This window comes from Meleagris gallopavo, chromosome 17, assembly GCF_000146605.3.
Source record: "Meleagris gallopavo isolate NT-WF06-2002-E0010 breed Aviagen turkey brand Nicholas breeding stock chromosome 17, Turkey_5.1, whole genome shotgun sequence".
Classification (NCBI taxonomy): Eukaryota; Metazoa; Chordata; class Aves; order Galliformes; family Phasianidae; genus Meleagris; species Meleagris gallopavo.
In genome coordinates, this window is record NC_015027.2 from 12,381,784 (window position 1) to 12,509,910 (window position 128,127).

A 128,127-nucleotide genomic window follows, 5' to 3' on the forward strand; every position below is an offset into this window, starting at 1 on the left:
AAAAAAGTGGGGAAATGAAGAAAGTGTTGCTGGAAGTAGCACTAACACAGTCTAAGTGCAGATGCTTACCTACCATCTGTTTTTTTTCAATAGGCAGTTATTATGCTAATTTCTGTTTCAGTGTGCAACAACTAAAACGCCGTAGTGTTCCTATGATGTCCAGCAGCTGTTGCACCAATTTTCTTTTTGTGATTGTTGGCTCTGCTAGAAAATTGTCATTTTTACATAGCAACTTGTGGGCCATTGCAGTGCAGATTTGGGCTGTGGCTTCCCATCTCCCTGGACTGCAGGGCAGTGCTCGTGTGGTTACGAATGCCTGACTGGCACCTCCGGTCTGAGCGCTCCTTGGATGGACCCCGTGCATTTGCAGAGCTACAGATAAGGTCTGTTTGTAAATAGATTGAGACAAATTGATCATTGTGGTGAGCATTTCATCTGCGTTGGTTCTCTTTGGCTGATGAATTGACTGCAGGCTGTGCCAAGATGGATTCCCCATCCTGTTGGAGGGAGCAGTACAATTTCCCTACGATCATAAGCAGTGCAAGGAAATTAGATCTCTAAGTGGGTTGAATCTGATTTAGCAATAAGTCAATTTAATCTCTAATGACTTCAGACACAGATTTTACAAGGTGATCAATGGCAGTATAACAATGATCAATCAATAGCGTTGCATTTAATTGGATTTTTATGGGAGTAATATAGTTTTTCAAAATTAATGTACCATCGCATCGCTCTGTTACTCTTTTAACTCAATTCTTTAGAAGAAATGCTGGTTGCTCTCTGAAATATTGTTTGAAGACCACAGTTAATAAAAATTAAAATGAAAAATGAAATGCTTGGTTTTAGTAATTGAATTTCTGATTTTGTTTGAATTGTTTGGCAACGTGTTGTTAAAAACTGCGTCCATGTGTGGGAGAAAAGCCGTGCTCTTCGTATTTCATGGTGCACAGACAAAATACCAGAGTACCAAGGAACGTGCACTGCTCTGAACAGCGATCCCAAGTAGCTGAGTAGCTCCCCGTCCCCAGCAGTTTGACACAGTAATCTTCCCTCCAAGTAATCTCCTATCCCACGCGTCCTGCTTTCATCTATCAGTATTTCTGCAGCGTGCAGCAAGAAATTGATTTTCAGTAATTTTAATGGCTGAATAACTGGCCCTGTCCCAGAGTGTTTTTTCATATTTGCAGTGGCCAATGTGGTTACTGAGCTCAGTGTTCTGGATAATAGGTTTCATTAGTTTTGATGCCTGAGGTAAAAAAGCAGTAGGTGGGAATAAAGACTGTTTTTGATGTCTAGACGTTCGTTTCAGCTGTTGCTGCAATACGATACATTAAAAGGAAATATGTAACATAGCTCTGAGGAAATATGTGTTCTTTGAAACTAATTCTACTTTTAAACTGCATAAGGCGGTGTGACCTGAATTATTAAAATGTGGGTGGCTGAGTTTCTTAAAGGTATAACTATCTGTGCCGTGCCAGCGCAGTCTCGACTTGCTTTCTCTCCTTCCTTCCTCTGTTTCTTTTAAGTAAAATATGTCAGTTTGGTCACTGAAGCAGAACAGAGTTCTTATTATCTTTGCAGTGTCTCTGCTGGGAGACCTAAAATTATTGAAGTATTTGCTTTGATATTTTGCTGTGACTTTTCTCCTTGAAATTTTTATAATGGCTCTTTTTTGAGAGCGTGGCTGGCTTCAGAAAAATCGCTGGATGCTTTGAAGACCTTAATGTCTGGAATCTGAAAATAAGAGGCTCCAAATGCACTAAGTTGCTCATTAATGTATGTTTAAGTTATACGTATTTATGGTACGAATCTAAATCACTGCGGTTGCTTTTAATTAGATATCTGAACTGTAAGGGTAAATTTAATAATCAGAACAAATGTCCTGTTTCATTTTTGGAGCTAATGGAAACAAAGTGATAACAAACATATTTAAGAGCATTATGCGAAGACTGCTGATGAGTTCCCATTCTGCACCGAGTGGCAGATATTGAGCAGCTCAATCCTCATCCCTTATGATGAATGTCAAAATGTGCCTTGTTGCTTTTTGGGTTTTCTCGTTAATGACTTGGTAAGGAGAAAATGAGAAGTCCGTTCTCTATGGAACCTCTGTTTGCATTTGGGAAGCAGCGTATTGTATTTTCTTTCAGGTAGAGGAAGGAGGTTTCTGACCTTCCTGTAAGCACTTGTGTCCTGGAGGATGGGGATCAGCAGGTGCTCTGCTGAAGCTTTTCTTCTTCCTCCACAGCGCTCTGCCATTTTACACAGAATTATTTTTTTTTGCCATTGTAACAGTTAACAAAACATCACAGAAAATTCAACTTTCATATGAGAGTTCTAATGGCTGTTTACATTTTCATTTTTGTCGCTTTTATGGATTGCAGCAACGAGGCCTCTTTGGATATGAACAGAATGTTCTCGTAGGAAACAGGCCATCTCAAATCACTTCTTTTAAGAAGCTGAAAAATTCACACTTCTCTTAGGATCCATATGCTTCTTTAGCTTTTTTTTCTCCGCTGAATTTTAAGAGCGTATAGTGAGAATAATATAGTAGGGGCAGCTTATAGACACCAAGTAAATGGCAGAGATAGCGTCGTAGTATCTTTTTTCCTCAGAATCCAGATTTTTAGAGACTGAGTAATAATAGATTTAGTGGCTTATTTTGGGAACTGATTTCACTTCAACCAAACACGTGCAGCAGGTGCTTGTCTGTATAACAGGTCAGCAATGGCTCTATCTACCCAGGTCCTGGGTAATGTAGGCTCTAAAAACAATGTAGATATTTAATTCTGTAATAAGGAGGTAATTTTATGCTATTGTGAAGGCTGGACACTAGCTATTATTCTGATGCTCTAGTATTTTTAAAGCTGCTGGAGAAATGAGATGTTTAAGGTGATGCCAGTGTTGGTCACTGGAGCTGGAAGGAGCAACACGCGGAGAGCTGCAGACTGCGTGGTTCCACCAGCCTAGCTCTGTGAGTGCTGCCTTCTGAAGCAGCTTCTGGGCAGTTTTGTCCCACGTGGATTTGCTGCTTCTCCAAACTCTCCTTTCTGTGGCAGAGGCAGCAGGGCAGTAGGCACCTGCTCTCTTGTGCTTTTTCCCTTATCCAGACTTTGCTTGGCTCCTGCCCGAATTTCTTTTTATATTTTTTTATAAGATGGCTATCACAGCTGTTGTGTAGTGTCTTACTGGCTGCCTCTGATGAGAAACGTTTCGGCTCTGGTAACAGAATGTACGTTTAGGACAGGACCTGGGTGCTTGGTGCAGATTTGTTTCTGAACTGGTGCAGCACCTGCGCTCTGTTTGCTGTGAGCCTGAGAATGGTGCCAGGCAGTGCTGAGAGACTCCTGGGGGCTCAGGTTGAAAGCGGAGTGTCAGGAGCCTTACAAATCATTGTGTAGACAGAGCAACAATTATTTCCTAGTCTTCAATCTGCGTAAGGAATTTAACGTTCAGCTTCTAAAATCTAAAGATATTGTTACAGCGTGAGAAACCTTGCAAATGGTGCAGATAGTGGAAGCCAGAGCGCTTTGCCAAGTTTATCACTGCTCTCCATTCGCAATTTGGAGTTGTGATCTGTTGCAGTTGTTTAAGGCCTTGTGATGAAGAGTGGATCAGGAAGCCAGAGAGCAGAGAAGAAATGCCGTGCTGGAGATCTGATCCCACCAGCCCCTGTTTGTATGGTGACAGACACGTGCACTTCTTGCTTGAGATGAACGTTTTCAGTAGGTTGAGGAGGTATTCATTGCAAGATGCACAATGCATTAATGTGCCTGAGAATCAAAAGCAGTATTCTTTAAAGCAAAATGTCTATAAAGACATCATGATATGCTTGGAGAAAAATTTACATGATTGGTCTGCAAAACAAAGTGGTAAGGGATGATGCCATTTCAGACTCACCAGTGAACACTGTGCCACTCCATAGCTGCTTCCCAGCCAGCCTCATTCATTGGAAGGCTTGGCCCCTGGGCTTTCATGCTGGTTGTCCTCATGGCATTGCCTTATCCTCCTGTTCCTGGGCTATGGGTGTGCTGCCCTGCCTTCTCCTGAGCATAGTGTAACAGGAACACAGCCAGGTCCCTGTGAAGAGATGTGGTAAAAGAGGGACAGGACTGCAGAGAAGCTGTAGCAGACACAATGGGGCAAAAGAACACCGGTAACGTCAAGCACCTCATGAGTTGGTAGTGATGTTCTGTAGGGTTACATCAGTTTTGTCTTGGAAAGCACAAAGCAGTGCAATCTGATCTTAATTCTTTTGGATACAGTGGCAACATCCAACTAGCAGAAAGCAATTTTGAGAGGTGGGAAGAGCTATTCTTTGAGTTGCATTCAGACTGTTGTGTGTACCTTGGACTGGGGAGGAAAAAAAAGAGGGATAGTGATTGGGAACATCAGAACTGGCTGCAAGAAGTTCCCTGGGAAAGTATGGAATAGATTCTTGTCTCATTTTGCATGAAGTTCTTAATGCAGATACAATGCTTGTTTCTGGCATAGATACTCTGATGAGATCAGTGTCAAACTTGAGTACTGCTCAGTGCTATGTAACAGAAAGTTTATTTTGCCTGTTGTTACAGATTCTAATAATTTCCTGATAGTGTTTAAAAAACTGAACTTATTGAAACACGGATTTGCATAGAAATGAAATCAGATTGTGGTATCTCTCATGCTTTACCATGTAACTTCTTAGATGGTTCACTTTAGAGCCATTCAGTTTTGAAGTGCAGCGCCATACAGTAGCTGTTCCATATAGAAACTCAGTTTCTTGGGTTTCAGGAGCTATAATCAGTGGTTCTCAGAATGTGTGGACATGCTGAAGATCCTTAAGAATACTGCTTTAAAAGTGAAATGTGAGGATCTGTCTTGTAAACATCTCTGGCATGCTACACGTCTGGTGTTAGTGAGCCTCTGCAGGAGGTAAGGGGCTCTGAGGGAAAGAGGTTCGGCTGTGCTTCTGCCCAGAAGCACAAGTCTGTCTCTGCTTTCTTCTGAGATAGCAACTGCAGTATTCAGCAGGGTGATGAGGGTGCTAAGGCCTTGGTCATACAGTCTGTACAAGGAGAGAGATGCCGTTACCAACACACACTCATCATAACATCCCATCTTTGCAGTCACCTGCCTCCTGTTTGAGCTGTGTGCTGTGGGAAGCAGAATACTGAACGTTGATGTGATTGGGGGCTTTGAAGCTGCATTTTGGAGACTGTTGGCAATAATCATAGCTTTTATAGAGGAAAAACTCCTTAGGTACTTTATTTAAATATGAGTTTAGAGTAAGCTATACTTAGATGATGATCTCTGCATGGTAGATGTGCTGTTGGAAAGTTCCATCCTTTCAGTTGGCCAAGGACTGTTAAGGATTCAGTCCTTAACATGGTGCCGAATTTTGTTCGCAGTTTGAAAGATCTACAGAGCACTCCCATTCAGTTGAGATGACAGAACAAATCCATTTTCCTTGACAAGGTTATTTCATGGTTCATGTTTACTCTAGCAGAGATGAAATCCTTTTGCAGTCAGGAGGTGCAGATTCTGGTACAGACTGCCCTTTACTCTTGGTAGTTCTAGAATTCAGCAGTAGTGCCATAAGGACAGCAGGTATTGCTGAGGTTTGTGTGTCCTTCATGTTCTCATTCCAGTAAGAGTTTATGCTGCACTCGGCTGTGAGATATCAGTGGTGTTTTCTACTCCCATAAACCTCTGCAGTCGTGAGATGAGGTTTTCAGATTTTATTTTGGAAGAAAAAACTGCTGTGCATTTTCACTGCAATATTATCAGTCACTGGAGGGGAGGAACTTCACTTGAGCGTGACTGAAAATTCAGTAGAGTTCTTCAATGCTTTTAAGTTGTGTAAATAGACTTTAAAACTTTAACGGTTCACTTTGTGTCTTGTTGTCTCTATTGGCACAGAAATTCTAAAGGGTCTGTCAGCAGTTGTGGCAAAGTATGATCATGAATTCTTCACCCCCTGCATTTAATATTGAATCCTTTCCTACCAACAAATGCTTGCTTTATGCAGTTCTTGTTGGCTTTGTTTTTCACCCCCTCACCATTTAAATTCGAAGTTGTTGTCTTTAGCTAGGTACATTTACATCTCCTTTGGCATTATGCTCAATAGTTGAAATAACTTCACAAAACGTGCTGCCATGGGGAATTAGAACTGTTGGAGTTATGTTTAATGCAAATGTCTGTCTTCTGTTCTGAGCATGTTGGTGTTTGTTTTTTTGTAGTGGTGGAAGAAGGACTGTGGGAGAATGGTCTTTCCTATGAGTGTAGGACCCTGCTCTTCAAAGCAATTCATAACCTCCTGGAAAGGTAAGAAACACTTTGTTGCACTCAAATGTTTCATTTTTACATTGAACGAAATTCAGGATATTTATGTACCATTTATATTATCGATCTTAAAATAGATTTTTTTAGAGGTACAACTTCACTACAAAAATGTGAGAGAGAAATGGATTTCTGAAGTCATTTAATCTGGTAATGCATCATAAAGGACTGCGCAGACTAAATACTCGTACAGCAAGTAATATGATGTTTTTCTGCTTGTGTTCATGCTGGGGAGCTGTTTCAGGAAGGTTAAAAAGTTTATGGAGTGGAGTGCTTGCAGAGCGTAATTATATCTGGCCCCTAGCCCCTTTTGAGATTAAATAGTACATATTTTAACAGTTGTTACTAAAAGACCTTAACTCCATTCTTCCAATCAGGACGTGCATGTTACAACTTGGCTCAATTTGTACACTATATTCAGAGGGAAGCTTCACAATTCTGTCTCTGGCTGCCCTAATGTAATCTAGCACTGCTTTCTTTTGTCTTCATCATATGTATATAGTTTGGCTGCGGAGTTATTGTATCATTAGGTAATACACTTGAAGCTTTTTCTTCTTAAGCCAGCTAGCAGCTCTTAAGCATGCTGAAGACAAGCTTCTTTGTTAGTCCTTCAGTGTTTGACACTGCAGCCAGACTAGTGCATTTCATTCCCTCTCTGTTGTTCCAGTTCTTCAGGTCTTCACCATCTTCCTATGTTATATTTCATGAACTTTATGTATTTTTAGATCTTCTCAGGATTGTGTCATTAAACTTTTCCCACATTTTTTGAATAATAAAATAGAATTCATCTTTCTTGTTCCACTGTGTTACAGTTTATTTGCAGGATGTAGCAAGACATATTTTTCTTGGAAAGTAAGCTAATTGAAAACACTTTCATCTTGTCTCATTTAGCATCCTGTTTGCTTTGATCTGCTTACTAGTAATCAGATTTGCATTATGTTCCTGAGGCTGTATTTCCATGAGCACAGTAACCGTGTCCCCTTGACAATCAGTACCTGTTTGTGCCCATAGCACATTAACTCCTACATGCATACACAGGTACAGCGACCAGACGTTGTACTACTTATCTCCTGCTTCATTGCTCTTTTGGGGGATTTTAATATAAGTAGCAGACTGCTCAAAGTGAATAAAAACCCGGTGAATAGAAACACAGGAATTCCATTCTCAGCTTGGAATGGTCACTAGTTCTGTTGTCACTTTGCAGAGTGTAAGTGAAAAATGCATTTTACACATGCTTATTGATCTCTGGTACCCATCCAGCGGTCTTTAAAGTAAGGCTCCTAATGGATATTCTTATTTCTTGGAACACTTGAAGCTCGTGAAGTATGAATTTATGAAAGAAACATCAGCAGCAGCAGCCAACTGTACTGGGATGGGTTGGCAGAGCTAGTAATATCGTTTCTGTCTCGGCTGAGAGAAAATCCCTGGGGCACTCTTTTTGTCAGTAGTGGTTGTTGGCGCATTCTGTTGGTCAGCACACACCCTTGGGTGCTACTCGGAGCATCTCTGGGTGCCCAGAGCCCCAGACTTGGCCTCTTGCCCTATGGCTGAGGCTGCCTTGCTCCTCTCCCTGGGCCACAGCTGCTCACAGAAGCACAGGGGTTGGAAGGGACCTCAAGAGATCATCGAATCCATCTTTCCTGCTAAAGCAGATCCCCTACGATAGGTCACACCAGTGGGAGTCCAGATGGGTCTCGAATATCTCTGTGGAAGGACGCTCCAGGGGGCTGGGGCCCAGCATGGTGACCTGCTCATGGTGCAGCCCGCTCTGGGCTTGGACGCCTTTAGCAATAAGGTTTATAATGCACCTGTTGTCAAGGTGACCGAGAGGGCAAGTAATCAAATATCTATCCATTAGCTATCTTACTTCCAGCCTGAATGTATTTTAAATAAACCAAGACACAGATTTCTGAGCCTTGTGCCCAGGTGAAGCCATGGCTCCTGGGGAGGACTGGGAGGAGGCTGAGATAGGGAAGAGGAGGAGGCTTTATTTTCGTTTACTAAATACCCAAACTAGCAATCAGAAGCTCCTGTTATCAGCAGGAAATACAAATAAAGATTCCCAGAGCTGAGCCTCTGTTGGCTACGTTAGAGTGTGCAGAAGCACTGCAGGCTGCTGTCAGCCATGGGCCTGGACCTCCATGGCCCTGGGCGGCACGGTGGTGCTGCCTGCTGTCCCCAGCAGCTCACTGCCTTCCTGCTCAGAAAATGTTGAGAAGATCTGAGGAAATATTACTGGTAGTATTCAGTACTATTTTATAATCATTTGTATGCCCTCATCGGATCATTTTATCTTAGAAAAGTGAAATCAAGAGTACAGGAGGTCAAGTGGCAGCGCGGTGTTTTAATAGCTGTGCTGCTTAAGAAGAAAACAGCACTCAGTCTTAACGAGAGGAGCAAGCAGAAGAGTTCCGAGTGTTTTATGTTTCCATGTGATTAAATAACTGCTTTAAAGTGTATACTCATCTGGGGTTTATGACCAGTTGTTTTTTTTTTTCACTCAAGTTCATTGTTATGGCTTTAGTGTTAAGGACTCCAGTTACTGCTGCGTGCTTATGGAGCAAAACCTAATTCAGTGCTGTCATTAATTGTTCACTCGGCCGAATCTTTGAGATCTGTGCCTCTGCAATCATGCTTTTATAGGATTATGCCTTGAACGAGCTGAGATTCAGCCCAGCGTGTGAGGGATGGCTCGTTCTTAAGGCCAGCTCTGCTCACGAAGACTTCTTTCTGGGAAATTAACTTTTGTTTGGGGCAGTTAAGCCTGCTGTCCTGAGACGTGATGATGTGGCATGAAATGTGTATGTGGGGGGAGTTTAAAATTGTACTTCTTGCTAGTACGGATTCTTTTCTTAAGGCATCTGATATAAACTCTACTTCCTTTGTTTTTATGAAGTGTGGTGACAGTGAAAGGCTTTCAGACAGCAGCTCTTTCCTGGGGAAACACTGAAGAATTTCTTCTTTTCTGCCAGCACAAGAGCAGTGTCTTTAGATCTTTGGTGATTTAGCTTCCAAATTCACTTTAAGATATTGAAATACTCAATTGACCTGGATTATTTTTACTTGAATAGAGAAATGGTGTGTTTAGAATATTCTTCAGCCTGGTTTTAATTTCGGAAAACCCTGCCAAGTTTTTACAGAAGAATGAACACGTTGGTATCTGCATTGTTGTCCATTTCCTGTCTGGTTGAGGTGTGCTTTTAAAATATACAACAAAATATAGTTTTTCTAAAGAAAGAATGTGCTTTTTCAGAACACGAGGTGTGATTGTTTTTGGTTTGTCTGCAACAACTGCCAGAAAAATAAATGGTTGGAAAATGTTGAAGAATGGAGAAGTATCCTTTTTCCATCCAACTAATGGAATGCTATTTAGATGTGAAACATAGAGAAAGCGTGTACATGGCCTGTCATTTGTAATCATATTGTAATATGAACCAGTAGCAACAAACAATCAGTTTGTCATTGCTTTCAAAACCTAATATTTACCTTATTGAAAGATAAGCCTTTGTAACAAATTTGTGATCCCTCAGGCAGTTTGCTCAACTGCACATTTAATGTACAAAGTGTGTTTAAATTGTTTTGGCACATTGCAAGTGGGATTTTTCAGTACGGGTGGACATAAGAAGTCATCGTGCACATCTTCAGCTTGTCAGCCTAAACTGATTATTGATCACTTTGGATTCTCCCTACATTTTTTAAAGCCATAGAGCCCACCGTTTCTGGAGTATGTTTTCCTGGAGAGAGGTTTTCTGAGAGAAAAAGCACTATCGTAGTTACAACACCTGAAATAATGCTGTGGGTCATGTGAACAGAAAATGGTTCATTGTTAATTTTGGGTTAATATAATTTCCTGTCATTCATATTCTGTTGTTAGTTTATACTGTCGTTTTCATATGACAAATACAGGAACGTGTGTTCTTTGTCATTAAGTCTCAGAGAAACACAGAACACATCCTGCAAATAATCTGTATTCAAGAAGGGGGGGGTTAGAAAAATAAGGCAATGGATCATTCAGCAAAAAAATGGTGTGAAAGAGGAGAGATTCACATTCTGCCCTCATCTTTGACTGAATATCTGCATTAGTGCCTGTGTCGTGGGACTGGACACTGACTGCTGTGACCAGTGTGGGAAAATGGGGAGCAGGGAATTTACATGGAGCTCTGAACCCGGAGCTGCTGAGTGAGTTGGTTTTGAGGGAAGACCAGCTGTTTAATCTCCTTCTATTTACTGTCTTCAAAGGCTGCTTTTAATTATGTCTTAGGATGTAACTAGTAATTGTTGATGTAATTATTTTCTAGGTGCTTGATGGATAAAAACTTTGTGAGAATTGGAAAATGGTTCATCAGACCTTATGACAAGGATGAGAAGCCTGTTAACAAAAGGTGAGGTGATCTTTATAACAATACTGTTCTTGTCAGTGTTTTATTTCACATGCCAATAAGTTGATGCTGCCTTTTGTGGATTGTTTTTGCCTTACTTATCAAGTAAAAACATAAACACTGTTCACATCAGTAATACGTGGGAAGTAATGAAGTAATTTCAGAAGTGTTGGTGATGATAATTTGAGATGAGAAGGTGAGCATAGTGTTTGACTCTTGATTTCACTTTATTTTCTGGCTATTTTTTTAAGTGTCCACCTGCTACACTCATTACCCAGCAGCATTCCAGGTATTTGCAACAAGTGATTTGAATTTCTGGACACCTTCCCTCAACCTGAAATTTTAAGCAGTAAATTAAGTGTAAGTTTATTGAAAGTTGCCAGCCTTGATATACAGCTTTCAGTGATGGGGCAGGCTGACTTTGGCTGACGGATGTGCTTCTCTTGCAGCAGGAGAAGCATGGGAAGGAGTAACTGTCTGCACTTGCTCACTGCTATTTCCTCTCCCAGCGTTAAAGGTTACAATGTTCTCAGATCTTCTGGTACTTGCATTTATAGTGTCAAGAATAATCTGAGTTAAGCTGAAACACAGATTTTCTAACGGGAATCATTTTGACAGAACTGGGTTAGGAAGTGACTAAACATGCAGTTATGCTGGGAGGTTTGAAGGTAATGAGCAAGTGGAGATGAAGTGGGGTGGCAACTTCTTTCAGTGTAGCAAATCACAGCAGTGTGTCTGAGGACAGCTGTAGGTACAGGTGGAAATCGGTCTGTAGCTCATATGCCCTCTGCCTGGTCTCCTAGCTATTTTACTACAGTGCTAGAATGGAATATTACAAAGCATTGCCTGCATTCTGTGACAGATTGTGTTAACCATGGACGTGGAAACAGAAGTTGTTTTTAAGATTAAGATTACAGTGTAGTAATTAGACGTGAATTTATCATCTTTGTAAAAACGGAAAGCTTCAACTTAGTGTAGGAATGTCTCTTTTGTACCGCTTGGACTCTTTGCAGTTAAGCAGAGTTGTGCTGTAAGTGTAACTTCTGTGACTTCACTCTCAGCTAATGGCAAGAAGCTGTTGAAATAGCCAGTTTTGCCCATGTCTTCCTATGTCCTGGCCGGACATAACCCACTGCCCCCTCGTGTTTTCTCTGCTTCTTTTCTGATCGCAGCAATATCTAATTTTCTGGACGATGGCAGTGGTTTGGTACTGGATTGGTGCTAGGTGTTGGTATTGCTGGAAAAGTGAGACGGCTCCTTTCAGCAAAAGCTGTTTGTTTTATCAACCTCACTGCAGCCTTACAGCACAAACGAAATGCATCTGTGATTCTCGTGTTTATTCCTGGTGTGCCACAGTCTGAGAACTGAAGCGTCTGATGCAATAGACAACATCTGTCAAACAGCAGCAGCACTGACACAGAGGGGAAGGTGGCTTTAGAATTCTGGGAAGCTAGTAGTAGGTTCTGTGCCTTATTTACATGTATGTGACACCAAATTGCTGATACAGTGCAGGGATCTGCAGATCCCTCGGTTTGCAGTGTGCGTACAGTATGCACGTAACCTGTTCTAGAGAAGACAGAATTACAGAAATTAGTGTTGAACACTGAAGTGATATTTAAATTATTACTGTATACAAAATGGCACTTTTATAGGGAGTTTTAGGCTTAATGAGTAGACGCTTGATTTCAAGAACACAGTAGTTGTTGTTGGGCTTTAATTAGTGAAACTAATTGTCGTTATCGATCCAATGGATATACAGAGTTGTGTGTCGTTGTTTTTTTTTTTTTAAGAGCATTTATGGCCCAGTTGGAGATAGCTTTTGGGTTGTCTGAGCTTGGTAATTTTTCTGTTGCGTCTATGTCATTGGAATTGTCTGATCTTACTGAGAGGTGGGGTACAGACTGCAGAAGATGGCAGTAGGATCTGGTTCAGACAGTGGCAGTAATAGGAGTAATAGGAGGCTTTGAGGATGTATTTGTCCTGACTTTTCATTTAATCTCTTTCTCTTAGTAAGCACAGTAAACTATCTTTACGTAAAAGTATTAACGTTTCTTCCACTTAAATTCATTCAGATAGCACAGTGAGGAGCTGTAGGATGAGCAGGCCAGCTGCAGGGGGGTGGGTGTTCCAGCACTGCTGGTGGTGAAGCCTTCATGGATACAGAAAGTTGTAAAATACAGTAACTAAACCCATGTAAATGTATAAAATACCAGAAATAAATTGGGGTCTGTATGATTAGGTTGGAGTTTGGGACCATGTAATCACATTGAAAACGTATACAGTGTTGTCCTTGGCTGGAACAAGGTGTATGTACACATGTATATTTTTCCCCTTTCCAAATGCATGGAAAACTGATCAGATGTTGTTCAGACAAAGAAATGCAGGCGGTTCTGCAGTCTGGTTTTAGGCAAAGTCAGTCGTCTCCAATTTTGGAAATCCTGGAGCACCAAGTTCATCTCAGCAGAGTACTCACTGCGATGGCTGGGTATGAGCACCCAGGGAAGAGCAGAGCTCATGCAGCTCCATTCAGTGCCTGTGATTTTGTGAATGGCATTAAGGGAGAAGGGTGGGGAGATGTGTGAGTTTAGAATGAAGTCAAAGATGAAGTGGAGCGTGGCAGTGGCCGTGACCCACTTAGTCCTGGGATGTGAAAAGGAGGCCTGGGAACAATGGGTGACCTTGGGCAGCGTGAGGAACAGTGTGCCTGATGAATTCTGCTCTGCTCAGACGTGAGGGAACAGCAGAGGGAGTTACAGATCCGTATGCGATGGTTGTGCTTGCGAGGGAACCAGATGCTTTTGACAGGAGATGTAGCTCGGTGCTTGTGGGTTTTCTTTCCCAAGCACCCTCTTTGTTGGTAGCACTAGTGAGTAGTACGTGTTGCTTGCTGAACAACGCTGCGTGGTTTATTGTCTGCTCTACAGCACTGTGTGTCTGAAATATGTTTCCAAGCGACCGCTGAAGAACGCTAACCTTGCTTATTTATCATCACAAATGATAGAAGGAATTGATAATGCTTCCCGCTGTGTTCGCAGTCACTTCCCAAGTTTTGTGAGGGGATTTCGGATTGTGGAAGCACTGCTACAAATCTTGCGCACATTACTGAGGGGGAAAAATCTCACCATCCTTCTTTCGAGGTTTTAACTAGTGTAATTTCAACGTCTGTTTTGTTGATGTGTGGTAGAAAATTGAGAAAGAAATCAGTTTATATTGAATTGCATGAGCAACTTAATGTAAGTTGAACTATTTTTTAAATGACTTGCGTAGCTGGTGGGTCCGCTCCTCTTCTCCAAGTTTGAGGTTTCTTCTCTTAAAAAGAAAAAAAAGCAAGAAAAGCTTAGTCAGTAAAGTACTTGGAAGTACTTCTCTCATTACAAGAAGAACTTTTTCAGCTCTCTCCTAGTAATAAGAATGGTCAGTGATGTTTCAGTAGCCACAGTGCCTTTCATGCGCTTGAAGCAGTGCAGGTGGAAGAGCAAAGTGCAGCTTGGCTGCTGTGAGATACTACAGTTCTTAAATCTCAGTTTCCAGTCAAATTTTTGGTACTGTTCCATGTAGCAGTTGATCCTCCTATGGTGCTGGTAGAAGTCTCTGAATTACAAGCTGACAGTGTCCCAGTAGATAAGCTATCCTAAGCTTTCACGTCAGCTCTTTCCCCTTAGGTCTGAGCCCTTGGAATTTCCAGGTTTAGCAGAGTTCAGTCAATGCATCCACACCTCTGCTTTTTGCAAGCATCAGAGTGGGGTGTAGAGGAGTGCCTTGGAGGGCTGTGCTGCAGGCACTTCAAGCACTGCTTTGAGATCTTGAAAATCATCGGTGCCTTGGGTTTGCTGGGAGTAGGACTTAGCCAAGGAACATCTGATCAGCGATGCCTCTGCTGGCACTGAGCATCGTTTCCAGGTAAGGCTGCAAGCTGCATTCTCTTTTTGCCATGCTAGGAACTCGTGTCTGTCAGTTCTTCATCTGAAGGCATCAGGTTTAGTGGGCTCTGGGGAAAGCTGTAGTGCAGGGCCAGGAGGGCCTGGAAGTGAGCAGCACCGGTGCTGCGTCTGCTGCCCAGGTTGGGCTGTGGTGTGTGGCATTGAACAGGTAATGCCTTCTGGCAAATGTTAGCAAGGTGATTCATTAAATAATGGCATCCTTCAGTAGGAGCACGGCAGAACAAGTTTAACTGATCTAGTTACAGTTTTTTAATGGGATTTGGATTCCTCAGCTGAGGAATGGTAATTGATTGTGCACATGCAGTGCTGTGAGAGCATGAATCAAGCCATTTAAATTGTTTTGATTCTTATTTCTGATCTTGTATCAGAAATCTTATTTCTGTACTTGTATTTTAGCAGTGTAAAAAAGATTTCAGTGATGTGATCATGTTCTTGAAAGCAGTGGTACTGCAGTAATTTACAGCGTATGGCATGCTGTAGCCAACCAGTAGCCTCGTGACTGAGGAAAGACTTGCAAGGAGAACAATCTGATTTAATCTCAATCAGGTATGATTTATTCCCAACTTCTTAAATAAAAAACAGTAGAAATACTGAGTAGTGAGAAATACTGCATATTTTTCAAAAATTATTCCCATACTTGAAAAAATAGGCTTTGCTATTGTAGTTGGAGAAGAAGCTTAGTTCCCAGCCAGAGGTTTTTATACCTCTGAGGTTTAAATTCTGAAAAGTAATGTTAATCTCTGAGGTTTTTTCTCAGTCTTACGGTTTCAGCAGCAAGCTCTGGTGTGTGTTTGTTTCATCCGAACCAGCAGCCTTGTGTACTAAAGCTGATTTTACCTCCCAGCCTTGGGTAATGCAGCCGTGGGAATGCAATCTGTGTTCATGGTTAGCTGAAGGAATTGGTACAAAATACGGATTGTAAACTTCACTGTTTTCAGTGCTTTTCTTTTTGCAAGACCCGATGTTGCTGATATCAGTGTGCTTAAACTTCTGATGCTTTAGAGCAATTTAATATAATTAAACTACACTAAAGTGCATTAATGTGATACAATTTGTAAATACAATGAATGCTTTTATGGAGACAGTAAAACATTAATAATTTAGAAGTACTTAAGGATGTTATTAAGATAATTTGGAAAAACAGCATTCAAACCTGTTTAAATTCTTACGACCTGCTCTATACTACTGGTAACCTTGGGGTGTTGGTGCCAAATTTTAAGAATCCTGTATGTAAAACTCTTGAGGATGTCAGCACACTGTGCAGGAAAAGTGGGGACTGCAGGCCCTGAGGTGCTTTATTGCCACGGTAAAGTCCTAGATGAGCTCCGAATTAAGTAGGGGTATTCTCTATTCAGTGGCTTGGTATTTTTTCATTCAGTAATGAAAATAATAAAACAGTGTTTTGAAAAAGCTGGAAAGGACCGTCACCGTGCTGTAAAATTTTCATAGAGCAGATGAAATATCCTGCCTGGCTTGTGCTCTCCGTATGCTGTGGCACGTGGCCACAACTGGTAGGTTTTATGAATGTCCTGCAGTAAATGAAACCAGGGGCTAGATGGATGCACTTGTAGCAAGTATTGCTGAGGGCTGCTTCCTTCCCGGGTTGACCCAACCTTTTCAACTCCCTTTCCTGGGGTAAGAGCATTAAAAAGACAGTGGCAAAGTAACCCCAGGCACCAATTCTTCAGATTTATTGACCCTTGCCAGTGAAGATAAAGTCCCAGGAATATCAGAGGGACTCCCTACGTGGGGTCACTGGAAGATGTCACAGGAGCAGTGCTTCTACTATGCTGTGTGTATCCACTTCAGCTAATTCAATTGGTGCTGCAGAATGTCTTACACAATTGTTTGCTGAAGGCTTGGAGCTGAGCCAGACACTGAGATGGAGTGGGTAGGCTGTTGTTAGATGTGCCATTTGTTCCACCTTTGCAAACTTACCCCTGTCTTGATAGCAGGGGTTATATTATTGCACCAGCCTCTTTGTATGGATGCGGCATTATGTCAAAATGGGACTGCTGCTTGCTTGCCAAACAAAGCTGATTGTGCTCACGTACCACAGTAGTTGTCTGTCCCTGAATTCATGCAGAAACTGTAAAAGGTGGGCATTTGGTGGGAGGGAGGGGTGCAAGCAGCAGAAGTGGTGGAACCTCCCCCCAGAGGGTTTTTGTAAGCTCCAGTGCCTTTCCAACGCAGTGCACTACTGGGCAGTGTTTGCCACTTCACAATGAGACGTTAGCAGAGTTCTTCCTCACAACAGCAGAGGGTAAGAACAAGCTCTTGTCTCTCAGGACAGCCCCCTCTCTTGGGCTGTACTTTGAGGAAGTTGAAAAATTCGAGGTGCTGTCACTAAGCATGATGGAGCATGCATTTTCATACGTTTTCAACTACTGTTGTAAGGATTTTGAGGAAGCCAGGAAATGGGCGGCGCGTGCCGTGGGAGGTATTTCCATCAGCAGCCACTTGCACACTTGAGGTCACTATTTTTGCTGTCTTTGGGTATATGGTGACATAAACTGGAACCCACAGAAGTCTGTAATGAGTATCCATTACATCTAGGATCTTGGAGATAAGGATCATTTTACTGATGTAATGAATACAAATGAACAGACGTGTATAAAACTGCTCTTCTCATCATTTACTCTGGGATTCTGTACAACTTTGTCTTGAGCTTCTTATTTGCAGGCAGCATTTATTTCATATTCAAATGCTTACACGTGTAAGGCTATTGGCATGCCTACGTGCACACCAAATATTTGCATAATTCAATATAATTGAGACACTGTACTATTTTTCACACTTGATCACTTTTCAAGAAATAATTATTTGAAGATTTGAAATGTTTGTGTCTGGGGTATACAAACAGCAAGTTGTTAAAGAAAAGCTTGGTTATGTACTTCCGTTTTCTGCTTCTTTTTAGCTATTTATATTTATCTAGTTTAGAAGTGACTTTGTATCTTCATGGATTGTTTGGAACTTCAATAATTATATATGAAGCCTGGCTTAACAAGGACTTGGTGACCAATTAGCGAAGTCCCACTAATGTTTAAGCTCCTTTTCTCATTATGCGTTTGCTATTGGCACTGTATATAAAGGATAAACGAAGTGCCCCTGATGTGCTGTTAATTAGATTTGTCAGGGCTCCCAGTTGCACTGTCTGCCAAACACAAGTGTTGTCACTTACTGTATCAGTAATGAATTGACTTAAGGGCTTTTGTAGATATTTAGAGGGCCTTAGTTTTGAATACTTACTTTGTTGTAACTCTAATTGTAGTTACTGCTATAGCTCTGCTTCCTGCATTCCAAAAACTTGCACGAGAGGCGTCAGCTTTCTTGAAGGACTGAATATCAAGCTGCATTTTGTGCTTAGACTGATCTAAAATCCTTGCAGGCAGCAGGTGGCCTTTAGAGTTCTGGGAAAACAGTGGCACTGTATGGATTTGTGTTGAGTCCAATTCAGGATGAAATATGCTTCTTCGTGTTCCCAAATGGAGCTGATGACTAAAGCCAAAAATCTTCGATCTTTCCCCAAAAACAAAGAAAAATTCAAATGAAGAAATTCCAATATTACTTTTCGTTTATTTTCATGATGCTTTTATACCTTTGTAAAATTAAGTTAATGTTGAGCAACAGGTTTTGAACTACAGCTTTATTTCAGAAGGAACTTATCTAGGTTATTCATTTCTGAAAGTGCTCCTTGAGACTTACATTTGCTTAGATTTTCTTTGCTAACCTTTAATGCCTGAAGACACGGACTGAAATGAAACTGAACTACTGTGGGTTTGATTGTTTGGTTTTTTTTCCCCTTATTGCCAGTATGGAGCCATCGCATCCTTAGTTAATCTATCTGCTAGCAAACCTCCAGCTATTAATGACACTTCTGCCATCTTCCATGTTGCTGCTGGCCAAAATGACAATTTCAGTCTCTCTCCTCCTCTTCTTTCCTTAAATCCTTTCCCCAAACCTCCCAGGTTTGCCTGTGTACAGCTGAGGAGTTCCCCTGCACAGGCCGGGAGCAGGCAGGGTGCCGGGCTGTGCTCTGTGCTCCAGGTGCTGCAACGCGTCGCTGTCGTCCGTGCTCAGCAGGAGGAAACAGTGCAGAGGAGGCTGCCAGGCTGATGTTGTGCAGTCACGTTGCTGGTTAGGAAATCACGTGGCGATGCGATATAAACGGTCTATTCTGTGACTGATCAAAAAAAGTTTTGGAAATGCTTATCTTTTTGAAAAATAGTTGGCTGGAGCCATTTATAAAGAAGAGAAAGCTGAATTACGCTCTTTGGAATCCCTTTAATGTTTTGGCTTATTAAATTTCCAGGTTCAAGGTTGTGGCACTCTTCTCAAGTAGCTTCTCTGTAGTTTTAATTTACTGTTAGTTTAGGAGATGGGGAACTTGAACGAACACTGGCTATATCATAATATAAATAAGGCTCTATTATTCTTCTGTGTAAAGCTAGTAATCTAAAGCTGTCCTTACTTCTAATAACGAGCTGTAGGCCATCCTTTTCATGACTAAAACGAACATTGCACAGGACCAATCTGCTGATGTACAGTAATTAGAGTGGATGCTTCTTAAAATATATCATCATTAATGAGCTTTGTTAGCTTCCACTTCCCTGGCAACTGAGTAAAGCAAAATTAGAGTATGTCACCAGTCCACTGCTGTAAGTACAGAAATAATGCTTGCTGGGTGTTTTGAGTCAACTCTCCTCACCTCTCCCCTTATGTTTGCTCCTGAGGGTTGTTCTTTGTCCTATTGCTGTAGCTGAACTCAGTTCTGAGCTCAGTAATTTTTATCTTTTAAACCAGTCCAGAAAGGGAAGAGCTGCAACTGGAGCAGTTGTGCTTGGTGGGATGAACTTGGTTAGCAGGTCAGTGTATTAAGAACCAACTGCTCATTATTTTTGGATGTTTTGTCCAAGTGCATTGTAGCAGGTATGGACTGGGGAGTAGATTTTTACTTTTGTGTTTGATCAGTCACAAAGTGAAAGAGGTCTAGCTTTTCCTTCTGTAGAGTGGTGCAGATGGTGGGGAAGGTGTGGTTTCTGCAGGCAATACAATGAGCTGCCTATGTGATACAGCTATGTCAAATAGATTTAGGGGTACATTGTTGAGGAGTTTTGCCCGTTGTCCTTTCCTGTGGAGAAGCTTCCTGTCGTCCTGCTTGGAGTTTGTCTGTCTGACTGAACTCCAGAGAAGTAAAACCAGTTCTCAGCCTAAGGCTAGAGGAAGGCAGTGCGTGGAGCTGGTGGTTTGTCAAGCACAAATCCTGGGCAGCTTCCAAGTGCTCTTACTTTGATGCAGCTTTGGATGTTCTGAGAGCGTTTGTTTACAGAATTGAGAAACCCTGAACAAGTGAGCAAACAGTGCAGAGCTTTGAAGAAGGAAAGAGGAGCTGCTGTGTGCCGGGCTCTCTCTTTGGATAACTCCACCTGCATGGCATTCTTGCTTCTGACTTACAGCATAGACTATCCTCCTTTTCTCTGACAGTCACAGCAGATGCTGTGTTTGTTTTCTTTCCTAAAAATCAGTAAACATAAAAATAGCTGTAGTAAGTCACTCTGCATTTAGTCTCGCTGGATTTTACTCTTGATAATAAAGCCGAGAATGAGTTACCATGAAGGAAAAATGTTTTTTGCCAAGTGGCAAAGAGCTCAGCAAACCGATCCTCTTTACCCATAATGTGCTTCATACTGCCATCTACTGACCTCACGTTTTGTCCTTGCAGCAGGGATCCAGCCATGGCTAGCACTTGTGGTAAAGCGTGTGCTCCAAACTCCTTTGTCTCGATTATACCTCTGCAGCTGTGTCGTTACAGTGCTTGGATCTGGGTACTGTTTTTCAGGATTTAATGTACTGCTTTTGGAAGAGCTGATGTCTATTCCAAAGTGTTTGTATTGGATAGGAAGGAGTCACTCTAAGTCTTGAAACTAGAATCACAGAATCGCAGAAAGGCCAGGGTTGGAAGGGACCTCAGGGATCACAAATCTCCAACCCCCTGCCACATGCAGAGCCACCAACCTCCCCATTTCATACCAGCCCAGGCTGCCCAGGGCCCCATCCAGCCTGGCCTTGAACGCTTCCAGGGATGGGGCATCCACAGCCTCTGTGGACAGCTGCTCCAGCACCTCAGCACTCTACCTGTGACATCCAACCTAAATCTCCCCTCCCTCAACTTCCAACCATTTCCCCTTGTCCTGCTGTTATCTCCCCTTTCCAAGAGCTGACCCCCCTCCTGTCTGTAGGCTCCCTTTAGGTACTGAAGGCTGCACTGAGGTCACCCCACAGCCTTCTCTTCTCCAGGCTGAACAAGCCCAGCTCCCTCAGCCTGATCATCTTTGTGGCTCCTCTGGACCCTCTCCAACAGCTCTTTGTCCTTCTTGTACTGGGGGCAGTGCTGCAGATGGGGCCTCACAAGAGCAGAGCAGAGGGGGACAATCAGCTCCCTGTCCCTGCTGGGCACCCCTGTTCTGATGGAGCCCAGGATCCCATTTGCTTTCCGAGCTGCAAGAGCACACTGCTGGCTCATGTTCAGTTTTTCATTTATCAAGACCCCCAGGTTCTTCTCCACAGAGCTGCTGTAGAAACTGGAGTTGTGTGGGGTTGCTTCAGCTGATGACTTGGTCAGGGTTCATCTGTGCAGGGAACTGCAGGTGGAAGATATGGTGGTCTCAAACACTCACGTAGCAATTCCTTTGGGTCTTTGATAATTTATCAGAACAAAACCTCATGTGCTGTTGGATTTAATAATGTCTGTGTGATCCTCCTCAGTGTCTGACTTCTGAAGATATTTTCTTCCTGCACAAGTAGACTTCCTCCTTTTTTCCTCATCTTTCCTCCTTGACTTCTGCCTTAAGCTCTCAGTGGATTTCGGAGAACAGGCTCAGGTTTGGACTGAAAAGCAATTTGAGGTGCATTCTATAACAACTGCCACCTTTGAGTTCTGCAGTGCGTTACTGGACAGACAAGCCACCAATACCAGGATATTTAGGCATACATTGAAACCTGCATGGAGAACAGTTGCACTCCCCCTGTTTGTTCAGTCTCAGTGCCACCAACTGATTTTCAGCTTTCATCTTCCTCTGTTGGTGGAGTGTTCCATGGGATGTGGGAGTTCCTGCCAGGAGGTGTGGGCTCCTAGGATTTGTGACATGGAAGGGCGAGTAAAAGGCTTAATGCCAAGCAATTTCTGCCCCAGCAGCACTCATGGCAGAGCTCCTAGGAGAAGGATCGTGGAAGGACAAGATGGTATTGCAAGGTAGATGGAATTTCCCACCAGATAAGGGAATTTTCTGACTTCTTTTTTAATTCCTCTTTTTAATCTCTTCTTGTTACCAACTGTTCATGACTAGAGGAGCTGCAAGCGTTTTTGGATGATGATATCAATGCATTTAATGATATAACTTCCATCTGTTGACTAGAGAGAAAATCCCCACCGAAGATGATAGAGAAAATCTGAGGAAAGATCTTAAAATGAATCTGACAATCTAATTTATGGAATTGGATTTGTAATGCATGGAATTACCTTCTTACTACTCCTCATGTTAGGCAGAAACACACACAGCTCTGCCTAAACTATATTTTTGATCTGATTTTTTGAAGAACATTTCTCTATCACAGGGAGATGTAGTTGAATGATTTACTGTCGCATCCAATTCCTAAAAAAAGATTTAATTTAGGAGGGAGCAGAGATGCTGCCTGAAGTGTTTCAGGTCTTGCCTACGCTGGGCACAGCCACGAGAGAGATGTGACATCCACCAGAGTGAGTTAACAAGCAGTGTGATACAGTCACTCTGGGTATTGCAGGTATAGCCTGCCATTATATGCTCTTAGTTTCTTTTAAAGAAATACGCCCAGCTACTCTTCTCGAGCTGTCCTTAATGTAAAAATCGTCTCCAGCAGTTGTCAGAAGTGAAGCAGCTTAGGGGAAGACCATAAGGTCATGCCAGGAATACAGTGATTTTTCTGTGCACTTGGTCAGCTTCCTGCTGATCTTGGCAGTACAACTTGACATATTTTTGTGTTTAGTAACTGTTGGTGGATTTTTCTGATGTGAGTTTAATTGAGTTTGAGCACACAGAAATTTAGCACGGACAGATATTTGTTGCTAATTAATACTGTAGTTAATCTACAATAATCTGCAATAAATGGAAAAAAAAATCTGTTTGGTTTTTTTTTTTGTTTTTTTTTTTAACTTTATTTTTCACAGTGTAGTTCTGTCTCCTACTGAAAGCACCAAGTAGGCAGTGTAACCAGCTGGTTCCCTTCTGATCCGTCCCTTTGTTTCAGTAGATGTCTCTTCTCTCTCCTTTAGTTATCACCTTTGCAGGGAGGGCTCCGTATGTATTTACTGCTTCTTGTGTGGATGCCATTCTGTACTTTTCTTTGTAATTAACTTTGGGTGCATTTCTTGTTCCTGCTGGCATTTCTTCAGGTTGAGAAGATTCAGAAGGACGCCTGTTGTTACAAGAGCGCTTTCTGCTTTTATGGGCTGCTGACACAGTTTCTTCTGTTTGTTCTTCATACATATTCAAATTCTCAGTGTTGTGCTGGTTGTTTTGTTTGTTTCTGGGGGGGATTTTTTTTTCTAAACAGACATATTTCTGTGGAAGTGTTTTCCATAGATTCTTTCCTGGCTGGTAATACCTTGGTCTAAGCCAAAGTTCCTAAAAAAGAATATTTATATATATCATCTAAATATAGATTATACAGAAGGATATCTATCTGTAAATTTGTTTTGGACTCCTGCACCTTTTTTGTCTTTCTAACGAAGTTCCACTAACTCTGAACATGTTCTGTAATTCTTTGCCTTCATCTATTTTTGCACATTTTTCAGTGTCATTGCAATGGCAAAACTTGTTATTGTTTCTTCTCCTTCTCCTTTAGCCCTAACAATTGTGATGTTTCTTTCTATACACAAAATGAAGACGGGCCGTGTCTCAGTACCTGAAGCAGTCCCAGCAACAGAAGTGAGCTCAGGAGTGATGCTGATGTAGCTGTGCTGTGTGTGTAAATGAAGGAAGTAAAGGAGTGATCATAAAAATAGAGAAATAAACATCTTGCTGATGGAAGTTGGGATAGAAGAATTTCATTCTAATTTAAGGAGTTAAATATTGTAAGACAGTTGATGAAGGAATTGTACTAGCATTGGGTTTAACTATCCCCACCCCCATTCATTGCTTCTACTTCTCTTTAGAAGAGATGACAGTGATACAGTTAATGGGACTATATTTATCTTCTGTTACAGGGAGCGTTTTCTTAATATGTAAGTATGGCAATTTTCTGTTGTGCTTAATCTTCCTAAAAGCAACCCGTGTGAACGTTCACAGCCGTGCCACACAAACACTGCTAATTTCAGCTGTGTTCCATTTTCCCTTTGTGTAGCATTCGTGGCGTTTGGAGTTGTATTTTGGATGTGTCTAGTACAAAAATACTCAAAAATGTATTTAATGTTTCAAATTTTAAGTCGCTGTTTTGTGTGAGTGAGATGAGTTATTTAGAGTTGGAAATAAATTAGTCAGCCCTTTCACAATATGTTGTTGTAGCAGATGTGGGAGTAAGAGGGTTAGCTCAGTGATTCCGTTTAATTAAACCTTTCAGTTGAAAACTAAAGCACTGTGTTGAGACTGACTGTCTTAGTGGAGTGGTGCATTCTTGTGGAAGTACTTTTGACTGCTGTATGTTTTTAAGAGTAACTTCATACAGTGCAGCGCTGTCATTTGAGCAGCATTACAGAAGAAAACTCCAGCATTCCTGGAGAACGGATGGAGCAACTTCATCAAACCTCACACTTAGTTTAGAATCTGTTTCTGGTACGGTGTGAGCAGTGTAGGGGTTGCAGTGCTTTATGGCAGGCTGCCTGGTGCTTCCTGACAGCGTGCTGCAGCTGCTGCTGTCCTGTGGGCTTTGCTCCCCTCTCCCAGTTTTGTTGCAGGTTGTGTTAATGAAGCTGGATGTACGCTTCCCCTGACACAGAGCTGAGGAGCTTGAACTGAAGAATAACTGGTTACACCTCTTTTTCCTTTTATAACTTCTGTGGGAAGCAGTACTTGATCGTGGAATCACAGACTGGCCTGGGTTGCAAAGGCCCACAGTGCTCACCCAGTTCCAACCCCTGCTGTGTGCAGGTCACCAACCAGCAGCCCAGGCTGCCCAGAGCCACATCCAGCCTGGCCTTGAATGCCTGCAGGGATGGGGCATCCACAGCCTCCTTGGGCAACCTGTTCCAGTGCCTCACCACCCTCTGTGTGAAAAACTTCCTCCTAATATCCAACCTAAACCTCCCCTGTCTCAGTTTGAAACCATTCCCCCTTTTTGTGTCACTCTCCACCCATGTCAGCAGTCTTTCTTCACTTTGTCTCACATTAAGAGTGTTTTGAACTGGTTGTTACACATTCAGAAAATTCAGGCTTCTTTTAGAGAACCAAGCCTTCCTTTCCTAATGGAGTCTAAAGTTTGACCAAATTGTCTTTAAAATAGCAGAGTTTGCTGAAAGCCCCAGTGAGCATCTACAGGAGCACAGCTGGATGCAGGTGCCTGGCTGCTTTGCAGTGCTCCAGCAGTTCCACCTGTTTTGCACTTTGCAGATGCATACCTTACTGAAATTCCAGCACTTGGTTTCCTCAAGTATGAAGTTAATTTTGTGACTTTACTGCTAAACTTTTAAATATTGCTGATTATACAAGCGTCTATAAACGCCAGTCAAATTAGTTGTTATATATTGCATGGGTAGCATATTAAAGCAGATAGATTAAAACGTTTTATAGGAAAAAGTATTCTGAAAATGTAAACATATGTTAAGAAAGACAAGATTAGATGCATGGAACTACTGGAAGAGAGTGAGCCCTGTTTGTTAAGCAGCATAATGGCCCTACAAGCTAATAGCTGCACGTCGGGCTGCTAAGAGTGAGCAGATCAGCAGCTGATCTGTGAGAAAGGCTCAGCTCTTCTGCCTCCAAATCCGTAGGGTCATTTTTCCTTGTATTTAAAAACCTTGAGAAACTTCATTTGGGGGCAATTACAGTATTTCCATGATTTAATAGGCAGGTAGCTGCCTGTAGGGTTTGCAGACGTGTTTGGACACCTACTCCATGCTCCTTCCAATTGGTATGAGGCATAAATGGGTTCTTCAATTCAAGATGCTGCTCGGTGTTCTTTTCTGTCTTAGAGCAACTTCGAAAAGCTTTTAAAACAGAGTTCCAAAGTGATTTGGTGCTCTGAGTTCCATGTTTAGCAATGAGCACAGGCTGTTGATGCAACCCAGGCGTGGGGAGGCTTAGTGCTCTCATTCCCCCTGAAAAAAGGAATTAGACTTAGTTTTGTGGAAAGCTTTATGGTAAAACAGGACTTTTGTCACTTATTCCTATTATCTTGCTTTCTTTGACACAATTTGTGTTAAAAGGGGAAGGTTCTTCTGTTCTTGAGAATGGCAATGTCAGCAGACATTTGTTAGTTACTTATTGGCAGAAGCTTTTAAGTTTGCATGCGTGTGTGCGTATAATTTTGAACTAAAATTTGTCTTTGTGTTCTGTCTGTACAGTGGAGAATGTAGTCTGGGAGGAAGGGAAACCACCTCAGCTGATCCAGAGCTCTTTAGGCTGCCTTTGTTTTGAAACAATTCTGGAGCATCTGTCATTGTTTCACACAATTTCCTGTAAAGCTGCCTGTGGCAGTTGCACTCATTCTTCATTACCCAGGGGCTTTGCTAGCTATAAAATAATGTATCTGACTGCCTAATAGCCTAATATTCAGCCTTCCCTGGAGAAGTGGGAGTGGGAAGCTGTTTTTACTTTTCTTTTTGCTGACTGTGCAAAGCTGACCCTATGTGAGCAGCTTTTATCCGTGCTGCCAGTGAAGTAGAAGGGATTTCCTGGGATCACGGTGTGTTCAGCCACGAGATGCACCAGAGAATGGCTGTGATCAAATTGAACTTCTGCCTGAGTACAGATGACACATCTGTGTGATCATCTTTCTTAGTAAGCCCTTGGTCTTTGGCTTTGTTTGTTTATTAGTTTAAAATAAACTGTAGAAATGGTTCAAAACTGGACGCTGCTTGTGGGATTGCTGCAATACATGTGTTCTCCTCTCATCCTTGTGTGTATCTGTAGGTAGATTTGTACTGCTGGTGGTGTTCTTCATATAAAAACCTAAATCCGAGCAGTCAGTGTAGAATTCCTAAGCCAAACAGCATCGCTTAAGGATCAAGCTGTGCTGAACAGTTGAGAACTACTTCTTTTCATGGGAACTGGGATTACCCATAAAATAAAGGTGCGTTTGAGGAATGAAACGATGCCTGCATCTGGCAGTGCTGGGAAAGTAGTGTGAGCCTGCTGGACCAGTGTTGCCCTGTATCAGTAATCCTGAGCTGGGGTAAACAGTGAGGTGAGAAAAGCAGTTGAGTATTTCAGTTACAGCAGCATGTAGAACGTGGTGCGGTGCTGGGTTTAACGCCGCCCTGACTCCTTCGTCGGCAGTTTGGTTCCTTCAGGTTCTTATTAAAACACTGGAGCTGCACAGGACTTCAGAGCATGGCATTCCATTGGAGCCATTGTAACCACATGATTGTAATGTCCTTACTTCCTTGTCTGGCTGAATTAGGATACAATCTGTATTTCTACATTCCAAACGCATGAACAGCTTCAAAGAAATTCTTTTCCCAGTCAAGCAGGCTGCCAGGGCTACTTTCTGGTCTGAATGTGGGACTGCATTCTCCGTTTTAAATCGAGTAACTTTTTTGGACTATTTCCTAAAGTAGTTATTAGCTCGCTTTGGAGCATAAAATTATGTGATGCACCAAAAATGCTTTGACTGGCGTATCAGCTGCCTGGTTCAGCTTTGGACTTCCATGTGCAGAGCAGTCCAGCTAATCTTGAAACTTCTCCAACATCAGTGAGGTTAAGAAGCACACCGTGTGTCTGCCCTGTGAGCCCTTACATTTTGTACGTACCAAAAATGTGTGGCTGTATCTTTGTGTACAAATTAAAAACATCTCGATCTCCTCATCACTGTTCTATTATATCACTGTTTCTCTACTTAAAATCCCATTTCATGTGATCATTTTGTTGGCAAAATGCATGTGGTACAATTTGTCTTTCAGGAAACACTTCAAAAATGTCATTTTTAGGAGCCCAATTTTAGATTTGAATTTTTGTGGCGGGGTGATTTATAATTTAATTCAATACTTGGATGTTTTTTGTTTGCAGCTCGGTCTGTCCTATCTTCATAGTAGGTAGCAGCTTTTTTAGATGCATTTAAAAACCTTTCTTGATACAATTTTGCCTTTCAACAGTAGCGTTATGAAAACATTTGCTAATGGCTGAAAAATGTTAGCTGAGCTGTTCTGCCCACATCGTTTTAATACTGGGAGGGCGTTTGTTGTTGCAACTCAGAAAGGAATGCAGGTGGTCTGATTCCTTTCCAATGGAATAAGTTATTCCCATGTGAAGTTCATATTTTGTCTGCTTTTTCCAAAGCAGATGTACCACAGTATTACTTCTTCATCTGCTGCGACGCCCCTGTGTGGGCTCACCCATTGGAGTGCAGCAACCTCTTCAGCATCTGCCTCTGGGATGACAGAAGAAGAAACACTGCAGCCTTATAGGAAACCCGCAGTGCTGCATTGCCCTGCTGCTAGGAGCTGTGCTGGCTGTGTCCCAGCAGCAGTGTAAGGCTTGCTGGGACCACGCATGTGATACTTTGCCCAAATGTGTTACAACTGAAATATAATGTAGGCATGGGAAAGTGACGTGGAGTTTGTTCTGCTCCTACTTTGTAGTGCGTTCTCTCTTCTGCACTTCAGTACAGCTGAGCACAAGGCAGCCCTGCGAGGCCCTGCCCTGTGCAATGGCTAGAGCTGCTTCAGTCCTACGAGGTCCTAGTGCTGGGCACTGGCGAGGTGTACTTGTCATTAAAGAATTTTTCCTTGCCTCTGTCAAGAGGAGTTGGTTACAAGCACGTGCCTGCTGCCATCATCACAGGCTGCGGGAATCGAGGCAACGTTTGTGTTTGCTTGTCAGGTATTTGCAATGAAGCCAAATCCTGTGAAGCATTTCTTTGAATGTGAGTGCATGTCTTTACTTAGGTATTTTTTTTCTGCTGAAAATCTGCTTAGAGTATTGAAATTGAGCGTGGACCCTAACAAGAGAATTACTCATTCCTCAGGTTTGTACTCCTGGTTTGAGAAATGAAGCACCGTGCCCTAAGGTACAGGATGGGAGCACATGAAGTGTAATCTTAAATCTTTTTCTTTCTGCTCCTAACACATCTATGCTGTTGACCAAAGGAATTCTTTGTTCCTAAACTTGCCTGTGTGTTCCTCTGTGTGTGCAGCATTTGATAGGATCAGATAATACTGAAGACTTGTGGTTTGGTCATAATTATGTGTTTAACTTATGTGATGAAGAGTAATGCGTCACCTCCATTTGTTACTGGTATAGCAGAAGTAAAACTGGTTTGTTTGGAGGCTGTTGGCTTAAATGCTGGCAAATAACTGTGAGAAGCCATGAATAATGTAATTAATTGACTTTGAATCATTTTTAAAGGTAAATGTGGTTATTGGTGCAGGCCACCAGAATGAATTCCAGGTCAGAAAATTTCAAAGCTTTCTTAATTCTGATAGATGTTTTGTAATCGTTATATGAAGGAATTTTGTAGATACTGTTTCAATTTCCATGTTCTGAAACTCATCACTGCACTTCGTGCTAATGAGCAGTCTGGGGAAAGAAGCCAGGGAATTAATGGACCATAGAAACTAAATTACCCTTTCAACCCTAAAGGAAGTCTTCTCTCATACTCAGCTCATGAATTGATCCAAGCACAAGGAAAGCAGAGCCTGCTAAAACCATTTGATGGCAGTCTCTTGCCTCGATATTAAATCGACACAGTTTTCACAGAGACAGGCTGCCTTGTGTGTCTCTATTTTAAATAATTTTCTCAGATTTAGATTTCTTTCAAAATCTCACGTTAAAATTTGGTGTCTCTCCAAACAGATTTCTTTTTTTTGTCTGCACCTTTGAATTGCTGTGGCTGCTGGAAAATTGAAATCCTTTCTGCTTTATGAAGTGAGTTTTAGAAATGGAAAACATAGGGCTCACTTGGATCAGCCTTTGTTATGTTATGGAAGCACAGGCTGCAAGGGAAGGCATGGTTAATGGCAAAGTCCTCGTGAGCTGTGTTTTAGGTACTTCGAGAATCTTAGCATTGTTTGCTAAGAAAAAAATGGAGCAATAAGAAATCCAATCTGTATTGGTTCACGTGTAGGCATCAGTAATTACCTACAGAACTTGCTGTGAGGTGCTGCTTTCACTGTCACTGCTAATATTCCCACTACCCATCCTTTCTTTAAGTCATTACATATCTTCGTACTGCAAGAAGATATTTTTCTCTGAACATCCCAACAGCCGTGTCACTGGCTGTGAAATACAGTCTGTCCTTACACTGAGATGACCTCATGCTTACAGTTCACACGTACTCTGTATGATAACTGTATGTATGCTTTTACAGACATTTGGTAGTAGATGTGCATGCTTGCCTTGTTTCCAGCAGCTGCTACTCATACGTAATGACAGAGATTGGTTTTTGGTGTGTGCACCTCAGCATAGCCACCACTAAATGTTGACTGTAGTGATTTGACCAGAACTGCTGGAAAAATCTTTCTCTGCTCACTGTGTGAAGAAATGAACCAGCAGGCCCAGCTGATCCTCATACAGCTGAAATGTGCAGGAATTATTTCATTGAAATGGTGTAAAGCAGTTCTCAAGAGAAATAATTAATGCTAGCAAAGAGTAACGCCTTGCTTCCGTGTATTTTGTGTACAGCGGGGCTTTAGCCAGCATGGTGAGGTCTGAGGGGGATTGGAGCTTCCCTCGTCGTACCAGCAGATGCTTTGAAGTGTTTTTACACCTGAAAATCTTATCTCAATATTCCACATTCTTCAGCTTAAGATAAATATTCACGTTTGTTATCTTGGTTCTTTTTTCTTTCCCCCCAGAAGAAATCAGTGAAATGGATCAGGTGAGCTGACTAGATGTACTGGGTGAGATGAGCTGTTTTCAATTCCATAACTCTTTTCAGGGTGTTTATAGAAGTGCCATAAAGAAGAGCTTTTATTTAATCACATGAATAGTCCTCCACTGAGCCTGAAATAAGAAGAGTATCTTGTCCCATCTCTGGATACAGAAACTCCTCCTGGAAGGGTACACAGCACCTGTACTTGCCTGTTTCCAGCCCCTTCACCACCAGCCTCTCAGCTTCCCCAGCTGCAATAAAGCAGCAGAAGATCCATACAGGTCTCATTTTGAAACTGTCTACATGTGCGACAAAAGTAATTGTCACATATGAATATGTAAATATATATAGTCGCAAATCTATTTTGGTTTTTATCCTTTTCTTCCTCTAAGCAGATACTTTCTGAAAGCTGTACTTACGTGAGGTACAAATGTGCAGCTTTTTTGCATAATGTTACTCATTTTGGTATAATGCATGCACACTGACAAAACAAATTGTCTCATTACTGATACTCATTGCAAGTTGCTGAATGTCAGAATATCAGATGTTCACAATTCCTGTTGGATTCGCCGGCAAAGACTCTTAATACTTGGAACACTAATTTTCAGCCTAATTTTAGGACAAAAGTGTTCTTTTGCATCTCTGTCTTAACTAACAGCATCTTAAAAAATGGAAAAAGGAGCACACAGAATGCACAGGAAACTTGTGGCCTTGGATCCTTGCACACTTCGCTGGTTGGACCGAAAGGTTACATGGTGATGTGAATTGAGATTGCTGCCCTGCTCCAGGCTCTTGACTGTGCTGTCATCCCACACGCCCTTCAAGTCTCTCACCCATTGAATCATCAGTCCTCTGTCTTGCAGAAAGTTTGAATTCATTCATATATTGACTGTTTTCTCTGTGATGGGTAGAAATTTGATTCACAGATCCAGCACTTCTTCAGCCAGTTGCTCAGGCACTTTCTTTAACTTCACCAACCTTCAGCATCTTCCCTTAATCTGTGGTGTTATTTTTCATCATTATTTCATTCTGTCAATTTATTGCAAAGTGTAGGAAATTAAGGGTACTAGTAATGGTAAATAATCATTCTCTGTTCCTTGTAGGTATGTGAGGAGATGTAATGTTGGGGTATGTTGGAGTGAGATGTGTTTTCTGCTAACTGCTGACATAGGGCAGTGTGAAAGTTTTATTTAAAGTGATGATGGGCTTACAGGGAGATAAAAACTGCTCTTAAAATAACATTCTGTTTCTTCTACTCCTGTGTAGTTTAAAGTACAGAAAATGAATTTCTTCAGTGACATAGGAGGTATTGCATTGGAATTGTTTATTTCATCTCCCTTGTCAAAGAGGACAGGAGCAGTACCAGGGCAATGCTTAGCTTAGTCTGCTCTTATTGGAGAGATAATGAAATAAGACATAAATGTCTGAGTGCTGTGTCAAGCAAGCTGAGTCCTCATCAGGGATGCAGGAAAATCTTTTATCGCTTCTGACATCTCATCTGTTTTCTGCTCTTGGACATAAAGTACCCGTATGATTTTCTTTGGAAATACATTACCAATAAGCAGTCAATCCGCTTGGAATCTGCGTTCATAATATTCATACCTAAAAATATTATCCATAAACGTGCCTACCAGTATTACCCTGTGATATAGCAGTGCATTTTCGATCTGCACAATGCACCGTGAGTTCCTGAAACTTGTCAGCCTGACTGCATTCCTGTAGTAGGTGTGCACGTTTTGCAGCTCTCAAATGGCTTGCACTCAGCATGCACACATGGACTGGGACACTTCTGCTTCCCACATGTCCCTCTCAGCTGTGCCCCTGCCCTTGGCTGGAGGATGCTGCCTCTCCTGCCATTGCTATTGCATGTGCTCGCCTTGCTGGCACAGCAGGGACAGACAGACACACACACACACACACTCTCACTCCCCAGCCTTTCCTTCAGTAACATGGGAGTGCGTGGAGGATGTGGTGGGAAGTTAAAAAAAAAAACGCTTCCATTTTCCACCTAGAGGGGGGAAGATCCAATCTGATTTGAAACAACATTCAAAGTCCATTATTCTGTTTTGCACTCAGCTGGGAAGAAGGAAGGAATGCAGGAAGGTGATCTCAGAATCTGCTTGTAGCTAATTCTGATGCTAGGAAGATCTTGTTGCATTAAAATGAAGGAATAATATATTTTACAGTTCAGCCCAAAGATTAAAGATATTTAAAGCTATTTAAGTCTGATGATGTCTATCTACACTCTGCGTATGCATTAAAGAAATAATAAAAGGTAATGTTTTGGGTGGAATTAAAGAGCATAGGACCTCTGCACAACTGAAGTCCACGTGCTCTGTGTTTGACCAGGTGAATGGTTGGCTCCAGTCTTCTCTGTACAACGGAATTCTGTTTTTATCTCACATGCGAAGAGATATCTTAAAAGCAGGTGATAAATGTGTTGGATTTGTTCTGACAGGATGCAGGGTAAGGGTAGGAAGAGAATTTCAGGGCTTGGAGCAGTAGTTCTCTGTGGAGACCTGCCAGGCTAGCCTTAGAATCAAGGTCTCGGAAACCACTGTTCACTGTACAGAATAAGAAATTAGAATTGTATCTTAAATACTTACTATTTTCCTTCTCTTTCTGATTAATATGTTTAATTAAGAAAAATGGGGAAAAAATAAGAAAGATAAAATTTAAATAAATGAAAATATTTTCTTAATTCAGAGTGCTGTTCAGAGCACTCCCCAAGGCATTTTGTTGAATTTCAGATGTTCTGAAGGTTATTGCTCTTCTGTGAAATCAGCTTGTGCTTCCCAGCTGTTTTCCAAAAGATCATAAAGCCCAATCTTTATTAAGTATACGTTATTATTATGTGTTGGTAATACAAAAACATTAAAAAGAGCAGTCAGCCATTTGGAGGAGTCTGTTAATTATGTGCACAAGACAAATACTATAGCCCAATCCTGAAAAGCACCCAGTGTAACAATTTCCAACAGCTCTAGCCTCAGTAGGATGCCCACTGCCCTAATTCAGGTAGGTCATACATCTGACTGCGTCACCCAGAAGATTATGACAGTTCCTTGCTCATGTATTTTGTGCAGGCCATCCCACATCCATTTCCTTCAGTGAACTGCTTTAAATTTGAAGCGCGCACACAGATCTCATTTTCATATCAGAGTCATTTCGTGAGTGGATACATAGATTGTGGATGAAGAGAGTTTGAGTATTTTCCAGTCACTGTTGGTTCCATCTCCGGGCTGAATGCTCCTAGGAGCTTTGTACGAGGGCGTTTGGTAAGCTTTTCTCCATCCTGAGGAAATGGAAGAATAAAAGATTCACGTGGGCAGGAGTACCTCTGTTACCCCTCAGGGTGAGAGCAGAAGGAACTTGCAGTATTGGTAAGCAGCACTTTACGGCTTCGTTCTGTGCCGATTGAGGACAAGCCACTACCTCTTACTCTAGAGTTTAAATCTAAAACGTGAAGTGCCGGTTAGGACTTGTTTCCTGCCTTCCTATAGGTGAGGATTCTTCCACGGGCTGGTTCTGTCATTGTCACAGCAATAAGGTCGGAGAAATTAGGATGCAGCAAAGAAGTGCATTAGGAACTTTTGGTACAGTTGTCCATTGCCATCCTTAAGTAACGGTATTTCCAGTTCTCAAGCCCCAGGTTACCCTCTTTGCTCTGACTTTGCTCTCCTGCCCACACGTATTTGCGTGCCCTTACTGCTAGAATACTTGAGTGTCTCTCACGCAGTGGTTGATTGTGCTGGAAGAAGGGAGCTTGATAAAGGTGTGTGTGCAGACAGGTATTCAGGTGTGTGAAGGAAGCGCGAAGTCTCTGGAAACAGCACTATTGTGCTTACAGCTTCAGAAGCTTTCTTGTGTGCCTTGTTTTTCCTGATAGAAATCAGATTCATGAACAGCACTACCACTGACCAGAATGTTTTCAAAAGGAAACGACTTGTCTCTTTCAAACAGCACGTGAGCCCAGTATTGCAGTGGCTGCCTGCAGGTGTGAGGGGTGAAAAAGAGCAGCTGAATGTTACCGAGAAATGTCTGTTTTCCACCGATAGGTCCTTCCATGGATGTGCAGGGAGGCGTGGGGCTGGGCTGATTGCAGTGTGCAGGGCATGGAGCAGCTCTGCACCACTACAGGAATTCTGGATGAGGAGCAAAGAGCTTTCCTGAGCTGTAGAGTCCTAACAAGCAAGAGGGCTACAAACAGGGCCAGCAGCCAGCCCCACACTACAGCTTTGCGAGTTCTTTTGGAGGGGCTCTGGGAGCAAAACCTTTGTGTCTGTCAGAGTAAGCATGGCTTCTTCACTTTGCAGGCGGTGAGGCTTTGGGGCTTGCAAAAGCCAGAAGCTTAAAAAACAAGAGTAGAGGATCTCGCATCCCAAAGCCACAAATTATACTGAGGGGTATGGATGTGATTTCAGTCTAACTCAGTTCTCTTCTCCCACATTTACTGGTGACACCTGTGTTCTCTGTGCTTGGATTCTTCCAGAACAGGATGGCAATGGTAATAGCTCTAACAGGGACTTGAGTTGAAATGGTCAGAGATTTTGGCAGGCTGTCAAGTTGTACCTGTGGGATGGGGAGACAGGAAGGTGGAAAGAAGAATCGGAATTGGGAAGCAATTATTTATTTTTTCTTCACCCTGTAATTCAATCAGAATTCAGTAGGATTTAATTGAATGCACAAAATGGATGTTTTGACCTTGAGAAGGTCTTGCCAAATTTCAATGACTTGTTGGAAATAATGAAGTCCTTGGGGTTTTCAGAAGGCTTTCATAAACTTTGTGCAATCTAAGTGCTTCATAGGTCTGTGGCAGTGTAGCTACCTTTCCTTCCAATAACACACACTACCAGCATGTGGATGTCAGCCTTTCCATTTGGATTGCCTTTCAGGGTGCTACCTGAGGCTGGTTTGGAGATGAGGGCATCCTCCATGCATGCTGCTTCATGAGGATCTCAGAGCTGCAGCTGTGCACATCTGCACACGATGCCTGTGTCTGGGCAGGAGCAGAGCTTCCTGCGTGGTAAATGACGGCTCAGGCTGGCTCTTCCAGTTGGTGTTTTACCTCTATTGCCCTTTTTGGACTGTTGTCAATCCTGCCATCCTCAGCCAGCAGCGTGCAGGCAGTGAGGAAGCCTGCTTATGGCTCGCACAGAGGTTTGCATTTCACAACGGGAGGTTCAGAACCTGTTTGCAGCTGAAGGCTGAGGGCCAATAAATGGTGTGGGGCTCCTCTGGGGTCACTGCTTCGCCGTGCTGTCCAGCAGAGCCCTGCTTTGGTTAAGCACTCTGCAGTTCTGTCCATACTTCTGGTAAGGCCTATAGCTGCTGTGCCTGGCGTGCGTGTAAAGTATCACCACAGAAGTTCTTTGTGTGGCTGTGCTGCTTGTTTTTTCAGACAGAAAGTTGTTCTTCATACAAGGGAGAAACTAAGGGGGAAGTGACTGGTGTTATGAGATTACCTGGTGCAACAGGGAGCAGCAAGTGTAGCAGTTAATACAGCAGAACAGTTTTGCCTTCTCGCCTTATTTCCTTGTGTTTGTAGAACAGTTCTCGGGTGATCTGTTTGTCACACATCTGTGTAGCTGTTAAAAATGTTACAAATCTTGGACTGATGTATGGAAATGATATCCTTAATCTGTTTAAATTCTCTTTATTTGACCTTTGCATACTTCTAGGAGGTGTTTTTAACTGTGGTTTGTTTGAAATATTTCTCCTTTTCAGTTTCTTGGCCTACCTGGGCAGCTGATAGCACTGGTGAACACTGTGACCCATTTTCAAATGTAGCAAAGAAATCCCATGTTCGTTCTGTTACCATTTATTGTGTTATATTCAGGGAAAGCCAACGTCCTGTCCAGTTCTAATATGAGTGAGATTTTGAGTCATTTTAATAGGCAAAAAACCCTACATATATGTATCTATATATTTGCCTTCTCCAAAACCAACTTACAGGATACGGGTGCTGTCTGCTAATGGTTACCGATCTGTGTAATGATGTCCTTGGATGACAGATCCAACTCCTCCTCTCTTTAATACCAAATGATTCTCAAGTCTTGGTGTTTGTGAAGCACCATGAAGTGAAGTGGTGGGACTGATTTTGTTAAGCTAGGGGTGTGTGCTTGGCAAGAAAAGCATGAAGAAAAGCAATTCTGATTATGGAAGGGTAATCCTAGAAGGAAGGTGGTTATTAAAGAAGTTGAAATCGGGGGTTTTTAAGTTAAGAAATGAGATGGCAAGCAAGGTGTTACCTTTTGCAGATAATACAAGCCAATTTAGCAGTAGTTTAAATGTACAAAAGATGGAAGAGGGGAAGACCAGGTGCCATGGAGAAAAACACTAGAACTAATGAAATCGTCACTTAAGAAAGAAAAAATGAGGGATTTGATTGGGAGTGAGAGAGGTAGAAACCGGGCAGGGAATACGGTTGACTAAATTCTAAGGCTTTCGTTTTAATGCTTTGTATCCCTGTTAATGCGGTTCTTTCTCTATTGCTAAACATGATTTGTGTGCCACCTGTTTCAGCTGCATTCGCTCCCCAGGGACATCGAGTGGGAGAGAGCATGGAGAAGCTAAATTATTTGGAGAGGATTCAGTGATTGACTTAAATATAAAGGGATTAATTGGTCTCTAAACTAGTCAATTAAAATGTACTCTGAAAGCGGAAAGATCACAAGCACATGGCAATGAACAAATTAATGCATTTCTCATGGCTTTAGCATTTTCTGCTTGTTGTTTAATATGGTTTTGGATCATAAAATTTATTCCATGAATTGTGAGCATACTGCATAATGGTTGCGTATGAAATAATTTTGCACAACCATCTCCTTGAAGGACAGCTGTTAGCAGGCTGACAGCACTGAGCCTCATGTGTATCAGTAGGTGTTTACATCCCATGCAGCCCCTTCTGCAGATAACGCAGTGAAGGATGATCAGTTTCTCTGAAGCCGTGTTGGGAACCGAGTGGGGGTTCAGCCCTCCCCAAACTTCGGGCCCTTTTAGTGCAGCTCATTAAGCCTCGTGCTCTTCAGCAGCAGTGTGAAGGGCATCACATCCTTCTTCGAGAAGAGCACTGAGCTCCTTGATGAGGTGTGCTAAGAAGTGCAGAGGGATTTAAGTACTTTGCTGGGGTATTTTTTTTTTTATTGGCTCAGTTCAGTCTGAGTGTAGCTGGGTTTTTTGTTCCCTGTTAGGGGACAAAAAAGGCATTCATTCTCTAGCAGTGCTGTCCTCTGGCGAAATTTAAGAGGTTAGCTGCAAGTCCTAGGAATATTAAAGCTCTCTGTCAAGTTTCATATTGCTTCGTGCTCTGTAATTTAAAACGCAGGCTTAGTGTTGTAGCTTTATAATTATGTAAAGGCATCAGCAAATTTGTTTAGGGAGAGAAACCACCACAGAGGGGAGTCACGTCTTCCCACGTTTGCAAATCCTATTTCCAGTTGTCACTGCTAAATTGCTTGGAGGTGGTCAGGAGGAGCCGGGCTGTGTGTGGGGAGCTCAGTGCCAGCTTTCCCCTGCTGGAAGAGCAGCAGCAGCCGGCGCTGGGAAGTGGGTGCATGGATTTCATAGCAGATGGCTTCATTGTTGGTTTTGTTTTTGTGTGAATGTGGTGCAGAAGTGGTGATGCAGTTCATTTACTTCTGCTTCATACTGTTGAAGTGAGAAATCAGAAGTGTATTGGTCATTTTTAGATTTTAAGAATAAGATTTTTTTCCTGTTTTTGTTGTTGTTGTTTGTTTTGTGTTTTGTTTTATTTGTTTTTCTTTTTGTGTAGAGGGAACCAACTAGCCTTGTTTGATGTACTTTCTGTCAGTGAGACTGATAAATGTAATTTCATCTTCGGTGGCATTGATGACAACCAAGTACAGGCTCATGTCCCTTCTTTCCCTTCCAGTTTGCCATATTTGTTCAAGAATCCTGTCTGAATGACCTTAATCTAATATAATGCTACTTTGGATAATAGCGTTCAGCTTTCATGGGGGTGAGGGCAGGAAGGATGCATTAACCTACATTAGCAGGCAGCAAAACGAAGCATCTGCTCAGGAGCCTTGCTGCAAGGGGCAGCGGTGCCTGGTGCTGTTTGTGTTGTAACTCAGACATCAAAACGTGCTGCATTTCTGGGCTCTGCTGTCTTCACTGGGGGCAGAGCCTGCGTGCAAGTCTGGAGAGCGTATCTGTGACTGATTGAAAAAGTAATTTAAATTGAGATACAGCAAATTAATTGTAGCGTCTATTAGCTTGTAAAATACTATGGATTGATATTACTGTGCCAGCACTGCTTAAATTAGTCCAAAAGCAGTGACAAAGAAGAGAGCATGCTTTTTAGAAAATTAGTTTCCATTCTTATTGGGAACATTTGTCTTCTTTTATGAGATCTCAGATTTCATTATTTTGAGGCCTACTTTTAGGATTTCTGTATAACATTCTTATCTTGGAGGATATGGAAAACAGTCCATTTGCAGCTGGACACGTCCGTCTCTTGAAACACGCGCTGGAGTGGCAGAGCTTTCAGTCTGCTTCGCATCGCCCTCGTGCTGACAGCAAGCTGAGCATCACCTGCTGTTTGGGTGTTACTGCCCCATACACGGCGTGCGTTGTGCTGAGGTTTGTTTTGGAGTGGCTGACAGCTGGATTTGTTCTTTCTTTTTGTCCTCGTGGCCTGCTCTGAACAGCACTGTGCTGGCTGTTCCCACACTGAGAAATGTTTTCTTGGGTAGTGAAAAGCAGAGAACTGTTACTTGTATGAAGAAGGCCGTGTGTTGATACAAAAAATAACGTGGGATTTCAGTCTTTACATTCAAGGCCGGGATGGATGGGTCTGCGAGCAGCCTGGTCTGGTGGGAGGGGATTGGAGCTACCTGATCTTAAAGGTCCCTTCCAACCCCAACCATTCTGTGATTCTATGATAATTATACAGTACCCCCTAAAACGCATACAGTAGTGTTTATCTGCATCACAGTATTTTTTCCAATTACAGAGACATTGTGAGTGATCATTTTGTAACAAATTGCTGTTGAGATAAACATTGAACACCTGAAATTTGCAGCTTTCAAAGCAAACTTTGACAAAACCATTGAGATAGAATTTGAGTGATTTTTGGTGTATGTATACCAAGAATATACAGAATATATATATATATACGTACATACATACATACATATACGTATACATATATTTATATATATATATATATATAAAGCCCTTTTTCTTTTGGAAGATATTCTGTATTATCCCATATAATAAAAACTATTTCAGAAACGTGAATCTTGTGGAATAAAGAGCAAAATATGGTGGCAGATGTACGTGTGCCTTGGGGTGGGTCTGTGCAACAAGGACATGCTTAACAAAAAAGAGTAACGCAGGGCTTTACTCCCAGAGCAGCAGTAATACTGGTAGTCCTAGGCAGCGTGAGGCTGCTGTGGAGGTGTTGTGGAGCTTCTGTACTGCTGCTGGCAGCACCTTTGTGGGGGATGGAGGGCAGCCACCTCTTCTCAAGGTTTCAGCTTCCCTGTGGCTCTGGGACACCACAATGAATCCCGTTACAAACCTGCTGGTTGATGATTCTAATGCCACTCGCTTGCTGAGACCGAGTGATTGAGAGCTGCGTGATCTGCGATAAAATTAGCAAGGAAAGAGTAATTTAGGGAGATCCGGGCTTTCAACTTCGCAGCACTGAGCTGCTGAGAAAAGGTCGGTTTATGCCTTAGGCTGAAAAAGAATGGAGCAGTTGGTTGGCCGGTCTCCATCAGCATTAGTCAGGCTTGTTCTTGATTTTAGGTTATTAATACTCAGAAGGATGTTTTTCAGTCCTGGTCTGCAGAGCAGAACTGCTCATAACAATTCAGAGGTGATTTTATGCCCACTTTTATTGGATGAAATGCCAAGAGCACAGCACAGATTGCTTTTTTGAGTTAGGTGTAACCTAACATGTAGCTCAGCACCCTAGGACTGTGTGTCATTTTGGATATATGTGCTTGTCCAGCTGCAGTCCCACTATCTGGAGCAGTAGATCTGCTGTGGAAATGAATTTTCCAGTGGAATCTGTTTCATGCTCTGTCTCTAAATCCATTGAATCACGAGGGAGGTGGGGTGGTAATGAGACACATCAGAAGAATGATGGCAGCAGTGATTTTAGAAATTTTCAATGCAGTTTTTCCTGTTGTTCTTTGAGTGTGCTAGGGCAAAAAGACTGTGTCCTTTCTGACAACTCTCTGGTTAACATAGTTCATTTTGTAGCTATTAACAACTGTGCTTTTGTTTTCAAAATATCTGCTGAGAGTGGTACAGTTAAGAGCAAATTCCTGACATTGTTAAGGGCACACACATTTTTTCCTAAGGAAGTTTATAATTTCCAATGAAAATAAGCATCAACATGGATATCTCTTTAATCACCTTGGTGGCTTTTTTTTTCTTTTTCCTTACGATATTTTTGGATTTTGCTGTAAAGACTGTATTCTTTCCTGCAATAGAAGTGTTGGAAGAGTTGGAAGAGGCCCTTAAAGGTCATCTGGTCCAACCCCTCTGCAATGAACAGGGACACCTATGGCTCAATAGGTGCTCAGAGCCCCATCCAGCCTGACCTTGGGTGTCTCCAAGGACGGAGCATCCACTGCCCCTCTGAGCAACCTATGCCAGTACCTCATCACCTCAGTGCCAGACACTGAGCCACTGACCACCACTCCCTGGTTATGGTCTTAAAGCCAGTTTCTCATCCATTGAACAGTCCAGCTGTCAAATCTATATCTTTCCAATTTGGAGAGAAGGACGTTTTGGGGTACCGCATGAAAGGCTTTCTGAAATCCAGAGAGATTACATCCCTGGCTCTTCCCTTGTCCTTCCCTTGTCCACAGATGCAGTTACACCGTCATAAAAAGTGACAAAGTTGGTCACAATGAATTGGTATTCATAATGAACGTGATAACTAACAAGATCATTTTTTGATATTGCAATAGTAAATACTTGGAAATAGTGTTGGTTCTAAGTCGGCCCTATTCTGAACTGCAACACAAATAAAAACAAAATGCATTCAGTAGTCACCAGAGCCTAAAGCTTAAATGCAAAGTGGATTTAAGTTAAATATCAGTATTTAGCTATAGTGTAACTGTTTCTCTGACTTCTAACAGGTTGGTGTCTGTCAGCAGGTGCACTGACCTGCCTTCCCCTGCTGCCTGTCCTTGCCCCCTATCCCCATGGCACAAGAGCTCAATGTATTTATGCTGTTTCATCCTTCATTGGTGAAAAGGAGTAACTCTGCTACTTCGGTTGTGTGTGGCCCCAGTGCAGTGGGCTGGGCATGCTACTTAGAGAGGTTAAGCAATCCATTCATAATAAGTAAGCTAAATGATAAACTGTTTTAATGCATTGTTAAAAATTTGCTTATTTCTATATAAGTATAGTTTTAAGGGAGAACTACTGTGGCAGAACAAGTTCCTCTGTGTGGAATTTGTATGGCAAAAGCCTGGTGATTTTCTGTCCAAAAGGGTGAAAACTTCCCTCCTGAGCTGCTGTAGTGTGGCAGTACAGTGCTTATAGGGCGCAGAAGTGCTGCTCTGTGTGTAGCTCAGTCCATCCTTATTAAGGGCATTAAAAAAAAAAAAAGAATGGGACTGTCTTAATCTCTGACCTCATAACCAGCCAGCGTGGAGAGCACAGAGCAGTTTATGCTGTGTATAGAAAAGGTTATGTGCGTTGGACATGACCTTTCCTCCAGCAAAGACTTGAAGTACATCTTGTACGTAAAGACTGCAATGTAATTACTCCTCCAAGTGTTGGCTAATGGGATGTGCAGCAGTTCCCCCAACGTGGGCCAGCACTCGTACCGCCGTAGCCTTGTCGTGCTGCAGATTGATGTTGTCATTCAGAGAACAGATCCCCTGTGCTCCCCCCATGTTGTGGGAGGAGGGAGCAGGGGCTGGTGAGAGGATGAGGGTGAGAGTGAGCGGCGTGAGCCTTGCTGAGAGGTGCTGGTGACAACCGAAGAGGTGTTGAGATAGTGAATCTGTAATGCAAACATTAAATATATCTCAGGCATTAAAAAAAAAATAGCAACAGAACATGTGAGACAACATTATGATGTCTGAAGTCTGATCATGAGAAGGCCCGGGCAGTTCTGGGTATTGCAGTACTGTATGTTCCTCCTGCCTCCAGAGAGAAAGAGAGAGAGCAGCTGCTGGAGCAGCATGACCCAATCTGCAAGTGGGCCTCCTGCAAAGACTAAGAACTCTTTGCAATATGAAGACTTGTGACTGTGGGCAGAAGCAGCTAAAACAGCTACAGACATGTTCATTGTTTTCCCTGTGTATCCAGAGTTCTCTCAATGTCAGTTTCCCTTCTTCCAGGAGAGCACAAGACACGCTGTGGGCTGCAGCTGGGCAGCACTCAAGGCCATGGCACGCAGCAGCTGTGTGAGTCCTGCCTGCTGCAGAGCCCTGTGCTGCCAGCCGCTCACTGGGAGCTGCTGCATCCAAAAACTCTGCTTGTCTCATGGCTAGGAGTGCTTTCTGTTCTGGTTTGATTGTGGTTTTTGCAAAAAAAAAAAAACCTGGTGCTAATTATACCACGTTTCTTAAATGTTTGCATGTTGCAAACTACTCACGCTGTACTTCCCAATAACATACTCGATCTTATTTCAGATGGGCAACATCCACAGTCCAGCTGGTAGGCAGAGTATGTCATGGGTTGTTGGTGAGCACAAGGAGTGCCATGTGCATGCTCTGCCTCACACTGGAGCAGCCAGGCAGCAGTCCCAAGCACTGGCCCACAGTCAGCCAACCCTGATAGCAGCAGAAGGGGTTCTTGGGCAGCCCCAGCCCTAGGGCTGTGGTCAGCCCATCCGTGTGGGTAACATTAGCTTTCTGCTGCTCTTTGGTGGGTGTTGCAGGCTGTGGAGTGTCGGGGTGCTGCCATCTCCTGCCCATACCACCCCTGTAACCCACCAAGAGCTGTCCTACAGCACGAGCAGATCCAAAGCAACCAGTGCCTTTGTGTTCTCCCTGCTGTGCATATTGGTGCAGGGTATGTACATGCCATCCTTTTTTTATAGTCCTCTTCAAGCAAGTGATTAGTCTCATTGTGATGGCATGTTTTCCTAACGTGTGGGGCTTATTGCTGTATCTTTCCAAGATCAGACTTTATTACGTGATTTTAAGGGGTACTGGAAAAGCAATAGAGATTATTCTTCATAAAATTAATTATACGCAGACAGTGGTTTTAATAATGGCTTACAAATGAAAGAAGAGAACCAGGAGGTTACTGGCAGTGTGGAAGGAGCTCGAGCTCGGTGTGCTGGTGGCTATTGTAGGAAGGGAAAGTTTTAAGTGTACTCCAAGAAAGCAAAAGCATACCAAAGTCTGAGGTTACATTTATGATGATGGACAACAATTTCAAGAACTGTACTGGTAACAAGAGGATTTTGGAACAAGTAATACGTGCAGTCTTAATTTAGAGTGAGAGAGATAATAACATTTGTCAGAGTGCTTGGTCTGTTCCTCATGTACATGTTCCCATTTGGTACGTGCATTCAGAACTCAGTTATAAAATGCAATTCTTTAGCATTTTCTTCCCTTAGATCTAGAGATTAATTGTGTGGAAATAAGCTCTCCTAAAGTTTGAATGCAGACCAGCTGAGCTTTCATTGGATATTTATATAAACCTACAATATAGAGGAGGAGCAAGACAATAAATCCGTCAGATGTTCTTTCTGTGCCAGCATTGTGTAGTTTAAACCTGGTTGTGTTTTCATAGTCCTTGTCTGATTTTTATACGTACATAAATTTAACTTCATGTATTTCCCTTTAAGTCCTTTATAGTAACCTAGGGATTGCTGCTCAGAAAGATTATGGGAGGTCCTAAATATTACATGAACAAGCAACTCGGTTACCTTTCTGGCTATCTCCAAGGTTATTTAAGGTAATGAAGGCCCAGGGGAAAAAATCTGAAAGACGGTTGTTGTCAGTTGTGGTGATGCGGTGCCAGATTGAAGGTCTGATTCATGCAAATGCTCCTTATTGAAAGGATTTTCTGTGTTATGCATCTTGTTTCCTTTGTATGACAAACTGAGGAAAAAAAACACAGAAGAGCTGATAACACTGAGGAGAAGAGCGCAGACATTTGCTTGTGTTACACAAGATTATATGGCATCGCTGTTTCTCTTTGGGGCTTTTGCTTATCAACTTCCTTGCTCTTAAATGTTAGAAACTAAACACAGGAACAGGTTCGAAGCACAATTAAGTGAATTGACGTGGAATAACTGTCACTGTGGAACTGGAGTGTGGTATTTTTTCCTTGTATTTCTATTAATAGAAGCCTCCTATTTAACTGATTATTTTAATTTTAGCAGGTCTGTCCCTCAGTAAATATAATAGAAATAGTCCTTAAAGTGTATGCTAAAGAATTTGCTGGCTCAAGGCTGCAGTGCTCAGTGTTTTTAGAGGTTGGTCTGAATGCAGCTCTAGCTGGAAGTAACGCCAAGCACCCATTTGGGAATGGCACACATTAACCGTGCAGGCTGTCAGACAGCTGGAAGGGAGGGAGAAGTTTCTGCAGGGAGACCACAGAGCCTGCATAGGATAACACAGGCACTATTGGCATTCCTTTAAGGTGTGTTTGTTACAAAGGTAGAATAAAAAACATAGGTCTTATGGAAACCTGTATTGAAATTTTGTGATGCAGGACTACAACAATGACTGCTGTCTCTGGAGGCACTGACTGTGCCTGAGCACAGCCAGCAGGAATTGCAGCTCACACCCTCAGTGGTGGTTGGCTGAATGCATCCTGCCAAGGTGTGCGAAGCTCATGGGTAGTCACTAAGCATTTTGACTTCACACTGTGCCCAGGGCTTAAATAAGTTTAAATACTTGCAATTGTGTGGTTTTTTTTAATCCATCAGACGCTTAAGTTGTTGTCAGCTTTCTGTTTTGGACCCTGTGCTGGGGGATCAGGGCCTCGGGCAGGCTGCTCACATAGCCACAGCTTGGAGGCCATCCCTTCATCCTTTCATCTGGGCAGCAGCACAGGCTCACAAGCAGTTCTAAAGCTGGTCATCGTCCTTCTGTCATCATTAATTCACGCAAAGAACATGTTTGGTGCAGCAGTTCAGGTTTCATAGCACGTCTGTGACTGCTTGCTGTGAGCTGGCACCATGTGGGGCCCAGCAGGCTTTGTGGAGCAGGAACCGCTGGGAAGCCATCTCATGTGCCTCTGGTGGTTTCTGATGCTCGGAGTGTCAGGGAGATAAGAAAGAGAATGTGCAGGAATGAGTAAGTTCAAAAATCTGTTGAGATAGTAGAGTGGGTTTTCAAAAGCCTCTTGGCTTTGGGTTTTGAACAGAGTTGAGATAGATTTAAATAAAATATAGAATATCTATCTGAACATTGTGCTGCCCGGTGTCAGGAGCAGTCTGATCTGCATCTCACGTTCAGCCACTCCTCCGTGCCTCTGCCAGCTCTGTGAGAACTGAGGCTCTGTCACAGGCACAGGGCATTGGAACACAGTGCTGTAAGGCCCCGCTGAGCTCCGGAGCCACTCGTGCAGCTCTGATGTGTAATGCATCTGAGGGGCTGCTCCCGAAGGCTGTGTGTAGCTCAGTGAGCTTTGTGTGAATCCTGCTCAGCGACGTCTCGCATCTGCAGCAGGAGTGATTTCTGCAGCTTGGCATTTGAGGAATTGTGTGAGACGCGCTGAAGCCAGGAATGGCACTGGCTGGAGCGCGCGTTCCTGACTGGAGGACATCACAGTGCTCTGATGCTGTTTGCTTGAAATAAAATTTGTATTTGTTACTAAAGTAAGTGTTTTACTCAGAGTCTGCCATAAGCTTACTGGGAATGTAGGAAGTCCCCAGGCCTTGATCATTGTTACTTTTGGTCCTGAAAGCTGAGCTTAAAGCCTTGACACCGAGGGAGCACAGCATCCCATAACTGTGCGTTGTCCTGCAGCCCAGGGGCAGGAAGGCTGGGGGGCACAGGAAGGCACGGAGCATGAGGACATCAGTGTGCTGAGGGGCTGGTGATCGTCCTGCACTGGTCAACTACTTAATGCTGGTCATGGTCATTGCAATTATTTTTGGGTCATATTTTCAGGAAATTAAAGTGGACTTAATACTCTTTATTTATTTTCCCTTTTGATTTTCTAAACGTAATGATTAATTTTGGTGTTAGCTGATCTCTGTGGGAAAAGTCACTGGGATGCAAAAACTTCCCTGCAAAAACAAACTTCTTTTGTTTTTTAAACTCTTGATGTTGTCTCTCTCTTATTCTGACAGCATTTGTGGTTAGCTGTGAATTTTGTGTAGGACTGCATGTGATTTGTTCACACCAGACCACTTGAAAGGGTCCTGTGTCTTTTCCCTCTGTTCTATGGAAGGCAGGCAGGACTGTTGCAGTCCAGTACTGCAGGAAGCTTGCAGAATCGGGAGGATTTCTGTGTAATATCCTAAAGACAGGAGCAGAAAATGACGACTTAAACAGCTTTGCTCTCTCCTTTAGAGAGGCTGACGTGCTGCACACAGATTTCTCTGCTGGGATTATCCCCGCTTGATCTTAGACCAGATTTCTCATCCTTTTTTTTATTTATTAGAGTCTTCTTTATATTTGTCCTATGTCAAGGAAGTAAAGGATTTTGATTAAATAGCTGATCGTTCTTTGTTTGTGTCATGGATGCTCACAATCCGTTCTCATTTCTGTTTTTCCTTTTACGTGGGGCAAGATGGACAGAAACACCTGTAGCCATTCTGTTCCTCACCTGCCGCTTGCCGTGTAAATTAACGAGCAATTTACTTCTACAACATTGATGACAGAGCTCAACGACCTGAAATTTCTTTCCCTTGTGAAAATGAAAATCTAATAAAACCTTTCATTTCACAGTGTTAATTGGTTGCTACAAAGTAGTTCTAAGGACAGAATGATAGCGCCCATCTGTAATATAAGTAACCTTTTCTCTGGATTTTCTTAGCTGACCATTTTCTGTTTCTGTGGCAGTGTTGGAGGCTCAAGTTAAGGGCAATATCTTGTTCTACATGACGCGTGGAATCATTCAGAGATTTAGTGAGATTAATACAGCTTCCTGTCCTAGACCATCGGTGCCTTTGTTTAAACATAACTGGCAGTAGTTGAGCACGTGGTTGTCTTAAACACTCCAGTGGAATTGCTGCTGTTGGCTGTGAATCTTTCTGGTGAGGGTAGTTAATGCAGGCTGCATCATGGCCGGCCCAGTGCCAAGGCCAGCAGCAACTCACACGCTGTGTGCAGCTCTGTGCTGGGCTGAAGAGTCACTGCCTAATTGCCTCTTCAGCTTTGGCAAATTTTAGGTGATTAAAATGATACATAAAAAACGTGAAACGTGTTTTATTTTTTTGTGACTTTGTGGCAAGGGTTAACAGTGATGGGAGGTTGTTTTATAAATAGAATGAAGTCAAAAGTTTTAAATACCATCCACTTCAATTTAAGTGCATTAGTCAGTGGCAAAACCACAGTTCATCTTAAACCATTGTCAGCTTCTTGTAATATTCATGTGCTCTTATTTTCTCTCCAGTAGGGTCTCACAAGGTGTTGATCAGGCACCTTTCCTGTTCCTTTCCTAGTTGGTGAATGCTGAATGTTACTGAACGCTCTTCATCTCTTGAGCTCCAGATAATCCCTTTTGTTTGTAGAGATCTAACTAACTGAAACAAATCTTTGAGATGGGTGCCAGCCCTACTAAATAGTTGTTTAGCAACGGGTGCTGCTGTTGTACCTGGTCATCAGTCAGGTGATGAACCTGTAGTCGGTGGCCACAAGTGACAAGAGTGTATTTTAGCTTCTTAAGGCTATGAAATCACTAACACCTATAAGTTCTCTAACGTTAATAAATTCCTTCCTCTTTTGTCTCCCCCATCTCCAGTGAGCATTTGTCGTGTGCCTTCACATTCTTTCTTCATGGGGAAAGCAATGTGTGCACCAGTGTGGAGATTGCTCAGCACCAGCCAATCTACCTGATCAATGAGGAGCATATCCATATGGCCCAGTCCTCTCCATCGCCGTTCCAAGGTAAGGGAGGTGGGAATGTGCTCCATTTAAATCTCACTCCTGCGTGGGAGGAAGGAACCTCCTCCTGGTGATGTTATCTTCAGAGATGAATTAAAATAAGTAACTCTTCCAACAGCTCCGTTTCTATTCAGGAAAGTAGGAACATAAAGGAAAATGTTGATAGGACCTCAAAACTATAGCTAGACATAAACGTTGTGCAAGTTTTCTAGAGCTTTCTGTTTATGAGCGTTATCTCTGAAAGTACGCATGTGTAGCAATTTATTTTTTTAAAGGTGAACTACATGTTATTTTAAAAAATGAATGTACTTCTTCTTGAGTGGTGTCTGCATCAGTGACTTCAAACCTGTAACTCAGATAGTAAAGCTATACAAATATTAAGTAGGGTTGAAAATGCACCAGAAAGAATGAAATGTTGAAGCATCTGTGGCTATGTATTTGCCCATGTAAGCAATTCGAATTGTAGAATCATGGAATCAGGGTTTTACAGAATTAAGTGAAAGCTGCTAAAATGATGCAATTGCAGTGCAATGCTCTACCTCTAAAATTTAGAGTATTTCAGTCATTGAGTCATTATAGACTGAAATTATGATTTCAAAGTAATTAAAGCAAGAGATCTTTATAAAATTAAGCACTGAAATGAAGCAACACCCAGAGACTAGAAAATGAGTGTTTGAAGAAACTTGGTTGAAAAATATTTCACTACAAGATACGAAGTTTTGACAGAACATAGACTCTTAGACCACTTAAGATTTCATTCCAGCAAACTAAGTTCCTTGCTGTCTTAAATCAAATGTAACTAAAAGCAAAATGAAGTTCAAATGGAAGTACTTCTGTTGAGCAACTCGTTATCCTTATTTGTCACAACTGTAGTCTTCTTCGAGTTCTCTATCCTTTTTAACACTGAGAAAGCCTTAGTACCACGTGTTACTGGTAAAAGTATTGTTAAATGTCTGTCTTCCATGTATGGTCATCCCTTTACCAGTGAGTGTTGTTCCAGAACACTTAGATAAATTTGTTATAGATATTATTAATCTAAACTGCGACAAGGTCTGTTTTTAGCTCAGTAAGGATAGCCTTACAAGAAGCTAGTGCAGTGTATTGAAGCCTTAAATTCCCACCCTTGTCTGATTTTCTAGTGGTTTTTCCTTGAAGACAGATCCTTAAATCAGCATGCAAATGGAATAGTGAGCCAAGTTAGGCAGAGAATGGCTGACAGGTAATTGAAATGTATGTATGCAAGCACTGTTATTCTTATTTTGCAGTTTTGGTCAGTCCTTATGGTTTGAATGGTACACTCACGGGTCAGTCATATAAGATGTCAGACCCAGCAACTCGTAAGCTGATGGAGGAATGGCAGTATTTTTACCCTATGGTGCTGAAGAAAAAAGAAGGGATGAAAGAGGAAGAAGAGCTGGGATATGACAACGATTTCCCTGTGGCAGTTGAAGTCATTGTTGGTAAGTTTCAGTATTCTGCCTGAAGCATTATTTTCTTCCTCATGCTTTAAAAAAAAATCTAATTAATCAGAAACAGCTATTATAATTTTCCTATCTTCTCTTGTAGCTCTCTTGACGCTGGAACATCTGACTAGTTATCTTGCCTCAAGCTTCTTTACTCCCTCTATCCCATATGCTATTATTCACATTATCAAGCTCCTGTTTCATCCCTTACTGGTTATATAGGGTTGAATGTTTATTAGTATGTAAAATTCCTTAGCTCTTTGTATTTCAGACAAGTTTTGCCTAATTGACATTGAAAACGAGTGGAAGCGGCTAGGGCTGCTGAATATTATATGTTATGGTTAAGACTTTTGTTTTTCCGTTTCGTTATAGGTGGTGTAAGGATGGTGTATCCTTCAGCCTTTGTTCTCATCTCCCAGAGTGACATCCCCATGTCACAGAACGCTGCCAGTGCTGGAGGCCATATCAATGTGGGGCAGCAGGGGCTTGGAAGCGTGAAAGATCCTTCTAGTACCTGTGGAATGCCTCTCACTCCACCCACTTCTCCAGAGCAGGCTGTTATGGGTAAGCAGTGACCCTAAAAGCCTAGAGTTGCTATTTCATCTTTGCGTGTGCAAAGATAAATGTGTGAACAGTAGCAGATTAAAGACAGGAAATAGACTGAGACTTAAGAGAAAGCTTTTTCCGTAGGTCTGTGATACATGACAACTGATCTTCTAAACCCTTCTGAAGAGGACACACTTTTAAATGAAACTTTGTGAATTCTGTCCAGCTTTACTTTCTGTGCAGTATTGCAAATACATGGCAGACTAGATTATGCCACTATTATAGGTGGATTTTGTGTATGGTTCTGAAGTGGTGTTTTTTTTGCATTGGGATGAGAGTGTTGATTTACTCTTGTACAAGGGTATAGTGAACATACAGCAGTACGTAGTTGTTTTTGTACAAAGCTAGAAATACTGCATTTAACTAATTAGTCATGTTTGTATAATAATAATATGCAAATATGAGCTACTCTTTTTACCTGCCACCATTGGGTTTTAGTTAGGGGCCATTCAAAAGAAGTGGATATGTCTCCAGACTTGGTGATGAGGAGCTGGCCTCTCAAACGAGGGCTGACATGAGCTTCCTTGCTCTGCGCCCAGCACACAGGGTGCTGCGCAGTGCCTGCTGCTCCACTACCTCTTCTATCTGCATAGAATGTGCCCTGCTGTGTGACTGGATCCATGGAGGTTCTTATCTCAGAAGTCATCTTCATGCTTGATAGATGGGAAACAAGATCATAGAATCACAGAATGGCCTGGGTTCAAAAGGCCCACAATGCTCACCCAGTTCCAACCCCTGCTGTGTGCAGGTCACCAACCAGCAGCCCAGGCTGCCCAGAGCCACATCCAGCCTGGCCTTGAATGCCTGCAGGGATGGGGCATCCACAGCCTCCTTGGGCAACCTGTTCCAGTGCCTCACCACCCTCTGTGTGAAAAACTTCCTCCTAATATCCAACCTAAACCTCCCCTGTCTCAGTTTGAAACCATTCCCCTTGTCCTATCACCATCCACCCTCACAGACAGCCGTTCCCCCTCCTGTTTATATGCTCCCTTCAAATATTGGAAGGCCATGATGAGATCCTCAGTATCTCACCTCTTCAGCAACAAATGGGTGTATTGGGTTGCTCCTCAGAAATTAAATGTATATATACTGCCTGTTGTCATCTAGAATATGAATGAGACCTTAGCACTGTTGGAGGGGTTTTACTGTAACTAATTGTGAATCGCAGTTTCAGATGAGGATGGTGGAACAGAGGAGTCTTAGCCATAGAGGAGAGAAATGCATTTTTGCGTGCGGGCGTCTAAGATGGTAAAGGGAGGAAAAAAGTGAATTATCAGATACAGCAAAAAGAACTCAGTGAATATTGTTCAAAAAAGCACTTTGAAGGCATGTGAAAAATTGCCATTGTATTTTTAAAATTTTCAGATCCCTTTTAAACTTGTATAATATCACAAGGGAATTCTGTTTTACAGTGTTCATAACTATTAAAGTCTAAAAAAAATGTTAATATTGTTCAATCTGGCAGCCACAATTTCTGTTTGATCTCTGCTGTTGTTTAAGAGAGCAGTATGAAACTGGTGCTTCCCCAGAGAATAATGAAAGGATTCCATTATTTTGTATCATTTACCATTTTAAAAGATCTTGACAAACTGGAGAAATGAATCAGAAAAACATGTCATGCTGTGCAGAACTGGTAAATGGGTACATAAACTGGGTTAATCTGAAGCATGTGAATAATCCTTCAGTTCTGCTCCATGCTGGTAAAAATCATGGGTGTAGTTCCACATCCAGTTCTGAGCACTGTTATTAAGCAAAGATGTGGACAAATTGAATGGAGTCCAGAAAAGTGCAGTGTAAATGATGATAGATTTTTGCAAACAGGGCCCACAGGGAAAGATGGAAAGAATTGAGGCGTTTTAGTCTAGAGAAGAGAAATCTGAAGGAGAGACAGTCTAACAGTCTTCAGAGACATAAAAGAAGAAAAGTAATAATCTTTCCTCTGCAACCAGTATGTAATGAATCTAAACTAGAGCGAAGCAAATCTAGGTTAAACATTGGGAAAAAACTTTCTCTGAGTGAAGATAATGAAGTGTTAGAATAATTGGCTGGTGGGAAGCTACCATTGGCAGAGAGGTGGGTGGCTTGGTTTTTCTTTTTTTTCCTTTCCTTCTCTCTCTCTTTCTCTCTCCTTCTTTCCTCCCTTCCTCCCTTCCTTCCTCCTTTACCTCACTCCTTTCCTTCCTTCCTCCCTCCGCCCCTCCCTCCCTCTCTCTCTCTGTCTCTCTCTCTCTCTCGGAGTGGGCTAGTCAAATATTTTGTCTGAAATAAGATTGCAGTTAATCAGGGACAAAGGAGGGGATGGGCTTCATGATCTCTTCAGATCTCTTCCAGCCACACTTTCTGTGGTTGTCTCTAATGTATGTAAAGAAACAATTTTCCACTGGAACTATAGAATGGGATTTTTTCAGGTGTAGAATTTGGGAAGAAAATAGTTAATGCACTGAAAGGCAATGTCAAAGCTCTGGTTGGCCCTTGGTTATCCTGCCTTACCTCCAATTCTTCATTCTCCATCACTTCTTTCACGTTGGCGGTTATGTCCATCCTGCTATTAGCTTATGGAATGTGTACGTGTGTGCATTATGTTTGTTTACTTACACACATCTTCCTCTGAAAAGGAGCACATGTGATAATTCCTGAAGTTTTGATCTGATTTTTATGGTTTTTATTACCAAGAATTGAATTCACAAGCAGTTTTGAACATTTGAAAGCCAGTTACAGTTACAGATCGTTAGTCACTGACCTCAGTATGTGTAGGAATATACTTTTGATTGCCTCTTTTTTGTTGAAATTCTATGTGAAAAGAGAAGGAAAGTTCTAGGTGGAGAAAGTAACTGTAAGTGTGAAGAATGGAAGAAGATACGGGGTTAGGCAGCTTGTGTGCAATTGTAGAAGCTTGGTTTTGAACGTCACTTAATAGAAGTCAGCAGAACTGCCTTGTTGGATGTAGAATGTATGGCAGTGAATACTTCCAGTGTTTCATTCTTAAGGCTTTCTAAACTGTGTCAGGCAGAAGGACAGAGTGTTCAGTACACTGATTTGACCTTGTTAAGATGCAGCATATCCTTACTTTTCCATCCAGAGCGCAGCAGTGCTCAGCGACTGAGCCAAATGAGCCTAAAGCTCCCTCTGCTGTTCCAGGTTCTGCTTTTAAAGATGACTTGGATTTCAGTTAATCTGAACAAAACCCTACTGCGTAGTAGAAAAAGAAACATCTTCTTATACAACAGCTGATGAGGTTTCTGTCTCACAGACAGAAAGAAGTGCAGAGTGTAAATAGGAATTTCAGATTAATGTGTTGAGTAATATTTTCATTTCTATGAAATATGATGCTAATCACACAGAATCGCAGGATGGCCAGGATTGGAAGGGACCTCAAGGATCATGAATCTCCAACCCCTGCCACACACAGGGCCACCAACTTCCACATTTGATACCAGCCCAGGCTGCCCAGGGCCCCATCCAGCCTGGCCTTGAACACCTCCAGGGATGGACGGGGCATCCACAGCCTCTCTGGGCAGCTGTTCCAGCACCTCACCACTCTCTCTGTAAAGAACTTCCCCCTGACATCCAACCTCAATCTTCCCTCCCTCAACTTCCAATCATTTCCCCTTGTCCTGCTGTTATCTACCCTTTCCAAGACCTGACTTCCCTCTTGTCTGTAGGCTCCCTTTAGGTACTGCAGGCTGCACTAAGGTCACCCCACAGCCTTCTCTTCTCCAGGCTGAACAAGCCCAGCTCCCTCAGCCTGTCTTTGTAGTGGAGGTGCTGGAGCCCCTGATCATCTTTGTGGCTCCTCTGGACCCTCTCCAACAGCTCTTTGTCCTTCTTGTACTGGGGGCTTGTACTGCAGACCTGGACGCAGTGCTGCAGATGGGGACTTACAAGAGCAAAGTAGAGGGGGACGATCAGCTCCCTGCCCCTGCTGGCCACCCCTCTGCTGATGGAGCCCAGGATCCCATTTGCTTTCTGGGCTGCAAGAGCACACTGCTGGCTCATGTTCAGTTTTTCATTTATCAAGACCCCCAGGTCCTTCCCTGCCAGGCTGCTCTCAAGGACTTTCCTTCCAGTCTGTATGGATGCCTAGGATTCCTTGTTCCCAAGTGCAAAACCTTGCACTTTGCTGTCTTGAACCTCATTAGATTCACCCAGGCCCACGTTTCAAGTCTGTTGAAGTCCCTCTGGATGGCATCCCTTCCTTCCACCATGTCAACTGCACCACTCAGCTTGGTGTCATCAGCAAACTTGCTGAGGGTGCACTCGATTTTGTCGTACACGGTACAGCTAAGAACCTCACATGTTATGTTAATTGTATGTATGAACAATCAGCTGTTAAACTGGTCTGTAATAGTGTACATTTAAACTGTAAGACTTCACTGAAGCAAGTTTTGATTTTGGTAATTCAGTTCAGGTGTAACGTAAAGAAGTCATATTCTTTCATTATCATTGAGGTTTTGAGTATAAAAAATGATTCGTGCTTTCAAATAACAGCTGCTTAATTTGTCTTGTAGGAGAAAGTGGATGCTCTCAGAGCAGTATCAGCCATTCAGCTGTACAGGAGGGAACAGTTAGTGTACACAGTCCAAAGAAATCAAGCAAGATAACTCCAAAATTTCACAATCGTATGGTTCACCGTGTCTGGAAGGAATGCATTCTCAACAGGTCACAGTCCAAGTAAGGCAGCAGTTGTTATTAATACCATACAATACATAGTTAAAATAATAATTTTGCCTTAGGTATTATTCCTGATAGAATTATTTTTGCCACTATTCAAAGCTAATATTGCAATGCAGCATTATCAAAAAAAATTTGTTACTGTGTTCAGCAGAAAACTGTTTAACACTATTCAGGTTGCGTTTGCAGTCATGTATCTTAACTGTGTCAGACTCTGAGGTTAAAAATCTATACAAGGTGCCTCTAGCGAGGTGTTTTCAGATTCAGAGACTGCAGTTTCTAGTTCCACTTGTAGTTACTAGACTGAAAGTTGGGTGACTGAAGAACCAAGAGGGTGTATTTGATATTTAGAATTCCAAGAGTAATATTTAAGAAACTGGACTAAAATTCCTAGTGTTAAGGATATGGGTTGTTTTTAGCATTGCAGGTCTTTATTACTTAAATTTTTACTTTATTACTTAAAATACATTCATGGCACGAGATGCCTTGAAATCCTTATTTTTTTATTGTTTCCATGCAGTTTCATATCTGAATATGTCAGATGAATTTTCAGATTCAATCTAAATGGCTTGAATCTTATTTTCTGTTCTCAAATGCCAGACAAACATCTATCTGATGTGGAGCTGGTACCATCCTCCCATAAAAGTTTTTAGACATATTAGAAGGAAATACTGTTAAAAAAAGAATTATATTTCAAAGGGGAAGTAGTAGAAAGAAATTTTATTTGAGACTAACAGATGTGAATTTACACATGCTTGTTTATTTAAGGTTTTGTTTTACACAGAGTAATAATTACTAAAGCAATTGTTCATTCCTTAGGAGGAGTCAGATTACAACTGCAAATCTGGAAGAGGAAGTTCCTAACAATACTGTTTCTTGGGATTTTGTGGATCCAGTCCAAAGAGTCAGTTGTTCTTGTTCCAGGTGAGCTTCAAAGACAGGAAGCGTTTCTCATGCTGAAAGAGCACTGTTCAGTTAGATAGAGGTACCCTTTAAGAAGTGAGTTATGTTTTAGCTGAGAAAAGAGGAAACTCTAAAACTGCACATCAATCACATTCAGGTGATTAAAAGCATCTCTTATCATTGTCTACTTGTCGCAGGCAACTTAAGTGGAAAAATGATCCCAGCTTAGAGATCGAGGTCTAGAATCACTCAAACATTTCTCATTTGTAATCAACCCATCCTTCAGGCTTTTCAGAGATGTGAGCTTCAAAGCTCCAAAATTTGGAGTGCTAAAATTATAATGAAGAGGAGCAGAAACTCAGATGGCAACTTATGCAGAGTTGGCTCAGAATTAGTAAACATTTGTTACAGATCAGTGAATGAGTTTGTGTCTTGCCTGAGTTTCAGTGCATCCTGATTTGAGGAACTCCTTTGGAGAAAGATGAAAAATTTCCCAAAGAATCACTTTCTCTCTGTATACCCCCAGTCAGTCTGCCATGACTCACCAGACACCAAAAAGGCACCAAGACAATGGAGCAGCTTTGCAGCACGGTCACTGCTGTGAATGGATGAAAAAGAAATCACAGCACAGTAAAGGAGCACTTCAGAAGTTTATTCAATTATCTGTCATTTTTGAATACTGGAAGTTCTTATGCTACTCACACAGGAGAGGCAAACAGCAGCACCACTTCTACTAAATGCTTCATAGAATTGTCAGAGGTGATGTTCTGTGCCCGAGATGGCCAGAAAACCAGCTTCTGGTAGAACATTCCTGTGAAACAGTTTCTACTGAAATTCCTAAATCCTGAGGTCACCATCTATTTATTAGACTTGTAAAAATGTTTATATGACCTAATGAAGTTATTTTTAAGTATTCAGAGATGTAAATGACATTCATGTGCTCAAATAGAAACACTGCCATGCTAACCCAGCCCCTGTGGTATCATGCTTGGGTTTATTTCTTGTTTTTTTTTTGCTTTTTTTTTGTTTGCTTTTTTGTTTTGTTTTAATACTACAAGAGGGGGTTTTGCCAGAATTTATAGTCAAGAGCTGATGATATGGCTGAAATGATTCTCCACTCTTTTGGCTGATGGAGACATAGCTGATTTTCTTTTTTCCTTTTCTTTCAAAAGTGAGGCAAGCTTGAGAATAATGCTATAGTTAATGATAACAGTTGTCTAACCAAATTCTGAAATATTTGACCTGTCACAGTAGTCTGTGCAGGGCTTTCTGTGCAGATTTGGCCACACAGAATATTTGGGAATATAGCACTCCATAGATCACTGGGAGGTTGTTGTTCAGAAAATGAGAAAGCCTGATTGCGTCCCTGTGCCTTGTGCTTGACTTCTTACAAACTAGTTTCTTATTCGTGTGTTTGGAAGAAGAGACGAAGGAATACAAAGAGTTTGTGTGTCACACGGGAGGCAGAGTTGAGTCTGTGCAGCCTGTGCTGTCTGAAGTGAAAATGTTGGTCCTCTGCAGCCTTACTCTTACTCTGATTATTTGTTGGCTGTTGTATACTCAGGAATGTGGAACAAATGAATGTTTTGTCAGGATGCCAAGTGTTCTGTATAGAAAACTGAAGTCAAGCCTTGCCTGGAAATCTTAGGGAACCAATAGTGGAAAAAGGAGATCTGAATCTGTAGAGAGGTTGAGCTGCATTTGCAATTTCAAGCAGTTTCAAACAACAATAAATGTGTGCCATGCGACTTCTGTGTAGGTGAAGAAGCTGGACAGATACTGTCATATCAGTATAATTGCCTTAGTCATCACTGTGCCCGTTGTGAGCACGGCATAAATGTGAGTAAAAATGTGAAGATCTCATATATGGGGTTCTTTGATACTCAGCATCAAATTCAGTCTTCTATAGACCCAAGCTTCTGTCTTGGAAAACAGACTGTCTGGTGTCAGTCAAGTTCTGTAGTCATGTTGGTGTGGTGAATGATGGAGAACGAGTGCACTGAGATGTTGTAAGCCCATGCAGGCACACCTGCAGTTACTAGGGCATTAGGTCCACGTGGATGCTGTGCTAAGGATGATTTGTGGTGGCAAAGAACTTGTAATACTTCCTGATAACACCAATAAAACAAATACAAATAAAGCCAGGACAACACCACGCAGTGTGAGATGGTTACAGGAACAAGATGCAGTACAAGTAGTTGTATTTGTACCTGTGACAGCTGCTCTGCAAAACTTGGATGTTTTCCTAACTAAGTCAGAGAAGCAGAATTAGTTTTCCTCCGTCCAGTAGTCCATTTTATTTCAGATAAGATAGTTTATCTCAACATTGTAATAAGTTTTCATGTTAGTGGATTTCTGGTTTTGAAAGCTTTCAAATATTTATTCATACATCAAATCTTAGTTGCTTGTTTTTGGACTAGTTATGCCACTTTTTTTCTCTTTTTTCTTTTTAACCTTGTCTGGAGGAAACTGACACGAAAGCATTTTGCTGTATTTTGCCTCAGTGAACATAACCAAACCAATTCAGATCTGTATTTTGGGAGCATACAAGAGTAGTGGTTCAGTTCCCCAGCAGTCATTTCACTTGAAAGGCTGTACTTCTTCAGGGTAATGAAAACAACAGTAGGCTGATTTATTTTATTTTGTTACATTAACTTCCATATAAGCAGTGTTAAGCTTTATATAAATATTAGATCTCGTTTGCTTTGAATTCTGTTTTTTGGGGACTCCCATTCTCCATTTTGTAGGTCAGACATACTGCAGCCATGTTGGGCACTGCCTAGTGCAGAGCATGTGGCATTTCCAGAATCTCTTAAAAGACCAACAATAGACATAAGATTTCTTTGGGATTCTTTCCATTAGAGCAGATAATAGGATGAACCATGCAGTGACTTGCTTTTGCCTCTGTTTTCAGGCACAAGGTTTTCAAACAGCGTTGTGCTGCTGGTTCCGGCCGCCCCCCAATGATAAATCAACCAGGATTCAGTGTGGGAACATCATCATCTTCATCGTTGCCACCTCCTGCCTCTTCAAAGCACAAAGCAACAGAAAGACAGGACAAGGGAGAGAAACTGCAAAAAAGGCCCATGATGCCCTTTCACCATCGGCCCTCTGTGACTGAAGAGCTGTGCGTGGAGCAGGACACATCAGGGCAGAAACTGGGATTAGCAGGAATGGAACCCTCTTTAGAAGTCCCAAATTCCAGAAAATACGAGAAGCCGCTATCTATACCTGCTAGAAATCCAAGCAAGCAAATTAATATGAATCCTATGGATTCACCCCATTCCCCTTCTTCCCCTCTGCCTCCCACACTTAGCCCCCAGCCGAGAGGTCAGGAAGCAGAGAATCTGGACCCGCCTTCTGTACCTGTAAACCCAGCACTCTATGGCAGTGGGCTGGAGCTTCAGCCGTTGCCCAGCTTAGATGAGAGGACAGTTCTTGTTGGACAGAGGTTACCTCTGATGGCAGAGGTTAGTGAAACAGCATTATATTGTGGGATAATTCAGAACAATGAGTCACTAGATATGTGGAGGACCTATAGTGTCCCATCAAGTGATGATCCAGAATTCAGGCCACCAGGTCTTCCATGTGAGAGAGATGATGTCAAGATGGAAGTGAACTCAGAAAGTACTGCAGTGAAAAGGTAGCTGTTATTTTTGTCTGCTGTAAAAGATACGCATGTTTTGTTTTGTGATGGATTTGTTTACTTGCTTATTTTTGCTTTCAGGCTCTTAGCACAACCTAATAAACGGTTTAAGATTTTGGAAGAACAGAAACCAGTGCAGACACTGAGCTACCTTGACCCCTTGCCTCTAATACAACAACCAGGAGAAGGTTTAGGAGATGCTAGTGATCCTTACACTTTTGAAGATGGTGATATAAAGTACAGCTTCACTGGCAATAAAAAATGCAAACTTGTGGCTGAAAAAGATCTGCTGAAAAAGAACAAGGTAACATGGAAATCCAAAGTCTTTATAATTAATGTTCTTATTGGGATGATGATAACATAGCACAGTGTTTGTCGTGCAGCTCTCAGGAGGACAGAGCCATTGCACAGCTCAAACTTAAAGGAGTTATGCATTTCTTTCCTGTACAGGTGCACAGGAAAGAAAGTTCATTTAAGTACGGTATTTTTGAACCTCTATTTGCTGCCATCCCTCTGAACCTTTTTCTGTATGAAAACTGCTGCTGCAGGGAACGCATCCTCTTTGTATAATATATTCAACTTGACCAACGGTGTGTTCCAGATTTAAGGCAAGAAGTAAAATACTTCAAGCCTTATATTCACTTGTAGAGACAAAAAGATTTGCTGGGCATTTTTCTTTCTTTCTTCAGCTTGACATATAACCTCACTGCAAAGCTTAGATCTCTTCAGCCCAAATCCATCCTTCTTCCCTTGTCCAAAATTAGTTTAGCTTTTTATTTTGTGATGGGGATGTAGTAGCAGTTTGAACGTTTCCTGACAGGTCATCTTCCAAAACAACTTGATCACTATTCACTGGCCATCACTTGCCCCATAAACATGGTATTTCTTACATATCTTATCCATTATGGAGCTGTTTCATTCTCAGACTATGCACTCATTTGTACTTGTAGGTAGTGACCATGCTTAACATTCTAGAAGATCTATTTTCTAGAGAAATTGAGGTAGCTAAATACCTGCCTGTTGAAGTTAACTGATGTGTATGGAGTCCTTTGTACATCATAATCATTACTACGTCATGTTTTTCCTGATATGCAGATAAACAGCAGACCAGTGTGTTCTCTTCCCTTCTTAAAACGTTCTGTGCTTCATAAAATATTGAATTGAGAGCTCTGAGTTTAGCTTGACATAGGAAAACCAATAGTACAACATTTGTTCTTACATAGCTTAAATTAACATCCATTAAAAAAATCTCTGCATTTTCGTATAGTCAGAAGATGGAATTGGAACCAAGGAAATCCCCACAACAGGTCATTCTACACCAGTTCCTGATGGAAAAGATGCCATGTCTATTTTCAGTTCTGCTCCTAAGGCTGGTGAGTAAAAGCACTCTGTAAAACAAAAATACTCAAAGGCACACCATTAAATTTCAAAGGAGAAGATCATACACTGAATGCTTTACTATAGCATGAGAGTTACGAACGGCTTCTGATACGGAGCTTGATTCCAGTTATCCTTTTTATAACAATATAATAATTTTTAGAATAATAATGCTCAACCATAACTACATTTGTAGCTATTCCCAATTGACTCTTTGTCACTGCTTAAAACTTGCTGCGAGGCTATTTGTGGGCTACGTCGTAGAAAAGGGTCATCAGTGATTCTTGGTTCTTTATTTAGAGTGAGATTTAAAATTTGCTCCTGTTTTTCACTGATTATTTCCTCTCTTCCTGATAGATACCCGGCAGGACAATGCTGCAGGCCGCGTAGGCTCTGGTAGCCTCACACAGGTGACAGATCTCGCACCATCACTCCATGATCTAGATAACATCTTTGATAACTCAGATGAAGATGAGCTTGGTGTAAGTCTTTGTTTGACTGAGTGTTCCGCAGACTTAAATCCTGACAAAAGGAAAAATAAAACAGCAGAAGGGTGCTGCAGTCCTAGCGTGGAGCAATTGCCCCTGAAAGATAGGACAAACTGTTTCCAGGCAGGCAAGCTTGTTTTGTTGTGTTTTTTTTTAACCAGGAAGAATTGAAAGCAAGCGGAGGAATCCTTTAAGGAGATTCTATAAGGAAGATAAATGGTTGTGTACAGTTTGGGAATATTAGAAGATCTCTTAGGTAACATCAAAGCTTGTCTCATCTGATGGTTTTTCAGTCACTTGGGGAACCAGTATACTCTGAGGAAAATGCAGCTAACTTGCTGTCATAGTCATGCAGGGACAAGCTGTAAGATTGCTTCCTGAGGTAAAGCAGTGTAGTTGCCTCTTAACTGTATTAAGTCTAATCTAGTGTCTTCAGTTTTTGTCAGTATTTTGTGTTTCTTAGAGCTGTGGAAAAGATCCTAGTTTCATTATCCGATGATTTGTTCTTTTACCTTGTTTGAGAATGTGCCCAAATCAAAATAAATTCAACTTTGTGTAAGTAACTCTTGGAAGCATGTTCCTTTCTATGCCTGTAAGCAGCTTATGCTTTGCAAAGAGGAAGGAAATTAGCAAATACAAAAGGAAATCAGGAAATACAGAGGGAAAAGCAGATTTACATCAATTACCAGAAAAAAGTAATCAGGATTCTTTGTAAGCTTAATCTAATATGGGCATGATGTTACGAAGCGGGATCCTAAATGGACTGATGGTAGATAACATGGCTTAAGCCTCTAACGTCTGGTTTTGGCACTACTTTCCAAGTACACCAGTTTATTTACACTTCTTCCTGTTCTGCGGTTTCACAGAAACTGCACTTAAGGTGTTTTTTGTTAAATCTCATTCAGAGAGTTTTTGGTTCTTAACAGCTTTTGATTTCTACTATTTCGTATGGTTTTCAGTATGGTATGTAATTATTCTGCTTTTAGGCTGTATCGCCAGCTCTTCGGTCATCAAAAATGCCTGCGGTGGGATCTGAGGAGCGCCCAGTGGGGAAGGATGGTAGAACAGCAGTACCTTACCCACCAAGTAAGCAGCAGCAACTGATTACCACTTTTTTGACAGTTAAAATCTCCTGGTTAGCTACCATGCTGCCTTTTTGGTAGAAGGTTTGCAGTGTCACTTACTCAGAACTCAAAGCCAGTGTGCTTATTTTGTTCTGTGATTGCTAGATGCTAACAGTAAAATAGGGTAGGAGTATTTTAATGAAAACACTGGATGGTAATACAGACATACATTTTTAATGTGCCTACAGAGATTTGAGATGCTCTGCTTCTGACAGTGTTGTTTTACAGTACAAACACAGAAGGGAGCTGTTAAAAATCTCCATTTAGAAACTACCCTTGTATTCTCAAACCAATATTTAATCTCCTTTATTCATTTTCAGCAGTACCTCATCTTTTAGCATAAATCATTCCTTATACAATTATTCAGAATGTAAGGTGTGCCGTGCAACATGTGGTATGCATTTGATGTAGAATGAATTCAGACTAAAATCACCTTCAGGATTTAATTTAGGTGTGGAGGAACCTGGAATACAGTAGAAATACTGGCTTCTAACTGAAGACACATTGTAAACCTCTTGGGGATGTTAGTGGTAGAAATGATGCTTGTGCAGGTGTTACATACATATCACAAACCAGGGTAAATGCAGGGAATGCAGAAATAGAACTGTATACTAAAAAGTACTATGCAAATTAAAACAATAGGGCTCTTTTGTAAGGACTGTGCCAACAGCTTTTGAAAACTATAGCTTTTACTCTCTTGAGATGTATGGGTTTTCTTGCATTATTTACGTAGGTAGCATTTCTCCTGAGGTTTTTATATATGTAAGTGTTTGCATGTGTGGAAAGAGGAAGATGAGAGTTTCTGGTGTGATACCAACCAGTCAGATAATGAATTACGGATTACTTAGCAGGAAGAAGGAAGAATGCTTGATTATTGTGGCCTCTACAAGCAGAAATCAAATCTCTCTGCAAATCATTCCTTAATGCTTTCTCATTAACTTTATCTGGTAATGAGAACAAATTGAGGGGAAAAAAAAACAACGGTGTGAAGGAGATGAGTCAGAATTTTATGCACCCATAAAAGCTGTACTGATTTACTCAAATGTACAAGTCTGGGGTATACAGAGATTGGATTTTGACAGGTTTAGTTGATCCATAGCTTTTTAAAATATGCAAAGCTTTTTCAAGCATGACACATATGAAAATGAATAATGATAGTTAGCCTGTTGCTGTAGGGTTTGGGAATTTTTTGTAATTAAACTTTTTTATGACTCTGCACTGCAGAATTCTGCTAACTGGGGCTCAAATATGAGTGAAACATATACTACAGAGCTGCATGAAATAAGTTACATACTGTTCTGTAGCTCTCTCCCCTCGACACCAGCTGTCCAGGCACAGCAGTATCTACAGGGAAATGAGATGTGTTGTACACCATAATAAAGTCCTACCGACTACATTGTGTTTTAATCCTTTTTCCTGTCCCATTTCTCTGCTTCCTGAAGCACACTTCTCTTTGAGAAAGAGGCAACACTTCACCCAAGTGGCATCCTGAAGATTGTACTTCGTGCTAGCATTGGATGGAAAATTTTTTTTTCCATTCCACTGAAGCTGTTTTCAACATTTACTAATCCTTTATCAGGACAACACTAAGTTGTTTTCAAGTCTTCATTCACAGTAAGACTGAGAAAGAAAAAAGAAACTGAGTAGGAATAAGCCATTGCCAATTAATTTGCTCTGCTGCTCCAGGCTGTGGAACAGTTGGGTTCAGCATTCACTGCTGTTTCCATCAAAACTCTATTTCTGGGGGCACTTCACCCATTCAAACTGTTCCACTTTGTCTGAAGAATTAAATAGGAGTCTGGCTGTCTCATCTCTTTGCACAAAAGAACAAAATTAAGATTTTTTGGTTCTGTTAAGAGCGGAGACAGGACATGTGGTTGGAGCATCCTACAAAAACACTCTGTTTGCTCTTGGTGTATGTACTCATATACTCCATCTAATTTTAATTTCATCGCTTTATTTGTTATTTCCAGTTACTTTTTCAGACTATGTTTCACTGGTTTTGATTTCCACAATTGAGTATTTTCCAGACAGAAATGTTTGTGTTAGCAACGGTAGCCTATCTTTTTTGTCAGGAGTTATGTTGCTATGGACCAAATGAGACTGCAGTGACTGTATGTCAGTGGAAAAACACAGCTAAGTGCATGCTTATTCCAAAAGACTCTGCTTTGAGATTCAGTATCAGCCCTAAAGGGAGAAGAAACTATTCTGTCTCCTTAGTAGCAGTTCTTGGGGTGAACTTTCCATTCACATCACTTAATCTTTTCTGTTAAGAATATATATATATATATATGTGGTTTTTTTGTTAAAAAACCTGTGTTTAAAGTTGTGTGTCTACCAATTTGCTGTTTCTGCTGAACATCAAGTTTGTAAAGCATCCCTAGGAATTTTTGGAATGTATCCCTAGGGTTTAACTTCTAAGCCTAGAGTTATATAGGTGTCAGAACTGTACTAAGTCTATAGAATCTTTACTAGGTTTTAACCTACAGAACAAGAGCTGGTAATGAGTAACCACTTCTGTTTTATTGGGCTTTCTTGAGAGTTGGTATTGTAATGATTAACGGTGCGCTTTTTCATCATATTTAGCTGTGGCAGATCTCCAAAGGATGTTCCCAACACCACCTTCTTTAGAACAACACCCTGCCTTCTCCCCAGTAATGAGTTATAAAGATGGAATAAGTTCAGAGACGGTAACCACCTTGGGAATGATGGAAAGTCCCATGGTCAGCATGGTCCCAACACAGCTTGCTGAGTTCAAAATGGAGGTGGAAGATGGATTAGGTAGCCCTAAACCTGAAGAAATTAAGGTAACATACCACACATGGGATGTTTTCATAATCTCACCTTCATATGTTCAGATTTTTATAAAGAAGTCACCTGTAGTGTGCCTTGCAGGCTACTTTAACAAGTGGGAAATAGAGCCATATAAAGTTTGTATCGGTCTTTAGTTGGAAAAAAGCCCAAAAACTTCTCTAGTAAAAGAGCTTGTAATTGTTTCTCTGATTTTAACTATAGGCACTTTTCTTCTCATGTAATAGGTGTAATTTTATGTTTGTAATGCTTTTGGGTGCTCTCAGGAAGCAAACAGTATTGTATGTGAAATGAGCCCTATGCCTAACAGAAAGAGTGAACTTATTTGAAAAACATGGTACTTGTGACTACGTAGCTTTTAAATGGTTTGTTTCTTCAGATAATTTTTCTGTATCTTTTATGTATAGCCACTCCTTGCTGCCAGTCTCTGGGGATGCAGCTAGGATAAAATCATGCATGTAGAAAGGCTGCCTTTTTCTCTCTGAAATGTTGCCTTTTTTGGTTAGGGTTGAAAATCACTGAGAAAGCCCAGGGGTTGAACTTGCTCTGTTTCTTCTTCAGCTGATGTTACTTCACAAGTTTTAAGGCCAGATGGGACCATTCTTATCTGACTTTCTGTATAACACAGGTCAGGTAATGTCACATAGTTACTCCTCTATTGAGTCCTATAGTATATCTGAGTAAAGAAGTATTTTTAAATGGGGACTCTGCTGTGGGGTACTAGTACTCACCTCCCCTGCTTTACATATCCAGATGTATCCATTTTTCCATAGCATCACATGAAAAGACTTAACATAAGCACCTGGTCTACATTGATTTGTATTTCATTGTTCCATCCTTAGCGCAGGTCAACAGGTAGGTTAAAATCATTCTGCCTGATTGTGTGCATTCTGCATTTCTTAACTTCTTTGGCCAATTTTTTATCAGAAGTTATCTGTATCATATTTCCATGCATATAGGCTGAGAGTTTTTAATTTAGAAGTGCGTTTTTCCTTGTTCTGCAGCAGTGCAAGCTTGTTTGTTCACAGCTATTCAGTAGGGAGATACACACAAGAACTGTCTTCCTGGTATTCCCTAACTTCTGATTTTATAACCTGATTCCTCTCCTTCAGGCCCAGCCTGTCCCATATCTCCTTCTGTTTCTGCAGCCATTTCTTTCCTCAGCAGCAGCTCCCCCTGCGTGCTGGCAGTAGCTGAGGACTTGCTTTAGTTATTGGCAGTGCTGAGTGAGGTGCACATGCACAGAGCTTCTAGTTGAATGGACTAGAAGTGGCTATAACTAAGTGAGAATACTGAAACGTAATTGCCTAAGTCTCTATGATTTAGTCAGCTGTGAATGATTAATTTTTCTTGCATAGCACCTCTGGTATAACTTAGGCAGGCTGAAAGTAAAGCACAGGTGAACCACAGGGTGACTTTCTGCATTCAGGTATGTCCTTGTTTGGAAGTAAGATTGCTGTATTATGTCTCTGCATAGAAACAAATTGTGACCAGTCAGAAGTGTGAGAAAGTGAGTTGTAGTGTCCCCCTCGTGAAGACAGCCAGCTACCTGGAAAGTCTGCTTTGTTATTGCAAGACCTCTTCTTCCTTCTGTCCTGACTTGATAACTTGAAGGCATGATGAGAAAAAGCTTGTTCCTAAAGGCTTTACTGTTGTCCACTATCTTTGTACAGTTTGGGTGTCTACAGATTTGTATACAATTATAGAAGTTTAAAGTTAATAGCAGGGTTTGTAACAGACCTTGCTTTGTTTTATTCTGTTTTCCAAATAAACTACTTTCTAAAACTAGAATAATTTGTCCCTGGAAATAAAATCTGTATTGTGATTTGGTCAGCTGAAAGCTTTTGAGTGGGAACAGATTTTAGGGTGTCATTGTTGTTGGAAGTGCTTCAGTCTCCCTCACAACAGTTTTAGGAGTATTGAACTATACATTTTATTTCTGCCTGATAACATCTCCAACAAGCACAGTTTACTCTGCTTTTAAGTGTGTCACACCTCCTCATATACACCAGTGGGGGAAACAAGCACCTAAACCCATTGCTGATCATTTTGAGAACATGTAAGTAGATTTCTTCTGCTGACTATTCAGCAGCTGGAGATAGTAATCCACACATTGCTCATCTCAACGCTGTACAAGGTGTAAGGGAAAAATGGAAATATCTAATGAGATGTTAAATGCTGGAATTCTGAGAGACTGCTGTTACTTTAATAATTATTTTTACTTTGCAGTAGTGCGTCCAAAGGACTAGTTCTTTTCTTCTGAAGGAAACATGGCATAGCTTTAGAAATTGGCTCAAGTCGTTGTCATCATTGTCTGCAAACAAGCATAACAGTCACTGGAAGTCCAGTTTAACTGAACTTCATTTATATTCATATTTAATATAATGTTTAGTTGATTATTTCTGACCAATACTGGAAGTGGTGCTAGTGTGAAGAGTGCACTGTTGCTGGTTGGATTATATTAATTCCCAATGTGGGGGTTGTTCCAAAAGGCTGATTTGAAGGCAAATAAATTTTCTTCACAATATGACTCAGCCTCTCCATTGTGAGTGTGGAAGTCTTGAAAAGATCAGCTTCTTAAGTGCATAAAGTAGATGCCTTAAGTTAGATAACGTGAATATTTCAGTGCACCATTTGCTTTTCAAATGTATCTCGTCCTTAGTGAGTGTAGTCTACCTGGCGTTAGTTAAAGCCGTACAGTATCATAGTGTACCAAGGAGCCTCAGCTGAGTTTCCTTGAAGGGATCAGCTCTTGAATGTTTCGTAGAATGAATAAACATACTTAATGATGGGGAAAAATACGATTACAGAGGGTTCAAACAGTACAGCAAGTTTTAAGGAAAAATAGTTGTGTAAATGTGAAGTTCAACCTTACCATGGTGTTGTAAACAATGTCACTTGGATGTTACAGGATTTTTCGTATGTGCACAAAGTTCCATCATTTCAACCTTTTGTGGGCTCCTCTGTATTTGCTCCACTGAAGATACTGCCAAGTCAGTGCCTCTTACCTCTGAAGATACCAGATGCCTGCGTTTTCAGGCCTTCTTGGGCTGTTCCTCCTAAAATTGAACAACTTCCTTTGCCACCAGCCACTTTCATTAGAGATGGCTACAAGTAAGTACTACGTTGTTGGGAATTACTGAGTTTGTCATCCCCACATTTCAAATAGCTTACTATTTAAATCTCTTGAGTATATTAATGAGTATTTAGCTAAGCACCAGCACCATAAAATAGCCTGCAATTGTGTTTTAAACCTTTCAAACCTGTCATTCTATCAAATCAAAAAATGGTGATTGTGTGAACATTTGAATTAAGAACATTTTCTGGAAATTGTTAGGACAGTATTTGTTCACTGCACTCTTATAAATGAACAAGAATTAACTGCAATTTCTGGTAAATACTGTAATTCAGGAAAATACTGTAATGCAATGTAAAGTTAGGAAATAAAATGATCAGATGCAGTTTATCTTCCTCTTTCTAAATGCCAAAAGACAAGATACCGCATCTCTTTCCAGAGTGCTGTGACCTGTAAGCAGTCACTGTTATTTAACATAAAAGCTTCTGTTCCTTACTCAGTTCTCAGAAATTAGAAATGTTTGTGGAAGAAATTCTTTGCTGGAGATCTTCAAAGCTATCAAGAATTTCCACCGTTAAGTTTATAAAATCTTCTAAAAGGCATGGTGTGGTACAAAGGTCTCCTTGCTTGCACTGCGCTGCTTTCTAGAGGAAGTAGCCTGTGTCTTTAAATCAGTCTATAAATCCTTTAAGTCAGTTCTTTTCCAGCTCCAAAGGATCCTTCAGTGTTCTCAAAAGAATTGCAAAAAAGAAATTGTAAAGTCTTGGTAGTGCCTGGGGAGCAATCTCATTCTCAGGGTTTTTTCGTAATAGCGGCTGATTCACCAGCCTGAGCTGGTTATTAATTTCAGGTATTTGTTGAGGGAAAAAACCTTTCGTTTTCAATATAATCCAATTAGAGTGAAAATTTTTACTGCAGGCTTCCAACAGAGTGGTGATTGCCAATCAAGGTTTCTAGGTCATCTTTTTTTGTTAGTCTGAGGCATTCAGTACACTTCAGATTCAGGGCTCCTTCAAACCTTTGTTCATTTTTTTCCTCTTGCTTGGAGTTGGACATGCACCTGTTCAAGGTAATAAAATGATCTAAGAAATCTGGTCTTTACTGTTTTCCTTTTCAAGTTGCTAATGACATGAGAACATTACAGTGGTACTTCTTTTAAATAACTCATAAAATACCACTGAAAACAGACGTGAAAAGAAGATCTGTTTTCATTCTTCTATCCAGAGACATACTGCATCCTTAGAATTTTTCCTTGCCCTAATATGTAATGAAGACATTACAAGAAAAATGAACAAATTATTAGGAACTTGGAAAGAGTTAAGCAAAGATTTTTGTTCTGATTGGCTCTGTGTTACCTGCTAGTTGATATAAAGAGTCACTGCAGAGAGAAAGTGGATGTCAGGGCAATATACAAACTGTGCTCTTGTCGCTTAAGTTTGGCAGCAAATGACAAGAGTAATAAATATCATTGATGACAAGAGGTAACCCAAAAACATGATTCTTAGCTTTACTGGATTGAAGGTTTGTAATGGGATGTGTCATTTTGTGCTGTAGACTGTAGTTTGGAATGGGCATTTGCATTTATAGTACCTGAAATGCTATTATCAGTTACGTACCCCCACTGGGCAATACCTTATATAAATGCCACATGCTGCATTACTTCTGCAAACTATTTCAAAAATAAGGCAACATTTCCATGACTCTGAAATACTTCCTTAATTTCCACTGATGTACATCTTTTTACATATAATTGTGCTTAAAACAATAACAAAACATAGTATTTTTTCTCTTTTTCCCTAGAAGAGTAAACAAATATCCTGAAAACTTAATAATTTATCTACAGCATTTGAGTTTTATCCCATGAGAATAATCTTTAACAGGGTTAAGTACCTGATGTGATCCCCTTTTATCATACTGATAAGAAACAGGCGAGGATTACAGTTTTAGCTGAAAGAGACATAAGAATAAAAGGTTATGAGCACAATGTCTGACGGTGTTCCTTTACTGCAGTTACAGTGAACCCTTTGGGTTTTCATCGACTTTCTGTATGTAAAAATAAGTTTTGATGAAATCAGTCTTCACAACCAACCAGATTGTTGCGTGTGACTGTTTTTCTTGTATTCCTTGTAGCAATGTGCCTAGTGTTGGGAGTTTGGCTGACCAAGACTATCTTCAGATGAACACTCCTCAGATGAACACACCAGTGACGCTGAATAGCACTGCTCCGGCCAGCAACAGTGGAGCAGGAGTTCTGCCATCACCAGCAACTCCCCGCTTCTCTGTCCCTACCCCGCGCACCCCCAGGACCCCAAGGACTCCCAGAGGTGGGGGGACTGCGAGCGGTCAAGGATCTGTAAAATATGACAGCACAGATCAAGGTTCGCCTGCTTCTACCCCTTCTACAACACGGCCGCTTAATTCTGTGGAACCAGCCACTGTTCAGCCCATCCCAGAAGCCCACAGCCTCTACGTGACGTTGATTCTTTCAGACTCTGTGCTGAACATCTTCAAAGATCGTAACTTCGATAGTTGTTGTATATGCGCCTGTAACATGAATATTAAAGGTGCGGATGTCGGATTGTACATCCCAGATTCATCTAATGAGGATCAGTACCGTTGCACCTGTGGCTTTAGTGCTATTATGAACCGTAAACTAGGTTACAACTCTGGGCTCTTCATTGAGGATGAGTTGGATATTTTTGGCAAGACCTCGGACATTGGCCAAGCCGCAGAGAGACGACTGATGATATGTCAGAGTAATTTGATCTCTCAGATGGGAGAGGGAGCCAGAAGGACCCAGGAACCTCCCATGAGCCTCCTTCTCCTCCTCCAGAATCAGCACACGCAGCCTTTCACATCTCTGAGCTGCTTGGATTACATGTCCTCCAATAATCGTCAGACGCTCCCATGTATGAACTGGAGTTATGACAGACTGCAGGCAGACAGCAACGATTCCTGGATAGAATGCTTCAATGCCCTTGAGCAAGGCAGGCAGTACGTTGATAACCCCACTGGAGGGAAAGTGGATGAAGCCCTAGTAAGAAGTGCCACTGTGCATTCTTGGCCTCACAGCAATGGTATGGATCCAGACAGATTTCTTTGAAATGTAGAAGTGTGTTTGACAATAGTGATTTAACTTTATGTGGGAAATGAACTGGGGAAACATTCTAGAATCAAAGTAGGTTTTTGGAAGCTTTACAAATGACTTAGAAAACCATAGCAGTCCAGTTGTCCTTAGCATTTAGGCATAGTGATCTAAATCTCAGAACTTGCATCGTTCACAAAGCTGAAGTGGAGACAGGCAGTGTTGACTAACATGAAAGGTATGTGAAAAGGACTATTAGGACAGCTTTATTTCCGTAATGGCTTCATAAAGCACCAAATTAAATTCCATTAAGCTAATTAGAGTTATTCAGCTTTTATGGGTACTGTGAAGAGCAGTACAAAGGAACAATAAATGAAAAAAATGCTGTCACCTCAAAAAAAAAATCTTTCTGTTCCTTGCTGGAAATGATGGGCGCTCCGTTGTCTTTTGCAGTGTTGGACATCAGCATGCTCTCCTCCCAGGATGTGGTGCGTATGCTGCTGTCACTGCAGCCCTTTCTCCAGGATGCCATCCAGAAGAAGCGAACAGGAAGGACCTGGGAGAACATCCAGCACGTGCAGGGACCACTCACATGGCAGCAGTTCCATAAGATGGCGGGACGAGGAACCTATGGTATGAATACTGTGTGATATGCTTAACAGTTAAAATGGAAGTATAGTTTTCTAGCAATGTGTGTACACTTTGTTCTGGAAAAAACATTGTGACCAGCAGGCTCTGGTTAGATTTTAATGGTCTTAAGTGACATCTGCAGTAGATTGCTTGAATACTGCAGTGGAGGTTTTGTCCTTCAAGACAATAAACATTTACACTGTGCAGAGCTGCTGGGTGAGAATCAAGCTGAGTCTATATTTTGGCTTGCACTGTATATACATAACACAAAGAGAGGAAGCTGTTAAAATTGTACCAGATAATAAAGGCAGAGGAGGTTCCTGAGCCAACGCTCAAATCCTCCAGATACTAAAAATGCATAGTGTCTCCATAGAGGTATGCTCCTTCTAAGGTTTCCTATTTACTAAGATATGGCAGTTGAAGTACTTCCAAGTTGCAATTCATACTTCTCAAAAATACGCATTACAAAACAGGTTTTGTATGTACATGTTTGGATAATAATGACCGACCTTTAGATGGGCATTTCCTCCTTGCAGCTTATTTCAGTTTTAACTGACACAGTCTTGCTTAGGTGGTTTTTTTCCTCTGTTCTGTTGTGTCTCATGTTCCCTCTGCTAATGTGTGATGTATTGTTGCTTCCCTTTGAGGCTAGGACAATTCTGTGTAACTGCAGTTCCTGTCTAAAGCTGCTTTGCTTTATGAAGAGTATTTCTAATCTAATCTTTTATCCAGCATTTGTAAATTTAAGAGTTAGTTAGGATCTACCAACTATTATCAGAGTTCAAAACTAGAATTGCTATATAGTAAGTAGCAGAGTATTTGATACAGATTCAGCAATCTTTATTGAATGTTGACTTTTTAATAAAGTTGGTTTATACTCTGCAGAAACTATCAGCTTATTTTTGTTTGGATTTTTTCAATAGTACCTTTTCTAATGAGCAGTGACTGGAGGATAGTATGCTGAACTCGATGATAGACCTCTGAGCTGTCAGCAGGGTGCCTCAGTATGGAGAGGAACAGAAGGCAATTTTTTGAATTAGGATAACTTTGCTTACTAATATATGCCCTTGGAATAATTTTTGGCTAACCGTTTTATTTGGTAATTCTGCACCTCCAGCTGGAGACTGCTCCATAAAATCAGATTTTATTGTACTCATGTTACTGCTTTTGGTTGAATAGGCACTGGTGAAGTGTGGTTATGACAAAGTGAAAAACTCTTCTAAGTCAGCAATATTAAGACTCAGGAGGGGCAGTACGTGTAGAGTATGGTGTAAAATGTACCAAGGGATTAGTGATTTCCAGTATTTCGTCAGAGAACCCACTGCAGTTAAACCAGTTATTTTAACATCATCTTCTTTTTCTCTTTTTTTGTTCCTAAGGCTCCGAGGAATCTCCTGAGCCTCTTCCAATCCCAACTTTACTGGTGGGATATGACAAGGACTTCCTGACAATCTCTCCATTCTCCTTGCCATTCTGGGAGAGGCTGTTGCTAGACCCATACGGGGGCCATCGGGATGTCGCCTATATTGTGGTGTGTCCAGAAAATGAGGCCTTGCTCGATGGAGCCAAAACTTTCTTCAGGGACTTGAGTGCTGTATACGAGGTTGGAGAGAAAAACTTTGCTGAGTTGTTTCTTATTTATGCATCATTTCTGCTTTGCTGAATGTTCCCTGCGAAACATCCGCAGTTGTTAAACAATTGTTTGTATACAGATTTATTTTCTTTGAGGACTTTCTGCACTTTCAGAGTCAAGAATGCCTAATTGAGTTATACTGTTAGGATTTTAATTCCATTATGAAAAGGAAATGTAATCCTGTAATACAGCCATGTGCAGTGGTGGTTGGTGTGTCAATAGTATCAACTGAGTATTTTTGGTAGCTTGTCTGGATAAGCTAAATCTGCTTAAGACATTCCTCAAACATCATTGAGATGAACAAACTATAAAAAGCTAAAACCACTGCTTCATACAGGGTGCTGGAATATCAATGCAGCAGGAACTCCCTACAATCAGCAGTAGCTCATTATAATCAGCAGAAGAATATTTTGTATGTAATGTATTAATCTCCTGTGCTTTGCTGGCCTCTGTACCAGTGCAGTGAATGGGATGGGGAGCATGGCTTGGGAACATACCTTATTTGATTGAAATTTTCAGAGGGTGCAGTACCAGTATTGATACCGTTGCAACCTCACACTGAGACTCAATCAAATCTACAGGGTAAGGGGTGGATGAAAGCAGCTGTTTGCTTTTTCTTTGTTTAATCATGGTCACTGCATACTATTGAATGACAAGATTGCTTTGTAACCTTCAGTTCAACCCTTTGTTGAATTATCTTTGGGTTTTATGTTTAATAGGACGTCACCATAAGTGAGCTGGTCATACAGAGCTTAAGCTACAAACCACCCTGCACAACTCCTTCGGGTGCTCAGCATCTACTGACAAGTATTTCTTCTTTCCTCACCAGATGTGTAGGCTTGGCCAGCACAAACCGATCTGCAAAGTGTTACGCGATGGGATCATGCGGGTGGGAAAGACTGTGGCACAAAAGCTGACGGATGAGCTGGTGAGCGAATGGTTTAACCAGCCCTGGGGCACTGAGGAGTGCGACAATCATTCCAGGCTCAAACTTTACGCTCAAGTTTGCCGGCATCACCTAGGTAAGTGTGCCAGGGTGCTAGCAAGGCTCTTTTGGTTGGCTGAAGGTATTCTAGAGGGTACTTGCAGCTGTTGGAAGCAAGGGAGGTTCTCTTGAGATATGGATTGAGACCTGCTTAGAAATAGCATATGATCGTGTTATATCTTTCCTTAATTGCTTCTTGGTTAAGTTTGCCTATTCAGAAAGTTTGCTCTTATTTATCTGTCCCGTGGTCATGTTAAAGATTCAAAAGCAAATTATTACTTTTTCTAAGAAGTCAGTTTGGTGTAAGACATTGTGTGTCAAAGATGTTCCATACCTGGCTGAATTGATCTCAGTTATATGCTATATATCTGATATATCTATGTATCTGGAATATATCACTGTAGAGGGATATGCATGGTGTCTTCAAACATAAGATTTATTTAAATTAAAGACGAGATCACTAAAACTGCAAAAGAAGAATGAGTTAAGGCAGGTGGAAAAAAAAAGAGCCTACAGCATCCTTTATAAGTGAGATACTTTGAACAGCTTTGTGAGAAGGCATTGTCTCCTCTGGACCACATGTAGGCTTATTTCCTTCCTGAAACGTACTGGTACATTCTAAAAGACTAAAAAAGAGGTGTTTTATGGCTACCTGTTCTGGTTGTGCTTTTATAACATAATATCAAACGTGCTTTTGGGTGACAGATTGTGGAATGAAGTAGAAAGAATGTAGAAGTTTGCTGGGTTATCAGAAAACAGGTCCTGGCTGAGCAGTCCCTGGCTTCATCTAACATCTGTGTTGCTCCCAGTTTTTGTCTTCTTCCATTCCAGAAGGCAGTGTAACACGTATGGTATACTTGACTGAGAAATAAGATCTTAGCCTGAGACAGGGACCCAGTCCAAGGTGTTGCTGGCAATAGTTCTGCTGAGACAGTGCTGGGTAGAAGATAGGCAGTGATCATAGTGCACCAGGCACATACATCTAAACTTGAGCTGAAATGCTCAAACCACCTTTTGTTTTAAAAAGCTGGAATTGTGAATGGTTTCTTGAACAGCTCTTACTCCCTTCGTTCTGGGAAAGGACTGACTGTGCTTAAGTCTGCTTACTGAGAGCACTGGTGACCTGGTGTTGGAAAAAGGAAGTTTGTGAAAGCATACGGAGATGAGAATTATCTGCTCAGTTCCACAGACTGCTGATTGCCTCATCCCATCCTTTGAGGAAAGTTTGGCAGAGCATGATAGGGCTTGTTTATCTCAAATAATCAAGTTTCTATATCCATTCTGCTTTTAGTTTTAATTTACCACAAAGCTGAGAGGGAGAAGTTACTCCTTAACATAAGAACTCGAGGCTTACATGTAGACACATACAGGATGTGCACAGCGTTTTGAAGTGATCACTGTGACATCTTTTTCTGATGCTCAAGAGCAGAAATCACTACATTAAAATTTGATGTTATTGTTGCTCAAGTATTGTAGCTTTTAGATCTTCAGTCTGATGAAAATAACCTGTAATAGATGGCAGAGCCAAACACCAAGTAAGGGTGTTATCCTAACGTAGTCAAACCGGAGGTAATAACATGTCAGTACCAACTTTGATCCACAAAGCTTTGCAAAGTCAGTCCTGCCTCTGCAGACATCTGATTCACATCAGTTGAACTGAAACTCTGAAGAATGGACTCCAAGCTAAATATTTATAATGGAGATTATATTCACTTAGCTTTTGTACATTCTTAGAATACTCTAAAGACATAGAAGAAGTTGTATGAGTTTATGGTTAATCCAGCTCACTTTTATCTAAGACTGTCACTAATCTCCTTTCCTTTTTATATGCCATTTCAGCACCTTACTTAGCCACTCTGCAGCTTGACAGCAGCCTGTTGCTACCACCGAAGTACCAAACCCCAGCGCCTGCAAGCCAGACGCAGACAATACCTGGGAGCACTGGACCTGTACCCTCAAACTCAACGTGTCTTTCCACTTCTGGGGCACCACCGACAGGCAGTTCTTTTAACTCCACACCCAACAGTGGGACCACTAGTCTTCCTGCAGGAAGTAGTTCGTCCTCTGGATCCTCTGTGCCACAGCTGTCAGCATCTTCTGCAACACCCGGCGTTAACCAGATGAGCGCTACCCCCACCCCAGGGTTCAGTGGGAACATTGGTTCAGGGCAAAACACCAGCACTGGGGGAAGTGCAGCAGATCGCTCACAAGGAAGCACGGGTCCTGGAGGAGACACGGAAGCAGGTCAAAGCTTATCACAGCAGCAACAAGAAGGACAGGAAGGGTAAGTGCTCAAATTACTCAAAATACAAATAAAACCAATGTTTTCCTGCTTTTATACATCTCATAATCTTTATCTAAGTCCTTGAAAGAGCCTTGGATGCGTGCAGTACTGCTGTCCAGATGTAAATGAAACAGGGCTCTTTTTATTCATTTCTAGTCATAGCACCATAGTATCTTTAGGGTTGGAAGGGACTTCCAGTCCAACTCCCCTGAAGTGAACAGGAACACCTACAGATCAATCTGGTGCTCAGAGCCCTGTCCAGCCTGACCTTGGGTGTCTGCAGGAACGGGGCATCCACCGCCTCCCTGTGCCAGCGCCTCACCACCCTCACTGTAAAGGGCTTTTTCCTTGTACCCAACCTAATCTACCCTTGTTACTGATGAGAGAAGTCGGAAAAAATAAACTTCCTTTTTTGATATAAGAAATGAAGCTTGAGTCAGCTACGTGAAAATGGCTCCTGTGGTTCTGTTTGAGATGCCCTAGGGTACCCCACCTGGACTGTGTTTGTACTTCAAGAGAAACACAAGGTGCCTTAAGTTCTGTGCTGTTTCTGCTAGCTCCATCTCTCTACTGTCTGGTATTGCAGGATATCTCATGTGGCACCTAACACCTCTTAGATGGGCAACTCTATCGTGCCTATAATATTAACAGAAACAAAACAAGATCCGTAGTGTTGTTTTTTTCCCTAAATATCTTGTATTGCAAGTGCTTTATGTGCAGATACATTGCGAAACCCATCTGAAAGAAGGGTTGTATTCCTGTTACTTGAAAATGAGGACCTTATTATAGTCATCCATCAAACATAAAAATCAGGAAAAATGTTTTTTAACGTCTTATGTGACTTCCTGAGTGAACATGTTTTTCATTACGCAAGTAATAATGCATATTACTAATAGTTATGATGAATGTTGTGGAGTTCCTGTATCTTAAGTGAAAAGCCCACATCCTGTACTAGTTTGGGTTATTCTTAAGACATCTGTTCACTGGATCTATGCAAAATACCTCTATCAATTGCAGTGGGGTTTCTGACAGAATGAGTCTGAGCTGCTTTTATCAGTTACAGATGTTGAGCCTCCCCGTCATGGTTGAGGCATGGAGGAATATTTTACAAAGTTAAAAACGTTCAGTTGCTCCCTCCATTGCCAAGGGAACCTTTTCTGTAACTAATTAGAGGACTTCAGTCTCCATGAATATTTCTTTGGTGCTCAGTTCTCAATTCCTTCTCTCACAAAAGAAAACCCCAAACCAGCACCAAAACCGAGGCAAGCACAAACGTAAGATAACTCACTTATCTGACTTAATACTTAGCTTTTCCATATTCCTCAGACCTAACCTATACTAATTGCATTAAATGATTTTGTATTAGAATTCATGGTGTCTTTAATGTATCATTTCCAAAGAGTGCTTTGAATGAAGTGTCTGTGAGTAAAAGCCATCCTTCCTCAATCACTGTTGTTGTTTTTAGTTTTGTTTCTGAACACAAGAATCACTTACTATTCCCCTGCTTCCACCTCACAAGCTTTTACTCCAAAAACCATACTTAACAACTCTAATATACCTTTGAATGTAACAACACACATATCTCTAGTGTTACAGAGAGAGAGAGAATAGGGATTCCCACTGAACCGGAGTCTGCAGACAGCAATGCCTATCCTCCAGCAGTTGTCATCTACATGGTGGATCCTTTTACCTACACCGCCGATGAGGAATCGGCCTCAACCAACTTTTGGCTATTGAGTTTGATGAGATGCTACACAGAAATGCTGGATAACTTGCCTGAGAATATGAGGAATTCTTTCATTCTCCAGGTAATTCTACCTCATTCTGCATCTTCGTATGTGGGAGTCATTCTACCACAGCATATTTTTATTTTTGTTGTACTGAAGGAGACAAAATGCAAGATAATGTATAAAATCTCAGAACTAGTTACAAATTACATAGTTAGAAGCACAAAGCTTGTACTTGTTTTGATGATGAGATAATTTAAAGCAGCCACTGTATCCCTGCAACAAATGTGTTGCGTGGCTCCAGCAATCACATGCAGTAGATGCTTTCTGAAGAGGGATGTCTGTTATTTAACTTGCAACTTGAGTAGCCATTGCCAAGGGAAAAAAGTCCATCTTCTCCTCTAATTTCTTTGCATGTTAAATTGTTTGCTTCTTATATTCACTCTGAATTATATTGTTTAATCCAAAAGAGGTATGTGCAACCAGATATTTAATGCATAATTTAACTGTAGTATTGTTATTATCTGCTTCTTAAAAATAATTTACCATGTAACTTGGCGTATAATAATAATTACTTACTATGGAATTACTCAAGAATTGAATTTGTGTAGTCAGAAACAGAGCTTGGCCTATTGCCCAGACTGGCTACATTTTGCCATGCCTCTTTTTTCACGGCTAGAAGTTCAGCCTAAATAACTGCAGAGGAGAATGGGAAGCTAGAAATTATGAGCTGTGCATGCGTGTTGCTGCACATGCAAGAAGCAGCATGTGAAGAGTTTTTGAATGCCTTTTTCACTTATGCTCAACTTGCCTTAAAAATATTTCATTTTAATGAAAGGATGAATCAGGAGCATCTCAAATTGGGCATAATATTGGGCAGATATTTGTCATTTTTGACTGTTTTGGTTGGGATGAGGGGAAACTGTCACCAAAACACTTTGTGTGTGGGGATGAACTGAAAATCAGTCACAATTGCAAGTTGTGGCAGTCTTTTGGCAATTTAATTGATACAGAGATGAAGATGCTAAAAATACTGATAGCTATTGACACTGCAATAACCGAAAAAAACAAGAATATGTAACCTGCATCTGAAGTTGTATCATAGTCTGTGTAGGACAACTGATGAATTGCAGACTCCTGATACGTGCTGTTCATTGCCTGGGCACTTACTGTTTGTTTCCCAAAATATGTGGCATTTTACAAATCTGAAGTCAAAACAGTAGGCAATTTTTACTAGGGGATGTATTCACCAGCCCAATATTCTCACAGCTGTACATGGCATGTACTTAGATCGCTCCAAAAGTAATGCCTCTTACTTATTTCTATGGAAACTACAGAAGATACAAAGAGCACAGTAATGCTATTTGATTCAGCACATTCTCAGCTGCAAAACACTCATTTTCAACACAGCCACTGCCATTAGCTTTGCATTTTCACCAGCAATGAACAAGAGCTGCATGCTGTTTCAAAATTTCTTTCAAAATGTACCAAAACAAATTATGTATACATATGTATTATAATTCACAGTGTTGGAAAACCCAGCTACTAAAAGGTTCTCAAACCACAGAAAACCTTGTAATTTAAGTTCTGCTCTCTACGGTAGTAACAATACTGTAGTGCTGTTCCACGTATGAACAGCAAACAAATCTTGGTTCTTAGCTAAAATTTCACAACCTTAAAATATATCACTGTAATGGAAACAGCACCTCTGCATGGCAGAACACAGCCAGTGACTGGTGCCATCATTCCTCCAAAAAGGTGGCAGCCCTGGTGAGAAACAACTGGCACAATAATGAAAATAAATGATCATGGATATAAAGTATCATGGACTGATGGATGTGTTAGTCTGGGTGAGGTTGGTATTAATGAACAGCTCTTTGAAGACGTTTAATCATGTTTTATTTATTGTTTATATGGATTACATAGATTGTGCCTTGCCAGTACATGCTGCAGACAATGAAGGACGAACAGGTTTTCTACATTCAGCACTTGAAGTCTTTGGCATTTTCAGTGTACTGCCAATGCAGGAGGCCATTGCCCACACAGATTCATATCAAGTCTCTCACAGGCTTTGGGCCAGCTGCCAGCATCGAGATGACCCTCAAAAATCCAGAGGTCAGTATTAGTGTCAAGAGAATAAAAGCTTGCTAATAAATTGTAACCACTTAACAAGAAAAAAGTATTTTTTCAAAGGGAAAAGGTAAGATAATGCTAAATAGAAATTAGTAAGAAATCCCAGACTATTTGCTTTCAAAAAATGTCAAGCTTAAGGTTTTGAATTAAAGAGGTTGAAGTGTAACTTTGAGTAAAGAAAGAGAAAATATATGTTCTTTGGGATTCTGAGATATTTTGTAATTTTTGTCTGTATTAGACCTACAAGAAAGTATTTATATCTATCATTTGTATATGTATGCATATATATGAAATAATTTGCTGTGCATTATTATGTATATTGTACTAATTCTCTAATGTAATGGAGAAATCCCCCTACTTCAGTGGGCTTATCTTTCATCTGCTTTTTTTAACTGTAAATATTCAAGCCCTGTTTGTGGGATATCAGGGATTTCAAAAGGATAATAACCCATCCTACTTTCTGTGAATATTTCTCATTCTTCGAAAGATAACAATAACTGATTCATCTAATTTAATGAGCCAGCACAACACTTAAGCACTTACCTTGGGGTCAAGATGTGCTTCTTAGAGTTTAAAAACCTAGTTTCAAAATAATCATAAAACCAAAATATGAGTATGTTTCATTACTGATATGAAGCCAGAAGCAGTCAGTGGAGATGTCTGAAAGCAGCAGCACCCCAGGCGTATCCTCTTTGCACTCTGACCTCATTCTGCCATCGAAAGGATGCCTGTTCCACAGGATGAATTTTGCAGCAAATTGCAGTGGTCAGACATCAGTGTGTAAGGGAAAGGGCAATAAACTTGCAAGAGCCCTGAAAGTGTCTCCCTCCCTTTAATGAATGCTCCTGTGCTGTTGCCAAGGTACACTTCTACAAAATGACATAAGCAGAAATGATACCCCACAATGTGTCCAGGAAAACTGCGTAAACTTTATTTTTATGAGCTGACTACCTGGCACTTTGCATTTTGTATTTCATATTTAAATTTCTGAAGGTCTCTTCAGAAAAAAAGCCAGAGGAATAGGACGGTAAATGTTTTCGTGAGCAGCTGCTTGCATTTAGCATCATTATGAGATGTCTCCTCTCTCCATTTTCCATGCGTTTGCTCTCCATCTGCACTCCAAACTGCCAAACTTTGCCTGAAAATTTAGGAAAATGCCCTGGCTATTTCTAAATTGTTAATTATGTCTTGTCAGGCCCATGGTGTTGTAAAGCAAAGTGGTGTTGTAAAGCAAAGACAGGTTCAGGGCCCAGCATCTGGAAAGCAACTGTGCAGAAGATGACCTGGGGCCCCATTTATTTAAGCTGAACGTAAGCCAGCAATGTGCCCTTACAGCAAAGCAAGCCAGCAGCACCCCGTGCTGCATTAGCAAGGGTGCTGGCAGCTGAGTCAGGGAGGTGGTTATTCCCTCTCCTCAGTACTGCTGGGACCACACCTGTAGTACTGGGTCTGAAGCCAATCCAGCAAAGGGCCACAGAGATGATGAAAGGACTGGAGCATCTGACATCTGAGGAGAGGCTGAGGGGGCTGAAGTGGCAGCACAAACTGAAATACAGGAAATTCAGTTCAAATAAAAACCCTAACCCTAAAATGCTCAGTCCTTGCAGTGGTGATCCAACACTGGAACAGGTTGCTCAGGCAATTTGCCTGGCCAGAGCCCTGGGTAACCTTATCTAATTGTCCCTGCTTTGAGCAGGAGGTCCCTTTTAGTCTAAGCCTTCTATGATTAGATGAAAAAAAGGAAGATTTAATGATTTACTGCTATCAGGCTCAGTAGGAGAACTGTATGTGGTATTATTTACAATACTAATTTGCTTCCTCTTATCATTAAACATTATGAAATGGCCTTGATTTCTTACAGACTCCTACAGGTTAGTTTTCTGAGGGGCTGCTGGTGGCTTATTTCTTAAAGATAAGCAGTGTAATGCATACAGAGGATCTGATTAATTAGCAGGCCAATGTTCAGCTGTATCAAAGACCAAAGTATTTCTGAAAGGAAACTGAGATAAAAGAGACTTAGTGAATTTCAGACATCATGCCTAACGTTCATGTATGATATACCTAATGCCCAGATAGAAAGAAATAGTTTGAGCTCTGCCTTTACTGTTTTTAACTCCATAATACCTCACATCAAATTGCATCCGTAGTTCTGCAGTTAGTATGTGAATGGACAAAAGTGAGAAGATGCCATCAATTTTAGCAAATAATATGTAGAAGTACAGGTTTCAGGTCCTCCTTGCCTTGGAGATTGATAGCAGCTTGTGCAAAGGCTGCTTCATTCCATAGTTTCCCTATGTATAAAAAGAAATCCTTAGATAAGCAAGTTTTGAATTACATCAGTCTTAACTAGCAGGAATGATTTGTCTACATCGCCCCTTTTTCCAGAATCTCTTTTGACTACGAATGTCATCAACCTATCCATTGTTTCAAACTCATATTTCTGTACTTGCTGCCAATCTGTGTTGTATGCTTCTTGCACAAAATAGTTATTTATCTGCTGATTGTGATGATGACTTTATTGCAGAGGCCCAGCCCAATCCAGCTATACTCACCTCCTTTCATACTGGCACCCATCAAGGACAAACAGACAGAGCTGGGAGAAACATTTGGAGAGGCCAGTCAGAAATACAACGTGCTTTTTGTTGGCTATTGTTTGTCTCATGATCAGCGCTGGCTTCTGGCATCCTGCACAGATCTTCATGGTGAATTGCTGGAAACCTGCATAGTTAATATTGATTTACCAAACAGGTAGAAACCTTGATTTTTTTTGCATTAAATCTAGTTCTGTAGTTATCAAACCTCACCATCATCCCTCACTGCGTTTCTTTCTTGCACATCCCATTCTAGTGGTATTTCCTGTTGTGATCATGGTAATGTTAGCAGTGATCACGTTTAAATTGACATTTTATAGTATAAACGTACAGACCAGAGAGAGAGAAGTTGTTGCTGTATTACACCTGTTTCACAAATGCTACCTTCAAATCTTACCTTCAAGAACAATTTGTACGTTGCTCAGCATATTGACACCTCTCACTGCCATTGCAATACCAGTACTGGAAGCAGACAGATTTTCTGCTTCATATGAGGAAGGTAAGGTAGGCACTCTACAGAGCTGCAAGAACTCCTACAGATGTTAAGCAGTGACATAACTGTGTACAGTAGAAATCTGAATGTTATCTTTGATTCTCTGTAACTCATATTGTTTTTTTCTCTGTTATTCTACAGGTCAAGGAGGAGCAAGTTGTCTGCACGTAAAATCGGTCTGCAGAAGCTGTGGGAATGGTGTATTGGTATTGTACAGATGACATCACTGCCTTGGAGAGTTGTCATAGGACGGCTCGGCCGCCTCGGCCATGGGGAGCTAAAAGGTCTGTGATGCCAGCACTCTCACTGCCAGTGGTCTTGGTTGTTTTGCAAAGCAGGGTGATTTACAGAGTTGATCACCAACCTTTAAAGCTGGGAAATTTAGATTGATAATCCAATCCTGGCACTGGATTTTTGTAGTGCTTTTTATAAGCATTTGCTGCAATCTCTCCATGTTTATACACTGGGCCTGATGCTACTCTCACACATCTTGTAGATGTTGTGTAGATCAACATAGAATCATAGAATAGAATCATAGAATCACAAGGTTGGAAACGACCTGCAAGATCATCTAGTCCAACCGTCCTTCCATCACCATTGCTATTACAAGCACTAAACCAGATCTCACAGCTCCTCATCCAGGTGCCTCTTGAACACTGCCAGGGACAGACACTCCACCGCCTCCCTGGGCAGCCATTCCAGTGCCTGACCGCTCTCTGAAAGAAAAAGTTCTTCCTTATGTCTAACCTCAATCTCTGGTACAACTCGCAGCCATTTCCTCGGGTCCTGCTTGTTGCCTGGGAGAAGAGGCCAAACCCCTCATTACAACCTCCCTCCCTTCAGGAAGTTGTAGAGTGCTAACTAACATTTGCAGAGGATATTTCCAAGTGGAAGCCAGCAGTGGGTTTGGTCTTGTTAGGAAAAGATTTCACAGAATCATAGAATTGCTTAGGTTGGAAAAGACCTTAAAGATCATCGATCCAACCACAGCCTAGCAATAGTTGCCCTGTCACAGAAACAGGATTCAGTTGTGATTCTTCACCTTCAAACAGAAATACTTGCAAATGAGGTTAATGAATAAAAAACAATCTTTTTTTTTGTGGTATACAAAACTAAGTGATGATGGGCATTAACAGGGCTCCCTGCAGTCTGCAAAGAGTTCCCAAGATTTAGCATTCCTAACAGCTCAGATGGAACAGAAACCTCTGGAGTGCTTTAGGTTCAGCTCCCTTAATGCAGCAAGGGAGGAAGTGCCTTGCTTCATGTCAGCAGTGATTCCTCTCACTAATCAGCTCTTGGCTGATTGGCCAAAAAATGCGATTCTGAGAAGGTGCTCTGCATCTTCACTCATCTCCTTAGTTCAAACATTAAGAGAAACGAGGCAGGCAAACACGGACACTTATGAGTGAATATCCTTTTATCGTAATAAATGAACGTGATGTGAATTCCTCTCCTTAGCTTATTGTAAGGGATTCTGTATTTCATAAGACGAGAAAAAAGTAGAAAAACAGTGCACAGTAAATAACAATTCAGTCTAAAAGCACAGAGAGTTACTCCAGGGGCAAGAAGCACCAATTCAATGCCTTCTCCCATCCAGTATGTGTAGGGAAGAAGGGATGTTGCCTTCCCTGTTAAGGGAATTTGTTGTCCCTCATATACATGGGAGGTAAGTGGGCTGAAAGTAGGTCACAAACTCAGTGTTCAGTGAGCAACTCTCTTCCTCTTGTTTTCTGAAAGTCAGTTCAGTGACTAAATGTAGTTTCTTAAAGATATATCCATAGTATTGAAAGATTTCTAACAAAGCTTTCACTTTGTTTTGTTTAGCATATTTTATTCATTACAAGGCTTAACAAAATTCCTTTTGTGTTGAGTGTGTGAATTCATACCTAGTTGCTTACATTTCAGGTGTTATGATTATGCAGCATGCCAGATGAGAACAGATGTTCTTTTTCAAAAAAGAATGAATGCAGCTCCTAAAAAGATTTCCGTGTAGATAAAAACGCTGAAAAAAAGAAACATTATGCAAGCAAGTTCTGGATTTTTAGAAATCAGTTGATCAGTTCTGTCTAAATTTGCTTCATTTCAGACTGGAGTATCCTCCTTGGGGAATGTTCCCTGCAGACAATCAGCAAACAGCTGAAGGAGGTGTGCCGCATGTGTGGCATCTCATCAGCAGACTCTCCTTCTATCCTCAGTGCCTGCTTAGTTGCCATGGAGCCACAGGGGTCATTTGTCGTCATGCCAGGTGAATTTTATCCAGCTGTTTTAACTTCTTTCATCTTACTTAGCACATAAGAAGCATGTCAATTCGGGGAGACTTTTGAGCCCAACAAGACTTGCATGGCTGAATGTGGTAGAACATCAGCTGAGCCAGCAGAATTCCCAAAATATCAGGAAGGGTTACGTTGTCTGGTGCCTTAACTCCTAGGAGAAGAGATTACTTTGTGCCACTGGTAATCTGATGACCTTTTCCTTGGGGAGGTTATGTTTCCAAATCACTCAGTTCTCATTAGCTGAAATGTAGTGTTGTAGAAACCATTTTGCAAGGAGGAATGCAGACACTGTTACAGTCTATCATATGAAAGAGTTGGAAGCTAGGGAAGTAGGAGTAAGAATAAACCTGCTTGACATTTCTTACACTTAAGAATGTTTTTAGATAGTTCTTCTGTAGGCATCTATCTATAGGCTTCGGTTGAAAGGCTTTGAAGTTTGAGGCCCTTCCGTGCTGCATTTTTTCCCTTTTACTTATTTTTTGTACTCCTTAAGCACCTACTTTTTGTATATATTTTGAGATATCCTTACAAACTACTCTGGTTTTTAGTTTATGTAGAAAAGTTTACTATGTGGAACAGAAAGCTTGAAAAGCTTAAATGAGCTTGAAAAATACCAAGTTGAATAACTTTCAAAACAGAGGTTTTGTAACGTGAGAAAGTAGATTGCAAGTTGTGTCTCTTTCAATGCCAACCAAAGTGGGGTGTCTTGCATAATTTGGAGTTCTATAGATGTGCCTGTCCAAAATAAATTTGCCTTGCTCATTTAACAAGCTAGTCTTTGATTAAGGGGCAGCAAAATTGAAAGGAAAGGTGGGGTAGTGTATGGGAATTCACATAGCTAAATGTTATCTATATGACTTGTGATCTTAATTTCAGGCTTTTCTGGTAATTTATTCTTTTTAAGATAAGAACCTTTAAACATTTTTATTAGCATGCAAATCAAGATTCGATTCTTAGAAATTTAATTGGACATTAAGAGCATATTTTGAAGATGATGCAAATTAATACCTCTGCCATTGCTTGTTTTCTGGAAGATGCTGTCACTATGGGATCAGTGTTTGGACGAAGTACTGCACTGAACCTGCAGTCATCTCAGCTGAATACCCCTCAGGATGCCTCCTGTACACACATCCTGGTTTTCCCAACCTCTGCTACTATCCAGGTAGCACCAGCAAATTACCCCAATGAGGATGGGTTCAGCCCAACTAATGGTAAGTCAGCATGTGTCTGGTGTCCTCTTCAGAACACAAGCAGAGCTGTTCCCATGAGCAGTAAGATCTGAATGGACCCCATACCACTCTAATTTAGTGTAAAGAGCACAAACAATGCCTACTTGATAAAGAACAGTATACTGTGTTTTTATGAGTTGTGTGTTCAGAGAATCCTACTGGTTTATTCCAAAAGCAGTATTGGCCAATCAATACACAAAATGGCACACACTACAAAATGCTTTTTCTTGTCATTGTGATTAACTTGTGACTCAGTCAGGCCAAGTTGATCTACAGCAGTTGTTTGCTTCATGGTCTATAGTGTGGAAAGCTCGTGAGGAGAGAAGGTGTTTTAGAATTTTTATCTTCCTGTAAAAGTATGCAAAATAGACCAACCAAACTGTGAGATCTCTATTATTAGCAGTGTGGATTTTTAAGCATACTTATCTGTATCTCCAAGACTCATTAATTAATACTTCATAATAAGTATTTTCCTAACTGTTTTGCCATAGGTTTTTAAAAATGATTGTAAAATAATTTAAACTTACTAGTCATTTAGAATAAAGACGTTTCACTGAGGCAAGTTACAGTAGAGAGGGGTAGAAAGGCACACTATTTTTAATGAAAGAATCTGCTTTGATCTCTTCCTCCTGGAATTTCAGTGGGCCTCAAAGAAGGGAAGTTACCCCTCTTAATACTTAAGCAGCTGTCCTTTCAAAGCCCCAGAATCCTGACTGAATGCTGTGCTGAGGAATATTTAACCTGCATTAACCTGCCCTTTAGTGCTTCAGATGCTAATTAGAATCAGGTACAAGAACTGGCGTTTTCCAAAATGGTGTTAAATTTAATTTTCTTAACTCTGTTCTATTTAATGATTAAACTGCTTCCTATGCTATTAGGCGTCTCATTTCTGTTTTGGAGGCTAAGCAGAGCATGACATTAGTTCTGTTTTGTTCAGTGAGGTTGTAGGACAGAAGTTAATAAACTGAGTTAATTCATTGCTTTTGAAATCCAGTCTTTCTCTTCAGAAGATGAAGAAAAACAACCACCTGCCTGTTGCAGCACTAGGGCTTCAGGTTGAAATAAATTAATTCAAGACACACATTCCTTTCCATTTTCATGTCAAGCAAATTCTTTTTCAAGAGAAATTATTTATTGTATGGCACTTCTTAAATTATGTAGAAATGTACTACTCGTATTTAAGGTCCCTGCATTTTACTATAAATCTGGATGCAATTCTAATTCAGACAGCTCCCAGTGTCCCTTCCTGTCCCCCCAAAAGGTACTTCAGATGTCATTATTACTGTTTAAACATCTTTGCTGAAAAAATCTGGATGAGGAAAAAAACATTTAAACTATACTGTGATGTTTGTAGTTTTCTGCTCTGTGTTCCCCACGTCATGTAAATTACCCATATTATCATAACTTGTGTTCCAAATGACTGAGCAATGGAATGTACTTCTCACAGAATGCAAACACATTTTCTGTGTATCTTTACTGCCTTCCCACAAATTAACATAAGGCAAATTAAAATAGCAAGCTATGATGATAAAACCGCATTTAATTTCTGAGATGAAAGCAAAATGTTAAAAGCTGAATTGTAGGAAATTTGAAATGATCATGAAAGTACATTGCATGTGAACGTGGAGCAGGATGGATTTCTGTGAGCAACTGCAGAGGTGTCATTTTGTCTGTTACAAAGCTCAGTTTGGATTTTTGTTAGATTGGCATAATTTTTTTCACTTTGTTCACTCTCTGACTGTCGGTAAAATACGTGATTTTAATAGATGTCAGCCAGCTTCTGCTTCCAAGCCTTTGTGGTTGCAATCAGAGGTACGAGGAAGGATTCAACAGTAAAATAGTAAAATGTTTATCACTGCTTTCATCTGTCTCAAGAGTCTATTAAAAAAAAAAAAAAAGAAATGACCATAAATTACAACAGTATTGTGATAGAAATGGACACAGCAGATTGAAATTGATTTTTTTCTTTCTTTCCTTTCCAGATGATATGTTTGACCTCCCGTTCCCAGATGACATGGACAATGACATCAGAATTTTAATAACAGGGAACCTTCACTCTTCACCAAATTCTTCCCCAGTTCCTTCCCCTGGATCCCCATCTGGCATTGGAGTGGGATCTCACTACCAACACAGTAGGGTAAGGCTGGGGCACTTCTAGCTACTTAAAATAAAACAGAAAGATACAAACCCTCCAACAAAATCTATTTTTCCACTGTCAATTTTCAAGCATTGTTTGGTCAAAATTAATGAAATTAATTAAGCTGAAATTAACGATGAAATTGGAGAGACTGGCTAAACACTACTGTAAAAGATGGCTCTGCCAAGACCATTTACATCTCCAACTTTAAAGTTAACTGTTACATACAGGATAACTGAGAGAAAGAGAGGAGGCTTTGCTTTCTTGTGGCAAAGCTGTATTTAATCCCTTTGTATGAAATTAATTTCTATTCATCCATTTTTCTCTGGAGAATGGGATATCCCTGCCACAAAGTGACAAGTCTATGGCATGGAGACGACACGCCAGCTCTGATGGCATGAATTTCTCGGGGAGGGAGAAGGGAGATAATTGTCCTGTTAATAAAACACTATCAGTTTAAACTTCACAGGTGCTGCATGTTTATGCAAATGTTGTTTTCTTAGTAAAAATTAGCCCAGAGCACATCGTGTTTGTAAGTTACTTTTGTTTGAAGTGGCTTTTATAAAGCTGGTTCCAACATCAATGATTACTTAAAATGCAAATTGTTTTTGGTAAATCAAGGTACTTTTTGAATCAGCCTTAGTTTGATGGAACTCTTTCTCATGCCATTTAGCTGTGTAAGAGACTTAGTTCTTCTTCAGTTTTCCATTAAAAAATATGGAGAAATTTAAGGTGCTTCATAATTTCCTGCAGAGGAGTTTTACTCTAGAAGCAGAGCATTCACAGCAGCATGTTGCTTCTGTTATAAGTAACACAATATTTTAATAAAGAAATAGGCTTTTCTGGAAAAAATGGATAAACTTCATGCATTTAGAAGTTCTCTTTTAGTGATCTGCAGTAATTTAAGCAACTGGATCTGTATCTGTGACTGTCACTGGTGGCTCAAAACAGTCTCATCAAGATAAATCATACATCTGGTATGGAAGGAATTACAAAAAGGTGTACATGCAGCTAACATATTTGACAGTGAATGATGATGTTCCTAATGATGCTTTCTGTTTAAAAAAAAAAAAAAGTCATTTTTCTAAATTTAAATATCCTAAGAATTCTCACTCCATGAAGATGACTGATTTTCAAGATTACAGAATGTCAGTTTCACTGCCTGGAAGGTGAAAGTCCTCCCTGTGTTTTCCTTGTAATCCCTGCCAAAGTGCTTCAGTGGTCAGCTTAATAGAGGATTGTGAGTGAAAGATCACTTTTGCATCAGCCACAAAAATGCCAGTACTGTATTTTGTGATCGCAGTATACAACCACCTTGCTTTCTGTTAATGCACCAATCCACTTTTCAAAGGCTAACTAATTTCTGTCTCTGGTTACTCCAACCTGGTATGTGAGCAAATTAAAAGTTTTGAATTCTGGTACCAAACCCTCCAACCATAAATCACAACTCAGCACTCATTGCATTATTTAGCTTGTTCAGTAATCTCTATTCTCTGCCACACAGAGAAGAATGCATTTAAAAAACTTATTCTCAGTGGAATTCCATCCAAGTGCCTTAAGAAAAGCACTGAAAGGTTAATGACCAAAGGACTTAGAAACTTGGACGAGCCATTTCTAGATGAACCCGTCAGAGTAATTGGGTTTAACCATTAACAAGTGCCTGGTAATTGACGTGTAATTTTTGGTTTTAAAAAAGCAACAGTGTGTGATCATTACCTCGTGGGGCAGAGAAGGTCGAGCCTTCGTCCGTGTAACCCATAATTGATTGCTGCACTTTAACAGTGTAAGCCCTGACTGCTCAGCAGCCAGTTTCAAGGTCTGCTGTTACGCTTTCCAACCGCCCACAGCCAGGTGAGCTGCAGCCTTCTCTGGGCTTTATGGACTGTTTAACTTCCTCTGATTACTGAGCAAGATACTACTGGTGGAGAAGGACCTGCTCGAAAGGCTAGCATGGAAGACTTTGTGATTAAGCCAGCTTCTGTTCAGTGAAATCTTCTTTACCTATTGACTTAAAAGATGTGTATGGATTAAATGGACTGCCACCTCAGTTCTTCTGAGATATGTTTCTAGCTAAAATACATAACAGGCTTTTTTTTTTCTCCCTCTCTATGAAATAAAAAATGAAAGCAAAATAAGAAAGGTTGATTTTAGGGATGTACTTTATTGTGTAACGGCAGTCACCTTTTCTGATGCCCAAGGAGCCCCTTGTAGGTTTGGTAATGGAGTTCATGATGCGTAAGGCTTTATCTCTTTCTCTATAGAGGTAAATAGGTTCATACTCAAGTGTTCATATTCAGCAGCCTCAGGTATGGAAGTTCATCTGTCTTGGTTTTAGACTGCAGAAGTACGACCACAGATGTATATCCTGATAGGCAGCAACCCAAAGTTTGATAAAATTGGTATTAAAGCCTTTTAAAATTGCTTAGCTCCTGTCTCTGAGTAACTGTTTTGTCTCTGTGCAAGAATATGAGTAACTAATACTACAAAATATAGTGTATAAATAAATGATGCATATAGGAAAGTTGTTTTTTTTTTCCTCCAATTCGTCTCTACTTGGTAATACAAATATAAAACAGTTTCTTCTGTCCAATACCTCTGAGTTGCTCTGTAGCAGCCAGCTCCCCAGAGCTCAACACAACTTGCTGTTGGGTGATCCTGCAACACCAGTCTGGAGATCCCAAGTGCAAGGGAGAAGGGAAAGCACAAAGATTCACAAATAACTGGAGTGCAGCTCCTTAATACCAAGACAGAACCTGATGATTAGTAAGCAAGATGAAAGTTATTGGAGGGAGATGTAATGACGTGAAGCAACAAATGTGCCTTTAATTCTTATTTCAGAGCCAAGGGGAACGTCTCCTTTCCAGAGAAGCCCCTGAAGAACTGAAGCAGCAGCCTCTTGCTCTTGGATACTTCGTGTCAACTGCCAAAGCTGAGAATCTTCCACAGTGGTTCTGGTCATCCTGTCCTCAGGCACAAAACCAGTGTCCTCTCTTCCTGAAGGTCTGTCCTGCTGATCTTTCTAGGTGGAAGGGGAGGAAAAATTGTATTTAGATTCTATACGTTTCCTTTGAAAATGACAGCTTTGTTTACCTCTATTGACAGTACTGGAAATAACTAAAAAATAGATGTAAAATCACTGAAGACAGCTGGCTATTAGCGTTTACTCTCTATTACCTGAAAATTGAATAGTTTGACATCTGCTAAATACAGAATCATCAAAGCTGTATCCAGTCTTTCCCAATTTTAATTTCCTAAACTTCAGTCAGCCCAAGACAGGAGAGGCATACCTCCTATTCTGCCATGACCCAGACATAATACAGAGATTAAAAAGTTAGAGAGTAGCACTTCCTGACAGAGCATCTACTGTCTGATCTTGTTCCCCTAGGTGTAGAATTTGCATGGTGTTGTCTGTGGTGTCAGAGTGTATGTAGTATTTGCCAATCTAGAAGGTTGCTATTTCTTGCAAGAGGTACTGGTGCATTGCTTGCAGGAGCTGAACTGGTTCAACTGCTACACGTTCATTCATCCCAGTAGAGTGACATGCTGTTTCTTACTGGGATGTCAGCTAGTGAGCTTGGAAAAAAGGTGAAAAATCTGCCTTGAGTAGAGTCATGTGGATACTCAAGCAAGCAAAATATAAGCTAATTAAGATAGTACCATTTTCTTTATCCATTCTCAGCTTAATTAACAAATACAAAGCATTTCTTGAAGTCTCTTAGCTAAATTCTCTCATACATCTATATCTATTTATCAGAATAAAGCTGTTCAATATTTCTCAATTCTTATGCCAAAAAGCCATTTTAGCACTGATGATTTGAGAATGATTGTTGCAGTTTGTATGGTGGGCTTTATGTTCAGTATAGCATCCACTGGCAAAGTGCTGCAGTACTCAGTTAAATGAGATCACCTACCAAATTCCCCACGTTTTCATGGTGACTTCCCAAAATTATGTGCTTTGCTCCAAACCTGTGGAGTAGAGATCTCAAACTGACATGAAAAATAAGCCACTGTATTTTTGGAGCTAGAGATGAAGTTTTATCCTAAACTTAAAACTACCTTTCTTTGTGAGTGAGTCAATAATACAAAAACTATGTTTTGGTTCCAGCTCTAAAAACACAGCAGAGCTCTAGGCAACTCCATGAATTCCTCCATGAATAAGCCTGTGCTAGAATTTTGTACTGGGGAGAAGGAGTCACCATCCTTCCCCCTTAACCCAGTGCAGTTGCTTTCTTGGATCCAAGCTGAATTAAATGTTTAATTTGACTTGGAATGTACTGTTTTGGTTTGGACAATTTTTAATAAAAGCAAGGGGCTGAATTCATGCAGTAACTTGTAACAGCTCAGAGAGCAGCTGGTGCTGTCTCCTTTGTGCTGCATGGCGCTGCAGTTAGGACACCTGCACAGCATGTGAGAAGTACAGATTTAAGTCATCTCTGTCTGATTTGGATTAAGTCTTTTTGAGCTGAAGCATTCCACCTCTGAGGTGCATGCCATAACTGGAGGAGCACAAACTCGAGGTTTTGAGCTACCCACTTGAAAGGCTTACATGGTTGCCTCTACCCCTGGCACATGATCAATATGAAATCCCTCTTCTGCTCCTGTGTAAACTAATGCACAAACCTCACCCCAGAAAGAAAGACAGGAGCTATTCAGAAAGCACGGCAGCAGAGAACAAGAGGAAGGCTGTGCTGTGATCTGGTTGGGCATCTCAGTCCGTGATGGGTCCGGAACTCTGGGGTGGGTCTCCTAAATGGGAGAGTTTGGAGAATTAGAATGCTGTATTGTTGAAATGCAAAAAGAAACACTGACATACTCCAGGTGTTTTCCTTCATCACTCCTTCCCTGACTGAGTGGAATTCAGCATGCTTTTTAAAGATCCTTAATTCCAACCAGAAAAAGTAGTCATTTTGTTCAAAGTTTTGAAGTCATTTTATTCATTTATCCATCAGTATGGAACTTCAAAATACATTTGGTCCTGGTGGGTTCTGCAGAGAATTGCCGGCTGTCCTGAGACAGTTCAGAATATATTTGTTCACTATGAATTTTCATATATATTTGCTATGTGAAGAGTTAAATTGTTTTTTTTGTTGTTGTTGTTGTTGTTTGTTTGTTTTTTTCTTTCACAGGCCTCGTTACATCATCACATCTCCATAGCGCAGACAGATGAACTACTACCTGCCAGAAATTCTCAGCGAGTTCCTCACCCCCTTGACTCTAAAACTACATCAGATGTCTTGAGGTAACGCCTTCTTGCTTTTGCATTTCATTCCTTGGCTCATGGGGGACTCAGGAATGAAATTTCAGAGGGACTTTTTTTGGGCTTATCAACAGTTTACATCTCTGTTATGCCCTACACGTGCATTACTTAATAAACAAAACAACATGTACCACAGATCCCAAGACCACAACAAAAGGACAGGTCTTTGAGGATTGCTTAATCACTTTTCTATCCTACTCTGCAAAGCAGTGAAGAGGAATAATTTCTGCCTTACAAGGTGGGCACCTTGGTTTACCTCCCAAAGACGATTTGGTTTAGCTGGCAGTCTGAGCTGGCCTGTGTAAATAATTATTTTTACTCACCAAATCAAATTGAGTTATCAAAGGAGGTAGAGGTACTCTCCTGATACTCACTATCTTTGGAGGTGGGGTATAAAGGAGACACTTCCTGAATCAATACAGCACTGTATGTCTATCCTAGTGCAGAAGATAAGTAGAGGACTATTAGCCTCTATGTCACCTGTCGGACTGAAAATAAACTTTTATGAGACAGAATATGAGGTCAAACATACCAGTGGACAAATGTGTACATTGCTACCAAGCAGAGAATATCAGTAGGAAAGATGAAAAACAACCTACTTAACTGAATACCATTGGTGGTATTAGTAATATTCTAGATCTGAATTTGCATCCTCTTAAATAAAAAGGTGATGCTTTGGAGATGCACAAGGAAAGAATGAGATGCAACAAACACAAGTTCAAACATAGGAAATTCTAGTCAGACATAAGGAAAAATAGTTTTGTTTTTTTTTTCTAAATTTCTAAATCAAACACTGGAACTGTCTGTGCAACCTCCATCCTCAGAGATGTCCAAGAATCAGATTTTTTAATACAGCAGAGGTTCAGTCCAATGTAAATTTCTCTGAAGATTCTGTAATCTCTGCTGTTTAATGGGAAAGGGCCTAGAATCAAACTGTGGGTCAAGTACAAATAAACTAAGAACAAAACTTACCCCACCCCTACCTGCACACATTTTGTGCTCGGTTTCCTACGGGCATTAATATAGTCCCTTCCACAATGCATCACCAGGAAAAACAGAGATAAGTTTAAGTCAAATCTTCCAGAAAAAAATGAGAGGTAAAGTTCCAGTTTCATTTTCCCTTCATTTCTCTTCCACAGGTTCGTTTTGGAGCAGTATAATGCACTGTCCTGGCTTACGTGTAACCCTGCCACTCAGGATCGCAGCTCCTGCCTTCCTGTCCACTTTGTGGTGCTCACTCAATTGTACAATGCCATCATGAATATACTTTAAGAGATAGAAAAGCACTTGTTCTTCTGGCTTATTCTCCCCTCAACCTGAGAAACGTGCCACAGTCTGCAAAGATCACAGTTTTGCTTCTCTTCAGACCAGTCCTGTGCTGTGCTTCTGTTCCTCCAAAAGCACATGTGAATTCTGCAGTGTTGAAAAGTAAAACACCCATTAACATCTCTGGCAGCTTCAGTCCAATTCTGGGAACATCCAAGAACAGTGAACACAGAGTAACCTCAAGTCGGCGTTAGTTTGGCAGCCCAGTAACTACTGGTCAGTCTGATTATTATTTTTTTTTAAGATTATTATTATTTTTTTTTAAGGAAGACTACAATATCTTTTTGGATTAGGAACTCTGCTGAACAACTGTAAGCAGTTTCAGCCCCACAAGTGAAACCATCGTGTACTGACCGCTTTGGGCTGTCCAGAAGTTCTTTGTTCTTTGATCATCGTTAACTGGGACTTGGCAGGAAAAAAAATGCACACCATCGTAGTCTCATATAAATATTGCAATTTTCAGTCTACCTGGAGTTCCTGTCAGAGTGGATTGGGATGAATGCATGCATTTGTTACCTGTCCATGTAGATATGAATGGTCTGGAGATATTTATTTTATTTTTAGGTTTGGGGAGGGGAGGGATTAAATTATAAAGGACCAGGAACAGTAGGATATCTTAAAAACCCAGCTCCGTTCCAACATAGGGTTATTTATCTACATACCTCTCGCTCTTCTGACCTAGAAATCAAAAAGCTAAAAACAATCAAAGTCCCACGTGGGAAGGGGAGCATGTCCTGATAGGGATACACTTGTGTTTTAAGGAATTCTCACTGCATTTAGCCTGGTTAAAGCAAGGAAAGGCCAGCATTTAATGAAGGATAACACTACCTAACAGAAGAAGAGTAACTGAGAGGTAGGGAGGAAAAATACTTTAAAGCCCTTTAAAGGGCGAATGGAAAGTGGTAAATTAATCTATTGTAGAGCTATGATTGAAATATATTTCCAGTAAATTTAGTGATGCTAGAAAGCTATTTACTGAAACCCAGGTCGCCCTGTAATTCTGGGCAGACTCCTCCATGTACATATCCGAAAACGTGCTTTTTGTTTACACGAAATCAGTTACAAATCTGGTGTATTTTTTCTGACTATAGGAATATTATTTCAAAGAAATAATTTTAAAAGAAAATTATATCATTAAATTAGTACTTGAAGTTCTACCGCTGCGGTGGAAAAGTTACTTTGTTGAGTAAAATGGTCGCCATTTGAAAGGTCAATGGCTAATTGAAGTATTTTTATGACTCCTTCATTCCAGGCTCCGAGGGGTTTATATTTAAGCTCCGTTTTCTGATGTTTGCTGTTGCAGTGTGCAGCAGGCACGGGCTGCTGTGTGCGAGGGGTCGGGCACTTTGATCAGGCGCTGTGACCCGTAGCTATCTATCGGCGGGGGAAAAACCGACACGTTGTAAAAGTTCTTCCAAAAGACTTTCATGTTCTGGTGGGGAAAAAAAAAAAATATAATAAATTAAAAAAAAAAAATGAAATTCTATGATTTTAAAAAGTATTTTTCTTGAGATAATGTAAACGTTTAAAGCAAATGATATAAGTATCGCTTGTGTCATGGAAGGGTGAAGTCAGAGAAGTAACCTGTAAATGGATGATGTCGTTCTCTGCACCGAACCTCCCGTGTGGGCATCCTCTTTGCAATGTATAAGGTTTAAAAAAAAAAAAAAAAATCTGATATCAAACCATTTGTATCTAATGTGTGTACAGTGTAAAATTGACTTTAAAATATTGCAGTACTATTTTTTCTTAATCAGAAGAGAAAATTCTCAAGGCCTTTTGAAGAGCATAAAAAGATGAAGATTGTAAACTTGTATAAAAAAAAAATTTAACTTGGGGAGGAAAAATGTAAAGTAGACATTTGTAATCTTTTACCATTTGGGAGTTATTTGTTCCCAGGATTCATCGGGACTTTGGATTATGATTGAGTTTGTTCTTTTTAAATGGGCTGTTTTTATCCAGGGGCATTTCTTCCCCAGAAACCTGGTTCTGTGCAGACATGGAAAATCCAAAAGGGCAGCAAGGAGTAGTTTTCATCTGGTGTCTTTTATTTAATTTTTTTAAGTTAAGAGAAGCTGGTGACATATTTATACGTTTTTGTGCAAAATAAATGAATGGCAATAGATTTTAAAGAAAAATCTTATGTACTTCAGTGTGAAAAGTTCTGTATAATATTTCCCTTAAATATGCATTATTTTACTTGTGAGTTTTTTACTGAATTAATCTGAAATGTACAAGCCCTGGCTTTCCTACAGAGTGAAGAAAGTTATTTTATTTTTCTTTTTATTTCTAACTTTGGAAATTCATGCCTAAATCAGAATTATTATTACAGTTGTTTGAGCTAAAGGGAGAGGGAGGGGGGCGGGGAATGTCCAGCATGCTTGTATGTATATTTCAGAACCTTTTTTAAATGTAAAAGCTGTACATTTCTGGGGAGTTCTGAATTTCTTTCTTTTTTCTTTTTTTTTTTTGGTTTTTTTTTGTTTGTTTGTTTGTTTTCCTCTGAGCATTTTGCAGTGAGCTTCTTTTATATATAGCCGACAATTTGAAAGAAAACAAAAAAAAAAAGTGAAGTTCATTTTAAATCTACAGTATATCGCTGGTACAATACACTAAAAAAAAAAAGACTTTGATAAAAAGAAACAATAATAATAAAGACCTCCATTTTAAATGTCATTCATATATACCTTGTGGATGAGAGCTATATACTTTTACACACTTTTTTAGATGAATAAATTATTGAATTACTGAAACTACTGTGGAGTTTCATTCTTGTAAGTATTTTCTGTAGCTCCTAAGTTAAAGCACTGCTGGTGCAGAGGGATTTGCTTTACCAGGTATGGGTTCCTCGTGATGGAACTGAAATGCATTCAGAGACCCCTTAGTGTTAGTTTACTTTTGAGCACTTGGTCTGTACTCCTAGGTTGGCTGCATGTCCATAAGCCATGGCTTCGTCAGTTGTCTTTTCATTGCACTGGGGCTCATGTTCATGTGCAGCAGTGCTTTTAGACTGATGCCATGCCAAATAGAACTGTGCTTCTGCTGAAAACCTTGCTTCAATCTTGCCTGTTGTAGAAGAAAACTGGTGCCACTGATGTCAGTGTTGGGATGAAGAGCTGTAAGTCCGGCCAGCTGGGATGGGTTGCTTTGGGTAATCCAGTGTCACAGGAGCAGAAGGTGGAATTACAGACAAAACAGGAGAAGCAGTGGCACCTCTAACTCATGTAACCTCCCCCTGTCATAGGGTGCAAATAAGATAAGTGACGAGCAGGCAGCCCCAGATGAGAAAATACAAAACCAGATCAGATCTGCCACTTCGGGCTGTGCAGAGAAGCAGTAGAATCCCCATCCTGGAGGTGCTGAAGTCTCAGTGCGCATGGCAGCCTGGTCTGGTTATACCCAGGACATGGTTGGGCAGCCTTCAGGAGATCCCTTCCAGTCCAAGACGTTCTGTATTTAGCAGGTTCAGAAGTGCAAAATCTGACCAGCTTACAACTAGAACCCAAGCCCTTCTGTGGTGCTACACCTCAACAAGCCTTTATATGAAACGAGAGGTCTGTTTTGTGTCATCTCCTGTGGGAGCAGGTCTGGAAAAACTTCAGTGGAATCTTCAGATAATCCATAATTGTCTATACTTCAAATTACGGATCTGTGACCTTCTTAGGTACTTTTCAGATGCCATGACGTTGCTTTGCTTTGGAGATAGAACAAAAGCAGGCTACCACCCACCCCATACCTCGTCACCAGTTCTGGCTGCACCACTGCCCACAGCCAGGCTGTGCTGCTGATGGGTACAACCATCATCAAAATCAGGTGAGACCACTTCCAGAGCACCAGAACGCTTTTAAAATGCTTTTAAAACTGGTCCTGTGGCTCTTTCTTGTGAAATATACTTCAGAAGTTCATTTTCCATGGGGAAAACTGATGCCACACTCACAGTTCTGTATCGGGGAATTGCCACTCAGTTTCATGGCTGTTATAGTGACCAACAGGGATTTCATAAGTAGTTCTGGTTTCCAGTCTACTTTAACTGTTGATGCAACTAATTTCTAAATTTAAAATCCTATGCAAAAATAGTTCCTTAGATTTATAACTTTCAGAAAAATTTCTGGAAGTTTGTGTATTTTAGTTCACTTTGCTGTTGGTTCACTATTAAAAAAGTTACGTTGAGTGAACTCACGTGGATTCTTAGGGAATCTCTCCGCTTCCACCTTCCCTGGAGTACTGTGAATAGGTGAGGGGCTGCTGTGGAGCAGTGTCTTTAAAAATGGAGACTGCTTTGTGACCAATTCATTGGCTTTAACAAAAGAAAAAGTACGACGACAAAGAACTACCAGTCCACTGTGCTGATCCATGGGGACTGTGGGGAAGAACTAAATAAAAGGCAGTGACAAGTGGGTATGTTACTGTGGGAGCGGGCTCTGTGATACCAACGAAGGAAAGATTTCTAAACATAAAGCTGACATTAAATATTTTTTTTCCCAATCACCATTTCTATTCTTAGCAAATTTCATGGCCACCTGACAACAGCTTAAGCATGTGTAGAAAGCATCAGAAGCCATGGAAGTAAATATTTGGTTTATGTTCTGTCTCTTTATTTATAGTGGAAATGGAAACAGCCCAAACAGGAAATCTTTGGTCTTTAGCAACAAAACTGTATGTATAAAATGATGCTGCTTCCACTTCCCTGTTTGAAACTGAACCTTAACATAGTAACAAATGTTTAGTGGGCAGACCCGATTTTAGTACTCATCTACCAAGTATCAAAGCAGCAATCCCCATTGGGTTTTCCAGAGGATATATAAACCTCAGTGGTATTTTAACAAAACCTGTAATGCTCTTCAAAATCATGGAGCAAGAAGTCATCCACTTCCATGGCAGGGCAGCTCTGAAGGCAGAGCAGTGCCCTTCGTTGTACCTCCCTGGCTGGGGGTCAGGGCTCTTGCTGTGTTTCTGGATGGGTACTGGTCAACCAGTGGGCTGACCAAGCTGTAAGAGCATATTGTATCACTTTGATAAGCATACAAAATATGTTCTTATGTCTGCATAAGTATTAGTCTTTTTTTTCTTTTCTTCTTTAAGAATTGGTTGTTCAAATAATTGGCTGTTTCAGAAATGAATGGCACTATCTATTATAGCCACAGCTCACTGCATAGACTTTGAACAAGAATTTATCTCTCACTGTTCTGCAACCAAGAATCTGGGGAAATACCTGCTTGAATTCACAGGCTACCTTTGCTTGCATCACATAGGCTGGCTTACATCTGGGGTTATCACTGCTAGGCTCCAGCACTGTGTGGGGGCACACAGCCCTGCTGTTACCACCTGTTCCACACCAGACATCTCATTTTGCAGCTCTTACGGCACCTCCACCACCTCTTCCACCTGCACTTCCCAGGAATGGGTGGATGCACAGGTTCTTTGCACACACACAGGTTCAGCAGACAATTCGTTTCAGAAATACCTGCTTCTGTGAGATATTTGTCAGCTACACATCATTTACACCGGCAGGCAGTGATGCTCATTCCAGCTGGCTTCTTTTAACCAACGCACACCAGCAGAAAGCTGCTCCAACCCACATGGCAGTGATAGCAGGCCCGGATCCTTCACAAATGAAATCTATTTTCCTTACAAAGCAAATAAGACATATGTTGAAGTCCTACCAGCTTTTACCAACCTACCAGTCCCCCCTACTGATTGTTTTTATTTAAATATAACTCCATCAAGGCAGTGTCAAATGGTTGGGCATGAGCAGTGTTGGGAAACGCACCACAGCCACCTCAGGTTTTGGAGAACTCCCCACCATTGGCTTCCAACCTCCGAGCCCAGCTTTACAGAGCAACATACACACAAGAACGAGAAAAAGAACGTGTGTTTATAAACTTTGTAACTGGGGCAATACTTTACACAGCCTTGGTAAGCCAACCATTTGGTGGTGTTCTTTTTTTTCAATTCCCTGCGATTCCCTGCAGTGACAGCTGTGGGCTGTCCCATTCATCACGTCTATTACACTCTGCACCAAGCGGTGTCCCCAGCATGAAAAAGCGAAAGCCATGCCCTCGTTCTTCCAGCAGGGGTCACGTTCTGATGGCAAATAAAACTGCAGACTGCTAACAGCGCTCTCCCAAACAACCCTGAATGAAGCCGGGCGCTCACCGAGCTGCTCATTAAAGGTCAACCACGCGAACAGGTGCGGGTTCAGTGGTCAGAGCGTTCCACCCCTCCTTGTAATCGGTTTCAGTGGTAATTTCATTAGTGCCTGGGGAAAAGACAAGCGCGAGAGAAGCAGGTGATGGGGTGAGGGACGTCTGGTGGGGAGAGAGGCTGTTAATCCCGGCAGGGTAATGACCCATGGAAGTGCTAAAAGAAAGGTGCAGTGCACGGTGCTCCTGGCTGCTGGGTTAAGCAGCGCTTTGGAGTTAGAAGTAATTGCCCTTGTGTTTCTTTCCTGCTTCCAAAGCTGAGAGTGCGTAGAGAAGACATTCTGCTGCAATGACGCACACCTGGATTGTCCAGCAACGGTGCTGGGCAGAAAAAGAACATGCAGGGGAGCACTGGTGAAGCAGGGCTGGGTCTGTTCTCAGGCTGACTTTGGGCATAAATAATGGAGCCCAGGTGGAAAACAATGCATATTTCAGAGTAGTTTGTCTCATCAGGGCTGGTGTTGTTCTCTAGTGCAGAGCTATGGCAGAGGCAGACTGGACATCCCTCCTGCTGCTGGCAGTGGCACTGGAGGTTTCCCCATCACTTAGAATCACAGAATGGTTTGGGTTGGAAGGTACCTTTAAGATCATCTGTTTCCAGCTCCCTGCTGTAGGTAGGGACACCTCCCAGCACACCAGGTTGCTCACCTGATTCCAGCCTAGATTCACCATTCTGTTGGTACTTCGTACTGGCTTTGGTTTTGATGGTGGGATTTTTTAGGCAGTGAAATGCTGCTTCCACTTGAAAGAATCGTTCTTTCCCTGGCACTCTCACCTAAACATACAGCATTTTTTCCACATGTGTATTTTTGCACTGAGGTGGCAAAACATTCCCTCTCTAAACAATTTTAACCAGAAGAAGAGAGAATATTGAAGGGAAAAAAAAATACATATCCCCCCAAAAAAGCATATGAGGGAGAAGGTTCCATTAAAATGTTCGAACTTTTGAATACCCCCGTTGGGGACTGGGAGATAAGCTTCATTCTCCCAGAACACCACTGGGTTTTTTTATGAAAGCAACCCAGATCACAGAGTCATGTGTCCATATAGGCAACACAAACACTTTGCTGTACTCTACAGGTTCTTGATCAGTAAAACTTAGGGTATCCTCTGTTACATATGCAATATTCTTATCTGTAGAATCCTCCACAGAAATTCTTTTCTCATCGCTTTTGATCAACACTTGTTGATCTCTGTTCTTTCTAAATACCACAGTGTAAGAACCAAGGAGCAGATAAAGAACATACACTGTTTCTAGCCGATGTCATTGCAAAGGAAAACCTGAAAGCAAAATCTTGGTACAGCTGAGAAACTCAGAAACTGCTCTTTTTTTCTTATTTTATATGTATTGAGAGCACAGTGGTTCGGTACACAAATGCTTAGCTGTCAAGTTGCTATGCCAAGTAGTATCTTCATCTTGTTCACTGCAGTTATCAGACAAGATAAGACAAGACAGAGCGCTGGGCCACACATCCACCTTTCCTTTCTTTCACATCATACAGAACACATCCTGCTTCTGTCCTACAGTCCCACACAGCTCTCTGCCCTCTCCTGCCCCTCTCTTTGACATTTAGCAAGTGGCAAATGATGCTATCTCAGTTCCATGGGCACTACCACCAGCACAGCTAGTGAGGCACAAGCATGTGGCACCAAAGTGCTGATGGTGATGAGGGGCACGAAGCATTAATGCGTAATCCCAGTGTGCCTGAGGCAAGCAGCTGTGGAATGGAACTGCTGTTCCAAGTTTCTGTGCAACTGTGATCCACCATTTCAGCCCCCTAAACAATGTGTTTCCAGTTATTAAGTCCACAGTGAGGCAGAAGAACAGCTCTAGATTTAATAAGCAAATAAGCAAGGCAGAGACAAAAGATCTAAACTCTATTTCTAAGCCTGCCAAAACAGATGTATGGTACTGGGCAAATTGTTGGCTTAGTTACGCTTTGTCTGCATAAGTCACACTGCTATTGATACAGCTGTCTGCATCCCAGATTCACTGTAAGTGAAAGACTCCAAGGCAGAAGAATGTAGAGCGTTAGTCTGCAAGCTTCAGTCAATATAGTAAGCTGATATAAAATTATTCAGGACGGTGAAATCTAAAGCATCCCCCAAAGATTTACTAAAAGATTCCAGAATGCTGAGCAAGTGGTCAATAAAATGGCAGCAGTAATTCAGATTCAGGAAACACACAGCATGACAAGAAAAGTTGACAAAAAATAATGCCAAATGCATGCTCTAAACTGCAATGTAACCTAACATATAACACAAACTGGGATGAAACATTCAAAGGACCTCAAAGTTGCTGTAGATATTTCATGGGGAAAAAAGCAACACAGTGCCTGTGAGACCTGCACAGGCACAGCTGATAGGATGGGACTTGAGGGCACGGCCATTAGGACAGAGGGCTCAGCTGCTGGGATGGGAGACACAGCCTTTGGGATGGGAGGAGCGACCATAGGGGCACAAGGCTCAGCTGCTTGTGGAACTGAGCAGGCCGTGGCCTGGTGCTGCGCGGTTCCTCTGCAGCACAGTGTGCCAAATGAGAACCTCGCCTACTCATGATGGTGAAGGCCTTCCTGCCCAAACAGCTTCATCCTGGACACTCCAAGCAAAGGTCTTGTAAAATACAGAGAGCCACCACTGTGCTTATAGGGTGGCAATGGGCAGGTGCTCCTCCTTCGCTTCCCCCTTTCAGGTGGATCAGCCGTTCCCCTGTCTGTGCTGCAGGTAGAAGTGTCTATTGTACATCGGGTTCTGATTAAAAAATGAGCCCTCCCCATTCACAGTTCAGACTAAGAAGGTTGGCTGAAATTTCACCATCATTAACAGCCCATCAATCCTATGTGAAACATGCCTGTAGGCCAACAGTGGGGAGGTGTCCATCTGGAATCCAGCCCTGGCATGGATCAATGTCACCCGGCCATTCAGGGGGCTGTGCTGTGGGGAGAGCAGACCTGGGCTAACGCTGAGTATCAGAGAACTCCAGGCAGGTCTTGTGAACTGTAGCCCAATCCTAACCATAAACATTATCATAACCATAGCCCAGGCCCTGTGCTCTGTAGCCCAACTCGTCCCATGGGCCATGCACTGGCTGGGAGAAGGAACTTGGAGCAGAACAACCCACTGCAATGGGAGCTTACTCATCACTGACCAGAGCAAAAGTGGTAAATCCTCGTTGCATTACATGATGGTACAGAGCAGAAGCTTCCAGCAATAACCAAGTATGAGCTGATGAGAGGAAGTCTGAGCCCTAGCTGCTAATCTGAAGAGGAAGCAGAATGGGCATTCAGGAGTGGCCAAACAGACAGAAGCCATACAGACATAGGGCAGGAAAGGAAGGCTTTCATATACAAAAGATGTGATGTGTTCTTCCCTTACCTTGTAGAAAGGAACCTGAGAAAGAGCTGTAAAACGTAGGGCATTTTCCTTGCAGCCCCAAGCCCTGCTTGAGTGATTGAAAAAAAATGCAGGCCATAACCATATTACATCCATAACACATCTGTAGCACATTCAGGGCCTACACAAAAGTGAATAGCATGCTTATCCAGCTGGGAACATCATAGCTGCAGCGCACAATTTCCATTATCAGCCTGAAACAAATTCTGAACTTCTCCACAAAGAGATGTGGGGTTTCCTCTGACCAGGGCAGCACAGAAGGAAGGGAGTCTCTTTGAAGATAAGTGCCTCATGGGCTCCCACACAGCGAGCTGGCTGAAATTTAAACTGTCTACTTCAGAGCAGTGAAAGAATGATGTGCCTGAAATCTCTGAGGTTAGAATTGCTCACACTCTCTCTGACTTCAAGACTTTGCAAATAAATCAGAGGGGGGCTGGTTAATGCTAGCCTCACACCCACTCCGGCTGCAGGCCGAAAGGTGAAGCATTTCTGGTCCAAAGGAAGGCCTTGCAGTTTTCTCTTGTGCCGTCTCTCAACAAACAGCCTGGTCTTCCCAGAGATTTTCACTCTTGGCCCCCAACACATATCAATGGATACAGAGCAGTTATCTGGACACATTTGGACCAGTTCTGGTTCTCTCCCTCTTTCTTCTCTCCCCTGCCTTCCAAACAGCCTTCCAGGACTGTTTACTTTGGCGATGCCTGCAATAAAAAAAAAAAAAGTAACAGTCTCAATGAAAAGGAAAAATCCATTAGGAAAAGCCAGCTGAGTGCTAAAAGGCCCCTAATCAGTGGAAAGTTTAAAGAGCACCGCGCTGAGAGAGGCTGCGGTGCCTTTCCAACACCTTCGCAGCAATGTGTGAGGCTATGACATGTCAAAGCGAAGCCCCAAACACAGGCCCTGTGCCAAAAGAGCAGGCTTTGTTAGGGCTGAGCAGAGCGTGGATGTCCGTGGAAGTGGTAGGCAGGCACTTGCTGTTGTAGAAATTACTGCATCAGAGCAAATGACTGCAAATTCATAAGACTCCTGGCTGGTTTCAGCACATGGATTTGGCTTTTCTTCTCAGCTGAAGTGCAGGCAAGGGCTACAAACTGCACCCTGTATGAAGCAGGAATCCCAGTTAGAAGTACCAGTACAGTGAAAGCTGAGAGATGGCAGCAAAGCTAGCTGGGGCGGAAGGGCAATGCTACTGAGGGATGTGGTGCTGTGGAGGGAGAAACACCTTCAGAACTGCTGTCTTCCTTGGTGACTGTAGAAATGAATTCAGCCAATGGCTGGAGAAAGCAGGAAATACGATTCAGGCTAAACTGCAGATGCTCAACAACACTGCCAGCTGCTGATTCTGGAATGAGAGCGACTGTTTCCTCAAGCTGTTCCCACTGTCTGGGCTCTGGTTTCTCAGTAGAGACACTGCAATGAGGTGGCAGAACCCTCTACTTCAGACCTCTTTTCAAATCCATCATCTAACATTTCACAAGCCCACCAAATTACAGGTCTCGAAGCATCACATGGAAGTCAGTGAACTGTTCCTTTCAGTTCCCACATGAGGAGAGAAGCACATTCTTCTTTCAGGGAGTAATTGAAATACCTACAATAAATCTGCTGTTCTGCAGCCTATTTTTTTAAAGCTTTACGTATTCACTGCACTGTGATGGCAACAGCCAGAGTCAGGTTTGCTCCCATCTCCTTCACCTTTGGTTCACCTGCAGTTCTTAATCCAATATGTAAAGAAACTCAGGCACACATTTAGCTTCTAGAGAGTATCAGTCTTTGCCATATAGCGTATGTGTTGCAATCCAAAGGTGAGCTTACAGCTCAGGAGGACATACACCAGCTAACCATATGTTGCTAGTTCAGCCTCTTGTGTGCACTGCACAAGCTGGTTTACAGGCAAACACCTGTATTTATAGCCTGAAACACTGCCAGGACAGCTTTCAGAGTCTGTGCTATGTTGCTGAAGGTACCTCAGTAGATCTATGTAACGCCCAAACATGGGCCATAGCACAGTGGTGTGACAAAACAAGCCCAGAAGTTTCAATTGCCACCAATGAAATATACACTTGGAAGATGCTCTGACTGTTGAAACCAGTACCTTTCGTTTTCCACAGAAGACAAAAAGGGGTGGGTGAAGGGTTTGGATTGGTGGTACAGTGCAGTACTGCAGTGGGATTTCTTCTGCTGCTCCAGATGGAGAATGGACAATCAAATGTGAGTGCTTGAGGTAGAGCCAAAAAGAAGGGTGTTTTGACACAACTCGGAGCTATTCTTTACCTCTCACATACTGTGGGCTCTGCATAAAGCCATATAAGGGACAGAAGCCCTGTTATGTTAGGGGCATTCCAAGTCAGACTTGTTTAGAATGACAAAAAACTTGTGTCCTTCTATGACCTATCTGGAAACTTTCAACAAATGTAGACACTGTCTGGGGGCATTTAAAATGCCTTATTCAATGCAAACTTAAAAAATAAAAAAATAAAAAAATAAAGTTTTTTATTTATGCTGAAAAGGAAAAAGAGTAATCACATTATTTTTGTTGTTGTCTTCAAATAATCTCACTTTTTGTTACAGAGCAAATGCTTCAGAGCAGAATCCTAAACTGGGAAAGCCACAGAATTTCAAAAATATATCTGATATTACAAAAATTTCATGATCAAACTCTAAATAAGATTCATATCATTCAAGACAATTCAAGCACAAAAAGTGCAGTGAAAACAGAGTTTCCCTTCTAACAAATAGAAGATAAACTGTTATGGAAGTTACATCTTCAATGCTTTTATTATTGATAACAGCTGTAGAAAGAGCCATTACACTCAGCCAGGCAGACCCAGCAGATAAAAATGAAGTGCCTTTGGACTAACAACTGATTAAACTTTTTGGAACAACAAGATACATGCACACACCTATATAAGCTATATATGCATTCTGTGAGACCTTCTTGTTTGGGCTGTGGTGGTTGGATGTGTTGATGTTATTTTATTTGAAAATAAAGCAAAAAAATCTGTTTGGGGTTTCTAAGTTGTCCTTGTGTAAGGAACTGTGATCCATGGAGTTCATTTTCAGCCACAATAGCCTGTAAAGGAAGAAAAATTCTCCTATGCTGATAAACTTTTCCGTTCTCTTGGCATTCTTTTTGCTGTTCTGCAGTGAGGCATTACTCAGTGGGCCATATGCCAAAGATGCACCAGGCTTGTTCTCTCACAGGGACCTGTACAGGGATTGTAAAACTGTATCAGATTGCTAATAGCTTGTTGTTTTCCTTGTTAAGAGCCTGTTTTAGTTGGGGCAACTACTGCATACATCTTAGCCTGCCTATAATTCTTCTGATGTAAAACCAAATCAGAGGTATCTGGAGGGCAAGTCTTGGGCTCCTGCAGGCTTGTAGAATTTGTATTTGTTGACAAATGTGGAAGGAAACAGGTAGCTCCTGTGCCCTCCAAATTGCTTTACCTGCAACACTATAAAAGTACTTGACAATCTCCTGGATTGGCAAATGGAATTACTTAGGAAACCTCTCTCCGAATTCTGATGGAGGAATCAAGAAAATAGCTGAAGCAAAGGTATGTGAAATCATTGATTTGCTGACTGATCATTTTGTCTAAATCCCTGCAGAAGAGACATCTTGCACATCCATCTTGGATGCTCATACCCTGTTCTTTGAGTGTTCTTTCTTTGTTAACTCTCTACACCTTCTCTTTAGCTACCATAAATGTATTATTTCTCTTCCTTCTCCAAACTGACAAGCCTTCTGTTTACTTGCATTTCAGTGCCAGTGGTCCTGCTACCTCACTTCTTCAAGTACTTTCTTTTACTTCATGTCCATTTCTAGGACACACACGATCTGAGTTGCAATTCTTTGACTGAATCTGTAGGTTGGGCTTGAATTTGACTGCAAATGTAGCCAGGTTTCAAGTTGTGTTGTGTTTTTATAGCAGGCTGTGGTAGATGCTTTAAATCTTCTGGAAGAAACATGAAAACATTTGGAAAAAGGAGAGGTCAACATGGATCTGTTTAGAATGGGAAATATCTTGGACCACACAATGTTCTATTTGACAAACACTTCAGTCCTTTTAATACCTTCCAGTCAGGGTTGTGAAAATCTGAAATCAGAGAATGATTATCACAGGCCTCAATTCTAATCCAGCAATATTTTTAACCTCAAGGTAGAAATCAAGGCACAAAAAAATGGAACTGACTTCTTGTAGTGGCAGTGCTAAGTCGTGGCCTGAAGCAGTGACTGAGCGCCTGGTGGGAAGGCAGGGCCAACCCTGGGGAGCTGAGTGCACGCAATGTACCTGAGCGACTGGAACAGTCAGACCTCATTTAAGGGCTGGCAGTGGAAGTGAGGTGTCTCTTGCTGGTGATTCCTGTGTACTTGAGGTCTTCCAAAGGTAGGAAGCAGCTCTTTTTCTTCATTTCTGCAAGGGTGGCTGCTGCATTTGGCCTTGTTCTTATTTGCTGTAGCCAAAGACTTTGCCACCCTGCTATTATCGAGGTGCTTTCCATCCCATTATAGCATTACACTTCCTAAGGAACTCTGGAAGGCCTTATGAGTGGTGGCAACCTAAATTCCTGAATAACAGAGGGTTTATGCTTCCTTTCTCACCATCATCTATAGCAAAACCAAAGTAGGGGTAAGCATTTGTTCTTCACCTTCCACAGACTGAAACTTTGGTCTAGTAAAAGAAACCAAACCCGCAGCTTGTTGTGAAGAATTAGTTGCTAAAGAACTGTTGATGTTCTTAGTGGCACAGAACTGAGGAAGACCAGCTATAAATTCCATGACAAGATGCTTTCTTTCCTTCTCGACACCTCTTCTGTAGCCCTACTTTGCCTTCAAATGCCAAGTATGGACTTTCCAACCACTGGAAATCTGCAAAGAATCGAGTTTGAAGTGTTTTATAGACTTACTGAATAACCTACACCAGGATGTATAGAAGAAGCAATGGTTCTCATGTAGAACTGACAGGGGACAGAAGGAGAAGAGAAGCCAGAAAGCAGGTGTCTTACTTTTTTTCCCTAATTTTTAATTTTTCCTTCTTGAAGCCTCACCACCTTTAAAATCATTACTTGTCTCCTACCAGGACCAAGGTTTTGCATTTTTTCACCATTTGGGAGTGAAACATCAGAGTTAGAGAACCACAATCCCAGCCACAAGCTGGTCTCTCAGCCAAGTTCAAATGAGAATCTGTCACTTTGCAGCAGCAAGAGTCTGGGAGACTGAACAATTTGTGGCTAGTTTAAGTCTTGGGAAGACCGAGGGTCATAAAAGCAATTCTAAATGGGCACTTTACCGACAGCGCTCACCTTTAATGGCCTTTTTGTGAAGTTACAGCTTGGCTTTTAGGCTCTTTTTGCAATTCATCACTTAATCCATACACACTACCTTGGCCAAGAATTGGACAATGGGGCCCACTGTGTCTGGTTTTGTTATGGAGCAGCCAGAGTGGCTTTTAACTAAAACAATGTATCTGAAGGAGAAAAATGTAATCACCTTGAATTCCCAACTGAGTCAACTTACTTAAGGCAGCTTTGCAGACGTTGGTGTGCGTAATCGATGAAATCAGAACCGAGGCTACATAACTATGGCAGAAAGGGGTAAGAATGTCTCTGCGTGTATAAAACTTGTGGGGAGAAAATCTGCAGGGAAAAGGGAAATAACTGCATGCATCTAGGTCTGTGAAAAGACTATTTTTCTATGACACAAAATCTTTCCGGATTGACTGCTGAGGGTATCTTATATTGGCAAGAAAATTGTGTTATGTAGTCCTGAAATTAGAAGGGGGTCCTTCTGAAGGGCTTTTCAAAAATCATGCATCTCTTGGGACTGATCAATCCTGCAATCCATCTGTCAGTTTCTTTTAGGAACTGGAGGTGAAGAAAGTAAAAGTGGTAACTCAGCCCCTGTCAGGTCTTCTAATGCTGCTGCATGAAAGAGATGTTCTTTTCCTCTGAATGTCTAAGTCCTTTGGCAAAAACACACACACACATGCAAAAACAAAACAAAACAAAACAAAAAAACAAAACAACAACAACAACAACAACAAACCAACCCAACAGTCCAAACCCTCCTGAGACATCAAACAAACTAGCTTACTTCATTATCTAAAACATTCTTGGATACAAATAAAACAGGTGTATGCACACCCTTATTTTGAGGAAGGTGGAAGAATTCCTTCCCTGGGCACCAAGAAGATAAGTGACTTGCCTTTTAGCACTACTGTCAATCTTGAGAGAAATCCTATCTACAGGAGCAAGTGCTTCACAGAAATCTACCATGATCTTGGGTGTATTTCCTCTTCCCAAAGTGCCCACTGCTGTAGGGTAAGGGCAGCTGGTACACAGCTAGATTTGTGGATGTCTGTGATTGAGAATGAATAACTACATTACAACCATTTGGCTCAGGAAGCCCTGTAACTTGCCACTCCTAGGTGGAAAACTCAAACTTAAGACCATTTCTGACAGAGTAATCTTCACTTTCCTAAAACTTGAGTTGTCAAATTAAGATTTATTTTGTCAAAATGAGATGGCATTTTTGGCATAGGTTCCAGTTAAAATACAGTAGAAAGCTATGCATCTGTAGAAGCTTCTAGAGGCAATTCAAAAGATGAAAGTAAGCCTTTTGAAAGCAAGTAGGGAACGCTATACCCTTCCTTGGAATTTATCTGAGCTTAATTTGTCTCTAAGAACCTACAGGAAAGCTCTAAATTTGGCAACCAAATAAGTGAGAGGGCCAATCCAATGCTTCATAGTGACAACGATTGACTTCAGTTAATTTTCTCTCATCAGCTGATTCCTTTCTACACTTGGTCATTCCATCTGTGTTCTGATCTTATTGGGCTGCAGTCTCCCAGAGAATCTCTCACAAAGGGAAACAGGACTCCTCAATGCACCTTAACTTAAATGTATCACAGAAACCAAAGAAGGCAAGAAGAATTTGGCTGCAGTGATGTTTTCCTGTTTGGAGTGAAGCTCCAATGACTGTGCGGCATGATGAAGAATTAGCTCCATTTGCTTTCTGTCTCTTAGACCCCCACACCTGCCTGCCATTTAGCTGCCTCTGAAGGCCGGCCAAGGGACATCAGATCAAATAATAAAAGCCACATTGAAGCAGTGTTTCAGCTGAAACGCTGTGAGTGGAGGCGAGATGAGGATTGGAAAAGGCTCCCTATAAAAGAGCCCACACATACATGCGAGAAGGTCATTAACTTGTGCCTTGTGCTATCTTTGCAGTCTCTGCTCCCTCTCTCAATTATTACATCAGAAGGAAATGAGAGAGCACTTTGCCAAATACTAATGGACTTGATGTTTTCATAATCTCAAGTGTGCAACAATCAGAGCTGTTTATTTTCCAAAGATGGGAACCAGGGGAGGAGGCTGAAGACTGTGAAGAGGTTCCAGAAAGCTCAAGCCAGTTCTATATTCATCTCTTGCTCCATCTTTAGCTGCCAGGCTGATATTTATCTTTATCATTTGCTAGATGAGGCCTTGTGCTTCCTGAGGAATGTGTCAAAAGCCTGTAGAATTGCAAAGAGGCCTCAAAAGCTGTTCTGTTGTTCTGTTAAGTCACGTGTGCTGCTCTATTAAGGTGGGGGGAAGAGGGGTGGAGGGGGGAACCATACAGAGAAGAACTGAGACTGAAAAACAAGCATCTAGCAGTACTTAATTTCTGCAGAGGGAGGAGATAGGTATTACTCTATAGCTAGGTATTATTCTATATGACAACATCAGCATGGACTGAAGGATGCACAGAGCATGGGGTCTGAGTTGCTGTAGTCACCAGGCTATTCCACTCGATGGGCTCAAACAGAAAAGTTTTTCAGAGCTGTGGAAGGCACTTGCTTTCACAAAGCAAAGCCCAAAAAACTCTTGAAGAAGATAAGGACTCTTCCTGCTCTTCCTTGCTGCTCAGACTTTGGAAGGTTCCATCTTTGATAGGGGCCTCTAATGCTTCCCTGCCATTACAGTGCAACTGGCACAGAGAATGGGAATGTGTGCGTAGGGGATTCATATGGAAATGACTTAGTTGCAACAGAGAGAATGTTCAAAGGATGCCCAAACAGCGTCTTACCATATATCACCATTCAAAGTTTTTAACAAGAAGAAAGCTTTGCACTATCTGGGAGAGTTTGGGGGCTGATCTGAGACTTAACTTTCTTGTGTGTGTTCTTATGCTTACATATATCTACAGTCACCTCCCAGGAACTGCCCACATTCATCTATATGGGCATGCAGCTGTCTTGTACAGAACAAGCTGTCTTGTACAGGAACACATATTAAAAAAGTGTGGCCAGCAGGTCAAGGGGGGTGTTCCTCTCCCTCTACTCTGCCGTGGGAAGGCCACATCTGCAGCACTGTGTTCAGTTCTGCCACTTCAAAAATGACAGGGATCTCCTAGAAAAGCCCAATGGAGGGCCACGAAGATGATGAGAAGCATGGAGTATCTCCCTGATGAGGAAAGGCTGAGAGCCCTGGGGCTGTTCAGCCTGGAGAAGAGAAGGCTGAGAGGGAATCTGATCAATAATGCCTATAAATATCTAAGGGATGGTGTCAAGAGGATGGGGTCAGGGCTCTTCCTGGTAGTGCTGTGTGCCAGGACAAGGGGCAGTGGGCACAAAGTGGAACACAGGATGTTCCATCTGAATATGAGAAAGAGCTTCTAGACTTCAAGGGTGACAAGCTTCCCAGAGGAGGCAGAATCTCCTCCTATGGAGGTATCCAAGACCCATCTGGATGCTTTCCTGTTTAACCTGCAGCAGGGACCTGCTTTAGCAGTGGGGATAGACTCAATGATCTCCAGCCCCTACGACTCTATGATTCTCTGTTCTTCTATCCTGCTAGGGAAACAAAACCTTGCCTACTCTGCTTCGCCAAAAACGAATAAAGCAGATTTTAAGCAGGAACGAAACTCTTGCACTCTATGTTAATAACAGAAGCCGGCGGAGGAGCGGCCCGGCGGCGGAGGCAGCGGAGGGGCGGCTCAGCGCCCGCGGCGCACCGCACACTGCCGGCAGATGGCGCCACAGACCGCGGATGCGCAGCGCCGGCGGTGGGAGCGCTGCTGCGTAGCGCGTCCTGTGCCCAGCCTAAGTCCCGCTTTCTGACGGCAAACCCACGCGGGGTCTGAACTTCGGATGCTGGAACTCGGCTCCCTGAGGTGCCTCCTCGGTGCTGCTCGCGGCTGCAGGATGAAGTTTCACGCGTAAATCTTATAGGCGTGCATCCAAAGGGGTTCGTGCTGCCTGTGCACTTGCAGGGTCTAACCTGCAAGTCCATGGGCTGAGGTTGAAGGTGGGCACGTGGGTCTCCATCTGCTGACTGCCAAACCTACTGCCTCTTATGGGAACCCTCGTGTTAAAGCTTAACCAGCTTTCAGATAAGGATGGACTTGGCATTCGATCTGACAAGGGACTGCAATTTTGCACGCGGATGAGATTTGAGAAAGGTCTGTGGTACTTATATTGAAGCAGACAGAAAATTAAAGGACTCTTTCACTGAGGACGCAGCTGTCTTAGAATCATGGGACCACATCATGAGTGCAGAAGGCACGATTGTGGATGTTTGAGATGCTTGTGGAGCATCTCTGAAATTCCTGGATTTTAATGAATCAAAGAATTATTCAGGTTGGAAAAGACCTCTAAGATCATCTAGTACAGCCATGCACCTCCCAGTGATGTTGCTCACCAAACCATGTCCCTAAGAACTACATTTACCCCTTCCTTAAATACCTCCTGGGATGATGACTCCACCACTTCCTGGGCAGCCTCTGCCAATTCATTACTGCTCTTTAGGAGAAGAAATTCTTCATAATATCCAACCTGAACCTCCCCAGCACACCTTGAGGACATCCCCTTTCGTCCTATTGCTATTACCTGGGAAAAGATCTAAACCCCAGCCTTACCACAGCCTCCTTTCAGGGAGTTGCAGGGGGTGACATTGCACTTCAATAAGAAATTGCTACCAGTGCCTTCCTTTTGTTGTACTTGAAATGCAGCATCCAGAGCTGGGTGGCATTTTCCAAGTGCAATCTGGGCAACATCAAATAATCAAGGGTGGAGGTGATTTAAAATCATGCACGTCATATTGAGAGGTTTTTCTTACAGCTCTTTGATGGTGGCATTACAATGGTAAAGCAGACAATGATTATTTAAACATCAAGTCTTAAACATGCTTTAAATCCCAAACTAATCATAGGTTGCTGGCATACAGGAAGAGACAAATATATAGGAAGAGATAAATATAGCTGAGATAGGAAATGATGATTATCCCCTGCCTAAAGTTAAACTGCATATAGGAATACTGAATATGGAGGAACTGTGTCACTTTCAGAAAAAGGAAACATCCTAGACTGCAAAGGCTGCACTTGGAGGAAAGGAGATTAACTAGAAAAAGCAACAAAGCAAACAATAAAAAAAAGGGGAGTGGGGGTGGGGTTGGTAATCCTATGAAGCTGCCAGTAGCAAACTGTCACGTCATGAGTAGAAAGTCCAAGAGAGAGAGTCCAAGAGAGAGCAGATGGGGATGCTTGGTGCCCCACATGGGTCTTCACTGTGTGTTTACTTCTTAAGTGCTACAGGAATCTCGTGGCAATCTTTAATCCCATGAGATAAACCTTGTCCTGCTCCTCGCTGGAGAGCTCTTTCAATCAGAAGGGAGGGTGCCTTAATTCCTGCAAAAACCCGTGTAACGAAAGGGGGGCATTGCAGCACCACTAGGCATTGGCAACATAAGCAGTGACTGCACCAGCAGGCATGCTTGTACGCAGGCTGGGGGCTGGTCCTGCACCATGCCTGCTGCTGTGCAGCACTGTTGTATTGTCACTCCTTGTTCTTGTCTCAAGCAATGCTGCAAGGATATATATGATTTTCCCACGAATATATAACTGTGCACTTCAGTCCTTGATATCTGTGCAGCCCCACTGAGACAGTAAAGAACCTTTTGCACTGTTTTCAGATCCTTTCTCCTAATTCTGGATGCAACGTTCAGAAGTTCTTCTGGGTGTTTTTCTTGCATCTTCTTTGCTTGCTCTCTGAGGATTCTATTAACTTTTCCCCCTTTGTTTCCTCATTTAAGAATTTAAGTACATAGTTCAGGCTGGTACTTGCCTCACTATAAGCAGTGGCCAAGGGCTATTTAATTTATACAAATCACACCGTCTGCCTAAGGAGCTAAGTACCTTTTATACATGGTAAAAGCACAGGTTTTTGTGGTTTTTTTTTCCTCTTAGGAAAAGGTTTGTGTCTAAAACAGACGAACACCAGGTATTTCCTCAAAGGTGGCCACACAAAAGTTATCCAGCCCACATTTACCAGCTCCAGGCTGACAGAGCTCTGCTTCTCCTTCAGGCAGTTGTCCTCACAGAGTATGTGTGTTTGTATGGAGAGGAGGGGGTGTTCGTTTTTGCTTCAATATTTTGTCACAGTCAGCAGAGAGAGAAAGGAGTAATGTCGTTCCTAGCTGTTTGGTCTCCAGCTACTTGAGATTATAGTGGGTTTTATGTATTGGAGTTTGTGTACTTAAGACTCGCATAGCCAGAACATTCCTCACCCATATTACCATGATCAGAATAAATTCCTGAAAGAATACTGAATGGTTGCTGCCACTCAGGACACTTATGCCACCCTTCAAAATCTTTATTGTACCTTTTCTTATTGCATCACAGGGGAAGATGCCCCAGAATCAGAACAAGTGTATGGATTTTAATGCTGGTGACAAAATGAGGTCAATATTTGCAGGCAATCAGTGTCCTTTCTCTTGGCACTTCACCATTCCAACGGCGAAGTGTCTGCACTCTGTCTCAAGCCTCCATTTAACTCTTTCATTAGGGGTTACAGGATTCTTTTGTCTGAACATTCCTGAAGAGATAAATAAAGGTGCCCATGCTGCCTGCTAGGGCTCACGCTGTCTTCTGTGCTTCCACTCACGGTCCTCCTGCACCACAAGGCTGGATACAAGCTTGTATCTGCAGAGGAACCCTGGGAAAAGAAGGGAAGGGTGATCCAGCTGTGGGATGCTGGAGCTGTTGTGGTAGGCTGCTCCTGGCTGGGAAGCTGAGGCTGTGCTGCCTTCCAACAGGACCAGCTGGTTAGTTGCCTGTTAGTACATCTTACTCTCATAGGGAAGAAAAAAATATTCTAAAAAGTCATCCCTCCCTTTGCACATTTCAGAACCCAATGTTTCTTGTCAATTACTTTCAATGAAATGATAATTCTGTGTTAAAGTGACTCAGAATGTGGTTCCTCTTAAGAAGTATAATAAGTAGAAAAAGTGAAAAATGTGTAATAGAAGACATACAGGTAGATATTCCGCACCGTTCTGCCCGCTTTGGTACAGGGTTGACCAAATGCAGCCTCACCCCACAACAACAGAATGTTCTGAAGGTCACATTTTCAGCCTCTCAGAGCACTTGAATCCAGGGCGAGCGCTGTGGGGACAGCTCCAGGTCTGTGCTCCGCATGGCGTTCTTCCTTTTGTGCATCACCATGGTAAACAGTTAGGGTTGCCAGGAGCTTGGGTGCATTGTTTGTCTCACTCTCTCGTCCACTCTCCCTCTCCTTCACCAAATGCTTTCTCAGTGATTAGTTACTGAGTAGAAGGGGCTCCAGTTACCATGCCGCCTGCCATCTCCCCTCCTTTTATTGGAACTAATATCCCACCTGCGATGATAAGGTTTAAACTTGTTTAATCTCCCAGCTTAGCTGCGGCGTTTTAATATTTTTAAAATGGTTAAAAAGGAAAAAAAAAGAAGGGGGGGGGATTTAAACAGGTTTTGAATGAATAATAAAAGCCCTTCTCACAGGTTGCAGGGCAGGCCGGGAGGCATGAGCCATTTTCATCAGGTCGGATTTCATGTTGGGTTATCCCAAGGTGGCCTGACTTTGTGGTGATGGATTTAAAATGAAACAGTCAGATGCAAAGCAGTTTATGGAGGAGAAACTGCTTTAATAATGCATTTCCTGCTCAGCGAACAGCAGATACGGTGACATTCACGGGGAATGAGAAAGGGAACAAAATCTCTCAGAAAAGAAACCAGTTTCTCCCTGGAGTTCAATAACTTTTTCCTCCTACAGCATATTTGGGGAGATAAAGGCTGACTTGAGAGACATCAGAACACAGTTTTTAGGTGAGAAATGAGAGACAGGTCTGTAACATCTTTGTCCTGATAAGCTGAAGCCCTTTCTGTATTTTTTCAAAATGATGGGAAGGCAAGCAGGTTCTCATTTTGTAACGAAATATCCCTGTCATAAACAAGACCCCCTGCACAGCAGGCTAGATAAAGCACCTTGTGCTGATGTGCAGAACACCTTGGTTTGCTTTTCACTCCATGCTCCCTGGGTTGGAAATGCTGCATTTCTCCTTCAGAGACAGAGTGCTCCTGATTTCTGAGCAAGAGCAAAGCCGAAATACCAGAAGCCCTTTTAGCCTAAGGCACTAACAGGCACTTTGCAGCCTTACAAGTGTCTATGGTTGAGATTGTAAAGCCTGTAAAATGAGGCAAGACTTCTAGGGCATCATTCAAGGCACTTCCCACTTCTCCTGCTTATTTAGCCACCATTTTTGGTTGGAATTTGAGTAGAGTGAATAGGATGGAGGTGGCAAAAAGTGTGACAGAAAGCAACCAGCTAAGCTACAGCTTGGTTTCAGGAGAGTCCAAGCAGCACCAACTCCCATGCCATTCTTTTCTTACTTATGAAGTAAGTTTCATATGGTGGAAATAAGCTGTTATACAAATGTTATCAGTTAATATTATTTCTGTTTGGGGAGAAAGTCCTGGCAAATGTCGTTCTCCTGTGTCCTGTCTCTGTTGTACCAGAAGAGAACTTGACTGCAGTCAATGTAAAGTGGAAAGAGAACCATCATGTCTCCAAGACAGATGTTACCTGGTGGATCTCACCAAGCTTTGAGTTTATGTTTGCACATATGAATAAACAAAACCAGCCATAACAATATGAGTTAGCCCTGTCACTGCAGATTAACCCCTCATTAAACTTAAGAAGAGGTGGACACACAAATCATACTGGGGGGGTCATGAGGACTGTGAAAAGGATAAAATCTTTGTTGGTGCATAAAAACTCTCTTATGATTCTTAAAATTACTTCTCCAGAAAGGTTTCATGGACAAAATAGCAAATATTTCACAGCTTATAGTCATATTTCCAGTATTTGTATCTACTCAACATAAATATGTAAAATCCAGATGAGACAGAGTACATAGACAACACTGACACACCACTGCCTCCATTGCACTTCCAATTCGAGGGGAAAGAGGCTGTTTCAGCATGCTTTAAAAAGCAATATAGTTCTGCTTTGGCTTGAAATATTGAAGTATTATTCCTATCTTTTTTAGCAGTGCCACAGAAGTCAAGTAGTGACTTGCTACATAAACTGCTAAAACTTTATGAAAAGCCCTATGGGCAGAACCTAAATACCCTGGCCTGCAGGTGTCTGCCTCAACATAAAAGCGTCCTTCTTCACCAAAACTGAGCAAAACCCACATCTAAATTCTTCATGGAAAAGAAGTGGTACTGCAGGCTGAAGGGAGTGGAATGGGAAGGGAGCATGGAATGGGAAACATATATACTTTTTTTTTTTTTTAATGAGAGGATGACAGTAGAATTGCGACTCATTTTTATATTAAAACAAAGGAAAGGAAAGGAAAGGAGCCGAATAGAGTATGTCAATGAAAAATGGGCAGTTTACTCTGAGGATCATAAAATATGAAGAAAGGGCTTAGGACATGAATATGAGGGTGGAACTTGAACTGCAGATCAACTAACTATTCTCCCATAGGCTCAGAATATTAAGTGAGAGGTACATCCATTCCTTTAGTCATCTCACATTTATGGAAGAGGTAATTTCCTCTAACCAAAATAACTTGTTTTTCAGTTTCTTGGATGGAAGTTTTCATATATTTTCAGGAGAAAAAACAGCATATAGAAGGGCAAGCATACAGGTAGTTGGAAATTCAGTTGTTGAAGAATGAGGTGGAGCCTGATTTCAGTATAAGAAGCATCCAGCTAAGCTCTAGAGTTAGTCTGTCACTAGATATCTATTTAAATACTGATCAGTTCCATTAATCACAAATAAAGCAAAAATCTAACTAATCTAACACAAAATTTCAGGCAAGTGAAGCACTTCTAAAGTCCCTGTTTTTCTATCAGTAACAGTTTTTTCAGAATGCACCAGTTCAGAGAATCACAGAATGGTTTGGGTCAGAAGGGGCCTTTAAGATCATTTAGTTTCAACTCCCTGCTATAGGCAGGGACACCTCCCAGCAGACCAGGTTGCTCACAGCCCCATACTTGAATGCTTCCAGAGAGATGGCATTCACAACCTCTTTGGGCAGTCTGTTCCTCCAGAAGGTTTTATATACTGGTTTCAGAGTATATTAATTGCAATTATTTGGTTTCAGGTGTATAAGGAAAAACTGTGGGATGAGTTCAGAAAGAGCATCTTTGGGCTCTGTACTCATATGTGCACCTGGTTAAATGAGCTGTATGCCAAACTGTTCACAGCCTTTTTGCCCCTTTCTACACTTAGTAGAATACAGTAAGATTTCTCTCTTTTTTGCTCTTCTTAGCACACTTTGTCCAGAAGAAAATTTCAAAAAACTGGCCTTCCAATGAAGCCCTATTTCCAGCCTCAGCTTTACTGTATCAAGGAGGAACTTTGGCACTAAAGGAAGAACAATAAGCTCACTACCACTACGAAGAATTTTTAGAAGCAGCAAAAAAGTTGTCCTCTTTCTCTACAAAGACTTAAAGTATAAGATAAGCAACACAGAAGGCCCTGAGAGAGACTGTACAAACTGAGGTCTCCAGAGGATAATTTAATGATCAGGACCATTAACGTTTCTTTGGAGGAAGCACAAAATTTCTCCATTATGTCTAACCGGGATAAAATTCACAGATAACCAAATTATTGGTTTTTACTGAAGTGTTTGTCTAATAGTATGCTATAGGTGTTGATGGAGACAGGAAGAGCAGTGCTTTTACAGGTGTGCTTAACGTATTAATGTGTTCTTTGGGTGACAGTAGCATAAACACACAGAATAATTTGCAGGCCCTTAAGGTTCTAGTACACTCCAAAGTTCCATTAAATAATACTAACAGACATGCTTCAGGTGATAAGGAGCAGCACTTGATGAGATGCCAAATGTAGGCTTGCTGGCCGTGTATGATGGCACGGTCTGAAAATGCCATCCACGGAGAGAGTTTTTGTTTTCTGTTTAAATCAGTCCCTACTGAGACTGGTGCTCAGCACAGTGTCGCTATAGGACAATCTCACATCTGATATCTGCCATGCTCATGTGTTTGGTTTTGTGGGAATGATTTTTATTTTGACATGAACAGATAAGGGCTGTACACCAAGAAAATGGGTCTTGTGTGCAAAATACTGTTGGCTAGTGATAAAGAACACACACAGCAATTCCACTTTTTGGAAATGTAAAGGAAAAGAATTTTTACATGCATGTAAAATCCCTCAATATAGAATCATTCCTGTGGGGCTTGAGTACATTAATTATATATAATTAACCCCAGTGCAGTTATTGGGTAGTGACCATTGCCAGCCCTGATTCAATAGGAGATGACCGGAGAAGAGAACACAACTCACTGCCAGGATAAGAAACGTAATTCCATTCTGATCCTTTTCTCCTTGATGCCAACAAACTGAACATGGCTCCAAACAGGAAAGAGGAAAGACCAAAGGAAACAAGCATTTGTGAAACAGTAATTATTCTTTATAATTTCTTTATTTAAAAGGGAAAAAAGCCAATGATCTGGAAGGTGATAAGTTGCATGTTCTGTTCAGTGAAGTAATATGCTGCACTTTCTTTGGTGGTGAATCTGATTTAGTAGCATTGTATGCCATGGATGGACATCCCTTGCAGTCATGCTGATTAACTGTTTCTAGGGCAGCAGAAGAGACTGAATCACTGAAATATCTGCCTGTAAATTTTTTCAACCAGAAAAACTTGCCTGCTTCAGTTGATCACCCAGCCCTGTGAATCGTAGTACTGCTGGTCTATTTCCAGCAGCTCAGATAAGCAAGTAGGAGCAGAGGGAGCTAAGGAAAGACCTGTCCTTTCCCATCTTTAGGATTCTGATCTGTGAATCTCATACTATAAATTCTACGTGCAAAAAGATCTTGCTGACTTAGAACATCTCTCTGGGAATGCAATTTGTAATAAAAATGGAAAAGACTTAAACTTCAGCATCAGAGCACTTCTCTCTTCAGGCTTTGCATTTTAAAATGTTAGGAACATAACTATATCTTTTCATAAAACTAGCCCATTGCCTTTCCTGTCATAACATCTGCATTATATTTGTGAAGAAAGCATTTTCCTGCCAACCCCCCATGTCCTCAGGTGCAGGACATGCATATAATTTTCTCTTGCAATCAGTGAGCAAACAGAAAAATAGAGGAAATTAATTTCTCTCATTCCTTTTCCCAGTGTCCTATTTTATTCAAGAGCCTTTTAAAAACGTTGCTTACTATATGATTATGCACAACAGGGGTTTGTAACAACCTCATCTTAACTCAACTACCTCTGCCCTTGCTGTGGAATGAGCGGTTGCCTTGGCAATTTCACAAGCAGTGCTCAGGAGCTACAATTACAGTGCTCTTCTCAGTAGTGATCCTCTTAGTTCCTTTTCTTAGAAGTTCATGACAAGGAGATATAAACATACACGTATAATAGATTGCATTGCCCCAGTGGTCTTTCTCCCCAAACCCTGAAGGAAGCAAACCTACATTATCTAAACTTGCTTGCTCTCCAACAAGAAAAGCCCATTTGTGGAGGGTGAAGTATTGCATTACCTGAATGTTACAACCAGATAAATTAAGCCACCCAAGGTAGTAACAACGAGTTCCGTATAAACCCTGAGGACTAGAACAAGGGCCTCTAGGGCCATTCTACATTAAAAGAAATGGAAGGAAAGGTTGTATTGTATCACGCAGCAAAGACATCGGATCAAGCCTGTTTACTTTGCAAGTACAATTATCTCACTTCTGACTGCTGGCTCTGCAAAACTGGGAGAAGTGTTTAAGCAGTGATTTATACTGAAATGGGAGGGTCTGTTGCGTCAGCTCCTTATCAGCTTAGGCAGTTTATAGGCCAAACCTCGTGGCAAACTACATCAGTTGCATTTGCTCTACATGCAGTAGCAATGGACAAATCTAAGACAGCTAACGTCAGCTCTGTGTTGTGAGCAGGAAACACTCAGATCCAGTTCAGCTTCTTGACTGCACTAGCTCTGCTGGGTGATCACAGTAAAAACAAACTCCTTGTCTATGAAGCTGATTAAGATTGGTAAGGGGAAGCAATGCTGAAGTAAACTCCTCTGACATAGTAGATTACTATTTTAGAGAGATATCTGAGGACAGGAATGAGATGAGTTGTATCTCTGCCCCCAGTAAGCAGTGGATGGATGCACAATAGGGTCACACGTTGTTTAAATCTACATGTGGATACTCCGTATTTCATACTTACATTTGTAGAAAGTATGAGTACTTGAAAGCAAAACTCTCCTTGGAAAAGGAGGGAAAAACAGCTGTTTTTCTTACTGCTGGGAAGGGAAGGCTATTGCATTGACGGAGGTTGTTCTGACCATGCACAAACTGTGGGACTTCATAGCAGAAATACCTAATTGCAGCTGGCATTTTGGACACTTCAGTGCCTGTGCCTGTGGGCACGTGGCTGGTGAGAGACATCATTTCTGACATGGGCAACGTGAAAGCTGCAGAGGAGACTAAAATGCTGAAGTGCTTGTTCAACAATTAAGAGGCTAAAAAATTAAGCGTCCCTGAAGCTTGAACAGTTCAGTTCTAACAGATAAAAGAGGTTTTAAAATGGAACACGGATTTGCAATTTTGTAAACATGGGCTTTCTCTCTCTTTCCTTCCCTGCTGTCAAGTAGGACCAGAGATGCTGGTTTTGAACAAAGATGGCAGTCACCAGTCACCATGGCTGAGAGATGCCATTGTTAATTAAGGCTTCATTCTCTAATGCTGCTTAGATTTAGGAAAGGGTGAGAAATATCACATCTGAAAACAGCACCCTCAAACACAATCACTAATGCTGAACACTTCCAGGCAGACTACAAATACTTAGCGTTTACAGAACAAATTCAAATTTGGCTTGGAGGAATGAAACTGTGCATACCATAAACATTCTTGCCTACTCAACTGAGAAGCGTTATGAAGAACATAAGAGTCTGTTCTTCATATAATAAATGCTCTCCCAGTGCAGTTTTGAAATGTCCCTTCTCTGAAATAGATGTGTAGGTTTTGAGGAGGTAAGCAGCAGACTCTTCAGTGCCAGAATGCAGTGATCACTCTGACTGAGAGAAATCACAAGTCACACCACCCATAAAAATGTTGCTTCCATCTCTTTTTGCAGCATTCAGTACAGTGGGACAACTTCTGAATCTCAGTTGCATCCTGATTTGAACCTGGCCATCTGTGACTGAGGACTTTTCAACTCTACAGCTATTAGATTTGAGCAGTTGGCGAACTGTTGCCTTCTTGTGTATTTTAAAGGCTGTTTTTCATTTTTTTCTTCCTCCCTTGCTACACATATCAAAAAAAGAACTGTATTTTTGTTTGATTTACAGTAGAATTTATTCAAAATCTTCACAATAAGTATCAGCACACTATCCAAATGCCATACAAAAAAATCCCTGTTGATCTTCTCTTTGAGGTCTTTTCAATATCAGTAGCTCTTGTAGTGGAAGTTTAAATCTTTTTGTTTGATCGTGAGTTTATTACACAGGTGTATGGGAACTGCTGAGTCCCAGCCTGAAGCACTGATGGAGCACTTGGGGAAAGGAGCCATCAGCCCTGGGAGCACAGGTGAAGGCAATTCAGCTGTGTGATAGGAAGGTATGGAGCCTGGCTGCATTTCTCTTAGACCTCACTGAAGGGCTAACTGCCACTGAGGAAGGATTTCTTTCTGGTGATCCAAGCTTTTCCCCATGAACCCGGAATCTTCTGATACAGGTGAGCAATCTTCTTCCTTTCCTTTATAGCACCTTTCTTTCACGGTGATACTTCTATCATCACACCTCTGCTGTAACACCTTTTCCATCGTAGTGACCTGTCTAATTGCTATAACGGCCTTCTTTGTGCTTGGCTGGTAGTAGCATTTATCTAACACTGTTCCCCCGTGCATCGCTTCACAAGGAGTGTCTTCATTCCTGGCCTTGCATCTTGGGAAACTAAGTCACTCATCCAAGTCAAAGCATTTCAGGTATAAGCATTTTAGATGGTGTTTTTTTCCTTTGTACTGCTAGACATCTCATTGATCTCATACACAACAACAGTGAGTGCTCATTCTTACTTCAGCTGTAAACTAGATTGAAGACATTACAACTGAGTGAGACAGACCAAATTTGTACGGGAAGCTAAGGAATACAAGCCAAAGTTCACTGAAATCAACTGGAGAAGAGTTTATGGGCTTCAATATAACTTTGAAAGAGACTTTATTCAGTCTAAGCGTTTGGTTTTTTTTTTTGTTTGTTTTTTTAATTACTTCAAGTTTAGGCTTCTTAACTTTAGGGAGAAAACAAATGGAGAGCTATTCATGTGATGTTTTGTTAAGTTTTTATATCATGTCAGTAATTCTTGCCCATTTCAAATTACAAGATGGCCTTTAGTCAAAGAGCAAATGCCATGGATAGGTAATCTTGATTTTTCTTGGTACTACACCACTGTAACCAGCTGGGGAAGTCCAAGTTTATTTTTCCTTCTAAGAGCTAAACAGTGCAATAGAGTATTTGAAACAAGTTTGTTTCAGCAAAGACCTAAGCTTTGTTTTGGTCAAACAAGGAGTGCCACTAATCCACCACTTAAATAAAGCCATCTTCAGGACAGAAACTGGCAGCCATTCAATGTGATGGACTGCAAAATAGTTTAGTATCCTTTGAAAATTCAATGACATATTAAGGAAGATAATAAAATTACAGCTGGAATTTGGACGTAAGGTCACGTTAGCACCTCTACACTTGGAAAGAGTTCTGCAGGGTGTTTAGTAACCATGTCACACAGTGAACTGCATGATCTGTGTCACTTACTGCAGTGCTGCATTTACTTAAAACACTTATCATATAATGCCCCATAATTCTGCTTAAATGTGTGAAATTTAACAAAATCACACCTTGAGATGGCATGCAATCTACGATTGCACTTAACTGAATTTCAAAGAATCCATGCATCTTTATCTTTTGCCCTTTGCTTTGCGTGTGTTGCACAGTCAAAGGAAACAGCTTTTTATGTGAATGATGATTAATAAGCAGCCCTGTTGAAGGGTGAATGGAGTTGGTGTTAAGAACAGGCACTTTTAATAGACATTTTAAAATGTGTTCTAACATGTGAAAATGATAGGCTGTCAAATGGCTGTTCAGGTGTACACCAAGATAATAACATGCATTTGAGAAAAATGATAAGGTAAAATACACGTTTTTACTGTATGAAGATAAATAGTGAAATGCACACTTGCATTCCCCAATGTAGAACAAGGGGAGGAAAAAAGAATCCATTTAGAGTGGAATTGTGAGTAGCATAGACATCTCCATTGCCTTGTGCTTGAAATATCATCAGCTGAAAGTGTCAGATCTGCAGTTGTGTGTTTGAATTAAAGATATAAAGCCTTTACGGTTTCTATATGTCAGCTGTTAAAAAAATCTTTCTACAAAGCTGAAGGAATTTTAAGACGAGATACTGTTTAATGGTTTTGGTTATATTTTCAGTATGTGATTTTCTAGAAACAGAATGGGATCTTTTTGCAAACAGTGCAATGATGAGAAACTTAATGAAAACAAAGTATTAAGTCTTCTGGTTTCCTTGAGATCAATGTCAAAACATCACCTTTCTTATTCCTGTGGGACTTTGACGGGTAGTAATTCAAGTTGTGGGCTAGTGAGGATAGCTATCTTT

The 128,127-nt window shown here is 41.4% G+C and overlaps 1 protein-coding gene and 1 long non-coding RNA gene across 3 annotated transcripts; both read left to right on the forward strand.

Annotated features, from left to right (window-relative positions):
- Positions 1-6,157: 6,157 nt before the first annotated feature.
- MED13L (mediator complex subunit 13L) lies at positions 6,158-99,224 on the forward strand. 2 transcript variants are annotated; one of them, XR_795516.2, is made up of 30 exons: positions 6,158-6,303; positions 10,617-10,700; positions 48,509-48,654; positions 49,917-50,111; positions 50,487-50,678; positions 55,229-55,391; positions 56,211-56,315; positions 59,209-59,937; positions 60,022-60,244; positions 61,208-61,313; positions 61,675-61,799; positions 62,792-62,891; positions 65,516-65,736; positions 68,652-68,854; positions 70,947-71,893; positions 72,355-72,534; positions 73,911-74,134; positions 74,994-75,186; positions 76,989-77,433; positions 79,022-79,241; positions 81,087-81,275; positions 83,818-84,041; positions 84,519-84,661; positions 86,464-86,622; positions 87,685-87,861; positions 89,862-90,016; positions 92,855-93,016; positions 95,143-95,255; positions 96,413-96,815; positions 97,852-99,224. XR_795516.2 is itself a non-coding variant. In XM_010720563.2 (29 exons), exons 1-29 carry the CDS (start codon positions 6,167-6,169, stop codon positions 96,543-96,545), a joined length of 6,393 nt encoding a protein of 2,130 aa, XP_010718865.1. In that variant the 5' UTR covers positions 6,158-6,166; the 3' UTR covers positions 96,546-99,224. The 2 variants fall into 2 exon arrangements, 1 of the variants encoding a protein (XP_010718865.1); XM_010720563.2 differs by having other exon boundaries at positions 96,413-99,224.
- A 19,475-nt stretch (positions 99,225-118,699) lies between these two features.
- On the forward strand, positions 118,700-120,129 carry LOC116217258. Its single transcript, XR_004161544.1, has 3 exons — positions 118,700-118,861; positions 119,263-119,315; positions 120,006-120,129. It is a non-coding gene; the product is annotated as an uncharacterized LOC116217258 (long non-coding RNA).
- Positions 120,130-128,127: the final 7,998 nt, after the last annotated feature.

Bases quoted from the DNA above. Each gene is read 5' to 3' on its own strand.
- MED13L (XM_010720563.2), top strand. From the start codon at position 6,167: ATGCAAATGTCTGTCTTCTGTTCTGAGCATGTTGGTGTTTGTTTTTTT. The intron at 50,679-55,228 runs GTAAGCAGTGAC...TTTGTCTTGTAG, and splicing joins TCCAGAGCAGGCTGTTATGG to GAGAAAGTGGATGCTCTCAG. The intron at 55,392-56,210 runs GTAAGGCAGCAG...TTCATTCCTTAG, and splicing joins CTCAACAGGTCACAGTCCAA to GAGGAGTCAGATTACAACTG.